Genomic DNA, 114,444 nt, shown 5'->3' with positions numbered 1-114,444 from the left:
CAGCACCCACTCCCCGCGGTCGCCCCATCTCCCTCTGCCCCCCCCCCCCCCCACTTACCCCATGAGCGCAGCCACTCACCACGGTCGCCGTGTTGCGGGCTGCAGAGCCCGGCAGCCAGATGACCGAAGCCAGGCCCTCAGGGGGCTCCACGCACCCCAGGGGGGAGGGTACCGCGACTGTGGCCCAGGAGAGCTCCAGCGCATCGCCCCAACACCCCAGCACCTCTGCCCCACAAAGGGGGCTCTGAAGTACGGGGTCCAGCGCCAAGAGGGCCTCCCAGCTCAGCGGCCAGTGCCTGAAAGACAGACGTCGTCAAGGCAGCCCCAGTGGCCCAGCGGTTTAGCGCCGCCTTCAGCCCAGGGCGTGATCCTGGAGACCCGGGATCCAGTCCCGGGTCGGGCTCCCTGCATGGAGCCTGCTTCTCCCTCTGCCTGTGTCTCTGCCTCTCTCTCTCACTCTCTCTCCCTGTGTTTCTCATGAATAAATAAATAAAATCTTAAAAAAAAAAAAAAGACATCATCAGAGCAATCGTGCACGGGCTGGGCTGGCAGGTCACAGCACCCCCCGCCCCCTGGGTGAGCAGCTCCTCCGTCCAGGCCCACCGTGGAGCTCTCGGACCACGGCTTCCCAGAGGCCTCCGGCACCAACACCTGCCCCACAGGTGCACTGCTCTTCTGCCCTGAAGTGTTCTTTGTGCCGGCTCACCCCTCCCCTCCCCTGGGGGTCCTGGCCTCTTTCTTCGGCCTCACACCTGTGTAATACATAGAACTCGCGTCTCTATTTGCTTTAGCTCTTGCCTTCCCAAATACAAATATTTCTGGAAGGTCTGCTACGGGGATTAGGGTCAACTCAGAGACAAGACATGTAGTTCTCACTCATAAAAGAAGTGTGGTGGGAGGAGGCGGGGAGGTGTCAGGAAAACTCGTGGAGACCACAGAGATGCCAAGGAGTGGGCTTCTGTCTCTGCCACCCTGACTACGTGCCTGCATTCTCCCCGCCACCCCATGGCCCAGGCTGGCTCCTGGAGTGCCACCCATCACGTCCACCCTCCTCGCTAGCAGCAGGAGGAAAAAGAAAGGTAGCCCCATGTTTTAAAGGAAACTTTCTGAAAATCTCAGTTAATGCTTATGTTCCTTTGTCCAAAAGCTGGTGGCATCCCTAAGGTTGACCACAGAGGCCACTGGAGGATGTGGTCACATTTGCAGGGGACTCGCTTGGGCACGCTGCCTTGCCCACGTGATGTGGGGATCTACAAGGGAGCAGGAGACAGAAGCCTCATGTTCACAGGCCTCAGGCGGTGGCCTCCACAAACGCCGAAGAGTCTGAGCCTCTAACGTTCCAAAGCAGACCGTGCAGCGGAGGGCCGTGCCTCGGGTAAGCGGAGGCCGTGGGCACAAAACTGGAAGGTGCCCCAAAACCTCAGCCATCAAGACAGATCAGTTTTGAATGATAGCTTTTTTTAGAAATGAAAATTAATGCAGAAAAATCCACGATGAATGAAATTCTAAGATTTTTAAACACGGGATCGGTACAAGTTAAAAAGTCCTGCCCGCCCAGGGGCCTGGGCCACTCTGTTGGTTCTGCGTCTGGCTCCTGAGTTCAGCTCCAGTCACGGTCTCGGGGTCGTGAGATGGGGCCGCGCTGGGCGTGGGACCTGAGGCTCCCTCGCTCTCCCTTGCCCCCTCCGCCCAACACACACACGCTCTTAAAAAGCCCCGGCAGCCTAGAGATGATCTTTGGGAAAAAAACCTCAGTCCTGCCCGCATGCAGCGCTCTGGCCTACGGGCGCCCCCAGCAAGCCCCGGGCGCTGGGCTTCGGGGCCACGATGCCCGCGTGTTAGTCCAGGCCCGATTCTCTCACCTGTCGTGTGGGCGGAGCTTGGTGGCAGGCCGGGGACACCGGACAGGTCTGGTCCCACCTTTGCCCCATGCTGTGTGTCGTGCGACAAGCCGGGAACCTCTCAGCCTGTTCCGCCTGTTCCTCGTCTGTGGGACGCAGGGCTGTTGGGAGCGACGACGGCGCTCACACCGCCGGGCAGGGCATGCTGCGAGTGTGTGAGCATCAGAGTCCTGCACGGCCCGCTCCTGTCACTGCCTGGTACAGTCGTGGGCTTGTCACGCGGTTCTGGACAATGAGACGTGACGGGGGAGGTCAGCGGCACCCAGGGCTCCTGAAAAGATTCCTTTTATTTTAGAAAGAAACACAGAAGAACCACCACGTGCTCACACACCTTACCCTGGGCTTGGGTGAAACGTGGGTGTGATGGGAGTGGTGGCCGCCACCTTGTACCATGAGGTGTGATCCCGGGTAAGCCCCCCGGGGGGAGCACACCACAGTAGGACTGGGGGTGAACGAGGGGCGGGACGGAGAGCTGCAGGGGCACCCAACACGTGCAAGGCCCACGCAGCACTCTGGCCCCCGGCCCTCCCCCCGGACAACGGGGAGATGACAGAGGGACCTGGAGCTCGGAGCGCTCCTGGCCTACAGCGTCACGGGGCAGATGTGGGAGGATGAGAGGCCCTGCCCCCCGCCCCTCCCTCAGCAGGCGGTGCAGGCTGCGTGCGGTGGAGTCTGACCCCTGCCCCCCCCCGCCCCCCAGGCGGCCCGACCTCCTTGCTGAGTCTTTAATTCAACAGACCGTAAACCTGCGCCCACAAGGACAGTGGCTTTCCGTCTGCCCTCCAGCCAATTCACCCTACTTTTAGAGTGGCTGAAAACCATAATCCTAAATCCCGTTTGGAAAGATCTGGGCAGCTTTTACACGAAAGCACGAAGGACGACAAGGAATGTGACAATGAAGATTTTATTTATACACAGAACCACCTATTTACAGCCCCAGGTCGGGTATGTACACGGCAATACAGGAGGCGTTTGCTTCCACGGCGGGCACTGTATAAATTAAGATCATAAATATGAGGGGTCAGCCCCACCCGAGGGCACAAAACCTTTTCTCCGAGACTCCCCAGGGCCCTCCCGCCCCCCTGCACCGAGGCCGGGGTCCCCGCGGGAGGAGTCGGGGCAGGCAGGGCAGCGGCCCGCGGCAGCCGCAGCGCCAGCCCCACACCGATGCACTTTCATGCGACACCACAGTTACGCCACTCACCTCTAACTTACTAGAATGGGTTTTTACGTAAACAGTGTTGTTTTAATCACTGACAACATACTAATTTTAAACACCATGCTTGTCCCAACCCTCAGCTTTCCTGAGGGGTGGCCCCGCGGCTCCAGCACCAGCCGCTGCCACTGCGCTTGTCCCGAGGACCGAGGACCCGGGACCCCACAGACGTGACCACGCAGACGCGGTTCCAGTACCACGGGCTCGGGTCCCCAGCCTCCTTCGTCAGCCTGTTCTACCTCAAAAGCCAGTGACTTCTGGTGGCCAGACGACCCCTCCGCCTTCCACGTCCCAAACGGCTGACTGCTGGCACCCAACTCGGGGGGGGGGGGGGGGGGGCACGCGCAGCCCCCCAGCCTACCTCGGATGGCGCAGCTGCACACCCTGTGGGGCACGGGTCACTTCGCCCCAAACCCAGTGCTGCCACTCCACCCTGGGACAGGAGCACCCCAAACCGGAGGCTGGGGCCTGGCTGGGCTCGCGGGTGGGCCCACCGTGCACACCAGGAAGGGGGGAGGCACAGGGGCCTGCAGAGCGAGTGGCAGGTGGAGGCTGCAGTGGTGACTGACGGTGCCCTCGGCCCAGCACCCCCACACGGTCGCGGGGGGGGGGGGGGGGGGCACGAGCTACCGGGTAGGGGGTGGTACACTGCAGACACACGCCGTTCCCCCACCCGGGGCCCCAGAGGGCTGTGGACGAGGGCGAGCGTAGCTCGAGACAGAGAGCCGACCGCCCACAGGGTCAGAGAGCGTGGGGACGCGGCGCGGGCCCAGCTCGGGCTCCCCAGCGCCCAGGAAGCGCGCCCTCCAGCCGCGGCTCACGCACACGCGTCTTCTGCCTGCACAGGCAGGAGGCCTGGCAGCTCTGGGGCCGACGCGGCAGGTCCCCGGGCCAGCAGCTCCACAGAGGGTGCCAACTGGGACCAGGGACCAAAGGCAAACGGGGAGGGCATCTGTCGGCCCAAGGTCACAGCCACCCATGCACCTGGCGTCAGGAGGGCAAGTCGGGCCCCTCACGGCGCCGGTGAACATTGGGGGCGGGGGGCAGCAGCGCACCCCTGCCGCTCTCAAGCCAGGACGGGCAGGATCTCTGTGAAAGACTCAGCAGTCAATGGGGTGCAGCGGTGGGCGGCCTCACGGGGCTGCTGCAAAGATCCAGGCCAGCGGCACAGAACTTTCCAGTGCAGGAGGCTGCCTGCCAGCGGGGCCAGCATCTGCACGCCTGGGAGATGCCACATGGTGTAGGGTGACCAGGCTCGCAGGGAACCCCCAGGACAAGCGCGCGGCGCCCAGGAGGTCAGGCCTGGCCTGCGGCGCAGGTCAGCAAGAGCGGAGGTGGTGGTAGTTGCCCCACATGACGCCGGGCTGGACAAGGTGCTGTTTCAAAGGTAGCTATGTTGGTGTGTTCGAGACCCCGGAGCGGTCACAGAACGGGCGTCTGTGAGGCTTCCTGTCTGGAGCAGAGGGAGTAGCACCATGAGAAGGGGCAGGCGCTGCGCCGGGGCAGCATCCCCCCGGCCTCAGTTGCGGGGGGCGCGGAGGACGCAGGCCGACAGGGCCAGGGCTAGGCCTCGGTGGCAGGAGTGCTCCGGCTCAGCTCCTTGATGCCACACAGGATCCTCTTCATGTGGCCCACCTTGGTCACGCCGAGGTCCTGCAACGAGAGGACAGCGTCCTGACACCGGGAAGCAGGCCGGGCCCCCGCGGGCCTTCTACCCGGCGTTCTGAACACAAGGGAGGGGGAAGAGATGAAGACGGTGACACCAGATGGAGACGGCACACGCATGAACAGTGGCGCAGACACCCTACACCTCCCCGTGAGTCACCAAGTCCCCGCCGTCGTGCAGGACAGACACGGCCCACAGGCCCGGCGGCAGGTGGATGCAGTGACTCGAGCAGGCTGCTGGCCAGGACGTCCCCGGGGGCCCCTCAGCCCTCAGGACACCGCGCTGAGCTCCGGGGTCAGGCCGGTCCGAGCAGCCCGCCTGGTGGACCCGCCTCCAGCCCCGCTGTGGGCGCCCCCGCCTCACGCACGCGCTGCACGCACCTCCCTGCGCGCCCCCCACGCTCCGGGCTGCCGGCAGCCTCGACAGCAGGTCTATCGGTGCCAGCTTCCCAGCAGCATTAGTTCAAGCCTCTGTACCACCGGTCGGTAATTCTCATGGTGTTTCAGACATTTTTGCTACTAGACCTGTTATGGTCCCGTGACCAGTGTTCAGAGCTCACTGACGCTCCTGACGGCTGGCAGTTTATAGCCATGAAGCGTTTCTTCATTAGGGAGGCACGGTTTGAGACAGAATGCTGCCGCACACCCAACAGCTGCAGCATAACGTAAGCGTGACCTTGGTGTGCACTGGGAAACCAAACAGCTCGTCTGACCCGCTTCCTCGCAGGGGTCTGGGCCGGACCCGTAGCATCTCCGGGGGGCACCTGGATGGCAGCTCCAAAGGGACTGGGACCCGGGTGCTGGGGCCGCCACCGCACCGAGCTCTTGGGCTGACTGACCAGCAGAGCTGCATCCCCCAACAGGGTTGTTTTTTCTTTTAAGTGGGCTCCACCCCCAATGTGGGGCTTGAACCCACAACCCTGAGACACAGAGTTGCATGTTCTACCCTGAGCCAGCCAGGCGTCCCCTTCAGTAGGATCTTTAATGTTAAAATATTTCACCTGTCCGATCAGGTTAAGAAAAGCAAGGCCACCCCCCTGATGCCCACTTTGGCTTTGTCTGGCTGTGGGGGATGGAGACATCACTGCCGGGGGGCAGGGGCGGCCTCTTGGCCACCGCCGTGCATCGCCCCAAGCCGTGCACGAGAGAGAAGCATGAGGAGAGCCCTGATGCTGGGCCATGGCCAGGTCAGAGGGAAGGGACAGAGGGAGCGCAGGGAAGCCCAGGGCGGGTTCCCAGGAGACGCTATGGAAGTACCTTGAGGTCCCTCCGCTCCAGGTGCAGGAGCTCGGAGCCCCGGATGTCGTGCCGCGTGAAGATGTCCTTATACTCACAGAGACTGAGGTGCTCCAGCCAGGCAGCAACCTCCTCTGTCCCCCAGAGGTGAACTGTCAGAGACGGAAAAGCACGAATGCAGTGAGTGCCCAGAGCCCAGCGCGAGGCAGGTGGCAGCTGGCGCCTGAGACACCCCAGCAGCAATGTCCTAAGACATCCCAGCAGCCAGCACCCAGATGCCCCAGCAGCAGGTACCCCAGACACCCCAGCAGCCAGCACCCACATGCCCCCAACAGCTAGCACCCGAGACAGCCCAGCAGCCAGCACCCGAGACAGCTCAGCATCTGGCTCCTGGGATGCCCAGCTCCCCACATGCCCGCCAGTAGGGACCCCACACAGGCCCCCCGCAGCCACACGGCCGCCCAGCCACAGGCACCGCCCAAGCCACCCAGAAAGCAGCAGGAGAGCCTCCGGCTCCCAAGGGGCGTGAGCTACAGCAGGGGCTGCGGTCTGTTCCTGCCAGGACGGCCCTCAGCGTCCCTGGAGGGACTGGGCAAACACCCATGTGACTGTGTCGCTGAAGCCAGCCTGAAGCCAGCCTGCCGTCCTCTCTAGAGGCTTCGCTTTGCTTCTGGTCCACGGCAGGAAGGGAAACAGGCAGAGATTTCATGGAGTCAGAGCCACCGTCATTAAAAGAAACCCAACTGCTGGACAAACATGCGAAGAAGAAAACTCTAACGGAGCGACCACTACCCCCAAATCCAAACCCGGGGCTGCCTGGCACCTGAGCGCACTGGAGACAGCCATGCTCAGAACCGGCCCTCTGGACAGAGATTTTAAGCCCCGATTTACAGACTCCCCCCAAAAATGTCGAGTGCCATTTTCTATCCAGGTCCTGGCCCACAGGCGCTGGTGGCCTGGGCACCAGCACGGGGCCTGGGTGCAGGAGCCAGCGGCTGGGGACCAGCAGCCCCTCCCAAAAGGCAGGCCCAGGGGGGCCTGCACAAGACTCGAGTGTGAGCTCCGCGTCTCTGAGTGTCCTGTCACCTCTGCTGTCCCCCTCCCACCTCGCACCCCCCATCCAGGGCAGGCAGGCAGTGTGGGGTCAGTCCCCGGAGGCGGCACAGGGAGGGCCCCGGGGTGGGAGCGACAACGAGGGGCAGGAAGCCAAGGAGCAGTTCGGCAGCCACAGAGACACTGCGGCACAGGCCGCGACAGGGCTGGTGGTCGGGGACCACGGGAGAAAGCAGAGACCACGGGGCCCCCGCGGGCGGCGCGGGCAGCCAGAAGGACAGCGGGAGGGCAGGTACCCGGGGCTCCCAGGCTGCTGCGAGCTTCTCTGTTCTTGCTGTTTTTCTCTTTCTTAAACTTGGTCACCAGGCGGAACTTGCCACTGCGGCTGCGTTTTGAAAGCTCCAGCATCACATTCTGTGGGGAAAGCAGAGACAGCGTCAGGCCAGAAGAAGCTGGGTGGGATGGCTGGGGGTGGGGGGCGGGCTGGGGTCCCTGCTTACTCAGTCTGGCACCCCCTGGGGTTCTGTAACACCTTTCACAGGTGGTTTCACAGTGATCACTCAGTGTCTAATTTCACATCCCATTTCCTTCATTTTAGACCCTGTTTCTCATGTGATTAGAAAGCTCCATAAATACCAGTGCATTCTACCAAGATCGTCCAGTGGGTCACAGTCCCGCACAATACACGTGTGCACACGTACTCCCCCTGTATTCACAAACAAGCATAACTTCCGTACTTCCCAGGACTGCCCATCTCGTCTTGCCCCTGAGGGTCAGGACTCTGCCCAGGCCCAGTCTACGACGTCCCCACACTGACCCACACAGACTCGACAGCTTTATGACACTTTCAGACCTGAAAGGGACATGTGGTCCCACTAAAAAAAATGCCACAGGGATTTTCATTAGAATCGCACCAAATCTCAAGTGGGGGAAGAGTACGTGTCCTCACGCTCGGGAACGTGTGTCATGCCTCCAACCCTCCCTGTGCCCGACAGGCCCCCTTGCGGGTTTCCCATCAGAGGCGTCTCAGGCTTCAGGTGAGAGACCTCTCACAATAGGATTTCTAACCGATGGCTGCCGTACTCCGGGAACTTACCTTCACAAATTTCTTATACTTTGCAAAATTACCAACCATCAATTCTAACAGCTGCCGCACGAAGACAGACCACTGGCTCCCAGGTGACGGGCTCTTCCGTGCGGACACTGGCAGGCGCCTGCCTCACTCCTCAGTGCTCCCGCAGGAGGGGCGCCCAGTGACCCGCAGTGACCCACAGCTGCCCTCCTGCATGGCCCAACAGCATCCTATGCCTGACTTTACAGTTTCTTTTATTAAATGCATATGAGAATTACATTTATTTCTAACTTTTAATGTATTTTCATCCGTTCATAAAATGGGATGACCAGCAGAATGAGGCTGATTATCAACATGTGATCTTACTCCATCTCCCCACCTTTTAAATTAAGCAAATTTCAGACATCAAACTACTCCCCGTCCCAAATACTTCAGTATGCAACCCTAAAACAGGAGCACTCTCTTAAAGCACCTAACCACAGCACCATCCTCACACCGTCACAAGTCATCTACATCTAAGAATGCTAAATCTCCCTGGCCGTTCAAAGGCTTATCCTCACAGCTGGTATGTTTGGATCAGGACCCTCACAAGGGCCACAAGGGACATTCAGGAAAACCAGCTGTCTATTATCCGGTAAGACGGTTCACGTTCTGACTCAGACCCACACAGACACGGGGCCAGAGTGGAGCTGCTCACTGGATCCAGACTCACACCTTCAGACATGACGAGGTCACCGGCAGCACCACAGGCTTGCGACTGCCTCCTGATCGGTGAGGCCTGCCGTCCACTTCCTGGGGTCAGGGACTTCTTCCACCACCCACCTACAACCCTCCGGAAGTACAGCGCTCACGGGGGGGGGGGGGGGGGGGGGGGGGGGGGCGCAGGGCACAAAATGGCCTTTCCATCCCTCTGCACTTTCCAGCTGGAAGTCTCTTATAAATAACTACTTTTAATTGATTTAAAGAAACTGTTTTTATGGATCTACTGATAATATGCAATTTTGAGATCAGATGTGCTAGTTAAAAAAAAACTTTCAAAGTTCTGACGATTTGCTTCATGACATGTGAATATGCTCAACACTACTTGAACTGTACACTCAAAAACAATAGATATGGTAAATTCCATGAGTTTCTTATCATGACTTAAAACAGGAACTGAGATAATGTCCATCTTTTCCTAGCTTTGATGCTATTTCTCATATATGGAAATGACATATCCCTTGACATTTTTTATCTTTTCAAGTTGTCCTGTGGCTATTCTTCCTTAAACATCTTCAGACTTCACTCTGTATAAATTTTCTGAAAATTTATCAGTTTCAGCAAGATTTTTAAATTAGCATTTCTTTGAAAATAGTGTAATTGATTTATTCTCTTATCTATTGTTACCTGACCCTTACCACTTCATGTTGTCCAATCTTTCCTTGATTATATGCCACAGAGTGATTTAATTTCTTGTACTTTACAGTTAACTTCTGAACAACATAGAAGTTAGGGATGCCATGAAGTTGAAAATCCATGTGTAACTTCTGACTCCCCAAAGAGCCTTACTGATAACATAAACAGTCACTGCATATTTGATATGTGTATCACATACTGTATTCTTACGGGAAAAAAAAAAAGCTACAGAAAATAAACTGTTAAGAAAATCCTATGAAAAAAATACATTTACAGTACTGGACCATATTTAATGGAAAGAAACCTGCATATAAATGGACTCACAGAGTTCAAACTGTATTGTTCAAGAGTCAGCTGTACTTGCTAAGAACTAACTCGCAGATTTGTCAGCTCTTTTTTTACTTTCAAATAAATAACTGTCCTATGTTTATTCTAGTAGAAATGTGGCACCATCCCCTTCACGCTTCCCTTTGCCCACCCTACATCACCTCCATCTCTCCCCCTGTGTGGGCGAGACTGAGCAGGAGTCCCAGAGGCTGGGAGCGCTGAGCTGTGAGGCAGCCAACAGAAAGGGTGGAGAAGTCAGGAGCCCTGGGGAGCCCAGAAGGTCCCAGGAGCAAGTGTGGTTTTCCTTTCACTCCTGGGATACCTGGGTGCAGTTTCTGGCCTTAGGTTCTCTGGGATGAACACCTACAAAAACACTAGCCCAGTCCCTGCTGGCTCTACCCTCTCTGGCTCCAGAGGGTTTCTGGTTTTGCAACTAACCTGCCACTGACACCACCTGTTATCCTGCACTGTCTCACCAGCCCACAGCTAGGAGCCCTAGAAACCAGGGCCACTATAAACATGGCTTGAAGGATTCCTTAAGTCAGATACCCAGGGGGGACTTGTGCTGATTTGTCTTTGCAGTGGCCATACATTTGGTGATATTTGTTTGAAAATATTTTTTGAAAAAAAAATATATATTTTTTGGCTTAAAGTTTTGGAGCCACAATCCCTGAAACAGGAGCTTTTAGTACTAAGACCTGAAAAGTCCCAAACAAACCAAGTGGTCTGGTCACCCTGCAACCAGGCACCTGCCTGCAAGTCTCCCCGTGCAGCAGCTGCTACACTGGTCATGAACTGAGGAAAACCCTAGCCCTCCGCCCATCCTCAGAGGGAACCTGCATGCAGAAGGAAGCTACCCACCACGGGGAGCGCACGGGAGCACAGCGCCCACAGCTGACAGCTGGTACAACGTCTATTCTGAGTTGGTATCTGAGATTTCCTGTGGCCCAGCACTGCACTGCTCAAACCACCCCTGGAAGGGAACCAACTGTAACAATTCCTCCGTAGTGGACTGATACTTTAATGAAATACAGTAAAATAAATCACTAAAAAAAAAAAAAAAAAAAAAAGAAAGAAAGAAAGAAAGAAACCAAAATGGGACGTATAAAATATAAGCCTCAATTTTTTATTATTTTCAGGAGAAATAATATTTTTCTGTAAGTTGCTTAAAAGTTTCTAAACTCTTCCTCTCAATTTCTATAACAAAGAGTTTTCCCATCAGTAGCACTTATCTAGAATATGATCCAATTTTGAAAATGTCCTGTGGGCAACAGGAAAAAATATATATATTCCCTCTTTACAGAGAATAAAATTATCTCTAGAGAGACATGATATACATATACACATATGCATATATATATATATATATATACACACATATACACACATAATTTTTCAATTTTCTTTTGTCTGTATACCATGATACAGTTTACTTCATTACTCATGGACTGACAGTGATGGTTTCTATCACTTTCTCTCATTTCAAGAAATTTTTGCTTTAAGGATTTTTATCTAAGTTAAAATTAAAACTTGGGGAGTGGTCACTAAATGAATAGACAGTATGTATTTCCAAACTACTAGAAGGGACAAGGAGAGTTGTGTGTGGGAGGAAAGAGAGACTTAACAAATCAAAAAGGAGAAACTAAAACAAAAAAAAAGTGAAATAAATACTAAATACAAAATATGGCAAAATATACAGATAAATAGGTCAGTAATCATAACGAATATAGACTGAACTCTCCAGTTTTCCACAGACTGGATAAAAACTCAATTTGACAATATACTATTTGTAAGACACTCCACATGAAGCTAGAAAGAAAAAGTATGGAAATGAAAATACCAAACAAGAAACTTAAAAAGAATTACTAAGGGTCTTTACGTAATGATTAAAACCTACATGCAGCCAGTAACATAACCTTGAAACACAGAAAGCAAATACAAAACCACAAAGATATACTGAGATATCTACATTCATGGTCAGAGAGTTCAACAGTTAACGGATAGACCAAGAGGACAAAAATAAATTTTATGATCATAGAATTATTATATTTTACCAACATAAAATGATCTTATCATTTACTGAATTTCTATTTTTATGTTAATATTTACTTTAACATTTATGTATTTTCTTAAAATTGTTTTAATCTTTGTCAAAGTTTTAACTAGGAATAGGGAGAGAAAACTGGATTCTTGTGATTGTGTTAAAAAGGAAATCTAACAATATACCAACCATAATAATTTGCTTTTAAGAGGGGAAGCTATATCATTTTCTATTAATTTTACTTGTATGCTGTTAGTTACATCTTTTAAGTCCTTCTTTTTTTGTTTTTATTTAAATTCTAGTTAGTTAACACGTCGTGTAATATTGTTTTCAGAAGTAGAATTTAATGATTCATCACTTACATAGAATACCCAGTACTCATCACAACTAGTGCCCTCCTTAAGAGTCATTACTCATTTAGCTCATCCCCCCAATCTCCCCTCCAGTTCTCTGTAGTTAAGAGTCTTTTTATTTTTTGCTGTGGAAAAACTGATTTGGAGAACATAAATATTTTCAATTCTATTAGAAACCAGCCTTAAGATTTTTTTTTAAGTTTTTAAAGATATTATTAACTCTGCATTTCCCTAAGCATCAAAGTCAAGAACCTTTTTTAAAAGTTTCCACCTTTGGGACGCCTGGGTGGCTCAGCAGTTGAGCATCTGCCTTTGGCCCAGGGCATGACCCTGGAGTTCCGAGATCGAGTCCCACACCGGGCTCCCTGCATGGAACCTGCTTCTCCCTCCGCCTGTATATCTGCCTCCCTCTCTCTTTGTCTCTCATGAATAAATAAATAAAATCTTTAAAAATAAAAATAAAAATAAATAAAATTTTCCACCTTAATATGCCTTCATTCCTCTGTCCATATCTTCTTCCCAGCCTCCCCACCTCACTATTTCACAAGCTTTGATAACTTAATCTGGAAATAAAGAGCTATGTTACTGTTACATCTATTAAGTATTTTATACTTTTAATATAAAAGTATATTATTATTTTAGTTATTATTATTATTATTATTATTATTATTATTATTATTTTAGTAATTATTTTAGTAATTCTCTTTCAAATGAAAACTTTATAGTTAACAAACTAATTTTGATGAGCTTGGCCAGGCCTTTTTAACCAAAATGTCCTCATACTTAAGCTGCTGAGTTTTGTTGTTTCACTGGAAGGCCTTGGAGTCAGTTTTCCATGCAGGGTTTGCATTTGTCAACCAATGCCTGCATACTCAGAGAAGAGTGGGATAGACTGCTGTAGCCTTCCTCTGTTCCCTTACCTTACTGCTGCCACAGCTTCTAACAAACAAAACTGGCAGTAGGAGTGCCAGATGTGTCATGTCTAACAGCTCTTTCTCTTGCAAGACTGCAGTACCCTAACCTAGATGAACTTTTCTCCTGACCCCCTTCTGTTCTATCCCTGAGAAAAAAAACAATCTATAGTTCACCTTTATCAAGACGCTGCCCACAAAACTGACCATCTAAACAGGCATCTCTCCTGGGTTCTTCACCTGCTGCAGGAAGCAACAATACCAGAGTGCAATATGCCCAGCATCCTATCTGTCCCTGCTAGAGGGAGTATGGCAAGCTGAAGACTCTAATACGTGCAAAAGAAAATTGTGAATGAGTGGAATATACCAGCTCTGTCCCTGTCAACAACAAAGAAGCTGCCATTTATCCAACCAATGTGTCTTGACACCAGGAACAAAAGTGTGGCTAGGCTCAGCCTTCCATCAACTTCCTAGCCAGCCCCGCCCATCTGTTTCTGAAGGCAACAAGGGCCCTAGTCATCAAGGACTGTGCTAGATACTAAGTCCCAACTCCTTCCTACCTGCCAGTCTTTTTCCATACCCCTGAGGCATTTTAACAGAGAAGTCTTGAAGAAGCCACCACAGGGGCTGCAAAATGAGACGCCACCTTAACCTCAAAGCCACACAGATCACAGTGATTACAGTACTGAAGGAAGAGGCACTGCATGCAGGGATGCCCAAGCTGAAGCCCTGGGACCCACACACCTCTTCATCACCAGGCTCCATGGGCTGGCACAACCAGGGGGTGTCCGCCAGCTTCCTGAGCTGCTGGTCCATCTCTGTGAGAGCAGCCCCAAGTCGTTCTTTCTGAGGAGGATCCAACTGCTGCTCCAGGCAGGAAGGAAAGAGACACACAGCTGGTTATTAGCAGTGAGGAGTTAGGGACACAGCAAAGCCCCACACAGGCACGCAATCTGTTCCAGGGGAAGCGATCTGTTTTTCAGAGAGTTCTTATAAAAAAATTCCTAAGGATGGGATGCCTGGGTGCCTCAATGGCTGAGTGTCTGCCTTTGGCTCCAGTTGTGATCTCAGGGTCCCAAGATCGAGTCCCACATCAAGCTCCCTGCAGGGAACCTGCTTCTCCCTCTGCCTATGTCTCTGCCTCTTTCTCTGTATCTCTCATGAATAAATAAAATCTTGGAAAAAAAAATTCCTAAGGAAACTATGTCATACAGCACTGGATAAGGAGCCAAAGTCAGAACCTCCCCTTCTGAGCAGGATCAGGTGAGGCAATTAAAACTCTCCTTTCATAAATAATGGAATAAACCAAGCTTGTCTAAAAACTGAATTAGCAGAACTGACATCACACCTATTTCATTTTAACCGGGGACCTCTACATCAGAGAGAGACAGGACCAGTCCACCTGCACCAGAGCGCAGGAAATGCTATGAGGTGGCAAAGGGGCAGCTGTCACATTCAGAAGAGCAGACTATTTTGAAATGAAGAACAGAGGACACGGAAACCTTTTGGAGTGGTTCTCCAGAAGTGTGATCTTCAAGTCACTCCATCTCCTTTATTTCCATGTCATTTTTTAAAATAATAAGGTTGGCCAGGCCATCCCTTGAGTTTTCCCTATTCTAGCTTCAACAATTTGGTGAAACCCCACCTGCATGCTTGCCGAGGGCTGACTCCTCAGCCAGGTTTGCAGGCCTGAGTGAGAAAGGATGACACACTGTGTGTCTGAGCACAAGGCCCACCTGCCTGGTCACAGGCTGATAGCTCCACGCCTGCAGACTTCTAAAGCAGAATCCTGTGTGCGGCAACAAAGGTTCTGTCCTCTTGTTAGGAGTCTAACAAGCCTGAGATGACGTGCTTGAGATGCGGCCAGAGGGTTTGAGAGCCAATCATATGGCCAGATCAGATGACCTCCAAGGCCCCTTCCAGCACGGAGTCTGGAATTCTAAAGTGTGCTGCCCTCTGTACAACAATGGTCACTGCATGCGCACGAGAAGCCAGCCTCTCGTGGCTTCTGGTGGCTTACCAGGGCCATCTTCCCAGCCAGCAGCAGTTCCGTCTCACTGCGCAGAGCTTTGATGTTATTCACCATTTCCAGGACAAAGCTACAGTTCAGCCCCTGAGAGGAACCAGAATGACACCCATGTAAGAAGGCCTAAGGGCTACAGGACTCCAAAGGAGTAAGACCCAAAAAGCACAGGCACCTCTGTAGTTCTGGGCTTGCCGTACACCCGGTCCATGGACTTGGAGCTGGCATTGACGGCGTGGGCAAGTTCCTGCTCCATGTCTTGATGGGACTGAGCTATCTCTCGGATACTAAAAGGAAAGAAACACAGCACTCATCAGACCAGGTGAAGGGGCAGTCTATAAGGTCACCTTGCTTGAACACAGGCCCAGGGTCAGCCCAGAGGGCCAATGCAGACACAGCTTAGCCAATGGCAAACAGACCAGGTCTTAACCAGGAGATGTGACATCAAAATCCAAGTTTTTCCAGCAACTTGACCAAGGAGAAACATGCCCAAAGTAAGACTCGGGCCCTGTACAACAGCAAGCTAACAGGTAGATGGTTTGCAGGCCTGCTGTGTGGAGACAGCTGATCAGTCCTGAAAGGAGACTTTGCCTCCTCACTCTATAAATGAGGATGACAGGACGCTTCTCAATGGGGACGACCCTGGATCAAAAGGCCCAGACGCCAGGACACGGCCCCAGGCAGTAGCCCCTTGCCCAAGGGACCCACATGAATATAGGGCAGTGACGGGGTCAGACACAGCAAGACCACCAGGGACAGAAGGAGCACACAGGTCAGGGAAGCTGCATGGGGACCACTTGTCCTTCCCTGGGGAAAACCAGAAGCTGGGTTTTAAATAAGACAATAGATGGCAAGCCCCGCTCTGTGGGGCCACCAGAGACTTTGAGGGGACGAGAACGAAGACAGAAGGAAGCTCAAAGCCTTTTATACAGCAAGGAACTGAGAAAAAACGTTAAGCAGTGAAGTCATCCAGCCGGGATACGGATTTGGCCGTGGGGGCGGGCGGTGGCAGAAATGGTGCCGGCCACTTGAGACAGAGGACACAGCACAGGACATGCTCTCGGGGGAGTGGACCCCGAAGGATCCATGGAACCAGAAGTGCCCACGAGAATCCTGGGAGAGCTCCCCACCCACAGACCGAGGGTCTGAGGCCTGGGGAAAGGGCAGGAGGAGAGCTGCCCAGGAAGGGCACACACAGCCCAGAACCTACAGGGCTGCGGTGCTTCTGGCGGGGGCAGAGGAGGAGGAAGCCACACAGCAGCACAGAGGCAAAGTCCAGGAGCACCAAACCAGCGTGCAGCCTCAGGGGGTGACTGGGGAGAGGAAATACGGTTGAAAACCAGAACCAGTCAGCAGCTGAAGAGGGTCAGGGGATCTGGCAACTGAGAGGACAAAGGTCACCAGTCTGAATGACCCCTCTGGAGTGAGGCACGACGGCAGCCAGCACCTGGGGCAGGTAGAAGGGACAGTGGCAGAGCAGGACCACCGTCCTGGAAGGTCTTCCCCAGGAGCCACTTCTCAAAGGCAGAGTAAGAGAAGGAAATGCCTTTGGGTCTCAATTGTTTTGTTTTCTTTTAATAACTGTAAGATTTGTTTTTTAGTAACAAACCTGCTCTCTGGGATAAAGTATAAGAGGCAGTAGGTGGACTAGTCTGTGGAATCCAGGATAGGTTTTTAAATCTGTGGGCTGGCTCTGGAAACACCTGTGGATTTTAAGCTTCCATCCGAGCAATCTCCGAAAGCCAATTTGTGGAAATGAACCACAGGTAAGGGCCAGCAGAAACCCCAGCTGGGGGCCCTGGGATGGAGGCAGACTGGCACATAAGACGGGGGAAGAGGAACGCCACGCCTGCCCCCTGCGGCGAGCACGGAGCCCAGAGGCCATCAGGGGCCCAGGAGCTCCAGCAGGGAGGAGGCCAACGGGACAGGGAGGGCGAGGGCCCACCTGTGGATGAGGGCTCCCGCCGCCTGCCCGAACTGGTCCATCTGGGTGGCCTCTTCCTCAGACAGGATCTCCGGGTGCAAAGAGAAAGATGGGGGGCGAGGAAGCTCGCACTTCTGCTTGTCTTCCCAGGACTTCAGGGTGTTCTCAAATGCCTAGGGCACAGGACCGCACTATCACACCGTGCACCGCTCTCTCTCGAGAGGGGCAAGCACATGTCCAACAGCAAACACTGCTGCGACACTAGCTGAACAACAGCCAGAAAGGGAGAGCCAGAATTGTTTCACGCTGAGGAGGGGAAGGGTCCTGGAAATTACACCCCTGTTCACTTAATCTCTGTGTCTAACAAAAGTCAGTTCCTAGAATAAAACACTAGAAACTCCAGGCCTTCTTCGAGGAGGCACACAGGCGTGCCCGCAGCCAAGCCCTGGGACTGGTCTGCTCTCTCCGGGGCCCCACAGGCAGCCTTTCTCACTTACCCTATCTCTGGTGAGTGTCTGCGCCCGGTTCTTGTGGATGATCCGAATGTATCCTGGAGGCTGGATCCAGGCTTCTCCGTCCACCTGCACAGGTACGCCCTCATCCCCCAGGATGGAAATCTTCACCGTGCGACACTGAGCAAACATCACAGCCGTTAGCTGTACACCGCGCAGAACCAAGGAGCCTAGAGGCTGCATCTCAGCACCGTAGGGGCCTTCCTGTCCTACACGCCCCTGCACACAGCAGCTGACGTATGGGGTGACACCACGCCTGCCACCAACCACCACCGCAATCAAGGCATCCCTGTCTGGGCCCAGCTTATGAAAACCAAGGGTGTTCCACCCCTGCCATCCCCAAACCCAGCACTGCATCTGTGACCACAGCGAGGAGACCTCAGGGGTCAGATACAAGCACAGGGCCCTGCACACATGCAAACACCTCCCAGAACAGGGTAAACCCTGTTAACGATGCACTGTTTCTCTTTTCAACAAAAAAATCCTGCTTGAGAGCTAAAGTCATAAAATTCAAACACCCCACCCTATATGGGTGCAGACCGAGGCCAGAAGGACTGGGAAGCGTTTGCCTGGGGTCCCAGTGGGCTAGGTTATCAGCCTCCCTGCTCCTTATGCATAAGAACACTGCCCTCCCCAAGCTGTCACCAGAAATAATAAGTACTAGGGGATCCCCTTCCTGCCTCCCCTCTCCAGCGGGGCTGGAGAGCAGCCAGGTGAGACCACACTTTCTCCATGGCTCACTGCTTGGCCTCCATTCTCAAACTCAGGCTGCTGCTGCTGAAGCTGTTGCCACGGGCCGAGTTCAATAGGGCCTGTCTCATCTCATCCCACCTCGACAAGAGGGGGCAGGGGACAGGTGGCACCCTCAAAGAAAACCAGAGCAGGGAGCTCAGACAGGATTCACGTTGGCCCCAATTGTGAAAGACTGTTAACTGTCAAATACAGTGGGTGAGGAAGGGCTCTGGGCCCGGAGGCAGGGAGGGCCGAAGGCGCTCCTAGAAGATCGCCCATTCTCTTGGGCTCTGTGTAGCAGGAATGCACTGATGGACACTGGTTCTGGGCCAGGCCCTGCCTCTCCAAACATGTATGAGCCAGACTGCCTCCCAGGGTCCTCCCACCTGCAGGACCACAGCCAGTACCTGGGCGATTCGGTGATGCTGCAGCTTAATGACACGAGAGACGGCCATCTGCATACTGCCAAACACAGCAACCACCTCCAGGATCTTATCATCAAACGACGGAGCTGCAAAAGTCTGCAAGGACCAGTGTTAAGAGCTGACCTCTGCTCCCGAACTTCCCTGCACACCCCTCTGTGCTCACTTTCTGGGCTGCTACTCTGCTTAGAGAGAGACAGGGGCACTGCCAGGGGGTGGTGTATCCTAGCTGAGAAGCAGCTGTGGGGTGGATGTGCTACTGAGGGGTTTTCTAGGAGAGGCCCTAACACCAGCTGCCAGGAATCAAATCTCTGAGCTGGACTAGTAGTGTGACCCCAAGCAAGTCACTTAATTTCTCTTGTCCTCGGTCCCCCCACCTGTGGAAGAACACTGGTACGCTCTTATGAGGACTGGGGTAATGTGGGCCTGGTGCTTAGAACGGCTCCCAGAGCCTCTCAAGGGTGTAGTTCATGTGAACTATTTTTGTTGGCTATTATGTATGAAGGAAGCCACACCCCTGGTTAAAGGCAATCAATGCCTCCCACAGTTCTTAGCAGAAACTCCAAACTTCTTCCCCAGATTACACAACTGCACGTGGGCTCTAACTTGTCTGCATCCCACCCACTGCGCACCGTGCAAGAGAACTTTCTCCACACCACATCCTGTCTCACCACTAAGCCTTCTCATACGCTGTTCCAGCAATTCCCTGGAGCAGCCTCTCCAACCTGCACCCTCCCCTCACCTGACCTGCCAACCCCAAGTCTCCCTTCAGGTCTGTGTAGATGTCTCCCCGAGAGGCCTTCCCAGACTGCCCCACATTGGAGTCGGGCCTGGCTTCTACATCTATACCCCTGACCACATCTGTCCTACTCAGCTTCTCTTCTCGTGAGCAGGGGACCCTATCTGTCCTGTTCTCCACTGTACCCCCGACTGCCAGCACAAGGAAGGAGTTCTGTCCACACCTCTGCACCACCAGCAGAGCCCTAAGAGCTAGAATGCTCCACCGGGGCCTGAAGTGGTGGATACCCACACCCAGCTTGGGCCCATGCCACCCAGGACCCCAGTACGTACGTCATCTTCCTTGGTGCCCCCCCAGAAGTTGGTCCCTCCAGCATAGCTGGGAATGTTGAGGACGGCAATTCCCTGGAGACTGGGGAGTGGGATGGGTCGACCATCACACTGAGCAGTGGAAATCCCGGAAAAAGAAAAAGGGAGAGAGAGAGATGCACAGGATGGACCTGGTCCTTCTTCACTAGAAATCCTGCCTCCTGCCCACTCCTGGCCCAGACTGAGGGAGTCTCCACCCGGCCAGGAGAAGGGCTAACAGGAGGGCAGACGGGCCCCTGCCTGCCGCAGTCACAGGAGACCCCCCCCACTCACCTCCAACAGGACCTTCTGCTCCAGGTTCTTGTAGGTTCTGTGTAGCAACTCTTTGGTCCCGAGAACTCCGTACCACATCATGTTCTTGGTCCGACTCCTGTGGGCGGAAAGCAAAGAACACATAGCATCTCAGCTCTGTTTCTACAGAGAACTACAGTCGCTGCTGAGAACTTCAGGAAGGCATCTGATCACACACCGGTCAGATGCAACAAGCACTCCCAGCACCAAGACTTCCCTCGTGACGTGTCTGTGAGCTATGCAGAAAGAAATACATCTGCTGATGGAAAATTCTGCTAAAAAATAACACTCCCCAGAAAGTAATTTCCAGACATTACAGAACCTCACAAAAAAACTGATGATGAGCAGCTCGGGTGGCTCAGCGGTTTAGTGCCGCCTTCGGCCCAGGGCCTGATCCTGGAAACCGGGGAACAAGTCCTGCATCTGGCTCCTTGCATGGAGCCTGCTTCTCCCTCTACCTACGTCTCTACCTCTCTCTCTCTTTGTGTCTCTCATGAATAAATTAAAAAAACAAAAAATAAACGGATGTTTTTTCCAGCTGTAAAATTATGCTTATCACAGAAATTGATAAGTGCAGAAAAGCACAAAGGAATGAATAATCCTCATAATCCCCACATCTGTACGACTGGCAATAAAAAACTTCGCTGTATTCCCTCAACTTTTTCTAGGTATTTGACTTATGGGTACAACAGCCGTCTCCAGTCTCCTGCCTGACTCTGTGCACTTGGCCCTGCAGCCTGTGCCCCGAGGTGGGGCTGACCCCAGCGGGGTACCTCCCCACCATCGCTGCTCAGCCTCACCCCTCTGACTGGACCCAGCCAGTTCCCACTCCTGGGCTCTGTGTATTACATGGCACTGGTCCCTTTGCACAACACCTCTTCTCAAACATTTCCAGTTACTTCTTTAGGAAAGACTCATAGGTGGGGCGCCTGGGTGGCTCAGCAGTTGAGCATCCGCCTCTGGTTCAGGGCGTGATCCCAGGGTCTTGGGATCGAGTCCTGCATCAGACTCCCTGCAGGGAGCCTGTGTCTCTGCCTCCCTCTCTCTCTCTCTCATGAATAAATAAATAAAATATTTAAAAAAAAAAAAAAAAAGGATAGACTCATAGAATTGGAATTCCTCTTAGACCTTTTCAAAGCCCTTAATACAAACCCAGGGAGTGTCCTATCAGGGTCCCACAGCTCTAAGAATGTATTGTCTATTGTCCTCCTCACCTATTTTACTGTTAAATTGTATACATTTTAATTACTTTTTCAGTTATTCTTAAATGATTTGGACTCACCACCACGTGCTATATAACAGAGATGTCCCTGGGGGGCCTCTGAGGCCCCTTCCTCCACTCAAGAGCCCCAGAGCTCAAAGTTTCTTGAATTCTTATACTTGATTTTGTTTTCCCAGAAATTTCCAACCACACAGAACGTGGGTGATCACCAGAGCAGCTCCTCAGGTGTGTGACCCTCTCCCACCCAGCTCCCCCAGTCACCCCTCCAGGTGATAATGGCACCAAGCAAGCAGGGGCACACAGACCAGATGGAACAGCGAGCGAGTCTGCAGGCTCTCCAGCAAGGGGCCCCTCAACTCCTACGTCAATGGCTGTCTCTGTCCACACTCACGCCAGCTTCTCCCTCACTAGTTCTAGAATGTCAAAGCTGAATAGTCTCCTCCTCCAGGAGGGGTGAGGAGGGAGATGCTAACTCCTGCTTCACTTCTCATATTTCCACGGAGACAGAATCTCCACTTCAACCCAGGAGGAAACCTGCCCATTCTTCTCCATCCCCTCCCTAGGCCGGGAGGGGCGAGCAGATGTAATTTAGAGGAAGAAACTGAACGTCTCCAGGGACACCCCTCGGGCCTCTCATGTGGCTTTCTGTGGAGGGCGCCTTCTCCTGGGATTTGTGGGGAGCCAACCAGGCCGCCCAGGGCTGCCTGGTGGTGAGGAACATACAGACCCGCCACCAACGTTGCCAGGGCCTCTCAAGTCTGGCACAGTAACTTCTTAGCACACTGTACGTCGCTGGGCCCTTCACAGCATCACCACGGACTGTTGACTCTCCAGAGACTCGGACGAGGCCCTTCCAACTGACCACAGTCACTCATTTTCTCATGTGGAATTTGAGAGATGGAACCCTCCTCCAGGCTGCCCTCTTAGACTCCAACTTGCTCCCAGCCACATCTTGTAAAAGCACCTTCCTTCCGACAACAAGACATTTGGGCTTTACATATGCCTTCTGCCTTAGCACTGTGTGCCCTTTACCTCGCTGACTCCCGAAGTCCTCGCTTCCCGGAAGAAGAAGCGAGGAGGGTGCAAAGGGCAGGTGTGCACACAGGCCACCACCTACCTGCACTTCTCTGGGTGCTCATCACGCTTGTTGTTGAAGTCCAGGGAGATCTTCGCATCCAGGCCAATGCCAAAATAATTGTTCATGACGCACTTCTCTGTGTAATACTCTCTGCAAAGGGGGAGTCAGTCCAGTGAGAACAATCCTGGCTCATTTAGCAGCCTCTCAACCTCCAAGCATCTCTCACTGAGGGCAAAACTCATGGCTTGTTCTTCGGGAGCATCTTTATTGACACAGAACTCATCCCACCCGACATAACCATTTAAAATGTAGGACTTGGTGATCTTTAACATACTTGGTCACGTAACCGTCGCTACTATCCATTTTAAGACATCTCATCACCCCAAAAGCAAGCCCTTAGCCATCAGTCCCTAAACCCTCAACTCTGGCAACCACGAATCTGCTGTCTCTATGCTGTGCCTATTCTCAAGTTTCATACAAATGGAATCCAGAGTGTGAGCATCATGTTTTTGGGGCTCGTCGGGCTCAGGACCTCATCCCTCCTAATGGCTCCACGGCACTCCGCTGTAGATGTGTGAGCACCAGTACACATGCCGGAGTGAACACGGTTTCCCTCCTCCTGGGCGTGGCCCCAGATCATGCTGGGCCTCATGGACACTGGGTTTTGAGGTACCACCAGACTTTCCCAGAGCGGCTGCACCGTCTCACACTCCCCACCACGCTCTCAGGCAACATGAAACCTGACAATATCTATGGCACATATACTCACACACCTTCAACCATGGGTCTCAGAACGTGCCTCAAACACCCCCAGACCTGATCAAAGTCATCTCCAAATGTGAAAACGTCCATCCCAGCCCCTGCCTTCCCCGTGTCCACCATTGATGAGACTCATTTTACTCCAGCTTCTCAGCCCATCCCCTCCCCTCCGCAATCATCGTGGCTGCAGGGGTCACACTAGGGCTCTGTAGACCCTCCTCTCCCTCCAGGGCAGCTGGTGTAAAGGAGTCCCTGACCCTCTGCCTGGAGAAAGCAGCAAGGAGGGGACATGCCTGGCATTCCTGGTGGCGGCTCCCACGCAAACTGCACAGAGAGTACTGTGTGGGTCAGAACTCTGCCACATTTAGGTTAACAGGCGTTTGAAGCCTGATTTGAGAAGCAATCACCACACGGACATGTTTTTATGACATATCTAATCCAAGTGCCTAAAAGCTTAGTGAGAGCAAAGCTCAAGTCAAAACTGTTTTCTGAGCAGAAGACCACATGCTGACCAGTATTTATAGGTCCTGGGAAAAGTGAAGGATCTGATCCAGAAAAACAGCTTGGGGACAAGGGAAGGAGAATGGAGAGACTGGGCACAGGGACCTGGGAAGTGGGAGGCGGCCAGGCCCCGGAGGTCCCGGCAGCATGACCATGAGTCTGGGGCCCCCCTGGCCATGGCCCTGGCGCGCCACCCTGCATGGACAGAGGACAGCAGCTTGTCTCCCCAGATGAGTCTCACCCCATGTGGACAAGAGGAAAAGACGATGCCTCCGCTGCCAGGTGTGGGACCTCACTGGTCTTAGGTGAAGGGAACAAAAGAAGTATCTAGCTCAGGAGGCCCTATTGGGTGCTGCTCATGGAAGGCTGCAGCCCCTACTGAGGAAAACAGTGTCAGGAGGGTCAGGACCCAAGCCCCAGAAGGGCCAGGGCAGCGGGTGAAAGGCAGGCAGACAGCAGTGTCAGGTCCGGGACAAGGACGCTGACGTGTCTATGCAGGCTAGCATCTGGCAGCAGATGTCTGAACCGAGGCCACTCTGCACACTTCTGGCTCTGCTCTCCAGAACCCCCAGAGTCTGCACAAAGCTGCACATTTCTGTCACTCTCCACCACGCCAGACACACATGGCACACATTCAACCAACTGCCACCAGCCACACTGCCCAGACCTTGCTACCAGCCAGCAGAAGGGAAACCCTAGAAGACCAGGTTTTCAAAATACCATCTGTTTCCACCATGGCCTGAATAAACTCCACTGACAGAGGCCTCGGTGCCTGAGAAACAGGGCAGAGGACATGGCAATGGCCCACAGAGCAGCCTGGGAGCCTTCTTCCCTGCGATCCCAAACCCAAGTATCTCCTAGATTTGGCCCCAGAGCCTAGGCCCCTGCAGGGCCAAAAGGGTAGAGCATGGGAAGAAGGGTGTCAGGACGAGGCACCAACGCAGGGCCAGCCAGGGTCCTGGAGAGTGACAAAGAACAAGGCGGGAGCTTCTGAACCCTCCGAAAACCTCAGATGTTGAAGGATGTTCGGGAGCCACTGACACAAGATGGGGAGCTGGGATGAGCCAGGACAGGCTACTCCCATCACAGAACTTTCCAGCCAGACGCTTAGCTGAGGCACCACAGTTTCTAGGTTTTCCTTCTCAGCTAACAAAGCTGGAGGAGGACCTCCTCGTCAACGGTACATGAACTCCTCTGGCCAATTCCAAACCGGCTTTCTGGGCTCCAACATTCTTTAGCAACCCGTGCACCCGCACCTGCTTTACCCCCATACTCACAGGTTTTCCGGTTCAGAGTTAAAGGGATCCGCGTTAATTAGTAAGCGACTGATGACAGAACCTCCAGGCAAGGAACCAGACATCCCAGCCCGAACATCTGGAAGGAGGGAACAGGGACAGACTGCAGGTCAGGATTCACTGGATTAGGAGACGCTCACGTCTTCTAGGCTGAGGGACACGTACTCTTTGACATGTTACTGTAATTAAACATCTCTCAATAATGTAGAAACAGATCCAAATGTTGACAATTAAGTGTTTCAGGCCAAAGATTACCACCATAAATCCATATTCATGGAGCAAAAACACACACACTGGGTGGGAGAGACCAACACCTAGAAGACGTGTCAAAGAACGGCTTACAAAGTCAGTTCCATCACAGGTAAGAAGCTCCACCTAACGATCCCTTAGTACAAGTCATCTTAGCATTCAGCCGCACGGCTTTGAGAGGCTAAGTTCAGGAGACGTAAATAGGGAACAGCCCAAGTGACCAGAACCCTCAAGGAATCTGCATTATAATTTGAAAATGTCAAGTCCTGAGCACCAGGGCAGAACTGGAGCCCCGCCAGTCCACCCATTCAGGGACATGTGTCTCTGATTAAACAAATACAGCTCATTGGCCTCATTGCCCAAGGGCTTCTGGAACTTTCTATTCAGCTGAGATTCACCTAGAAGTTGCCCAATCACTTATGGGAGCCGATGGTGTGACGTGCACTCTGCCAGGCCCAGGAGGACTCAGGAAGTCACCTGAAGCTGCTTAAGGGGCTCCTACTGGCCATCTCAGTCCCAGTGCTAACCCTTCCTTCTGCAGACACAGAGAACTGTTACTGCCCTCTGGAGGGACGGTTACCTCCACCCCTACCTGGGCAAAATGAAAGCAAACATAGGAAGGTGGACTGGCCCAACTCCGTGGCCATTTGTGCCCTCCTACAATCATGCTAGAAATGACAGGATGACTCAGCTGGCTCCCCACCACAACCTGCCCACCCCTCCCTCCTCACTCAGGATGACTCCTATTCATCCTTCAGGACCCAGCTCAACTATCGCCTCCTCAATGATGCCTTTCTGGGGCCTCTGGCAGCAATCTGGGGGCTGGCTGCCCCTTACAATAAATAAAAGCACTTTTCATGCCATAATATCACTTTGAAACCTAGTCTCTGTTTCCCACAGACCTAAATATAAACTCTTAAAGGACAGGAACTGGGTCTCATTCATTCCCACAGACTCCGTGCCAGGCAAAGCAGGAGGCCCCTGACCTCACTAGCTGGCAGGGTAGCACCCCACCTGCACCGGCCCACAGACACACACGGCCAACCTGTGGGGACACTCACTGGAGAACAGGATCTTGGTGTTCAGGGCTGGCAGGCCATCCCGGTTTCCTGACTGGGAAGGAAGAGAGGCAGAACTGCCCAGTGACAGACTTCCTTTGCTTATCAGCTTCTCACATGGGGATTTGGACACTACAAAAACAGAACAGAAACCCGTAAAACCATCCAAAATAGAACATTCCTGAAGCACTGGGAAAGGTCATTAGAGAAACAACTGCTGCTAAGGGCTGAGGGGAGTAGGGAATGGTCACCAGCCCTGGTCAGGCCCCAGCAGAGGGTACGAGACAAATCAAGAGTCCAGGAGAGAGGAGGTGACCTGGGAAGGGGCCGGAGAGGCAAGTGGGTCTGGACACCCTCTGGAGGCTGGGACAGGGGGGTGGGGCTGACTCCCAGTCACAGTGGGGGCTGTGGGCGCCCGTGGAGGGCAGAGTGGAGCTCAGAACAGTAATGATCATGGAGTAAACACTCAGGCAGACACCTCCCAGCGGGTTGCACAGGCTACGAGGAGGGGGCTACACAGTCAGTCGGAAGGTGGTGCCTCTCCACAGCAACAGCCTGGGCTGGGAGCTGTTCCAAAGGGATAAGGAGCTCCAGCGGACAGCCCGTAGGGCTAGGTGGTACCATAGCCAAAATGCCAGGTAGCCTGGCCTGCAACCACCTGCACAGGAATGCCTGAGCCCTGCTGCGCCTGGCGTGCATCGGCAGGTTCTGGGGAAAGCACACTCTTTCCTATGGGGTCCTGCAGGGACTTTCCCAGACAAGGGAGGTGGTGCACGGAAACAGGCCATGCATTCGTGACTTTTTATACTAAGAAGTCAAAGCAACTATGAGAAGGGAACCTAAACCTTCCTAGGGCCAGCTTTCTGACTATGGCAAACCCCAGAGGCCTGAGCACTGTGATGGGGTCATCAGGACTGGCTGGTACCTTTGCGGAGGCTCCTGCCCTTGGCAACCCCACAGCTCTCAGTGGGACACACTCTGTCATCCGACTTCAGGTCTTTTTTCTCCTCTGACTCAGAGAGACCTAAGGTGAAGCCCTCCTGTTCTTGGGTCTGGGCGTTCTGTTCGTCAACAGCTGTGCAAGGAAAGAACGACTGCAGTTGAGTGCATGGTGGTGAAGTACATGGATGGCACGTGGCCCAGAGCGCCTGCCCAACATAGGCTCCTCTCCCCATCTCCGTGAACTCTGTTTAGACATCCTCTCAGCTGAGGGCTCACAGCCCAAAGTGGCCAGCCCGTCCCCACTGTCCTCTGAGCCGTCCAAGAATGTCGGGCTCCGGGCATCTGCGTGGATGGGCTGGGGAGAAGGAGGAGAGCCAAGCGGCTGGAAGACGTGGAGAAGGGGAGTGGACTAAAGGCACATGGGGCCTCCACCTGACCATCAGCCAGAAGCAGGCCTGGCGCACACACACCAGCGGGGATCACAACCCCTGATTCTCACTGATGGACGAGGAGGCGGGTCTGCTGGGAAGGGTTTGGGGTGAGTGGGAGTGGGATGAAATGGTTTCTGAGAGTCGTGAGAGCACACAGATGGAGGACAACACAGCCCGAGGGAGGCTGGATGCCTGAAGTTCACAGGTCACACTGCATTTGCAGCATTCCCTTCAAAGCTTAGAAATCAAGTCTACAAAAAGGAAGCTACCAGCCAGTGAGTCTTTAATCCTACACAGTCCACCCACCCTCTGCCTGCAGGCTCATCATGGAGAGTTGGCAACCTGGCCCCCAGGCCCGGAACACCCTCCACACCGCAGCAAGGCCCCCCACTGCTCTAACCACCTCCCGCCCAGCCTCCCACCCTTCAACACACAGCAGTGCCCCGTGCCAGCCTCTCTTTCCATCCCACAGCTGATGGCCTCACCCACCACCCCCAGCCAGGCCCACCTCTCATAGGGTCCTCCTCTCAGGGTGTCCTCAGAGCTCCTAGTTCCACCTCCAGAGTGAGGTTCTCTTCAGAACACCCCCAGCCCCCGTGCAGCCCCTGTCCCCTCGGCAAGGTCCCTGCACACCCACCGCTAGCATCTGTTTCTGCCAAGCTGCACCCGAGGCCTGGCAGCTAGACAGGTCAGGCCCCTTGCAGGGAGTGGTCCCCCCAAGCAAGGACCGGTTCACACCCAGCTGGGGTCCCACCCTGCCCTGCCCTCCGCTTTCTGCTCCCTCTAATCCTTCCATCAGACACAAGTGTGGTGAGGAGGGCGGATGTGCCTTGGGGTGTCTGGCTGTGGCCCCAGAGGTGGATTCCTGTTTGTCTGCCACCACGTCTGGGGGGAAAACAGAGTGCCCAGTGCTTGCTGAAGAAAGCTACTTGATCGTTAAGAGACCCGTTACCTTTTTCTGTGTGTTCTATGATCTGACGGATGGCTTTCTTCAGGCTGTTGGCTCTGAGCATGAGCTGTTCCCGGGGACGAAATATCTGCGGCCGGGTGGGGCACGCCGACCCCACGGAGCGCTCCCCTGTGGAGCCGCAGCCGCTGCCCGCCCCGTCTCCATCTTCCGCCTCCTCGGCGATGGTGGGCGGAGGGGTGGGCAGGGAGGACGAGGCCTGGGACTCATCGTCCAGGGTCTTGAGGAGAGAGTCCAGCTTCTCTTTCAGGACAGAGCACTGGTGGAAAACGAAGGGAATGGGGTGGAGTGCTTCTCCGTCCTACACCCTCCCGCCCAGGAGCCCAGGCACGGACCTTCTTGGCCATGACCTCTGACTCCTCCGAGCTCTCGGTGGTCTTCTCATAGGCTTTCCCCACCCGAGCCACGAAGTCCTTCACAGTCTCGCAGAGCACTCTGTGGGAGGAAACACGGAAAGACACTTCCAGAGAAAGTTCTGCCTGGGACCCAGGCACCCTGCGAGGTTGACCCCTGGCTCCTCCAAAGCCACCGGGCACTCACTTGGCCGACGAGATCACCACCGAGTGCTGGTCGGAGGTCAGGATTTTGGAAAGATGGGCTGCGACTGAGTCTTCATAGAAGAGAATTTGTTGCACCTACAGTTATCACGAGACAGGGTGGGGTGACTGAAAGGTCCCAGAGAGCTCCTCACCCACTTCCCCAGCCAGCCGGGGCCTCAGCTCACTTCACGCGCCAACCTGAGATCCGCCAGTGCTGGCTGAAAGGTTTCAAATGCTTCACCAAGCTGTGAACAGACAGGTCTTAACAAAAAAGACCGTGTCGATATGGCGCTACTTCAGTCTCACGGCCCGCCCCTGCATGTGCCAGGAAGTGCAGTCTCTAGTCCTGGCACCTTCTGGCAGCAAGGTCGACAGGCAGGGCTCCTTCACTGAGCTTCCAGTCACAGCAGACCTATTTTTCTTCCTGGTTGAGACAGGGCCCTGGCCCCTCGGCTCCCGGCGTAAACGAGCCCCTCCCCACTCACCTCCACCTGCTGAAATGGGATTACTGTGTGGCCAACACAGGATCCAGGGCCCGCCACCCAGCCAGTAAAGATCTTAGGCTTTGCACTCTGTGTTCTTTCTCTCTCAAAACATGCAAACCTTTGTTTGCTCATAGGCCAGGTCAAGGCCCAGGCAGACTGGAGCTGGGGGTCATCGTTTGCTGACCGCCACCCTAGCCCATTGTCCTGACCCTCCTGACAGGGAGACAGCCCGTAGCAGAGCCCTCTCTCCGCTCAGCCAGCAGCCAGGTCACCAGTGGGCATGAGCACAGCTACGTGCCGGGCACTGCATGAGCAGAGCCAAACCTAGGCCTAGGCCCTGGGGGACCAACAAGTCACAAAAGCAATTGTAAAATGAGAAGAACCAAACATTGGACACTCGACCAGCACAGGCTAAGCACAAGGGTGGCAGGATGGAGGGATTCTAGAGGAGTGGGACGAGAGAGGGAGCCTGGAGGCCACTGGGAACAACAGCAGTAGGGGCAGACCTTGGGAGTGCACAGTGCAAAAACAGGAAGTCGTAGGAGACCATCGTCACAAGGGACTCCAAGTCCTGGGGTCACCCCGGGAAGCCCCCAGAGGACCCCAAGGCCCACGAGATAGTTGGAATTCACTCAGCTCCCACGTGACCCTGGGCTGAGCCTGCACCTCTGCGGGCCCAACCTCAGGCAGGACGTTTAAGGAGCGGCTCATCAGCGAAGGGCTGGGGAGGTGGCGTGAACAATGCTAGGTGCGGGCAACAGCAGATACCTCAGAGCCCTCACTGAAGTCTTCGGTGCCCGTGGAAGAGGAGGCCTGCCGCGGGAGTTTGGTCTCGTAAGCCATGACGCTCCACCTGCACACATAAAGGCAGCCCTCAGCAAGTCCGCCCAGCCCTGGGCAATCTTACAGTCTGACTTCATCCGTAAGCCCTTTATCTCCACTCTGCGTCCCATAACTTGGCTCCTCACTGAGCTGAGAACAAACGTCACAACCAACAAGGCCCTGCAGGCCCCTGAGGGAGGGTAAAAGGGATCCCATGAATGAACACCTGGCTTCTGTGAGCGATGGGTTCCCCTTCTACAGAGTGCCAACACCCCCCAGCCAGCAGCCAGCTCCCCCAGATAGGAGCATTTCACAGGCACCAAAGACAGGCACGGACACCTCCCTTAAAGGGAGAAGACGCGGCAGGGACAGCCAGAGTGCACCCAAAATCACACTGCCAATCACCACTGCAGGATCCTACCCAAGACCATGAAGCACTTGTCAGTGAGACCAATTTCCCACAGGCATGTGGTTAGTGGGATTCCCTACATCTAGCTCAGAACTAAAAGTAGTTCACTCAAAAAGGATGCCAAAGTATTTTTAAACCTATACAGAACAATTACCCAGAACTTAGCTTCTCCTGGGAACAGAGTATGGGGAAATGGGACCGCTCAGCCTTATGACAAGGATGACTCTGCTGGCGGGGGTCCGCCAGGGGCACCCTTCACCCAAGGCCTCGCCGCCACACTTGAACCACTCAAGGGCAGGTTGCTCACCCGTTCTGTTTATTTTTAACTTCTGCAGAATCTGATGAAAAGTTAGAAACTATCAAAAAATATCAAATATCAAAACCTGACCGTGCTCAGGTCCAATATTTTTTTCAACAAACACTAGTTGAATTGACCAAATGAATTAAACTCTCATCCCTCAACACCCCCACAAGGTAGCTGGGATTATTTTTCCCTTCCTGACGAGGAATCTAAGACTCAGTGAGACTGAGGAAAGTGCTCAAGTTCATGCAACTCTCAGTGACAGGGCAGGGATTTACATCTCAGATGCGTCTGACTGTCCTGTGTTTCTTTTTTTTTTTTTTCTGTGTTTCTTATTGAAGCATAATTAATGTCCAGTGTTATATTAGTTTCAGGCGTATGACACAATGATTCAATAATTCTCAGTCAGGTCCAAACTCTACAAACAGCTGCACAGGACTTCTGTCGTCCTGGGAGCCCAGGCGGAGAACACCTGGTCGAGGTGCCCTGCCCTGTGTGGTGCGAGAATGCCCTCCACTCACCGGTCCAGCATCTTGGTGCTGGCTCGTTCCAGCTTTTCTAAGATCTGCGGGAGCTGGGTGTCATCGTCACAGGCTGAGCCCCAGCCTAACACGCGAGCCAGGTCGTTTCCTGTGCCGAGGGGCAGCACTCCCAGCTGGCACTGGCAGGACACAGAGGGAAGACATGACATTAAACACCCTCCCTGTTAACTGTGACAATAGCCAAGTTCAGCAAGAGGTCTCCGCTAAGACAGGGTGACTCTCAGAGTCTAGGCAAAGCCCACCACACAGACGGAGGGTCTTTTAATCCAAGAGAAGATTCCAGAACTATGCCTGTTTCTCGTCTTGACACTTAATCCTCTAGGACCACCCTGATGTAGATTTCCAAAATCTCCTCCCTTCCCATTTTCACTGCTATGGCCACAATCCTGCCCCTTCCTGTGAGTATCTAGGAAGCCCCACCTCTCTGAGTCCCCACCACCTCTCCATCCACTACACCTTATTCACTAATGCCAAGATCATCTTTCAAAAACATCACTAGTGTCATTTCATTCCTGGCTTCTAAGTCCACCAGAAACAGGAGCCAGGACATGCACCTAACCTGAGCATGCCCCAGTGCTTGGCCTATAGCCTTCCACCTGACCCTCCCCAGAGCCACAGTGTGTGCTGCTCAGGCCCGGCCCTCCACCTGGAACTCTCATCAGGCCAGTTCGGGCTCAGGAAGCTCCCCGATGCTGGATGCCGAAGAACTCAGCCTCCAGCGCTGCCATGCAGCGTGTGGAAGCGCTACCAGTCCTCCCCAAGCACAGCACGGCCTGGGACCACCCACCCCAACCACCCTCCCGGGGCCAGCAACTCAGCCAGAAAGCCCCGCCGGCCCAAGGATGAGGATAAGGAAACCCAGCACACCAGTCGGAGAGGACCTGGTGTTGGAGCCTTAAGAAAAGGGGCAGAGAGAGCACTAAAAGCACAACAGTGTTCCAGATGGAGAGGTGACCCACGTGCCAAGTCAGGAGACAGGAAGTCAGAGAAGCAGAGACAAAGGAGGAGCCACACAGGGGACTCTGATAAACTAAGTTTAAGTCTGGACTTTATCCTAAAGTCAACGAGCCACCAGAGAACACTCAGCAGAGTGGGTGAGTGAGCAAAACTGCCCATGGGGAACAGCCCCAGTGAGCAGCCTGGACAGAGTCCCCGGGGCAGCTGAGGTATACTCAGCAGCACACAGGACGTGGCCCAGACACTCTGGGGTGGCAGCTAACTGGAAATGAGGGAGGGCGAGGGAAGGTCCAGAATGATGTCTGGTAGATGATATTTTCAGGCTCCGTGGAAAAAAAACACGGTGGTGGGGCTGAGTGGGGGGCTCAGGGCCAAAAATGCCAAGCTTGAGGCACTATGGACACGTAGACAGACCTGGGGCAGCCAGGAAGAAGAAAAACACAGAGAGAGGGTGAAGGTGGGGTCTCAGGGAAGCCGGGCAAGCAGGGGAGTGATCAGGACCAAGTGTGACGGAGAAGCCAAAGGAGATGAATGCTCGCTGGACTGAGCTGAATGGATGAAAACAAACGACTGGCCTCCCCGCCTTCCTGATTAGTGATGGTGAACTTGTAAATAATCCTGGAAGTCCACAGACTTAAATGAGGGCGCAAGTGTCCTGGCCCACCTCCACCACTAGGGGGCAGAGTGCGCCTGCGCTGAGCAGTGGGCGGGCACAGGCCGGTTCAGACCCGGTTCAGACAGGCGCCTCTCAGCATCATCCCAGAGTCCAGGGCTAAACAGACAAGTCCCCCACCTACCAAGACCACCCACGCTAGCAGCCGGGAGAGAAGGCTAAGTCTCTGAAAAACATGCTCAAAGTCAGGTCAAAGATCTGGCAAATGTGTTGAAAGCAAATGACAAACCTAGAAAAATATGACCGACAGGAGTTGGTCCTAATATATAATAATATCCCTAATGTAACAATGATCCTTAGTATGTCTTAAAAAGGTAAATATTCTAATAGAAAACTAGGCCAAAAACATGGACACCTGATTCACCTAAAAATTCATAGTTAACGGAAATGTTTGACTTGATCAGTATTAAATAAGAATCAAACATACCGTTCTCTACCTAGTTGGGCAAAAGAAAGATGATGAGCAAGAGACAGTGAAGGGGAAGGGTGTCTCTGCAGCCTCAGGAAGGCACACGGGCACAACCCCCCAGGGCAGGGAGGTGAGCCAACCTGTGCTGCACGGCTCCGCCCGGCAGAAAACCAGCACAGAGCTCTCCGTTTACTGACGAGGATCACAAGGCAAAACACAGTAACTGGACAGCCTGGGGAATGTGGGTCTGTGTAAATTAAAACTGCATCATGTCTTATACATATATATATATCTTGACCGGAGGTCTGAAAAATAGTTACGGCAGTGGTTAGCACTGGAGGGTGAGGAACGACGATGGAGCACAGTGGGAAATCAATGAACACTTTTTTGTTTTCCAATCAGGAAAATTTAAGAGAGAGAGAGAGACACGAAGTCCAATGAACCCTGTGACTTGACTTTCAAATCTACGTCTGCCGCCCCACCACCACCACCACCACCACCACCACCAAGCAGGAGGCACCGGCAGCAGGGCCTAGCACTACCCAATAAAAGCTGGGGGGGCACCGTGGGATGGCAGCCCCACCCAACTTGTTCCTGGCCTGGGACCTCCAAGGAGTGGAAGGTTCTTTCATAGCTCCCTTCACTTCTAGCTGAAGTTCTCATTCCTACATCACAGCTCCTGGGCCCCGTGACACCTGCTCTTCCCTCCGAGACTTGAGCCGCACCCAGTTGAGAGGACAGGGAGATCACAGTACCACAGCATCAAGCTCCCCTGCCCGGGCCCCTCCACGTCCACGTACCTGTTTGTGAAGATTGAGGCTGTCGATTTCAGAGAGGACCCAGCCAACACTGCCATCCCCACCACAAACCAGAATCCGGAATGTATCAAACTTCTGGAATAAGCGTAAGCTGCAGAGAAATGAAAATGTCAGAGAAATGAGGTCCATTCTAAAGGCCAAATGATGGCCAGTGAGTCCTGGGCCAAAAAGTCCATCAGCACTCCTCGAGACTGAACTGTGCCCCTGCTGTGAATACGCTTCTGGGAGCAGAGCCCAGGTGTGCTCAGGCCCAGCCTGCAGGGCTGCCCACCCACACCTCTGTGCCCACTGGCCCTCACTCCCATAGCTCAGGAGCCCTAGGCTGTAGGAGTCTCCCTGCGCCCCTCCTTCCCAGGTGTGGGAGCCATCCCGGTCCCCTCAAATCTTATCTCCATTACCTCTCCCTCCTGTGATCCTCTTGATCACCTTGCTACATGAAATGTCCCTTCAGAACACCTTACAGCGTTCTGCTCATCCCTCACTCACCCTCCTGAGAGGCCTTATCCACATTTTGGCTTCAGGGACCACACGGATCCCAGTGACCCTGCATGAGGCCCCCAGGCCTTCCTGAAGGACAACACTTGCACCCATCTACCAGAACGTGTCCCTCCATGTCTCATGGGCACCTCCTCATTCTAAGCTTCCTTCCTTGGAGAATTGCAGCACTATGAACCCAGTTACAGAGCCAGACTTCATCGTCCCCTTGGAGTACAGACCACCACAGCTTCTCTCCTAATCCCTACAAGGGCCTCATGTCTCCTCCGGGACTCCAATTAGTGCCACCAGCACAACCTTCCCAAAAGTTTCGAGTGTCTAGCTTTATTACGTTTTTAAGTACTTCATAACTAGTGCGGAGCCCAACACAGGACTTGAACTCACAACCCTGAAATCAAGACCTTAGCTGAGATCAAGAGTTGGATGCTTAACTGACTGAGCCAACCAGGCACCCTGAGTGTCCAGCTTGAGAAGTTGCCACCTGTCTCCAGGAAAGGTTCAAACCTCTCAGCCAGGAGCTGCCTGCCGGCTGCCCCAGCTCCACGCCCCCCCTCCCCCAGCCACCCCACTGTGTCCTCGCCTCTCTGCAGAGAGCATCCTCTGCCTAGGAGGCTGCTACCCATCTCTCTGCCATTAAAACACTAACTGTTCTCAAATGCTAGCTCAGCAGAGAGACTGAGAGTCTCCCCAGTTTAATCTGTATGCTCCTTCCCCTGGGTTCCTCAAGAACCTGTACATGCCCCGTCCATGTGACAGATCACTCTGCCTTGCGACCTCTATCCGTTCGTGTGCTGCACAATCTGAACACAAGGACCCCGAGCTACCTGGGCTTGCATCTGGCACAGAGTCCCGACCAGAGGAAGTCCGCAGAAAACAAACAGGGATGAGTGACACAGCTTGAAACTCGGGCTATCAGCAGGGCAGAGGTCCTGAAGCAGCAAGGTGGTACCTGACCTTCAGGTGCTAGAGAAATGGCCACGTGTGCTCCGCTGGGAACACTGGTCTCCCTCAGGCCTCCCTTCTCTGGAGAAGACGTGACACATCCAGGCTGGGAATCGGGAAAATGAAGCAGTATCTCCAAGTTCTGTGGTGAACTGCAGGAGGGCAAGGCTGCTGCCCAGAAACGGGAACTTCCTCAACCAACTCCACGGCCCTTCCATGGGGGCTTCCAAAACCAGCCCGTCCCCTGCTGCTAACTCCTCTGGCCGGTGGGGGTCTGTGTGCTCGCCCAGATGGGCACTCGGCTGCTCCCGGGTCATGTAGTGTGGCCAGCCGGTCCCACCCATCCCACGGCACCCACCTGACGACCCTGGTGCCCTACGGGGAAACAGCCCAGACCTGTGTGGGATACAAGGGCCTGTGATGACCCTGCCAGTGGTCCCTTTTTTCTTTTTTCTTTTTTTTTTAATAACTACCTATCAAGCAAACAGCAAATATGCTCCTGGGCACAGACCACCACTTCATTGGTGTCTCCGAAGAAACACAATGAACGCAGCCTCTGAGGACCAGGCCAGCCCCAGCCCGTGACTGTTTTCCAACAGCGCCTTATGCCAGTGGGGAAAAGCGACATGCCAGATAGACGACCCCAGGCACCATTGGGCACGTTCCTCTCCTCCGCGGGGTACCCAGGCTCCTGTTCCAGCAACACCCTGCTCCAAAACAACACACTCCTGGGAGCCTCGGAGGCAAATACACCCCAGAGAACACTGTCTGCAAGCACCTTCCACAACAACCATCCTGGACAATCTCCCTTCCAAGCAAGGCTCCTACCTCAGAGCTCCTACGTTGAATTGGTGCTGCCAAGCAAGGAAGCTAAGAGTTCCTTCAAATGACACAATTTACAGCAGCAAATGTTCTCATGTTCTCCACAAATGACACAATGTACAAAAGTAGAAAGAACACCCATCAGATGTCCAAATTACTCTGCCCCACACACACTGGGCTTCACATATCTGCATGTGTCACCGTACCTGCAAGTACAGAGTGCTCGCAGCGTACCTGTGAGGTAAGAGACCTCTAGTGCCCTCCCAAAATGAAGACTTGCCCTTGCGGCCCCCTTAGTACCACGCACCATTGAAAAAGAGGCTGATCTGTAATCACGGACATAAAAACATGTCTGTGCTGACACAGGCGCAAAGCAGAAGGCACGACAGGAGGTCCCAGTAGGTGACCTGATTTAAACGTGTCTACACAAGTGAAATCCACATTCAAAAGCCAGAAAGACAGGCGAGACTATTCTGCTGTTAAGGGTGGGTGCCTTTGCTAATGGGATCTGGGGAGGGGATGGTTCAACAAAGACTTTCTACCCCCTATTTAGATGTTTCTGTATCTCTGAATCTTTTTGTTCATGAGCATGCATTATCTTCAGACAGCTTTAAAGTTCCAAGAAAGATCTATTTTGCTGGCTTCCTACCCGAGGTGTGGTCCTCCGTTCATGAGGTCAAAGACTTGGGCAGGGTTCAGCAGCTGTTTGAATCTTCTGAGGAACTTCACACCCTGGTTGTCCCCACTTTTGGAATTGACAAAGACCAGCAATGGGCTTGTGCAGGATGGAGGGCACGTGGCCTTCCAGAAGCCTGGACATGAGGGTGGAAAGGGAGAGGGGACAATGAGGAAGCTACGCCAAGAGCCCAGTGCGGGGCTCAACCATAGAAAAAGCAGCTGACCCCTGCAAGAGACCTGTAACTTCCATGCACACACCCAGTCACCAACAAGATCTCGATAAACAGTCTTCTGCATCACCCTTCCCCACGGAGAAGAACGGGAGTCCCATCCAGTTGGACCTTGTGTTTAAGTGACTCGATTTCAGCAAGACCATGCGCCTCGCTGCTGTCCTTCCCTTCTACTCTCAATCTGGAGGAGCTACCTTCTGAGATCCGTGCCCCAGTTTCCCACCTCCTACCGACGCCTGTTAACACACACCGTCGTCTACCATCTGGACAGGTGAGCAGGTTCAGGTAAGCATGCTGCTCCACATCTGCTGCCAGATGAAAGCCAGCAGATGGAGCATGAGAGCACCAGCTCCCGTCCAAGTGTGCCCAATGGCCACAGGACTCCACTTAGCACCCCTGGGCTGTCTCCTCTCCCCAACCACATCCTCAAATCACCAGGGTAACCCCCTCTGGCATGGGGGAGGGGAGGATGCCCGGAGAAGGGAGGCTGAGGAAATGGGTGATCCAGGACAGCGTGAGGCACCCACCGTCAGAATCGATGCTGTTGAGTGCGGTGGGTGGGATGACAGACACCTTGCACAGGCCCAGTGGGCACTTGGTCTGTAAGGACTCCTTACAGGACGTGTGCACCTGGAATATATCACAAGGGGTCACTGGCATCCCCTGGAAGTCTCCCTGGCACTGTGGGAGTGGGCGCTTTGAGGGGGGCTGAGAATGTACTGGGGGCTGCACCCACTCACCATGGCCTTGCACCAGAGGCAGCGCCAGTCCTGCAGACGCAGCACGCTGCCACATGTCTTGTCGCACACTGTGCACTTGGCACTCACAGGCAGGTTTCCCTCCAGCCATTGGTGAGGCATGGCAATCTGCAAACCATAGAAGCCTGTGCACTAGGGACATCCCCAGAGCCCCCCACACAGGTGAAGAAGCCCTCACGCAAAAATGCCCTGGAATGAACCCAACCTAGACTTTCTCCTCAGTACAAGTGGGGGGGAGAGGAGGGGCAGGGTCTGCGGTGCACTGCCTGGCACCCCACTCCTTCTGCCCAGGTGGCACAGCACGACCCACGGGGGCTGGCCAGGCTGAGGTGCAGCGGCCGACACAGAGCTCCAAACACACAGTGGGAGCAAGGCAAACAAAAGCCTAGAGCCAGAGAAGCATGTGCAGGTCAACAGAGGCAGGGGGCCTCTTGCCCCAGTGGGAGCATGAAGTGAAGAGTGTCTAGGCAGGATGGCGGGCAGGCTCCCCCAGTGCATACCCCGTCCTCGTCCTCAATGATGTCCTTCCCGATGGAGGCCAGGGTGGTCCACTTGCAGTTGTTGGTGGCACGCACAGCACACCGTTTGTGTGCCTTAAATTTGCACACTGTGAGAGGACAGACAAGAGACTGTCAAGCCTCGACCTTTTCAAGCCTCGTTCAGGACAATGCTCCCCATGCTTGAGGAGCGGTCCAGCATGACCTGTCCTGCTCTTCTAGGACAGCTGGGAAGGAACATGGAGCACTCCCCATGTTGTCAACTACATAGCTAGGGAACACGCTGTCTGATCACAGTGAGACCAGCATGCGGGATAGCAGGAGTCAGCTTCACGGGCCATACACAGGCCCTGACCCAATTCCTCAGCCCTGCCCAGAGGCATGAGTGCCACCATGGACCATGCTACATGTACGGTCACCAAAATTTAAAGACCACAAGGTTTCTATATCACAAAGTTGTTGTCTTCTTTTTTTCTCCACCACTTTTTTTTAAGACTTTATTTATTTAGGGGCGCCTGGGTAGCTTAGTTGGTTAAGCATCCAACTCTTGATTTCAGCTCAGGTCATGATCTCAGGGAGTCGGGCTCCCTGCTCAGTGAGGGTGTCTGCTTCTCCCTCTCTCTCTGTCTCACCCTCCCCCTGCTTACACTGTCACTCTCTCAAGAAAAAGATTTTCTTTTTTTATTCAAGAAAGAGGGAGAGAGAGAGTGCAAAAGCGGGGCTAGGCTGGGAGGGGTGGCAGCAACTGAGCAGGAGGGAGAGGTTATTAAGCAGACTTGCGCTGAGCGCCAAGCACAACGTGGGGCTCGATCTCCTGACCCTGAAATCATGACCTGAGCTGAAATCAAGAGAAGGATGCTTAACCAACTGAGCCTCCCGGGTGCCCCACACCATTTAAAATGTACAAACCATTCTTAATCTCACAGGCTATACAAAACCAGGCACTAGCCCGGGGTTCACAGCTTGTCCGCCTTTGCTCCCGCCCTCTGTTCTTGAGCAACCACTGTAACCCACTCTCCAGATCTGGGAGGTCATGTTTAATCTGTTTATTCACAGCCCAATTTACCCAGGAGGGTGTAACTACCCGGACTGACAGATTTTTAACCGCTTTCCCTATGTTCTTCACATTTCCTCTTTGTGTCTCCCTATTGCCACTTCCTTTTTTTACGTTGTTCCGTTACTGTACAAAATAATAATTTACCAGACTCCCTGGTAGGTAAAATAAACAAGCACAGAGTCCCAGAAATTCTTTATACTGACTGATTTGTGGTGACCATTCAAGGGTTTCTAAAGCTTTGTCAAGTGAAACCTCAAGCCATGTTTCCCAGCAGAGTAACACGCCATTCGTACCTTCACAGGACAGTCCGTGTGATGTGACCCCGGACAGAGCCTCTCGGCACACGTTGCAATAGGTCGGCCTTGCATGGGAACAGGCGTACCAATTGTGCATCCCTGAGAAATGGTCCATGCTGTACTGAGTAGGCTGGAAGAACAAAAGAAAGATGGCAAAGATAAGGTGTCCCTTTGACATCCCTGAATGTGGTAACTTGAACAAGATTCAAAAAATATCCAGGAGAGGAGAGGAGGAAGGGTCAGCCAAAAGGACGAGCAACGAGCCTTAATTTTATAAAGAACATCCTGAGAAAGTGAGTGCCAAGCTGCTCAGTCCAAATATGATTGATAATCGACAGCAGAGTTTCTACAAGAACAGACATTCCTCTTTCCGGACCTCAAAGTGCTCCCTGTTCTGGACGGTCTTCAGCGCTGCAATCCATTCTTCCATTTCTTTCCTGTTATCAGCACACAAGATGAGTTTCCTACATGGAGTGATGACCTACAAAGAAACAAGAAACACAAGCAATAAAGCAACGAACAAAAAACAAATGCTAACAACTATAAAAACTTTTTCAAAATCTACTTTCACTGTATCTATTTTTTTAATGAAAAGAGACTGATTCATTCAGAATCTCAAATGAACAGGATATGAAAATGCTCATCATGGTCATTAAAAAACAAGAAAAGTCTCAAACCAAAAAAAAAAAAAGGAATTTAGTTTATACATTCACCAAAAATCAACATAGTGGACATTCACCAACCACCTACCACTTAGACATGGTAATGAGCCATAGGAAAATTTTAAAAAGGAAAGAAAACACAGTTGCTATCACACTCCAACGAGTTCACGAATTGAGGTCCAGCATGTGAACAGTTTAGGGAAAGGTGGTCCAAGTTACTCTAAATATAATGTTAGCATTTCAAATGTATCATACATAATGTCCTTGTACAAAAATCTCATACCGTGGGACAAGAGAAAAACCACCAGCTACTACACTCAAGGGCCTGAACAACTTAACTGGAAATGAGGTCAGGAACCTGGTAATAATCAACAAATGAAAATTGTATCTACTACATATAACTAGTTTTTACAAATCAATAGAAAAAAATCTTCCTTACAAAAAAAAAGGCTATGAACTTGCATTTCAGAGAAGAAATACAGAAGGGCTAATAAACAAAAAGATAGTTAACTGCTCTAGTCATCAGGAAACACAAATGAAAACAGCCAACTATTTTCCACCCATCAGACTGGCAAAGTTTTGAAAGATGGTAATCCAGTGTTGGCAGAAGTATGGGAAAAAAGAGTCCTCCTCCAGTGCTGACAAGAGCTAAGTAGGGTATAAACTTTTTAGTGAAAAAATTTGACATTATTTACCAAAATTGCAAAAGTCCTAATATTTTATGTACTTTTGTTTTATAATGATGTAAAATATCTACATGGTTCCAGAATCAAATCTACAAAATAGGTACAGTCAGAAGTCCAGCTTTTATTCATGTCCCCTCTACCCAGCTTCCCTCCTTTCCCCATAGGCAGCTTTAAAAAAAAAAAAAAAGAAGAAGAAGAAGAAGAAGAAGAAGAAAAAAAAATAAGAGTATGGTTTTTAAAAGACAGACACAAACACATACATATATATTCCTATTCTCCCTTTTTAAAACAGTAGTATATCACACATATGTATCTCCACGTTTGCTTTCTCATTTAATTCCCTATTCTGCGTACCTCTCCTTAGCAACACGGAGCATTTCCTTGCTCTTTCTTACAGCTGCAACAGAGCTCCCTGGACAGAAGCACCAAAATCTATTCAACCAGGTCCCTATTAATAGAAATTTACGTTGTTGAACATCCTTTTCTATCTCCAACAGTGCCGCAATGAGCAGCCTTTTCACTGACCTCATATGCTTCCCAGTGTATCTGGGGGAGAAGTTCCTAGAAGCAGAACCACCCTGACAAAGAGTAAGCTCCTGTCATTTTGCTGCCAAACTCCCTCCCCAGGGCTTGTGCATTGCAACCAGCAGTGTCAGGAAAATACCTGCTTCCCAAGGATTCACCTATAAAACATGTTACTTAACTTTTGGATTTCTGCCCATCTTATAGCTTTAATTTAAAATTAGCAACACCCAGTTTAAATTATTAGATGATCATGTTTCTGGTTCAGAAATATTAGAAATGGTGTTTTATAAACTATCTCTAGTGATTTCTATGACCACCTATAAAGCTTAATCACAGAAGGGGATAATTAGAACTGGGTCACAAATGCATAGTTCATTTTTTCATGTCACCAGGATAACCACACATAGGGGCCAGATTGGGGAGGGAGGGGAGCGGGAGGAGGCTGGAGGACAGATGACAGAGGATGGGAGAAGCTCGGTGCCCTCCTGAGGGTGGGGGTACAGGGGGCAGCCACTCTCCTTTATACATGGAGAGTACCAAGAATAGCCCATATCCCAGCATCTGCCCAGCAAGCACATGCTGAGTGTCTGCTCTAGACCTGAGATTCCAAGACTATGACAGGCAAGGTTCCTACTCACATACAACTTACAGTGGGGAGAGACAGAAAAACAAGAAAACAATTTCAGACACTGACAAGGCCCTGAAAACAAAGTGGGCACGTGAATGGGGCTGGTGAGTGCTTTGTACAGTCAGGGAAGCCCATGGGAGAGCTGGCCACTGCCAATGGCCTGGGGTCTGTGCTTTAAGAAATTTTCATCAGCAACTGTCTATAAAATATCAGCAAACATTTCTTTATTATTCATCCTGGGGTGAGTTTTAATATTAAATAAAAATTTTAAAATTCAAATTTTTATCATTGTAATAAATACAGTTCAAGAACTCAGGGTTCCGAGTTAAGAGTTATGCAATATGATAGTTAACAGAAGAGAACAATGACATTTTTTATGTCCATTCTATTTTAGGTCTTGTTTCTGCTGCTCCTGTGACAACAGTTACAAGATGAAGTGCCCACGTTATTCCAGAACTCAGCTATGTTGTCCGAGAAGATGGATCTTTGGGCCCATCATCTTCTACATGCCAAAAGAGAGGGGTTTCATGGAATAGCTTCGTGAGTACTGGGCACCACAGGGCGGCAAGTCATACACAAAACTGTTGTGTTTAAAGGGAGCTAATATGAAACAAATGATAGATGACCTCACTTCCTCAATCTGTGTGATTGTTTACAGGGAGGAAACATGGACAGATAAATGTCCAAAAACCTGATTTAAGTCGTTTTAAAAAAATTCTTACTTGTGTAGCAGGTTTGAAGAAGCCTCAGACAGACTCAGAGCTGAACCCTACCCCACCACCGAGTGGCCAGGATACGTGGGCAGACTGTCCGTGTTTCCATTCTGGAAATCGAGGATGACAGGAGTTCACTACCTGAGTTGTCAGGAGACTGAAAGGGACCAGTGTGCACAGGACTTGCACAGCCAGACACGTGGCTTCTAGGATACTCCTCCAGGTCTGAAGCCCTGACGGGCTGTGTAACTGGGAGCAGCTACATCCCCTCCCTGTGCCTCCACGTGCCCCTCTGAAGGCTGGGGCTGTAACATCGATGCCACACCCCAGCGTCACACTAGCACGGAAGCACGCTCTCACACACAGCAGCCACCCCGACTCTCTGCGCTACTTCAGTCTCTAGCCTGATCTTAGGGCATTATCTCTTTGATAGGGCCATGTGACACCTCCCCACCCCTCCAGACTATCCTAGTACCAACAGTCCATGTCCCAGATCATGAGAATTGTCACAGAAGACTCCCACAGAGGACTCCCACCATGTTCTGTCATCTTTGAGACAGAATCCATATTTCTTAGCAGTCCACAAGACTGGTCATGACTCCCAACTCCTTGAAAGACTCCTCTTCACCCTGGTTTCCCCGGCAAGGTCCTCAATAGCCTCTGGCCCTGAGGAAGCTTCCAAACACCAACCAGCAGTACCTCACACCCCAACAAAGGCTTCTTTGTTTCCTTAACACCAGCCTGGAGCCAATGAGAGACGGATGAGAGACGTGAGGACAAAGGGGCCTCCTCAGAAGAAAAGGAAAACGAGTGGGTGCTAATAAAAGAGCAGTCTTGGATAAGGCTTCTTATTATTCAATTCCTTGATTTTGGAGACAGAGTGGGCAGGACAGGCCCCAGGACAGAAGCAGGTACTGGATGAGACCGCTCTTGGCTGCTCATGCAGCTCACCAGGACAGGAAGAAGGCGCAGGAAGAGATATTCCTAGAAATAATAAAACTGTCCCTCTGGACTACAGCCAAGACCATAACTCTTAGACACCAAGGAATGATGCAAAAAAGGTGAAACTGTTCCCAAAATCCAGCCTTTACACCGGAAAGACTTTAGAGACCAAAATGCTCTGTATTTTTCAAGCAAAGAAATGACTCACATAACTACATCAACGAAATGGTAAATGCAAATTAAAAGTAAGGTCATACATGAATCAGTGACATCACAGAGATTCAGTGGGCCGGGATCCATGACTGGAATAAGCAGACTTGGTACCAAGGGAGACTAATACTACAGAGCAAGATGACAGACCACGACACAGAAACCCACTAACTGGAAAGTGAGAGCACACTACAGACCTTGGAGCCGGCAAGACAAGAGAGACTAAAAGATAAAGGGTATCACAGAGAACATGGCAGAAGCAGTTCTCTCCTAGTCTGCAGAGGCAGGCCACGAAAGCAATAAACAGAGGTGAATCTTCAGACACTTACTGAAATTCTCCTGAGGGTAAGAGAGCTTAAAAACCACCAAGAAAAGGGGTACCTGGGTGGCTCAGTAAGTTACCAAGGGGTGCTTGGTTTTGGCTCAGGTCATGATCTTCAGGGTCATGGGATCAGGCCTTGCATCAGGCTCCCGGCTCAGCATGGAGTTCGCTTGAGATCTGCTTGCTTTCTCTCTCTCTCTCTCTCTCTCTCTCTCTCTTTCTCCTGCCACTACCCCCATGTTCTCTAATAACTAAAATCTTTTTTAAAAACTAATTAAAAAATAAAAACAATCAGTAAGAAAATAGACCAACTAATCAAAAAATGGACAAAAGACTCAAATACCTATTACACAAACGACCAATAAGGCATATGAAAATGGACCCAATCTTGTTAGTGATCTGGCAAGTGGGCATTAAAATCCCAGCATGGGGATCCCTGCCTGGGTGGCTCAGCGGTTAAGCGTCTGCCTGTCGAGTCCTGCGTCGGGCTCCCCGCAGGGAGCCTGCTTCTCCCTCTGCCTGTGTCTCCACCTCTATCTCTGTGTCTCTCATGAATAAATAAATAAAATCTTTAATTAATTAATAATTAATTAATTAATTAATTAATAGAAAATCCCAGCGTGGAGTAGCTTTCATGGTGGCTGAACTGAAAAGGATGGCCAATACCAAGTATCGGTGAGGATGTGGATTGACTAGAATACCCATACAGTGCTGGTAGGAAGATAATTTGGTGCAACTACTTTGGAAAACAGTAAAGTTGGACTCATGTATACCCTATACCTCAGCAATTCCACCCAAACACTTCCCATCAAGACACAGACAAATATTTATGGCATCACTACTGTTAATAGGCATACAGTGAATACAACCCAAACAATCAGCATTGGTAGAGTGGATACATACACTGTAACATATCAGTATAGTGGAAAACCACAGAACAATGAGAACAAACCATCTATTGCTAATAACAATGTATTTTACAATACTGAAATAAAGAAGCCAGACACAAAAGAACATTTATTGTTCATATAATTTTATTGGCATATATAAAGTTAAGATAAACCAAGCAAAGTTAATTGATGGTGCTGGAAGCTAGCTGCTTCCTGTAGTTGTCTTGTAGTTGTTCTTGGGGAACAAGGGTCCACAGGAGAGCTACTAGAGCCTGTTGATGTTCTATTCCTTAATCTGGAACATCTATTAAGCTGTGCACTTGTAGTAAGTGTACTTTTCCGTATATATGCTATATTTGAGTAAAAAGGATACAGAACTTGGAATAAAACCAACCACATAACTGAGTCAAAAGAAAAATGGCATAGCTTCCCAGACTCTTGAACAAAGTCTGGCTAGAAACCCAAATGTACAAGAAATAGGCAAAAGAAGATGGAACTGTGTGAATGAACATGAGAGACTGACAGAGCTATACTAAAATAGTGTTAGAAATGGATCCAAAGGCATCCGACTGGCTCAGCTGGTTAAGGATCCAACTCTTGATTTTGGCTCAGGTCATGATCTTAGGGTCATGAGATCGAGCCTTGCCACTGGCTCCACACTCAGCACTGAATCTGCTTGTCCCTCTCCCCATCACTCTGCCCCGGCCCATACACATGCTCTCTCTCAAATAAATAAATAAATAAATAGGAAGGAAGGAAGGAAGGAAGGAAGGAAGGAAGGAAGGAAGATAGATAGATGGATCCAACACGGGAAAATGTTTAGTCTTACTCGTTAGATAAATGCAAATTAAAATTACGAGAAATACTTAACCTACTGTATTCATAGAGATCAAAAGTTTGATACTATGCCATCAACTCCCATATGTTACAGTATAAATTAGTACAGCTCCTATGGGGAACATTGGTGAAATCTAGCAATTTTTTTTTTAAGATTTATCTATTTATTTGAGAGAAAAGGAACACATGAGCAAGCATGAGTGGGAGGCAGGGGGCAGAGGGAGAGAATCTTCAAGCAGACTCCCAGCTGAGTGCAGAGCTTGACACTGGGCTCTATTCTCCTGACCCATGAGAGCCTGACCTGAGCCAAAACAGTCTGATGTTTAGCCAACTGAGCCACCCAGGCGCCCCAATCTAGCAAACTTTAAAATATACATCTTTTGTCTTAGCAATAGTGCTTCTATAAATTTAACCAACAAATATATCTTCATGAGAACTGCCATTCACAGTATATACAGGGTTATTCAGGGCAGCATTCATTATAAGGACAGTAAGAAAAAAAAAAAGAAAAAGGACAGTAAGAGTGTAAATAATTCAAATACTGATCGAGGTAAGCCTGACAGAGACTAGCTCCATAAATTGTGGTGCATTCACACAAAGGAGTACTACACAGTCATTGAAGAGATTGAAGCTACTTCTTAACGCACTTTCAGGGAACAAGTGCTCAAGTAACAATGTGGGTACAAAAGGAAAAAAGACTAGTGGCCTCTAATAAGGGAACCTCTGAGAACCTGGAAATTTCCTGCATAAACCTTTTTTCCTTTCAATTTCTGTACCATGTACAGGCAGGAATTCTTATTTAAAAATATAATTATTAGGGGATACCTGGGTGGCTTAGCGGTTTAGCGCCTGCCTTTGGCCCAGGGTACGATCCTGGAGTCCCGGGATCGAGTCCCACATCGGGCTCCCTGCATGGAGCCTGCTTCTCCCTCCTCCTGTGTCTCTGCCTTTCTCTCTCTCTGTGTGCGTCTATCATAAATAAATAAATAAATAAATAAATAAATAAATAAATAAATAAATAAACAAACAAACAAATAGATAGATAGATAGATAAAACTTTAGAAATAATAATAATTATTATTATTAAAACAAACAAAGCCTCGTGACTCATCTCTAGTTTCACAGCACTGTGGTCAGAAGAGATGCACAGAATGACTTCAATTTTTTTTTGCATTTGTTGAGATTTGTTTTGTTTTGCCCAGTATCTCATCTATTCTGGACAATGTCCCATGTGCACTTGAAAAAATGTGTATTCTGCTCTTTTAGGATGGAAGGTTATAAATATGTCTATTAAATCCATTGGGTCCAGTGTGGAAATTTGGCAAGACCATAAATACATGGAGGTTAAACAACATGCTACTCAACAATGAATGGGTCAACCAAGAAGTCAAAAATTACACGGAAACAAATGAAAATGAAAACACAATAGTCCAAAATCTTTGGGAGACAGCAAAAGTGGGTTCTAAGAGGGCAGTCTATAGCAATACAAGCCTATCTCAAAAAACAAGAAAAATCTCAAATAAACAACCCAACCTCACACCTAAAGGAGACAGAAAAAGAACAATCAGAACCCAAACCCTGCAAAAGGAAGGAAATCATAAAGATTGGAGCAGAAATAAATGATAAACAAACAAACAAACAAAAAAAAACAGATCAATGAAACCAGGAGATGATTCTTTGAAAAGATCAGCAAAATTGATAAACCTCTCGCCAGATTTATCAAGACAGGGGGCAAAGAGAAGCCTCAAACAAAATCACTAATGAAAGAGGAGAAATAACAGCCAACACCACAGAAATACAAACAATTATAACAGAATATTATGAAAACCTATATGCCAACAAATTTGGACAACTTAGAAGAAAAGCATAAATTCCTAGAAACATAACTACTAAAACTAAAGCAGGAAGAAAAGAAAACTTGAACAGACCAGTTACCAGCAATGAAATTGAATCAGTAATCAAAAAACTCCCAAAAACACAAAAGCCCAGGACCAGAAGGCTTCACAGGCAAATTCTACTAAACATTTAAAGAAGAATTAATACCTATTCTTCTCAAACTATTACAAAAAATAGAAGAGGAAGGGAAGCTTCCAAATTTATTCTATGAGGCCAGTATCAACCCTGATAACCAAAACCAGATAAAAACACAAAAAAAGAGAACTACAGTCCAATCTCTCTCATGAATAAAGATGCAAAAATCCTCAACAAAATACTAGCAAACCTAATCTGAAAGTATGTTTAAAAAAATAAAACAATCAAGTGGGATTTATTCCCAGGATGCAAGGGTAATTAAATATTTGCAAAACAATCAATGTGGTATGTCACATCAATAAGAGGATAAAAACCATATGATCAATTCGACAGAAAAATGCAGAAAAAGCATTTGACAAAGCACAACATCCATTCATGATAAAAACCCTCTGCAAAGTAGGTCTTGAGGGACCTACTCAACATATCTCAACATAATAAAGTCCATATATGAAAAACTCACAGCCAACATCATCCTACCCTCAAAAACACTCAAGAGCTTTCCACCTGGGGTCAGGAAGACGACAAGGATGTCTACCCTTAAGATTTTTATTCAACATAATATTGGAAGTCCTAGCCACAGCAATCAGACAACATAAAGAAATAAAAGGCATCCAAATTGGCAAAGAAAAAGTAAAGCTCTCGGTATTTGCAGATGACATGATACTATATATAGAAAACCCTAAAAGCTCCACCAAAAAACTACAACTGATAAATGAATTCAATAAAGTCTAAGAATACAAAATCAATGTACAGAAAACTGTTGCATTCCTATACACTAAGAATGAAGCAGCAGAAAGTGAAATTAAGAAAACAGTCCCAGGGACACCTGGGTGGCTCAGCAGTTGAGCGACTGCCTTTGGATCAGGGGGTGATCCTGGAGTTTCGGGATCAAGTCCTGCATCGGGCTCTTTACAGGGAGCCTGCTTCTTCCTCTGCCTGTGTCTCTGCCTCTCTCTCTCTCTCTCTGTTTCCCATGAATAAATAAATAAAATCTTAAAAAAAAAAAAGTCCCATTTACAATTACATCAAAAACAATAAAATATCTGGAAATAAGCTTAACCATAGAGGTGAAAGAGCTGTACTCTGAAATCTATAAAACAGTAATGAAAGAAATTTAAGACAATGCAAAGAAATGGAAAGACACTGCATGCTCTCACGTTGGAAGAACAAATATTGCTAAAATGTCTATACTACCCAAAGCAATCTACTGATTGAAAAATCTACTGATTCAAAATCCCAATGGCATTTTTAATAGGACTAGTATAAACCAATGCTAAAATTTGTATGGAACCACAAAATACCTCAAATAGCCAAAGCAATCTTTAGAAACAAAACTGGAGGTATCACAACTCCAGACTTCAATTTATACTACAAAGCCATAGTGATCAAAACAGTATGTACTAGCCTAAAACAGACACAAAGATCAATAAAACAAAATAGAAAACACAGAAATAAACCCACAATTATATAGTCAATTAGTCTTCAACAAAGGAGGCAATATGCAATGGGAAAAAGACAGTCTCTTCAACAAATGATACTGGGAAAACTGGCCAGCTACATGCAAAAGAATGAAACTGGACCACTTCTTTTCACCATATACAAAAATAAAATCAAAATGAATTATATCTAAATGTAAGATCTGAAACCATAAAAATCTTTGAAGAGAGCACAGGTAGTAATTTCCCTTGACTTTGGCTGTGGCAACATTTTTCTAGATTTGTGTCCTGAGGCAAGGGAAATAAAAGCAAAAATAAACTATAAAGACATCAAAATAAAAAGCTCCTGCACAGTAAAGGAAACAATCAACAAAACTAAAGGGCAGCCTACTGAATAGGAGAAGATATTTGCAAATGACATATTTGATAAGGGTTAGTATCCAAAATATACAAGGAACTGATACAATTTATAAAAAAAAAAAAAAACTCCAAATAATCCAATTTTAAAATGGGCAGAAGAATAGACATTTTTCCATTGAAGACCTACAGATGGCTAAGAGACACACGAAAAGATGCTTGACATCACTCATCATCAGGGAAATACATGTTAAAACTACAGTGAGGTATCACCTCACACCTGTCAGAAGAGCTAAAATCAACAACATAAGAAACAACAGGTGTTGGCAAGGATGAGGAGAAAGGGGAACCCTTCCTGCACTGTTGGTGGGAATGCAAACTGGTGCAGCCACTGTGGAAAACAATATGGAGGTTCCTCAAAAAATTAAAAACAGAACTACCCCAAGATCCAGTAATCACACTACTAGGAATTTACCCAAAGAATACAAAAATATTCATTCAGAGGGATCCATGCACCCCTATGTTTACTGCAGTATTATTTACAACAGCCAAACTATAGAAGCAGCCCATGTCCACTGATAGATGAATGAATAAAGAAGATGTAGTGTGTGTGTGTAAAAATACATATATTATAGAGTATTACTCAGCCATAGAAAAGAATGAAATCTTGCCATTTGCAACAACACGGATGGAGCTAGAGTATAATGCTAAGCGAAATAAATCAGAGAAAGACACATACCATTATGATTTCACTCATGTGGAATTTAAGAAAACATGAACAAAGGAAAAAGAGAGAGAGGCAAACTAAGAAACAGGCTCTATAGAGAATCAGAGGGGAGGTGGGTGGGGGAAAGGCAGAAAGAGGTGATGGGGATTAAAGAGTACACTTATCATGATGAAAAATAAAACAAAATAAAACCTTAAGTTTATAATATATGCTAAAGGCTCCAAAAAAGAGCTTTAGAAGTTTTATTTGAAATGAGAACTTTTGCTTCCATCCTTTCATACAAATGATCTTACAGGAGGTATGAGGGAACACCCAGCTCCTCCAAACAAGTCTAAGACACCCCAGCCAGACAAATATCGTCCAGTGTCCTGGGAAGAATTAGCCAAGGAGGTTATTAAAGTACAGGCAATGATCTCTGGGAGACCAAGGGGAACAGGGCGCCAGGCCAGAGACCTGCAGAAGTGGTGTTTAAATAAAGAACATGCACTTGAAGCTCACACACACTAGCTCCTATGACAGGGACAGAAACAGAGTGTCAGACGACAGTGGCAGCACCACAGTCAGGCACGGAGTAGTCTCGGGAAATCTGCTGCGTGTTTACGGATATCTGCACACTACATCTTCTCCACAACCTAATAAAGTAGATGTTGGGAGAGGAAACTGAGGCCCTACATCCCTGGGCTGAGGAAGCAGGGGCCAGAACACCAGGCAGGCTGGCTCCTGACCTCTCCCCAAGAGCGGCATCCCACCTGGATTCCCGGCAAGACCGCACCAGGAATACGTCCAGGCACGGAGGGCCTGAGGTAGGGGAGGAACCAGCACTCGCCAAGAGTCCTCCTGCACTCTCAGACTCGCAGTGTCTGGCACGGAGCATTTCCTTTTTGGCAGGGGCACTGGGCTGGAGCATCGGGGCAAGGACGACAGGGACATCTCACTGAGTCATCTGCCCACTGCCCCGCCCACTCTGACCAGGTTCCCCAGGAGTGTTCAATGAGAACAGAAAGAAAGGAGGTCTGGAGGAGGATGACGAGGGCAGTCCCTGACTCACTAGCCACATCCTGTCCAGCAATTTCTAATCACAGATTTATCTGGATGTGCCTCTCCTTCGTAAATGTGACCTTAAATGACAAAAAGATCAAGATCCCGCAAATTGTCATGCTGGAACCACAGGCCAAACCAAACAAGCTGAACAGCAATAAACATGAGGCTCTGGGCCTGAGATGGGCCCAAAGCCACGATGAGCAGCGGGGACAGACATGCAGCCGGGACGGGACTGAGGGCCACTCACACTCCTCAGATCTGCAGGTCCAGAAAATAGATACAAGTAACAAGCAGACTTCTGCTTCCAGGAAGAAGCTGAGAGGTACTTTTTCCTATTCTTCTGGTTAAGTGCAACTAAAACCCTGGATGTGAGACATTTTTTAAATGTGAGAAGACTGTGAAAGGTGGAGAGAGGAAGGCCCCAACAGACTAGGGGCCCTCGGGGCCTCAGAAGGACTTGCAGCAGAGCTCCCTGGATCTCTGTTGGCCTCATGCATGCAAGAGCGGAGCTGAGGAAGCCAGCAGCCAGAAAGAGTTAAAAAGCCTGCTCTCTAGCCATGGGACCAAGAAAGGAACAGCCTAACAAGACAGAAATCAATAGTAGTGTTGCCAATAACCACTCTACTCCAACCAAACACCACAGAAAACACAGTGGCCCTTACCCCCAACAGCACCAGGCAGAAACGAGGTGCTCCAGCACCCCAAGAAGGCTAAGTAGAAACATCCATCCCTGCAGGCCACACCCTGATGGTGTCAGGGGATGAACGGAGGCAAATAAGCATAACAACAAGTATTCCACCCCATTAGCCAGTAAGGAAATGCTGATTAAAATCACAATGCACTATTACTATACACCTGCTAAATGGCTAAATAAGAAACAGTAACAACACCAAATGCTGGAGAGGATGTGGAGAAACTAGCTCATATTGTTGGTGAGCAAGTAAAATCACACAGCCACTCAGCCAAACAGTTTGGCAATTTCTTAAAGAACCAAACATGCAGTTACCACGTGACCCAGCGATTCTATTCCTGGGAATTTATCCCAAAGAAATGAAGACTTATGTTCACACAAAAACCTGCCCATGAATGTTTATAGCAGCTTTATCTGCAATCACCAAAAACTGGAAACGAGCCAGGTGTCCTTGAGTGGTAAATGATTAAACACACTGTGGCACACCCATTCCATGGAATACTACTCAGTAATAAAAAGCAACAACTATCATAGGACAACAACCCGGGTGGAGCTCCAGGGAGCTATGCTAAGTGAAAAAAGCCCATCCCCAAAGGGTACATACTATATGTTCCCATTTTTGCAGCATTCTTGAGATGACAAAATTACAGAAATGAAGAACAGATTGGTAGTGGCAGAGGTTAAAGGGAGTGGGTGTCTTTCAACCACTTTCAAAGGCAACCCAGAGATCCTGGTAGAGATGGAAACATTCTGGTGCTTGACTGTATCATTGTCAACATCCTGGTTGTGATGTTGTACTACAGTTTCCCAAGACATTACCATTGAGGGAGACTAGAGAGAGAACACAAAGGATCTTTGTATTATTTCAATTCCATGTCAATCTACAAATGATCTCAAAAGGCTTAATTAAAAATAAGTAACCGGGGATCCCTGGGTGGCTCAGCGGTTTAGTGCCTGCCTTTGACCCAGAGCGTGATCCTGGGGTCCGGGGATCGAGTCCTGGGTCGGGCTCCTGGCATGGAGCCTGCTTCTCCCTCTGCCTGTGTCTCTGCCTCTCTCTCTCTCTCTCTCTCTCTCTCTCTCATGAATAAATAAATCTTTTAAAAATAAATAAATAAAAATAAGTAACTGAAATCAACTTTCTAATATCTAATATGTTTAAATTGGGAAAATAGGGAGTAACTCCAGAACAATGCTGTATTTCTTAAGGACAAGGGCATCTATGGTCTCCCTTGGCACAAATTAGAAATGTAATCTTATCTTGTTAAAGTCATTTGTAGGTAGTGCAAACTCATGAAATGTCGGACCCGCCAAGGAAATATGGGGACACACCTTTGGTGCACATTCTCTAAGAAATCCAAATCTGGTCCTCTGCATATGCTGAGTCCAAGTAAGCACACGTGAGGGTCACAGAGCTCTGTTATCCAGCTGTGACATGTGGCTTGGTCCTTGAGGCTGCACAAGAGAGTGCACCGGAAATGGCAGGACTCATTTCTACACACAACAGTGCTTCAAAAGTCAATGAAGCTGTGTCTCGTGTCAGCCTAGAAGGGAGGATGTCAGAACCACAGGTCCTGCCCTCACACGGCACTGCACTTCCTGGATGGGCCAAGCCCAGCAGCCCCACCTCTACTGCAGGTACACTCAGGAGTGACCCAAAACACATGTATGACAAGCTGCCCCCCAGCTCCAGACCCACAGATCCCACTGCCAACCAGGCAGGCCTCTTAGGGTTCCTGCTCCCACATTTAGACATGTCCTTCTGCCAACACTTCCCCCACAGGCCAGCTTCACCACCTCTCCCACACTCAATCCTCATGTTTGGGCTCCAAATTCTTCCTTTCTTCTCAGAAATAAATTCAAGCAGCTTTCACTTGAACAAACAGACAAGACCCCTGCTCCCATGGAGCTTTCATTCAAACATAGACAGGAAATAAATACTAAATACTACCATAAAGTAAACTACATAGTATGGAGAGTATGGTGACAATTCCATAGTATGGAGTGACTGGTGACAAGTCTATGGAAAAAAGAGAGATCAGAGAAAGGTCAGGGTCAACAGAGGTCTCACTGGAAAAGACTGGAAGGACAAGGAATGGGCCACAGCCTGAAGCAGGAGGACCACAGCTGGTGGCAAGAGCCAAGTGAACCAGGGGAGAGGAGCTGGGGATGAACAGGACGCAGAGCATCACACAGGCACTTCTAAGGCCTTTACACCAAGCACTGTGGCACTTTTTGAGCAGAAGGCCAACATTTGACTTAAGTTTAAAAAGCAACATTCTGGTTGCTTTACTAAAAACAGAACATAAGGGGCAGGGCAGAAGTCAGGACCCTTTGGGGAGGGTGCTCAGCAATCCTATTGAGAAAGAAGGGAAGGGGAGCGGCCGTGCCCTCAGGTGTCCTGAAGGTAACAGGGTTTCTAGACAGACCTGATGGGGTATGGAACAAAGAGGAGCCAACAACTACCCCCTTGAACAGCTGGAGATGGAGCTGCCATTCTGAGATGAAGAAGGCTGTGACCAGGCCTTGCAGTTTTAGAGAGCAATGAAACAATATTTCATCACGCTGAAGATGTTCATACCTGACAATTCTACCCTTAGAAACACATTCCAGAGAAACTCATGCCCCTGTGCCCAGGAAGGCGAGTCTAAGAATGGTAATGCTGTTTATAATGGCCAAAGCTGGGAAATCCAAGCCAAGAGTGGGACACTCTGGACACTGGACCACTATGTAAGCCACCAACTAACAACTAAGCTCTGTGATCCTTTGACAAGGGCGGTATTTGTAAAAAGTTCTCAGGCTCGTGGGATGCCTGGGTGGCTCAGTGGTTGAACATCTGTCTTCAGCTCAGGTCGTGATCTCTGGGTCCTGGGATCAAATCCCGCATCAGGCTTCCTCCAGGGAGCCAGCTTCTCCCTCTACCTGTGTCTCTGCCTCTCTCTGGATGTCTCTAATGAATACATAAATAAAAATTTAAAAAAAAAAAAGTTCTGAGGTTCATGCCCCACTTCCCAGAAACCCTGATTTAATTCCAGGAATCAGGAATCCATCATGTTAAACCTTGAATCATTTAACTGAAGGCAGACGTATCCACACAGATCGACCTTGAAAACACAACCCTGGGTGAAAAGAGCAAGTTGTGGGAACTGATAGTATGACACCATTTACTTACAACTGTAAACCTGGCCAAATACTATATGCTACTTATCCCTACATATGGGAGAAGAGAAAGGATTAAAGTGTGTGCGTGCGCGCGCGCGCGCACACACACACACACACACACACACACAAATGATAAATAACAAACTCAGAACTGGGATGACTCTGGGGAGAGGGCAAGAGGGGTAGGTAGGATCCAGAATATAAATGACTTCAAGTATATCCACACTGTTTCGTTCTCAGGCTGGGAAGGATTCATAGTTGTCCATTGTGTTACTTTTTGAATGCCTGAAATATTTAATAATTTTTTAAATGTTAAACATTTTGGCACATAAATATGCTAACATACCCAAGTCAGAGCTTGAGACACACACAGTATGTCCTATATTTATAGTTAATAGTTTACTGTATGTATACAGATGAAAATACACAGTAGGTACAGTTTACAGTACTTATAGTTTATAGTCTAGCCTTAGAGAAGGGAGTGGGTCAGCCCGAAACCATGTCTGCAGATGGATTCTGCTGGTCAAATGGGGGGACCGCCAGGGAGCCTGAACGTGGTGTGGTGTTCACGCATGCGTTCACTCAGCCACAGAATGCCCTCCTCCAGGGGCTCTTGTGGCTGCTGCACGCCCAGCTGCCTCCACAGGCTACTGGGCATTTCAAGGCAGTCACACGCTATTCCTAACTGGCCTCTCCAATTTCTCATCCTGTAGTAGGCTCCTGCTAAAGAACTGGCTGAGTGTGTGAAAATAAGGCTGATGGCTTCTGAAGGGAGGAAGGGCAAGGTACTGGCCGGACTGCTCAAAGGGAAGCTACTAGAGATCAACAAAGAAACCTTTCCAACACACCCCTTTCCGTGAACATTAGGGTGGCAGTCGCCGGAAGCTAATATCAAACCATAGAAACTTCCTTTCTGAGGATTATCAAAGCAGGCAGAGATACACGTCCCACTGCTCAAGAGCAAGCCAGCTCCCTAAGCCTCAGTGAGGGTAAAGGGCATGGCAGAGACAGCACAGCAGTTACGACAGAGAGAGAGAGTCACTGGTGCAAATGACTTGTCTCTAGGCCTCAGCTTCTTAATCTCCAAAATAGGTACCAGCGCCTGTCCCTCGGGGTCATTCTGAAGGTGCACAAGGAAGGCCATTACTGCTGCTGGCGGCAGGAAGGTGCTGGCTGGTCCACAGGACAGCACAGATCAGAGCACACAAGGTGATGCAGGACATGAGAGCCAAGGGTTGGCTCCCCAACTGCTCTTACAGCGAGCTGGCACAGTCACAGCGGACAGCGGGGAGCAGGGGACACCGAGCAGCCCATGTGGGCATCTGGTCAGCAACTGCCTGAAGTACTATCCAACACCACTGGGGGAAAAAAATCACTTGTCTACGACACTTCAAATAAGGAGTGAGACTATTTCCAGGCTTCCACAGTGCCTGTCTTGGGGATGGTGGGCTGAAACTTCTCCTGTGACAAAGTTCAGACAATGAAAATTCATCACAGAGAAGTTTAGCTGACCCGCAGGCTTTCTGTTTGACCAGGTGGGAACCAAAGATGTTTCTAGCATGCGGGTGAAGTCACAACACCAAGTCTGTGGCTTTAAAAATCCCAGCCTGTTGGGACGCCTGAGTGGCTCAGCAGTTGAGTCTCCCTTCAGCTCAGGGCGTCATCCTAGAGTCCCGGGATCAAGTTCCACTTTGGGCTCCCTGCATGGAGCCTGCTTCTCTTTCTACCTGTGTCTCTGCCTCTCATGAATAAATAAAATCTTTAAAAAAAAAAGAAATCCCAGCCTTCCACCTCTAAGAAATACAAGACAAAAATCAACCCTCTGGAGATGCTTACAGTCATCTTCAATTCCTTCCACTCATTTCATTTTAAATCCTTACATTTCCACTGCTTTCCCATACAGCTTCACACAGTTTTACTGCCAATACCTGTAACTCTTACCTGCCGCTCTCCCCGCTTGCAGAACATTTCCCAACTGCTCAAATGGGTCAGTACGGAAGTGGCCCAGCAAAAACAAAAACTGAATTTTAAAATCGACGTACAAGACCCTGTGGCTCACTGAAGGAGACCAGAGACGCTGGAATAATAAATCAGAGCCTCGAAGTTCAGCCACTGACCAAAAGAGGAGCAAAGGGACAGCGTCCGGGCAGGAATGGGAACCTGGAAATACTGTGCTAATTATAGTTCCTCAGCCCGAGGGACTCGGAAAGGTGGCCAAGAATAAGTATCTGGCGCATTTGGTAATTTCTGTCACTTCCTGTTACTCACATCCTGCTGTTCCAATGCTGCCCAAAATGCTGGATTCGCCATACACAAATCCCTACCTTGAAGCCCCCTGAGACCCAGACTATTCAAAACAGCTGGGATGTGCGTAGACAACAGACTTCCTCAAGGAGCGCCATACCAAACACAAAAATAGCACCATGCAAACAAGCACCAGGAGGTCCTTGGGCGAAAGCAGCCCCAGAATGCAGGTTCAGATGCCCCAGGTACCCAACAGCATGGGGCCCGACCTCCAAAGGAGCCTAGGTATGAACTGCTAGCAGAGTACTTGTTCTCTAAAGCTCTGCTCTTGTCTAGTCTCAGGGCAGCTCTGAGGGCAGAAGGGGATCCCCATCACCACAATTCTTACACCTGCCCAAGGGCCCACAGCACACAGTATAAGCACCCTCCGCCACACTCAAGCTTTCAACCCTCCTGAGGACACCAGTCCCCAGGAACACAGGACACTCGGGTAGGAGCAAAGCCAACTGGGCCAGAGGCCAAAATCGCTTTTAATCCATCAGAGAACAGATTTTTTAAAAGAAGAAAAAGCAAGATGAAGCAAAAAGGAAAGATTATACCTAAAACTGAAATGCAACAAAAATATGTTGGGGTTATTGATCAATATAGTATTTCTTTTTTTTTTTTTTAATATTTTATTTATTTATTCATGAGAGACACAGAGAGAAAGAGAGGCAGAGACACAGGCAGAGGGAGAAACAGGCTCCATGCAGCGAGCCTGATGTGGGACTCGATCCCAGCACTCCAGGATCATGCCCTGGGCCGAAGGCAGGCACTTAACCGCTGAGCCACCCCAGGATCCCCAATATAGTATTTCTACAGCTCTTTATTAAGCTTTGAAATGTCGTGCTTATGTGTGGAAAACTTTAGAGACTACAGGTGGCCCTAAGTAGGGTGCTGGAGGCAGACAGCCCCCCCCGCGGGGGGGGGGGGGGGTGTCACAAACAAAGGGAATCCCAGGTGTGGAGGTGGTACCCCACACATCCCCTCCCCCGCCACAGCATGCAGGAAGCAAGAAGCTGATATACAGAAGGCAAAACACAAACCACCCTAGCATGCCTCCAACAACGAAGCACTATGAATATCCTAAATCTCCAAAAACTTATGCTGTGACCACACAGTGGAATACCATACAGCGAAGTTTCACAAGTGCAATGTGAGCATGTATTCATGGACACAGATGTTCATAATATAATGCATTGTTTTGATTTCCCTTTTTTTTTTTTTTAACGTAGGCTTCACGTCCAATGTGGAGCCCAGCGGAGGGTTTGAACTCACAACCCTGAGATTATGACCTGAGCTGAGATCAAGGGTCAGATGCTGGGCAGCCCAGGTGGCTCAGCGGTTTGCGCCGCCTTCAACCCAGGGCGTGATCCTGGAGACCTGGGATTGAGTCCTACATCAGGCTCCCTGCATGGAGCCTGCTTCTCCCTCTGCCTGTGTCTCTGCCTCTCTGTGTCTCTCATGAATAAATAAAATCTTTACCAAAAAAATCAATCAGCCAGATGCTTAACTGGCTGAGTCACTCAGGTGCCCCATAATATAATGTATTTCTTAGTTGTATTTATTTATTCATCAGAAACACAGAGGGAGAGGCAGAGACACAGGGAGAGGGAGAAGCAGGCTCCATGCAGGGAGCCCAACGTGGGACCTCATCCCGGGATCCCAGGACCATGCCCTGGGCCAAAGGCAGGCACCAAACCATTGAGCCACCCAGGGATCCCATATTTTCCACACTTTCTAAAGTAAAACGTGTTTAAAATACATCTATGCCTTTTTCTTTTCTTTTTTTTTTACCAACAAACTCAATATCTGGGACAAAAAAACTATCAACTGCCTACGCAATTAGCTTCGTGCCCTTCTACATTCCAGAATGGCCCTTCTGTTCCTAGTAGCCTCCCGCTCAGCCTGGCTACCAGCACATTTCCCACCTTCCCTGCAGGAACAGCACTGGGGGAGCTCCCAGGAAAGCTCTTTGAAGAGATGAAAAGGTGGGGGCCGCCCCAGTCCTGGCCCAAGCCCCTTCTGCGGCTCCTGCAGCAGGCATCTAGCCACACAAAAGGACCCTCAGAGTGGAAGTTGGGTCTCTGGCGACTATCGGGCTCCACACTGGCCCCAGACTGCTGGCCCCTGGTCTTTTCTAGGGAGAGAAACAAACCTCTACCGTATTTAAACCACTGCTAGCTGTGCTTCCTCTTCAATACCCCCAAACCTAACCTGAGACACCACCCTCATCATCACAGACCAAGGCACAAAAATGGAATCTCCTTTCTCCTCCAGGTTAATAACATGATTTCTCGTTAAGTAAAACTGAAAATTCTCAACTCAAATGGACAGCAACACCAAGGAAGCCTAATTTAACAGAGTCACAGTAAGGCTGAAATAATAACACTGAAAATCAAATCTGAGGACACAAGTCAGGGCCAGGCAAACTACAGCGCACCACCTGTTCTTTTTAAAGAAAGTTTTACGGGAACACAGTCATTCCTGTTTATTTACATATTGTCTCCGACTGCTACATATGGCCAGAGACCCTAAAGCTCACAAAGCCTATAATATCTGGTCTGCTATAGAAGTCTGCTGCTAACCTCAGATATATAAATTGCTCACATGTGTCTCAGGAGGAGCATAAAAAGAATTTGGTGTGGAGGGGTTAAATGCAATTTGTTGCAAAAAAAAAAAAAAAAGATGGAATTTGCACCTTGTCCCTTCTCTCTGCCTCTGGATCCACAAAGGAGGAGTCTCCATCCTGCTCCCTGAGGAACCCCTGAGTACCTGGCAGGTAGTACATGCTCAATAAATACAGAACTGAACACATCCCATCTACATGAAGGTCACTCACTGAGCAATTTAGGCTGAAAACCCTTCTGACTGTGGAACACAGTGATGTATCCTTGAGCTTAACTCCCCTGATGCACCCTATCCCCACCTCACGGAGAACATTTCCAGGTGGTTTACCCTACACACTGAGGAGTCCCATGTTCCCCCACTTTCCTGTGATTCAGTCCGGGAACCTCGCTGTCTGGGAAGAGACCCATGCTGAGGCCACGTGGCAACCTGTGTGAGGACGTGCTCAAATCGGCAAAGCACAAGGCCAGCAGGAGCAGAATCGGAGGTGTGGATCCTGGCCACCCCTTACCCTGTCCCTCACGTCCCTCCCCTCCCGGGCAATCCACACACAAGATGCAAGGGGCAGCCATCTCCTCTTCTCCAGGATGAACTCTGAGGAAAACAGCTTCAGACGTGTCACCAACACCACAAAGTGAAGGTTTCAAATCTGCTGGTCATGATGCAAAACTGGAGAAGAAGGAGACAAAGATGCTGGATGGGAGCCCTTGCTCTTCATGTGGCCCTGTTGAGGTTCAGCCGGAAGCTGAAGTCACAGACTCACGCGCACGCCCATGACTGGATGACCACGCGTCCCAACCCTGTTTCACACGCTAGGAAACAAATACCCAGAGAGCACAGATGACTCCTCAGGGCCACACTGCTTGTAGGAGGCAGAGTGGGGGCCACAAGACAGTTGGCCAATGGTCACATCCAGAGCATGATGTGACCTGTGGAGCTCCCTCCTGGAAGGATGGAGTAGCTGACCCACGTGGTCTGGGGGAGCTGCTGAGTGTCAGCTCCCATGCCCAATCTCTGCAGCTGTTGAAGGTACAAAGAACCAGCCTCTGAGACACAAAGGTGGGAGGGGGCACTAAACCCCTCTAGATGCCAGGGACCTGAACAGAGTCATATTCTCTCAGAGATGCCCGGTCCAAATCACACTGTCCTTTCTAACTCTCCAAGTGACTAATGCACTTGGTCCGCAGCAGTCATGTATAAGTAATCCAGGAAAAGGACATCTCAGACCACATTCCCAGTAAGGCAGGTAAATCACACACAACGTCAATTGCCGTTAGGGATAATCTTGCCCCATGTATAACCCCCTCTTCCTAACTTTAAACAATTTATCCCTCTCCTCTGACCATGCTTCCTGTATTCCTCTGGTATTTCAAGTATATTTCAAAACTGAAAAGAAGTCCGACCACAAGATTTAACATTTTAAAAAACCAAAACAGAAAAAGGTTGAAAATATATTTTTCTCCTTGGCAAGTCCTGATTCAGAGGGTCTGTCTACCAGGGCTGTGGAGGCATCACTGGGTATTTGAAAAGCCACCATGAGACAGCATGGCATGTGGGTTGGCTGAGGCCAGCTGGCCTGACTCAGGACCCATCTCCCTTTGTCATGGCACAGCTCTGACACAGTCCCACGCGGATGGAAAAGACAGGAAAGCGTCCCAGGGATGCCAAGTGACAGAAATACAGCAACAACAAACCAGCTAACCCAACAGATATTTATAGAATGCCTACTTTGTGCCAGGCATGGCTCTGGGGTGCTGGAATAGAGAGTGAGTCAATAAGCCCCAGGACATCCCTTTTCTCTTAAAGTTTACACCTTTCCCTCCAACAGACAAATTAGAGGAGGGAAAGAAAGGGTGCATATAATGTTACTGCTGACACAAGAAACAGAATTATATACATTAAAAACTTTAACTTATGGGAGTGCCTCAGTTGGGCATCCAACTCTTGATCTCAGCTCAGATCTTTTTTTTTTTTTTTTTTCTTTTTTTTCCAGCTCAGATCTTGATCTCAGGGTTGTGAATTCAAGCCCCGCACTGGGTTTTAAGCTGGGTGCGAAGCTTATCTAGAAAAAAAAAATTTTAATCTGTGATAAAAAATGTCAAAAGATACTAACAAAAACCTTCCCCAAAAGAAAACTCCACACCAAGTGTTACTGGGAAATTCTAGCAAGAATTTAAGAAAGAAATAATAAACTTTATCAAAAAAACAGGGGGGGTAACAATGATATCCCCCCCGTCTGTTATGATGCTAGTTTATGTTTTATAAAGCCAGCTTAACCTAAGTATCAAAACCTGACAAAGGTAAAAGAGAAAATTACAAACCAATATTATTCATGGATATAGATGCAAAAATCACTAACAAAATAAGAGCAAGTTGAATTTAACAATAAATAAAAAGGATAATACATCATGAGGATTCAAGGTTTGTCTCAGGAATACAAGGTTGGTTTACCATTCAAAAATCAATTTCATTTGCCCTTTTAAGAAAATTAAGGGGAGGGCAGCCCTGGTGGCTCAGCGGTTTAGTGCCGCCTTCAGCCCGGGGCCTGATCCTGGGGACCCGGGATCGAGTCCCATGTCGGGTTCCCTGCATGGAGCCTACTTCTCCCTCTGCCTGTGTTCTGCCTCTCTCTGTGTGTCTCTCATAAATAAATAAATAAAATATTTTTTAAAAAAAGAAAATTAAGGGGAAAGCAAACATATGATCACTTCAGTAGAAGCAGAAAAACATCTGATAGCATTCAACACTCATTCACAATGAACATTCTCAGCAAATAAGAAAATCCTCAAACTGAAAAAGGGCACCTACAAAAAGCCCACAGCTAACATCATACCCAATAATAAAAAGCTGAATTGTTTCCTAGTAAGATTAGAAGAAATGAAAATACTCCTGCATACACTACTTCTATTCAACATTATACCAGCAGTCCTAACTTTTTCAACAAGGCAAGAAAAAAAAAAAATACAAGGCATCTGGGCAAGATAGAAACACAGTGGTCCCTATTTGTAGATGATACAACTATTGATATAGATATTTCTGAAGAATCTACAAACCAACTACTAGAATTAATAAGTTGTTTTCCAAGGTCACAAAATCCATTATATTCTTATATATCTGCAATAAACTATGAAACATATTTTTAAATTTCATTTAATAGGAACAAAAAAAATACACTACATAGGAATGAATCTAACAAAAGACATTAAAAATATCCACCCTGAAAAAGCACAAAACTGTGCCAAGAGAAATTAAAGACCTAAATAAATACGGAGTTCATGGGAATACCTAAATATATAAATATGTTCATGAGAAAATTCAATGTCATTAAGATACCGATTCTCCCCAAATTGATATAGATTTGATGCAATTTCTTTTTTTAAGATTTATTTATTTATTTATTTATTTATGATAGAGATAGAGAGAGAGAGGCAGAGACACAGGAGGAGGGAGAAATAGGCTCCGTGCCAGGAGCCCGATGTGGAACTCGATCCCGGGACTCCAGGATTGCGCTCTGGGCCAAAGGCAGGCGCTAAACCACTGAGCCACCCAGGGATCTCCTAGATTTGATGCAATTTCAATCAAGAGTCCAGCAGGCTGAAGCACCCTGATCTCAGGGTTGTGAGTTCAAGCCCCACGCTAGGTATAGAGATTACTTAAAAATAAAATCTTAAGAAAAAAAAATTCTAGCAAGCTTATTTTGTAGAAATGGACTATTTTTAAAATTTACACAAAAATGGAAAGGACTTAGAAAGAACCAAAGCAATTTTAAGAACAAAAGTTACAGGACTTGCCCTGTCTGATTTCAACACCTACTGCAAAGTTATAACAATCAAGAAATTGTGGTATTTGGGTAAGGTTAGACATATAGATCAATGGAACAGGACAGGAAGTCTGGAAAAGAGATTCACAAACATATGGTCAATTGATTTACAGCAAAGATGTCAAGGTGATTCAATGAGAAAAGAAACATCTCTTCAACAATGCTACTGAAAAAACTGAGCATCCATAAGGAAAAAATGAGCATCAACTCCTACGTCACATTATGCACAAAATTAACTACACTAGTCACAATCCTAACTTCTAGAAAAAAACCTCTGTGATACGGAGGCAGAAAAAGGTTTCTTGGATTGAAAGACACGCAGCATGAACCATAAAGAAAAAAAACTGATGAATTCAATTTCACCAAAAAGAATGACATTGTCCTTCTAAAGATGTCCACACAAAAAAGGCAAGCCACAGATTGGAAAAAACATTCATAACACATGTCACACAAAGATTTATATCCAAAATATACAAAGAACTCTTACAACTCACTAACAAGACAACCGATTCAACACAAAAATGGACAAATGATTCTACTACACACTTCACAAAGACAGACAAACGGCCAACAGGCACATGAAAAGATGCTGACATTATTTGTCATCAGGAAAATGGAAATTAAGACACAATAAGATACCACTACGCATCTATCAGGAAACATAAAATAAAAGACTGACGACACCACGTGCTGGTGGCTGCCGAACAACTGGACCTCCCTGCACTGCAGGTGGCCACGTAAAATCCCAAGCACCTTGGAAAAGAGTTGAGCAGTTTCTTAAAAAGTTAAGCATGGGGGAAATCCCTGGGTGGCTCAGTGGTTGAGCTCCTGCCTTCAGCCCAGGGCATGATCCTGCAGTCCCGGGATCGAGTCCCACGTCAGGCTCCGGGCATAGGGCCTGCTTCTCCCTCTGCCTGTGTCTCTGCCTCTCTCTGTGTGTCTCCCATGAATAAATAAATAAAATCTTAAAAAAAAAAAAAAAGTTAAACATACACCTAGTGTATGACCCAGCAATTCTACTAGGTATTTACCAAGGGAAACAAAAACATATGTCCACACAAAGACTTGTATACAAATGTTCATGGTAGGGCAGCCCCAGTGGCTCAGCGGTTTAGCGCCGCCTTCAGCCCAGGGTGTGATCCTGGAGACCCAGGATCAAGTCCCACGTCAGGCTCCCTGCATGGGGCCTGCTTCGCCCTCTGCCTGTGTCTCTGCCTCCCCCCCACCTCTGTGTCTCTCACGAATAAATAAAATCTTAAAAAAAAATGTTCATGGTAGCTTTATTTGTAGTAACTCAAAACTGGAAATGGCTCAAATGAACAACAGGTAAATGGATCAGCAAATTGGGGTAAAAGAATAAACTGTCAATATTCCCAAAAAGGGAAAGTTTCAAAATCATTATATTGAGCCAAAGATGCCATAATAAGGGGGATACACTTTCAATTTATATTGAATTATTATTCAATTTACAATGAATTATTCAATTTATACAGAATTCTAAGAAAAGAAAGCAAAATAATCTTAAAGACAGGGAGGGTGCAGAGAAAGGATGGCTCACGAGGAAACTTTCAGGGGATGGAAATGTTTGTCACCCTGTCTGGTGACAGTTTCAGCAGGAGCGGGGGTGAGGGAGTGACAACTCAACAAGCTGTACACTTTATTAAACAGTGCTGTTCATTGTACAGCAATTCTACCTCAAATGAGTTATAAAAATAACATCAACCTATCTCAGTGCACTGGAATATGCTCTAAAGGACAGGGTGAACCTTTCTCTGAATGGCTGGTATGACCATATAGTTTTATCATCCACAGCCAGGAAATTTCTGCAAGTCAAGTGGGTGCTAAAAATGATTAACGGTATTATCTCCTGTACGACAGGGTGTGTGAACTGGCAGTGCCCCGTACAAAGCAGCACTCACAGCTTTGGAAACAACCAATCCCCAACCTATCCCTTGGTGCGATTCGATATTTGCTGCATAAAGCAAACCGAAATGTTCATTCCTCAGAAGACAGCCATCCGGAGCGGGCAGTGCTGGAGGGCCAGCGTGGCCTGGGCCCCTGCCTCCCAGTCATGGAAGCGGTCCTGGTCCTCCGTGTCGGAGGCAGGACAGATGCCAAGGCTCCTGCATCAAGGTCAGCATCCCTCTGGCCCCACCAAGGATGGGGTGGGGACCAACCCCACTGCTCACTATTCTCCAAATGTGCAATTACTCTGACCCACCATCTTTGGACTTTTGCAGCCAGCAAACATGAGGCAGCAGTGAGGAACAGGGCCCCTGAACCGGACCAGCTTTTCCAATGAAGGTCCAGCAGGGGGCGCCCAGCGGGCTCAGTCAGTGCAGCCTGAGACTAGATCTGAGTCGTCAGTTCCAACCCCACTTGGGCCACAGGGCCTACTTTAAGAAGGAAAAAAAAAAAGCCAGCAGGCACGGAGGCCGGTGCTGTGCAGGAGACTTATGTGAGCCTTACGTGAGCACCTCAACACCAGGCTGAGGTCTGGAGGTTTAGTTAAACATCCTGTACAGAACTGGTACAGTAGCTCCTAACGTCCTCCTCCTGACTTAAAGGGGGGGAGGGGCCGGAATCACATGTTTCATTTCTGAGTTTACATTTCAAAGCAGGTGCTTCAGCTGTGGAAGGGGAGAGATTATTGAGTCAATAAACAGCAACCTCCCTGCCACAGAACAGGGAATTATCTTAATTTGATAACAAGTTGTTTCAAGGAAATGAAAAGCTCCTACTCACTCCTCTACCTACTCTGAAATACTAAGTAATTCCGGGACAGGAAAGCGGGGTTTTTTAAACATGATCTCCTAAAGAATGATTATCATTTTCCTAACTTTCAAGGAAAGAAACAAGACAGGACTTGGCTCTATCATATCCCTGGCACAATGACCAAAGAACACTGGGTAAAGGAGGACTAAAGTTAATTTCCTAGACACCCTAAGAAAAAACTCAATAATATCCACATACCTTCTCCACTGTTTCTTTTCCCAAAGAACTCTTTACTTTATAAAAGTTAAGGGATCCCTGGGTGGCGCAGCAGTTTAGCGCCTGCCTTTGGCCCAAGGCGTGATCCTCGAGACCAGGGATCGAATCCCACATCGGGCTCCCGGTGCATGGAGCCTGCTTCTCCCTCTGCCTATGTCTTTGCCTCTCTCTCTCTCTCTCTCTCTCTCTCTCTCTGTGACTATCATAAATAAATAAATAAATAAATAAATAAATAAATAAATAAATAAATAAAAGTTATACTATAGTCTTTAAACTGTCCATTTTGGTTTTTGTTTCTTCTATCATTTGTAAATAAAAACAATTAGAAGTATTAACATTTCACACACACGTACTGTAAAAACGGCTTAGATTTCACAAGCAACCTCTACTCGATAACACGCACAGCCCAGACAAGCGAGAGTCCTTCCCCACCCTGAATCCTAAATACATGTAACAGACACCCACCACTGGCCCCAGCACTCACCAGAAGGCTGCCAGAAGACAGTGCCTCCTCCCTCCGCCTGCTTGGAACAACTGAAAGAACAGAATCCTAAGGAATCCTAAGCCCTCGTGTGGAGTACCTGGCTCTCAGGACCCAGAGGCAGGTGCTGCCTTCAGCAAAACCCCACACTTAGCAAACACACACTACCAATTTGGCTCAACGCCTGCTTCTTCCTATTTCTTGAAACTGAGAACACAGAGTGGATTATGAAGCAGAGAATTCACTGGATTCACTTCCTCCTGCAGCTGCTCTCCTAGTCCTGCTCGCCCTGTCCAAAGGGTGTTTTAACGATCACAGCCTTTAATCAACTAAGCACCTACTATGTGCTGAGCGCTTGCCCACACCACCGTGAGTGAGGTAGTGGTGCCCCTATTCTGCCAATGGGAGGATGAAGCCACAGGTGTTAAGATGTGGAGATCCCCAGCTGACAGCTGGCACAGCCAGGACGTGAGGTCAGTTCTCCTGGAGCCCTGCGTTTCAACAGGAACCACGGTGGGCTTGCTCATGGCAGTGAGCCCAGGCAGCAGGAGCTGCTATCCTAAATATGTAGGGCTTCCCGTCTGGCAGGTCTTCTAGCTTCAGAGGACTCATGGGACACCCTCTGCCCATGAGGACAACTTTCCCCACCCCAGCTCCAGGCCTGCAGTCACAGAAACTGGGAAGAGTTTCCATGAAGGAAATCTGCCAATTATATATATAGCTTTTCCTTTCTCTAAGCCAAAGTGACCGGCACAGGGGTTTTGCCCAGGAAATATCTGAGTTCCAAACAAGCTGAGAAGGAAAACTGATGTTGAAATCTGGATAAAGGTCATGGTTCCTCACCAAAGGAGCAGCACTGACCACCCCACAGGCTGACGTCTGCTGGAAACAGCTGAGAAAGACAGGTCCAGGGCTCCACCCTATGCAGTTCCACTAAAGAGTTCATTCATTCAACAAGCGTGAATGACAGAGGAGATTTAAAACAACTAAAAATATTACTTAAATCCATTACATAGCTTCCTTTTTATTTAGCGTTATTGGGCAATAATTACTAAAAACAGGAAAAGTAAAAGGTTAAGGAAAACCAAAGTTTTTCTCCTGTTTTTAGTAGTTTTGGCCGCTAGCTCTAAGGAAAGTAACTCTCCCGATATCTACTCTTCATTTTTTTTTTAACATTTTTATTTATTTATGATAGTCACAGAGAGAGAGAGAGGCAGAGACACAGGCAGAGGGAGAAGCAGGCTCCATGCACCGAGAGCCCGACGTGGGATTCGATCCCGGGTCTCCAGGATCGCGCCCTGGGCCAAAGGCAGGTGCCAAACCGCTGCGCCACCCAGGGATCCCCCGATATCTACTCTTCAGCTCCAGATGCTATCTTTCTACACTCTCTGGACCTCATCTGAAATCCTCTGAAACTCCTGTACCTCGGAATAACTGCTAAGTGTGGCAAGTTGAACTTCTACCCTCACTGATGAGTCGTGGTGCAGGTAAAAACCAGGAAACCTTCAGGGGGCACTTTTCTGCCAACCCAGTGACCTATTTCACAGATGAAAAAAGAGAGTCATGACAGCTAACAAAGCCACCTTTATAATAGACCTCGTAAAACCTCTGGATACCATTAAATACTTCAACAGTATTCTTTGGGGAAAAGGAAGTTATAAATACAGACACAACAAATCACTCCTTGTTTTGTATGGGATGGCTATTCTGACACGATCACTTCAGGGCAATCATTAGGATGATGCTACGAGGAAAAAGCCAACTACATCAATCCCTACCCCAGTAAGCTACATGGTATGGACACACAACTAAGCAGAGGTGCCACATCCTACTTTGGGACAGTTGTGTGAGACTTCAATATGGCATTCTGCAGAAGCAGCCCCCTAAACACGTATATGAGTGAGGAAATACAGATTAAGTGATCAACTATGCCACATCTACAAAATATCCCACCGATAAAGGTGATCAGTTAGAGACTCATGCTGTGCAAGTGTTTACGATGAAAATATAAAATTACACACATATTGCTGTGTGAAAAATGTGTGAAATGTAACATACGCCTCTGACATGTGATTGAAGGGGACCCAAAGAAAGCAGCTGCTGAGCTGCTGTGACCTTTCCGCCCCGACCTGAAATCTCCTCCAAAATCATTATTACCATGTACACACTCTACAAAATAAATGGATAAGCTGCCCTGCACACGGTTCCAATCCTGGGACCCTCCTGGACCCCACTCCAGAGCCCATGCACACGCCCCTTCTCCGTGGCCACGTCCAGACCCCAGGCACACACAGACGCTTCTGTCCCCGAGCACGCACTGTGTTCTGCACCCTCCTCTGCAATACTTGTCACCCGGCACTATATTCTCTTCTTCTCATGTCTAACAGGCTCTGAGAAGTCCCTGAATGCAGGCAGCATGGTTGTCCACCTCCGTCTGCCCTCAGGCACCCAGTGGAGACTGTGCCACCACACTGAGTGGTTGAAAGAAGGAAAAATGAGTCTTTCCAAAACATGCATCTTTTCCAACTGGTTTCTATTTGATTTCAGAAATCAGACTGCCAAGGTAAGACGGTGCTGTTGCCAAATTATTCCTGTATTCCCCAGAGGTAAACAAGAAGTTTTCAAACTGTCAAACTTGCTGGAAACACACACACACACACCACAGAGACACACAGGGATGACACACACACCCGGACACACTTACACATGGACACACACACAAACAGAAAGAAGCCAGCCCAACCCAAAGCTGCTCACCCGAATCCAGAGACACAGCTTCTGGGAAGCTCCTCGGCCCAGCACTCAGAGCATTTGTATGAGGGTAAGGGCAAGAGGAAGGGGCCTGGCCCACAGAATTGTCTACAATGACGAATGTTTGTTCTGTAGGACTTCAAAAATATCCTCTCTGAACAGAAAGGAGCAATGAAACCTACTTCCTGGCTCATGGTCGCTGGCACAGCCAGGTGTGTATCCTGCACTGAGGACAGCAAGCCTCAAAGAGAACCCCTGGCCTCAAGTCAAGACCCAAGAAGGTGTGACCAAGAGTGCAGATTACCAAGGAGCCTGTGCTCATCTGGCATCACAAGTGTGGGTCCCAAATGAGGCTGCACCTCAAAATCAGGGAAAGCTCTAAAACCTCACCCAATTTTCAAATCAGAATCTCAGGGGATGGTGCCAGAAACTTTTTTTTGTTTCCCCCAAAGTGTCCTCAGGCACAGCCAAGTTTGGGAGCCACCACCCTGAAGGAGATGTCAGCGTGTTCCCTCTGACCACAGAAAGACCCTATAGAAGAGAGAGTTCTCACCCTACCTGAGGAACGGACAGGGGCTACAGAGCGAGCTTGGGGAGACGGCCTTCAGACTGAGGCGCCCCACCAAGACCAGGGTGACCTGGACACTGGGCATTTGGTCCCTATAAAGAGCAGGTTGGCAGGAGCAGGTCTGTGGTGAGGCAAGAGGCTGGGACAGCTGGGGAGCGCCAGGTCCCCTGGACCGTAAGAGCTAAGAACAGAGGTGGCACTCAGTGATTTATACCACATTTAGAAATGGGCAGAATGTGACTCTTTTTTAATGGTTTTATATTTCAGGTATATTCCAGTCAAACTTGTCTTTCCTCTTCAAGGTCCAGCTCAAAAGCAGTTGCTGCCAGGACCCCAGGGATAAGGGTAAAACATCAGACTGCTTTAGGTCCAATAAAGTCTAGAATAATCCACAGTAATTTTAATTAGAAGTTACTATTCAGCAAACACAGAAGGTATGAAACATTTCACTTAAGAAAGTAAGTAAGCAAGGGTGGCTCAGCAGTTGAGCATCTGCCTTCAGCTCAAGGTGTAATCCCAGAGTTCCAGGATCAAGTCCCACATCGGGCTCCCTGCATAGAGCCTGCTTCTGTCTCTGCCTGTGTCTCTGCCTCTCTCTGTGTGTCCCTCATGGATAAATAAATAAAATCTTAAAAAAAAAAAAAAAAAAAAAGTAAGCCAAACTAAAAGAGAAATGTCTAATTAAGTATCAAATGACATCATAAATTCATTTGTTTCATTTTCAATTCACCCATTGAATAGATAGGCACTGAGTGCCTACAACCATACTATTAATAGCAGCAAACACTTACATCATGCCTACATTGTATTAACTCATTTAATCCTCACAGCAACCCAACAGTAGGTAATGTTACTATTCCCCACTTCTCAGATGAGGAAACTAAGGCTCTGAGTGGTTTAGTGACTTGATCAGGGCCACTCAGCTAGTGAGAAGCCAAGCTGGGATTTGTGGCCAGGCCTCCCAGTCCTTGTCCCGGACCCCTGGCACAGAACAAGGACCCATGGTGGGTACGATCAACAATAAAGAAAGGAATATAACCTAGTCCTAGTCTAGGCCCTAACACTTGAGGAAACATAAATCCTGGCTATTCAAAGACATAGTCCCTTGCTTCCTCTGGGAAAACTAAAACATGGAGATACCACTAAATTTTCCCCATAAATGAAGTAAAAAAGTAACTGAAAATGTTACAGCATGAGTCCCTAACACACAAGCAGCGTAACTCATAAAGCACGATCCTTCCCTCGGGCTCCTGTTCCCCCACAGTATGGGCTTTCTGGATCCCTGCTGAGAACTGCCCTAATCCCTGCCCTCCGGGTGCTCAGGGGAGACCCAGAGCCCCAGTGAGGGAGGGTGTTGTGAGCACCCACCCACCTGCCCGGGGAACTGGATGTGTGCCTCGACAAAATCAGAGCCAGCTGCTGCTCCCAGGGCCAAGGTACCACCCAGCGCCAGCACAACCCGAGGAGTTGGAGGAAGAGGGCTCAGGCAAAAGCCCGAGGGCCATGAGCACAGGACACTGTGATAGGAGGTGACGTACCTGACAGGGGTGAAGGGCTCCAGGCAGTGAAACTTCCAGAGAGGCACCGTCCTCTCCCAGGCAACATAGGCACAAATGCCTCGCAATCCCCCATGCTCCGGGCTCTTTGCCATCCGAGGCCCCGGGCCAGTACTCACCCCACACCCTGCCTGCAGGTGGCCCTCGTCCTGCTTCCCGCTATCCAGCAGTAGCACCTGTGTCCACCTGCCATGAGTCCCTTTGTCCTACATATTTTAGAAAATTTTCACTAAATTCAATTCAGCTGATTCTGCTTCCCTCAAAAGGGACAGTGCCTCTGACATTAGCAACCATGAAGTCAATCTCTCAGGTGAAATTTCTAGAACTGGAGGGGCCAGTAATGTGCCCTGGTAAGGGGAGGGTGTCCAGAGCCACTTGAGTTTGGCCCTCCACATGTGAGGTGACTGTGGGGCCTTGTGCAGAGCGGCTTTCTGGGAAGCAGTGATTACCGACTGCTCAAAACCCCATTTTTGCTTACCACCCTACTGAATTCCCAAGTCATGTAAAACAAGGGATGGCACTGGTAAAGAGCAGTGAGTGTTTAACCAAAGCGCCTGCAGCTCTGCTCCCCATTTAGCCCTTTCTCTCCACTGTGGCTCCATACCTCCCACCAGATCACAGCAAAGGCCACCCCACCCGCCTGACCTCCTCACATCCATTCTGGCCACCTCCTCCTGGAAGATCTAGTCTTTGGCAGCAGCCAGATCTGTAACAAAAACTGTTATCACCTCTCAGCTTTCAAAATCTTTTTTTTTTTTAAAGATTTTATTTATTTTATTCATAGAGACACAGAAAGAGAGAAGGAGAGAGAGAGACAGGCAGAGGGAGAAGCAGGCTCCACGCAGGGAGCCCGACATGGGACTGGATCCCGGGTCTCCAGGATCACACCCCTGGCTGCAGGCGGCGCCAAACCACTGCACCACTGGGGCTGCCCAGCTTTCAAAATCTTAATGGCTTCCCAGTACCCAATGGCAAAAAAGTTGAAACTCCGCACAGCCTGAAAAGCATTTTACCTCTGACCTCTGCCCATGTCACCACCCTCACACACTCTGCCCCATTGGGCAGAAACCACTCCTACCCTCGGACACTCACACTTGTTGGCCACGGTTCCCTCTCGGCCTCAGGCCTCCAAGCCTCTCATCCCTGACACCTGCCTCCCACTGCAGCCCTGAGCCAGTTCCTCCCTGGCCTGCTGTTTCTGTGAATGCCAGCCCCACTGCACCCAAGGGGCTGCACACTGCATGAGGGAGGACCTGCATGGCTCCCCAGATTGCAGCCCACTGGAAGCACTCTACTGAGTGAGATCAGTGAGGGGAACAGGACCCAAGTCATCCTGGAATTAGCGGCAATCAAGTCACTTCTCAACAAATGCTCTGTGCTCTTGGGTAAAGCAGTGAACAGAACAAACAAAAAACCTTGCTCTCATGCAGCATACACTACAGCACTGGAACAAATAAAACCGAATGGACTTAAAGGAGGGACTGTAAGGCACGGATTGGGTGGAAGCATGAGAACAGAGGTGTGCTGTGCCCCACTGCTTCAACTTGTTTTTGCTGCATTATGACACTAAAGGAGGTGATGAAATTTCATCACATCTTTATTAAAATAGGACAAAAACTGAAGATGATGAAAACAATGACTTCAGAAATAAATCAGTAAAAGCACTAAACTCTGATGGCCCTGTGGGGCCTGGCACACTCTATAGTTCCAAGTTGCTACAGGAAGCTCATGGAAGAAGCCAGCACAGAACTGGAAGACAACTAAAATCATTACAGAACTCAAAGATGAGTATCTCAGGCAGGGGGGAATATCCAAGTTAACTAAAACATTTGGAAACCCAAAAGAATATGGAAAATCTTTCCCTGAAGCAGAAAATGACCATATTAAACAAAGTATTTTTAAAATACCACTCTATCAAACAAGAAATAGCCAGGATAAAAACAAACTAAAAAGAACATGAAAGAGGGCAGCTCTGGTGGCCCAGCGTTTTAGTGCCGCCTTTGGCCCAGGGTGTGATCCTGGAGTTCCAGGATCGAGTCCCACGTCGGGCTCCCTGCATGGAGCCTGCTTCTCCCTCTGCCTGTGTCTCTGCCTCTATCTCTCATGAACAAATAAATAAAATCAAGAAAAAAAAAAAAAAGAAGAAGAAAGAAAGAAAGCACAACATGGTCAGCCACTAAATGCGGTAGTCCGATGTACAAAAATCCTGACAAGCAGAAAATGTCTCAAGTTCACTGTTACAAAGAGTTTCAGGGTGAGGTTAAAAAAACTTCTAACAATATATTGCTTATAAGAATGAAATCTAAAAGAGCTATAAAAAAACTGAAGATAAAAGTGAGGGTGGAAGACAGAAGTATGCATTATCAACAAATTCTGAACAAGGAAACATAGCAATATTAGTATCAGAGTACAGTTAGGGGTAAAGTCTGTTCAGCTAAAAAAGATGTAACCTTGTTGACAAATAATTACTCCGTAACGAGGATACTAACATTTATGTGTTTAAAAGAGCTTCAAAAATGGTGGTGAAAAGTGTTGCAAATATAGGAATAAAATGACTAATATAATTGTCCTGAAACACAGTAATTCCTCATCAGTCTCTGGAAGATTAAGTAAATTTAAAAAAGGATCATAAGATCTAAACAACAAATTTCATAAATTGTGACACAGACCAAACTTTATTCCCTTTAGTAAGTAGATTATCCTTCAAGTAAATGGTAAATGGTATCTAACATTTCTCACATTTTATAAAAAGTGATCTTAATGTCCGATATCATTGAGTGACAAGATACAGAAAAAATTAAACTAGCAACAATTGCCAATTCATCCATTAAGTGGAAGAGGCTGAGAGGCTCTGGCAGTACCACAGGACTGGTGGGGAAAAACAAATTCAGAGCCCAACAGAGAATGAATACCTCAATTTACAGCTGAGAGTCTTAAAGGAGTAGCCATGAAAGCAGGACAGCAATCAAAAGGAATGAAATCTTGCATGGAACTAGAGTGTATTACACTAAGACAAATACCATATGATTTCACTCATATGCAGAATTTAAGAAACAAAACAGATAAACAGAGGAAGGGAAGGAAAAATAAAGTAAGATAAAAATAGAGGGAGAGGCAAACCATAAGAGACTCTTAACTATAGGAAACAAACTAAGGGTTGGGGGGGCAAGGGGAGAAGCTTGGAAGGCACTTGAGGTTATAAGCACTGGGTGTTATATGCAACTGATGAATCCACTAAACTCTACCCTGAACCTAAAGACACACTATATGTTAACTAACTTGACTTTAAAAGGGGGGGAGGGGCAGAGAGAATAAAAAGAGACCAGCCAATGGAAAAAGTAAAGCCTATATTCAAATTAGCTCTATCACAAACTGGATTTAAGACAATCTGCTAAAAAAAATAAAAATAAAAATAAAAATAAAAAATAAAAAAGAAAGACAATCTGCTGCTACTCTGCCTACCTACCAGAAGCAAAAGTAAATGCCAGCAGAAGACATCATCATCTCAGCATAAAATTATCTTGACAATTTTTCCAACAATGCCTGTCGACCAAAATTAACAGACATACCAGGAAAAAAGACTAAAGGAACAAAAGCCAAGAGAAAAACTAGACAATAGAAAAAGACCCATAAAAGAACCAGATATTTGAGTTTTCAAAGACTTTAAAATAAATATGCTTAATATAGGGACTTTGGCAGGTAACTAGAAACCTTTTTTAAAAAATCAAATGAAAATTCTCAAGCTGAAAGAATAAAGTAACTGAAAGTGAAAACTCAATAGATTTAATAACAGACAAACCTGAAGAACATCAGAAGATAATAATGATAATAAAGCATCCAGAGTGAAAAGAATAGAAAATATTTTTTTAACGAATGTAAGAAACAGGGCAGCCTGGTGGCTCAGCGGTTTGGCGCTGCCTTCGGCCCAGGGTGTGATCCTGGAGACCCCAGATCAAATCCTACATTAGGCTCCATGCATGGAGCCTGCCTCTCCTGCGTGTCCCACTTCTCCCTTTGCCTGTGTCTCTGCCTCTCTCTCTCTCTCTCTCATGAATAAATAAAATCTTAAAAAAAAAAAAAAGAATATAAGAAACATATGGAAGACAGTGAAAAGACCTAACATACAAGCCCCAGAATAAAGGGGAAAAAATTGGATAGAAGCAATACTTTAATAAATAATAACCAAGCGTTTGCCCAAACTGACAAGAGAAGGAATGTAAATCCACAGATTTCAGAAGTGCTAGGAATGCTAAGAAAGATAAATACAAAGAAACATGCCTGGAAAAATCATAATAAAACATAACAAAAATCTTAAAAGTAGTAGACAATAGGAAGAAAGGTATATTACCCTCCAAAGAGCAACAGTAAGACTGATATATTACTTCTAACAGAAGTAATGGAAGCTAAAATACAATGACTTTTTTTTTAAATGTAAGCCCTCTATCCAATGTGGGGCTTGAACTTACAACCCCAAGATCAAGAGTCACATGCTGCCCTGACTGAGCCAGCCAGGTGTCCCTACAAGAACATTTTTAGATTGCTGAAGAAAATCCCTGCCAAGCTGGAATTGTAGAACAAGCAAAACTATCCTTCAAAAAAGTGAAATAGGGCAGCCCCAGTGGCTCAGCGGTTTGGCACCACCTTCAGCCCAGGGCGTGATCCTGGAGACCCAGGATCGAGTCCCACATCAGGCTCCCTGCATGGAGCCTGCTTCTCCCTCTGCCTGTGTCTCTGCCTCTCTATGTGTGTGTGTCTCTCATGAATAAATAAATAAAAATCTTTAAAAAAAAAAAAAGTGAAAAAAAAAAAAGTGAAATAAAATATTTTCAAGCAAAAATAGGAACCCCTACAAAAGAAATACTGAAGGGAGTTTTCCCAGACAGAAGGAATATTACCCTAAATGGATGAGAGAAATACAAAAAGAAATGAAGAGCAACAGAAAGGGCAAATAACCATTATAAATCTAAATGACCACAGACTATATAATAATGACCTATGAGTTTTCAAATATTTATTAAGATTAAATAAACAATAAACAGAAAGGCAAGAAGAGAGCATAGAGGTTTGTTGTTTTTTTAACTACCACAAATTAACTGTAATTTCAATTATAATTTCAGTAGCAATGAAGAGTATAGAGAGTACAAACACTCTGAGATCCCTGCATTATCAGGGAAGCTCTAAAAAAAGTACTAACCATATTACAATTTAATAAATCAAGGATATATTTTATAATCTGTAGAATATCCACTAAAATAATGTATATGAAACAAGCTACTAGAAAAGGGAAACTGAAATAAGTAATCCATTTAAGAAAGGAAGAAATGTGTGAAAAAAATATAAAAAGACAAAGAGAAAACAAGTAACATTTTAGATTTATACCCAAGTACAAGAGTATCTAAAGTATAGATTAAACATAATCCAATCCCATCAAAAACACTGGTCCATTTCAAAATTAAATAATACAATGGTCAATCTTAAAAACCACACAACCATGTGCTGCTGATAAAAGATACACCTTAAATATAAACAAAAAGGCTGCAAGCAAAAGAAAATTATATATAATTACTTACAAAACAATTACCAACCAAAATAAAGCTACTGCAGCTATAGTAACTCAAACTTTAAGGCAAAAAAAAATATAAAGAGAACAGAGAGTTATTTCATAAAAGATTCAATCTAGTAAGAATATAAAATAACCTTAAATCTATATGCACTTAAATATAACCCTCTAAATACATAAATCAAAACTAACAGAATGAAAACAAACAAACAACAACAAAAAAAAAAAAAAACAGGGAAGTCCACAATCACAGTAGGAGATTTTAATAAGTCTTACTCAATAACTAATAAGACAAGCAGAAAAAACAAATCAGTAGGTTATAAAGTATTTGAGAAAAATAACTAATCCTTTGTCCTAATCAAATGCATACAGGAACTACTGAATCCAATGTTATGTTCAAATGCACATGGAACTTTTATGAAAACTGGTGGGTCATAAAAAGTCTCAACAAGGGATGCCTAGGTGGCTCAGGGGTTGAGCATCTGCCTTCAGCTCAGGGCGTGATCCATGGTCTGGGGATCAAGTCCCATGTCAGGTCCCCGTGGGGAGCCTGCTTCTCCCTCTGCCTGTCTTTGCCTCTCTGTGTTTCTCATAAGTAAGTAAAATAAAATCTTAAAAAAAAAATCTCAACAATTCTGAAGAATTAAAATCAAAACGTTTATTTTCTGATCATAGTAGAATGAAGCTAGAAATCAATAACAATACAAATAGAAAAATCCCCCAAGTGCCATATTAGGAACTGCACAGATCACAAATAGACACAAAATAGGGCAGCCCCGGTGGCTCAGCGGTTTAGCGCCGCCTTCAGTCCAGGACATGATCCTGGAGACCCGGGATCGAGTCCCACGTCGAGCTCCTTACATGGAGCCTGCTTCTCCCTCTGCCTGTGTCTCTGCCTCTCTCTCTCTATGTGTGTCTCTCATGAATAAATAAATAAAATCTTAAAAAAAAAATAGACACAAAATAATATACATTATGGGTCCATTTATATCAAATAACTAAAAGTCAAAACTAATAATCTAATAATGTTGAAGGTCAGGATAGTGGTGAAAAAAATATAAAAAGACAAAGAAAAAACAAGTAATATGTTAGAAAAAAACATATTTGTTGAGGAGGGCAACAGATCATGAGGGGAGACTTTCTGGACCTGGAGATGTTCTATCACTCGATCTGAGTGGTCATTACACATCAAGCTTGTACTTATATTTGTGTATTTTTTGGTATGTAAATCGTTTTTCAATCTAAAAACTTATTTAAAATATGTAAGTTCCAGTAAAACAGAAATTCTGCTTTGACAAACTCCTTTGGAAAGTTACAGTAGTAAAAATATACCTTCAGTACAAATATGTAATTTTGTGATCATAAAGCTGAAAATAATCTTAAAACATGTTAGAAAATGGAAAGAAGCATAAAGGAAAAATGAACAGCATTTTTACCAGTAACCTCAGCCCCCACTACTAGTGTATGAAATATATTTAAAAAAAAAAAAAGATAAAGCACTAAAACTATCACAACCAATGAAGGCAGATTTAGAAAGAGAGTGAGGTAATTTTGAGCTCTAAAGCCACAATCTATCTGAAAGCATATGAAGAAATCAATTCACAAAGTGAGAAATTCAATGGTCAATGCTCAACCTCACTTTGATAGTCAAAGAAACAAATCAAAACAAATTACCATTTTTAAACTATCCAAGTGGCAAAGATATTCTAAAATGTTAACTCATGTTGTTTGTAAAAGGATAGAGCAAAAGAACTTGCATGAAGTCCTGTTGACATAAGTTCTAAGGGCAAGGGGCAATGAGATAGCAGAATCGTTAAGTTTTCACTGATTAGTATTAACATGTTCAATCATCAAAAACATACAATTTGGGACGCCTGGGTGGCTCAGTGGCTGAGGCACTGCCTTCAGCTCAGGGTGTGATTCCTGGGGTCCTGGGATGGAGTCCCACGTCGGGCTCCCTGCATGGAGCCTGCTTCTCCCTCTGCCTATGTCTCTGCCTCTCTCTGGGTGTCTCGCATGAATAAATAAAAGCGTTTTTAAAAAAATACAATTTCATGTTATTACAGAGGCTGGAATCTAAAGCTGGAAAATCCCTTTTCTCTTCATGTCGCTCTGTTCTTTGGCCTTGTGAGGGGTGGCCACTCAAAGGTGAGAAGGCAGGAACACTGTCAGCTCTCCTACCCATCTTCTGAAAGCTCCCACCGCCGCCACACCACCTATGAGGACTCTAAAGGCAATCTGTCTTTAGCTTCACCCCAGCTTCACTTTGTTCTTAAAGAAGAGAAGACAAGCAGACTCCTCTCTAGCATAAGTCTCCTTTGCTCCACCTCTTCCATCCACCCTGTCTAAAAATCTCTCCTCTCCCAAATATCTCCACCCATCTCCCTTGAAATCTCTTGTCCAACAGGTCCCCATCTCTTTACAGTACAGTTCTCTGGCCATTTGGAGGAGGAATAAAAATGGGAGACTTTTGTACCGTGCAATAAATGTATTCCTACTTTTCCAGCTACGAAAGGTCCACAACCATTAGTTGATTCACAATAATAGCAGCTTTCGCTGATTGGTTGTTTGTATCAGGCATGCAATTTTAGTAGAAATTGTGAAACTGGAAAATTACTACCAGAATAGCTGGATAACCAAAGATGTCCCAGGAAATGTAGAAGCTTCTGGGCAAATACATTTGTTCATTCTGCACTTGCTCCTTGAGCACATGTGCCAGTCACTGGCAAAGTCCATGAGGGAGACACGCACAGAGACTCCAGCAGTTCACTGTATGGTACACAACCAGTTCAGGGTCCAGACAGTAAATACCACAGGGGTTAGTGAAATGGACAATCATTAAGTGTGAATTTTAAGCAAAGAAAATATTTCTATCACCTGCAGCCCTAGAACTGACGGAGTCTCTACAGAAACATGACTGGGAGGAACTGGACCACAAGCTCTCCCCAGTTATCTCCATATTCCATATGCCATCAAGAATCACTCAGGGGATGAGCTTCCTTATCTTGGAATGTTTCTGCGGAACCTCAGTATTAATCTTTCTCTGGTTCTTTCAGCACATTCTCAGATGAAAAGGCAGTTTTTAAAGCACCAAAGAAATGGAAAATAAATGTGAAAGAATCAGTGCCTCTGCCCTGAAGGCTGGGAATCATCCACAACTACCTGACAGAGATGGAGTTCCAGAGGTCTCTCCAACACAAAAAGTCTCTACATCTGGAAGTCAAGTGTTTGGCACTCTGAACACATTTTCTCATAGAGACAATGTATGAATCAGGGTTCATTCTCAGATTGGGCTGACAAAGCTCCATACTAAGTCACATAGTACCTAAAGCCATAATACCATCCTATTTCTTCCACAACATTTTTACTGAGATACAATGTCCACAATTCACCCTTTTAGAATATACAAATCAGTGGTTTTTAGCATATCATAAAGTTGTGCAACCATCACCTGTATCTAATTTTAGAACATTTGTCACCGACTCAGAAAATCCTGGACCTCAGGGCAGTCATTCCTCTCTCCTCCACAGCCCCTCCCAGCCACTCATCCACTTTCTGTCTTGATAGATTTGCCTATTGTGGCTTTCATATCAATGGAATCATACAATATGTGGCCTTTTGTGTCTGGCTTCTCTCAGTCAGCATCATGTGTTCAAGGCTCATAAGTTGTAACATGTATTCAGTACCTCATTTATTTTTCAAAAGCCTTTTAAAAGTTCATACTTTGGGGATCCCTGGGGGGCTCAGCAGTTTAGCGCCTGCCTTCGGCCCAGGGTGTGATTCTGGAGACCCAGGATCGAGTCCCACGTCGGGCTCCCTGCATGGAGCCTGCTTCTCCCTCTGCCTATGTCTCTGCCTCTCTCTCTCTGTCTCTCATGAATAAATGAATAAAAATCTTAAAAAAAATAAATAAATAAAAATAAAAGTTTATACTTTGTACCTCAAATGGAATTCCATTTCTAAGAATTTATAGAAATAATTAGAAATGCACCAAAGAATCTGTGTGCAAGTATATATTACAATATTATTTATGATGGGGAAAAATGTAACATTCACTATAGGGATTGGTTAAATAAACTTACACATTTATATGACAGAATACAATGCAACATTAGTAGTATATTATAGTACAATGCAACAAGATTTTTTTTTTAAGATTTTATTTACTGGGAAGACTGGATGGCTCATCCTCATCGGTTGACTGCCTGCCTTTGGCCCAGGGCATGATCCTGGAGTACCAGGATCGAGTCCCGCGTCGGGCTCCCTGCATGGAGCCTGCTTCTCCTTCTGCCTATGTCTCTGCTGTGCTCTCTCCCTATTTCTCATGAATAAATAAATAAATCTTTTTTAAAAAAAATATTTTATTTACTTATTCATGAGAGACACAGAGAGAGGCAGAGAGAGAGGCATTGACAGGAGAAGCAGGCTCCATGCAAGGAGCCCAAAATGGGACTGGATCCCAGGACTCTGGGATCACTCCCTGAGCCGAAGGCAGACGCTCAACCGCTGAGCCACCCAGGCATCCCAGTAAACAAGATTTTAAAGGATATTATGAGAGGAAAAGCTCATTGTTAACTAAAGAAAGAAGGTTAAAAACCGTATTTTATAAAATGTATTTGTGGGATGACATCAACCAAAATATATTATGAGGTATCTTTGAGTAATAGCAATATGGATGGTTCTAAATTTCCTATTTACATACTTCAAAATTTTCTTCAACAACTTGAATGATCAGTAAAGTAATTTGTCTTTAATAACACTTTTCTAGGGGATCCCTGGGTGGCGCAGCGGTTTGGTGCCTGCCTTTGGCCCAAGGCGCGATCCTGGAGACCCGGGATCGAGTCCCGCGTCGGGCTCCCGGTGCATGGAGCCTGCTTCTCCCTCTGCCTATGTCTCTGCCTCTCTCTCTCTCTCTCTCTCTCTCTCTCTCTGTGTATGACTATCATAAATAAATTTTAAAAATTTAAAAAAAAAATAACACTTTTCTACTGGGAGAACAAAAAACAACTTTTGGAATGTGAACAGAATTGAACTCAGAGTTCAATTCAGAGTCCCTCATGTTTTCATTATAGAGAAAATTTTATTGCCTATGTAATTATATACACACACATACACACAACGGAAATAAGTATAAGCTAATCAGTCCATTTTTAAAAGTTGTGAAAAGCAGAAAAGAGACAATAAATATAAATGCAGAAATTGAATTAGGTACCAGAAAAATGGAACTGATCAATAATCCAAGAACTGGTTCCTTTACAAAAACAACAAAAGGGATGGAGTTTAAGAAATCAGACAAGAAAAACAAAAGCTAAACAAATAAAATTAGAAATGCAAAATGATGATACAACCAGAGACACTGAAGTTTAAAAGTGCAAATAATATATGCTATTAAATTTGAAGGTGGGGTTAAGTGGGAGGTAAATTACAAAAATGGAGTCAAGAAGTCAAAATGCAGGGGTGCCTGGATGGCTCAGACAGTTAGGCAGCTGATTTCAGCCCAGGTCATGACCCCAGTCAGGGTCCTGGGGTCAAGCAGGGCATTCACTCAGCAGGGAGTCTGTTTCTCCCTCTCTCTCCCTCTGCACCGGCCCCACTCATGCTCTCTCTCTCTCTCAAAAAAATAAATAAATGATCTTTAAAACAAACAAACAAACAAACAAAAAGGGTAAAAAAGCTCAACTGATCAGAAAGCAAAAATAAACCTCTTCACAGCTTTACCTCCCTTTCTCATACTTTCAAGAAACCATCAGTTCTAAAGCCATGTAAAGTGTTCTAGAACACATAAGGTTATGGAAAATTACTAAATGAGTTTTATGGGGCTAGTTTAACTCTGAGATAAAAACACAACAAAAGTTACCTCCTACCCCAAAGGAAATATCCATCCATACACATTAGATAGGAACATTCTAAACCCAAAATTAGGTTGCAAAATTTAACATTACTAAGAACAATTTATTATTAGGAAATGTACAAATATGTAAAACCAATGCAATCAACTAAATTAAAGCTCAAAAACACCCCAATAAAATACCTATTCCTATTAAAAACTTTAAAAGCATGGAATCCCTGGGTGGCTCAGCGGTGTAGTGCCTGCCTTTGGCCCAGGGCGAGATCCTGGAGTCCCAGGATCAAGTCCCGCATCAGGCTCCCTTCATGGAGCCTGTTTCTCCCTCTGCCTGTGTCTCTGCCTCTCTCCCTCTCTGTGTCTTTCATGAATAAATGAATAAAATCTTTAAAAAAAAAAAAACTCTAAAGCCACAAATCACAAAATAATCCACTTAGTTTTAGAAGTTTCTCCTCAGCCAGTAAGTAAACAGTAAAACTAACAGAGTAAAAATAAAAATATTCCAAGTAAAATGAAGGAAAAAATAAGAGAGACCACCAAGAAAGCCTGACTAATTCGATATGCCACAAACCAAAACCAAAAGCAGTTAGTTTTATCAAAACAAAATAAGTTTAAATGGAGGAAAGAAAAATCCCATTTGCATCAGCCACATCACTAATCAGCCCATAAATAAGATAAAACAAAACCTGAAAGTATCTGAAACTAACACTAACCCAAAATGTCAGAACTTAAATGTAAAGAAAGCTATCCCCATTGACCATGTTGCATTATAAAAGAATTGAGGGGAAAAAAAAAATCAGGGAGCACACTTTACTTCTAGATTATCTAGCTTAATAATACAGAGAAACATACTTTTAAATATTCCATTCCTGCCATTAGAGTCATACTCTATACAGATAGATTTTAAAGTCAGCCCCTGAAACCAAAATTGTAGTCATACCAGAAATGCTATCTATATAGCCATTAAAACATATGAGGAACATTTTGATCAATCGACATGGAAAAATGTCCAGCATAATTTGTCAAGAGGAAATAAAAAGGATAAAATAAAAGGATCATAATAATGTCATGGGGTATGTGGGGGAAGGCACAGGTATTTAGAAATAAAGATGAACACTCTCGAGTGTGCACTTTAGCTACCTCTGAGTGGTGAGGTGGCATGATTTTAGGCACTGGGAACTTTTGCAAAGAGTACAATGTAACTTCTGTAAATTTGGAGGTAGGGAGGGGAACAGTTTAAAAGTAAAGAAAAAAAGAAATACACCAAAACATAAACAGCATATGTTTTCAGGTCACTGTATTATGGTTGTTTAGTTGCTTCAACATATTTTCCTGTGTTTTCCAAATTTTCTATAATAATCATAAAAAACAAACCTCTGTGCAAAACTGTTAGAGAAATGTAAACAACATGTTCAAAAAACTCACTTGGAAAAAAAAAAAAAACTCACTTGAACCCACTCTTGTTCTTTTGAGCTTACATGGGCCAAATTCTCATTTTTTTCTCCAACCACTCTATTATTTTCAACATTAAATTCAAAATTTGCCAGGAAGCATTCCAATCAGAAAAAAAGAATAAGAAGTCTGAACTGCTCATACACACTTGTCCAAATTAAAAAGGAAAGCAAAGTGTGGTGAGGGATCAAGGTGTGGTCCAGTCTTACCGTGAAACTGTTGTTGACGTTCTTGGTGCTGGATTCAGCCACGCTGGCATCTGTCAGGTCCACCTCATCAAATATGATCGACTGGAGAGAAACACAGGCGCTGTAGTCAGTGTGGGGCCAAGACACCCCGGCCGAGCAGTGCCCCCCACTCTCCCTCAACCCCAGCCAAGTGCCCACAAACACCCCAGTGCCTTGAACCTTGAACACTTGGTAACTACACGAATACTGACTGCGTCCACCCCACCTGCGCCTAACGAAGAGCACAGAGCTCAGAGGTAGAGCTCCAGGTGTTTTTTAAGCCAGGCATTCATTAGCGATTGCATTCATGGAGAACAACAAAACAAAACATCCCTGGGATTTCTGTATTTATTTCTTGTAATCAGCATTTCACTTTTACATGTGATATATGCCCTCACACAGAGTCCACCTCAGGGAGCAGGGCTCCAAATTATGGATCTTCTGTCCTTCCAGCTAGCACACTTAAAGGGAAAGATCCTGGCTAAAATAAATGATCCTAGGAAGAGAGACCAACCCAAATAGAAGGGATCTGGCCATGGGAAAAAAAAAAAAAAAGAGGGAACAGAGCAGAAGGAATCTAGACCTGAAGAGACAGACAGCCAAGCTCCAGAAGGAGGACTGGGAATTACACCTGGGACTTTCCTCCCAACCTATTTTCCTCTCCACTCTCCCCCAAATCCCCTCGGCACAGTCCGCATCTCCTGTTTACCTTACTGTGCCCTCTAAGAAGACTCCGTTGGGAATCCCTGGAGGAAATACTAATGACTTAGAAAAGAGACTCAGCCTTTTAAGTAATGAACCTCCTACCCCGTGCCCCCCCCCCCACACACACACACAGAACTAAAATAACTTATAAGCAGTCTGTTGCCTTTTTTTTTTTTTTAAATGAGGGATGTGGTCAGAACCCTCTCTAAACAAGTCGCTCTGTTCAATTTCAAAGTTTAATGCACTCTCTAGGGATACATCTCAAAAAAATCTGGAATCTGAATCACTGACATTTTAACACCAAAATATCAGTATTGACAACAGTGGTATTCAAAATACCAAAAGCTAGCTTTGCCAACACACCACATTCATTTAAACACAACGGTAACTGAGTGGCTTTCGCTGGCTCCCTGTCTTCCACTAGAGCTGCCCGGTGACTCGCTGCAAAGCTTACACACAGGCCAGCATAGAGGAAGGAGGAGCTCGGCTAGGGGCCTCGAGACAGAATGTCACAGTCCTGTTCACACACCAACAAGCCCAATAAGCTCCAAAAACAGCTTCGATTAGTTTCTCAGCTATGTACTACTTATCTCCAAACTCATTAAGTTGTACACACTAAATATTTATAGCTTTTTGCTTGCCAATTATAACTCAATAAAGTGCTTTTAAAGAAAAAAAAATCTATTTTAGCCCATAATAAGATTTATAAGCCTGCGACACTCTCCCACCCCCCCCACCGCAGAGAAAGATCTCTAACCGTAATTTGGTTATTTCTGTGAGACTTCCCCCCTTTCCCACTGGTGACATAGGACACTAAAGAAAAAGAAAGTGAGTCGAAGTCAACATTTATGAGAAACCAAAGTGCTCTAAGACAAATTAAAGCTAACACTCCAGAGCATTAGCAAGCCCACTGGAAAGAACAGATCCTAGCGGTAGAAGTCTGTCCCAGGATGTGGACTAGGCATAGAACCTGTCCCGTCGTCCCCTCACCCCACAGCTCCTCCTGAGTCTGTTCTCAGGTGGTCTCCACTGCACCTCACCTTTGCGGTTTTTGCATAGTACAGCGTTCGCCCCCGCAGCTTAAAGTATCTCCTTTTTGATCGCTGGAATGAATTGTTCTGTTTGGTCAGCATCCCCTCTTTGATGACAGTCTGAAAGCACAGAAACGATTCATGAGCAAGCGCCTGCACGATGCCCTCGAACCTGTCCCGCGGAACTGCACACCAACGGGCCGGGAACCTAACTGAAGTACTTCTTGCATTCTCCCTAGACCCTGGCCTATGGACAGGCCGAGCGCACTGCCTGCGAGGGCTACACAATTCTCCAAGGGCCGATGGCATGCCTGAGGGCTGAGGGTACCCTGGGCCCAAGGTGTGCTGGGCCATGCCCAGGGGATCAGCAGGAGGGAACATGAAAACTCGCAGGGCCACAGTAAGCAGCAAGGGGCCAGAGCATTCTCCAACTTCAGCATTTGGTATTCTTCAGCTATTCTTGGCCTTGTCTCCGTGTTCTCTGGCCTCCTGCCATTTCTCAGGATCCTGTTGCCAAAATTGTCGACGTAGGTTGCTGTGGGGTTCAGCACAGATCAAGGCCTGCGCCCCACTCAACCCTCACCCCAATTCACAAGCTAGGCATGTGCCTCTGCCCACACCGTCAAGGGAAGTGCCACAACCAAAGTCACTAAAACTCCTCTCATCCTGTAAACCTCATCAGTCCACCATGAAACTGGAGTTCCCTTAAGAAACAAGGTGGACAGCAGGCCACTTACCTTGGCTCAATTAAAGCCAAGAATAGGGCACGGCTTTTTCTGGAGCTGATTCCCCTCTTGTGCTGTCCCCGGGGGCTGGTCTAATAGGACAAGGGAGGCCACTTAGAAGTTATATGCTCAAAGAACTACTTGATCATTAGAGGTCTGAACCACTGGGAGCCACTAACGGGCAAAATGAATAAACAACGTGCGTGGCTCTCCACATGGGCATACCTGGTTTTCCCCAGCTAACAGAAACGGCCGTTCTACATGGAGTCTCACCATGGAATCCAGCAGAATGCACAAAAACTCTGCTCAAGTACACAAATACTGGCTCAGACAAGTTTTGGATGAATTACCTAATCCTGTATAACTTTGCACTTTAACCTTTTAAAGAAAGTATCTATCCGAAGCACTTGAGTACCTGTGGCCACTCAGCACAACAGAATATGAAACCAAGACACCCCATGTAACCTAAACACGTCAGAAGACAAGAGCAGAACACCAGCGCGGTCTGGTCCCTCCATCGGCCAACTCCAAACAGAGGGAGGGCACTCGGGATGCTGTTAACCCCCCCTGCCCCCGAGAAGAACACCAAAGCAAGCCCCCCCGGTCCCGTACGCACCACCAACACGGGGCCACGCACCAGGACCCCCGCCCGAGCAGCACAGTACCCAGGGGTCCTGGGAAGGCACACGGCTGCTCTCCGCCTTATCACCGCCACAGGACATCCTCTCTGTGAGCTCCCTGGGCAGGGGGAGCCACACGTGCCAGCCCGTGACCAGGCGCCAGGTCAGGCCGGCCTCGCAGAGAGCAACGTGCTCCAACTCCCAGAGGCAAACTCCTGAGGGATCTCCCTCCTCATTCTGTGGCACATGCCTTGGCCTTTCCTTCTGAGGACATCACCGCCGGCTCTCCCAGGTAATTAAAGAGTACCAAGCAGGAGAGACAAGAATACAACGTCACCCAAAGAACAACGGAACAGACATGCCAACCACCGTCCCAGAATCTGAAACTGCCATCGTTAACTAAACGAAGGTGCTGGCTCTTCTGAGGAGCGGGAACGTGCTGAACCAGGGGCCGATCCAAGGTGAGAGCAAGGCCCACCTCTGATGGCAGCAGCTGCAGGGAGAAACCATCCCCAATACAGGACTACCAGGCTGCTTCCTAACATTCTTTTCAGAGCCCAGTACACACGGACACTTGTGTCAACGTGCTCCTCAGAGACCCAGAGCACGCCCGTGTGCGCACAGCGATGGGACCACGGGCGCCAGGGCTGTGCTCCAGGACAGCCTCCTCCTTGACCTCACAGGACTTGCTCACAGATGAAGGCACCTCTCCTCGCCCCCACGCGTCTTCCTTACCTCTGCAGGGGAAGTCACCACTTCCATCTCTTTCCTAAATGCAAATTTAAAAACAAAACAAACCAAAAAAAGACGACGACAAAACCAACAAGCCCAGACCCAGAAAAGTTAAAATAAGTATCTTTAAAGGATAAACGCTAGAGTATTTTTTCTTGCATCTCCCGCCACACATCTCACACATAAAAGAAAAGCAAAATTAAGACATAATCCACTCCACCACACACACACAAATCTTTCAGAAAGCGGATGAGAGCTGCGATCTTGGGCTACCCAAGGAGGGCCGCTGTTCTATTTATAGAACAAGAGCACTCAGAAAAAGACTCTGGTGGGTTTCAGCGGAAAAGGCTGGGGGAAAGATAAAGACCAGCATTTCTTTGAAGCTTTCTCAGAAACTGCGTTTCTTCTCCTGATTCGCTGCTCAAGAATACTATAGATATGCTGCAGAATATTTTTAAACACTCAGTCAAAAGCAATGAACTAAAAGTGGTCAAGAAAATAACACCCCTGAATAATCTGCTGTGTTTTGCATTTGGCAGCTTGTAAATGGCACCCACAGGAAACACTGCTCAGCTGGCAGGGCTCCTCCTCATGCCCAATGGAGCAGAGAACCAGAAGTCAAAAACCCAGACTCAAGCACAGCTCGATCAGGACAGGCTGGACAGCCAGGCTCTTAGAACCATTTTGTCAAGTTCTCTGCACAAACCAAAGGGCCCACCCACTCTGTCCTTCAAGCAATCCAGGGCACCTTCATTACCATGGGGAACAAGAAAGAAGAGACTGGAAACCCATGCAGGCACCGAGAATCAGAGCGGCAAAAGTGAGCCCCACGGCCACCTCCAGAGAGGAAGTAAATCCCCAACCTGGACTCCAGGGACAAAACCGGCAGGCAGTCTTCAGCCTGAGCCTAAGCGTGGCTCTGGGTGCCACAGCCACCCACGGTGAGCACAGAGAGCACCTGGCCCACGGGGGCGAGACTGGGCACCTGTTGTGGGGGAAACTCAAGTCTCTAAGTCATCCTGCTCAGAAACAAAGGACTGAGGAAGGTAGCTCTGGAAATGCCCTTAAAAAGGCTTCAAACGAGGGGCGCCTGGGTGACGCAGTCGGTCAAGTACCCGACTCTTGGTTTCGTCTCCGGTCGTGATCTCAGTGATGTGGGATCGAGCCCTGCATACAGGCTCTGTGCTCAGCGCAGAATGTGCTTAAGATTCTCTCTCCCTGCCCTTCCAGCTTGTGTGTGCGCACGCTCGCTCTCTCTCAAATGAAAAAATAAAATCTTTGGCGGAGGAGAGAAAGGCTTCAAACCAGTGGGCAGGAAAAGGAAAGAGCAGGCCCCTCGAGCCTTGGTCAAACCCGCCCAGATCATTGACAGCCAGGCCTATGGGTCTCAGGCCCTCATGTACACTTTGGAAAGATGGTTTTGGCCACAGTCTGGACGAAAGGGAGAGGGAAACCCGGAGGCACAAAGAACACTTCAGAAACTCTTGTGAGAGGGCGGCCAGGAACACTGAGCCTCTGGGAGAGAGGGGCACAGACATGAGCGTGCTCAGGAAGACCATCACCACAGATGGAGGCGAGGAGGACTCTGGTTTCACGGGGGAGGCTGGGGGCTTCATTTGGGACATGCCCGTGAGGTCCTCAAGGGTGCCGGGGGAGCTGAGCAGAGAGACAGCAGCAGACAGGAGGTCAGGCTGTGAGAGGAGGTTTAACAGGGGAGACACCTTGGTACGGTCTCTATGGAAAAGGAGCGAAGGAGAGAGGCACAGGGAACCAGGAACCCCGGGACACCAAGCTCGGGTACAGAGAGGCGGGAACCCAAAGGAGGACAGGAGAAAGTGGGCACAAGGCCAGGGGTGAGGAGAAAGCACCCAGGCGGCCACACTGATGATGCCAACTGGGAGGAATCCGAAGAGGACATGCCAGGGTGAAGCCAGAGCACAGAGCACCAAATGTGACCGGAATGGAAGGAAGCAAAGATGGGAGGTGGGTTTTTTTAACCTGCATGTTTCTTAACTTTCTATAAACATAGAATCATAGTGCACGTACCATCCCTTAAGTTCCTATTTTTTCTGTCATGATACATGTCAACACCCTTCCCTATTAGTGAATATATCTTTGTCGGCCACAGAGTTTTTCCGTGTACCGAGGTGCCTGTGTCACTCAACTCACTCGCGCAGCTGGAACATATGGGATGCTTCTCGCTCAATACTATCAACAGCGCTTCAAAGAATATCCTACAACAAAGCATCTGTACCTGTCCTGGACCATTGCTTAAAGAAAATGACAAGAAGCAGCATTTGGGGCTCAGTACAGCCCAGAAATAGCTGCTTGCAGATGTGAAAGCATGACGTGTGACAGCAGCAGCTTCTCCAGCTGGGGACGAGGAGGGACCAGTCAGTGGCCGGGCCTAACACAACAGGTTATCTGAGGGCAAAGATGCCCTTAAGGCCCCCCACCTCACACACCACAGACACAAGCCAGCTCCAAGTGCGCTACTGACGCAATGCAAAAGGCAGAATTTTAAAAGGTTCATCAGACAATATAGGAAAATTGCCTTATAACCTTGGAACTGGCGGGCACGGGTCTTAAATAGGATTGAAAAAATACTAAACACAATCTATAAAACTGCTAAAGCCTACTATATTCCAACTGAGAACTGTTGATCAAAGATACCTTACAAAGAAAGGGAAAAGGGAAGCCACAGTCTGGGAGATGATACACACAATACTGCCAACGGCCAGAGCCAGCATCCAGAGCATTCTAAGAAGGCCTACAGAACAGTAACAGGAAATAGAAACTACTAAATGGAAAACTGGAAGAAGGCATGAACCAGAGTAAGTCCAATGGTGACTAGGAGATGCTGAAGGGCAGTGGGCTGGACAGGACGGCTCCCTGGAGGCGACATCCTGATGCTCTGCTGGATTCACACACGCAGTTTATTATGCACGTTTCTGTTGCATTGGCATTTATGTGTGTGTTATGCAGTATGTGAAAAGAAAGGGGAAAACAAAGCTAGTCAATAAAGGAATAGAAGTAAAATCTCAGAGCTCTGCTGGTGCCAGGAGTGTCTGGTGTGTGTAAGTGTGAGGATTTGCACGTGTTCCTGACGGTCAGCCTGCCTACCCCAGCAGACAGGGCTAGGGGCTGCACACAGGCCAGGAAATAACGGGGCGGGAGGAAGATACAGGAGAAGACAGAAGTGAAAACCTAGCCCAGTGTTCACATCAGCGATCTGCTTGTCCTTCAACAAAAACCTGCATAAGCCTGATTACGTTAGTCCACATCATCCAAACTCACCAAGTTCCAAAAACGTGGGGATATTAGCATAAAAGTTAATGCACAAAAGAATTATTAAAATGTTTCTGAGGAAAAAAAAAATGCTGGTAAAACTTATGACCTTAAATTTGCATATAACTTGAAATTTTCATGAGCATTTTTACATCTGCTTGCCTTAATAGGACAAATACGTGCTAATATTCCAACTGACAAATAAGAAAACCCAGCACTGAGAGACTGAGAAACCTGCCCACGGTTAAACAGCTAATAAAAGACCACAAAGACATATTAGGCCCCCTTCACTCTTATCTTGAACCTTCTACGGTTTATAGTACATGAATACCATAAACAGTATGGTTTGCTCACAGAAGGCAGGCATGTAGGACATAGCCAAAGACCCAGAGGTTACTGTATTTTTTTTCAAAGATTTTATTTATTTATTCATAGACACAGAGAGAGAGAGAGGCAGAGACACAGACAGAGGGAGAAGCAGGCTCCATGCAGGGAGCCCGATGCAGGACTCCATCCCGGGTCTCCAGGATCACACCCCAGGCTGCAGGCGGCGCCAAACCACTGCACCACCGGGGCTGCCCGAGGTTACTGTAAATGCTTACTGAGTACCCATCACATCTACTAGATACATATGAGGCATTTTTATCTTTTAACCTTCCATCAACTTCGGAGTTATGAAGTAATACTCCCATTTTACAGATTAGGGAACTGAGGATCCGAAGAATTAAGTTAAGTCACTCAAGGCCACACAACTAGTAAAAAGACCCAGAATTCAAACCTAGGGTCTAGACAGCAGGCCAAAAATATCTGTTGGCAAAATGAATCATAAAAATCTACTGATAACTGATTTAAATAAATTAAGCGAGGGTAGCTTCTTCCATCAGTTCAAAACATCACCCACAAATTCCTCCCAATTCATCCTGATTCAGAACTACCTGCAGCTTACCTACAACTCCCCTACCTATCACCACCTGGTCTTACCCCATCCTATGAGAATCTGAGAAGTCCGCACACCTCAGGCCACAACCGAACATCACACACATTAGTGTCTCCACAGCACCAGCAACCAGCAGGAGCAAGAGACCAGGGACACACGTGGGTTACTGCTATGCTGGAGGATTCCTCTCAACTCTGAAGAGCCAGATACTGTATCTGGTGCCACCAATCCAACACAGAGGTGCCCCACATGAATTTTTTTCCCTTAAAGACCCCCAAAAATGCTAACTCACGAATAAAGGACAGCCATTCTTTTCTTACCAATCAAGAGAACCCAACTTCCCCTTTGTCACTAGCCTGCAAGACTGAAAGCAGCCATGTCCCAAAGCCCCTATGTCACAAGAGGTTCTGCTGTTAGGGAGATGTCCCATTCCTGTTCCACTAATATGAGGCAGGACCAAAGCAGAAAAGCCAAAAAATGTCCCCAAAGTGTAATGCCCAAATTCCCCCAAAAGAGCTGCTCCTTGACCTGCCCTTCATTTGGAGTTCACACCCACTTTCCCTAAAACTGAGGGCCCTCCTATGACCATGTATGATCCGACTGACTCCCCCACCTCTTTGCTAAGGCACTCTCAATTCTGAGTGGGCTGGTTGTACCACGTGTAGCCAACATCACAACACTGATCACACTTTCCCAACCCTAGCCACATGGTTCAGACTTGGTCACAGAAACCTACATGAATGTCCTGCCAGGACCAGGGAAGCAAGGGAGTTGCTTTACTAATGTGTGAGAACACATGTGGCTTCAACTCCCGCCACACATTCCACCTTCAGTCCCCCATTCCTAACCGGTCGTTACCAGGGTGGACTTCACTTTAAAGTCACTCAAGATTCTGCTCCATCTTCAGGCCCTCTGCCATCAGCTTAGTTCAGATCCCTACCTTGGGCTTAAATTATTCTGTCTCCCGCCTCAGTGTCTCCCAAGGGTGACCCAGGCCACCACCACCAGAACCCCTGGAACACTTACAACAGTAATCCACTACTCCCTAATCCTGAGAATGTGAATTTCTGACCAGAGCCCCACACTGAAGTCAGGGAACCTGGGTCCTTTATTCTCCACTATGCTCCCTCCAACCTGCAGCCAGTACTCCGCTGGCACTCAACTCGCACTGCCAGGAGCATCACCTAGCACGTTCTGAAACTGCCAGCTGCTCCCCAACAGGTGCCCAGGGAGCCACAGAGTTTAAAAGTTCCCCTGAGGAGCTGAATAGGCACCCTGCCCTAAGCAAAGTGCTGGGGCCCACTCACAAACATCCCCTTGCTTTCCTGCATCTTGGAAGGAAGCCAACTGTGGCCTTCAGGGTTCCTTCCAACCCGGACAGGCCCCTCTCACATGCATTCCAGGGTCTACTACCTCAGCTCCAGAACCATCTGACCCAAACACACTGACTTCTTTCTAGCCTCTGCTTTTGGAGAGATCTTTCCTCTACCTGGAATCTTATTATGGACAGAAAACTCCTATGCCTGAGACCCAACTCAAATGCCACCACCTCCAGGAGCCTTTCCAACTCCCCAGGCAGACCAGCTGTCAATGCTTTACAAATCTATGACCCTCTATCATGTGGCTGACTCCCTGGCCAGATCAAGGGATCCTAAGGGCTGAGGCTGTATTAGTGATCTCAATCACCCCAGCACCCTAGCACAGCGCATTCTGAGGAAACTTTCTGCAAAATATCATAAAAGGCTAATCTCCCTATCTGTAAGAGCTTCTAAAATTTGAGAACAAACTAATATCTGGTAGGAAAATGAGCAAAAAATAAAAGAATCCATTCACAAAAAAAATAAATAAAAATGGTCCTTAAAAACACTCAAGCTACCTCATTTAAAAAAAAATACTGGGATCCCTGGGTGGCGCAGCGGTTTAGCGCCTGCCTTTGGCCCAGGGCGCGATCCTGGAGACCCGGGAACGAATCCCACGTCGGGCTTCCAGTGCATGGAGCCTGCTTCTCCCTCTGCCTATGTCTCTGCCTCTCTCTCTCTCTCTGTGACTATCATAAATAAATAAAAAAATAAAAAATAAAAAAATAAAAAATAAATAAAAATAAATAAAAAAAAATACTAAACTAAAATATATTATCATCATTAGATTGACAGAAAAAAACAAACAGGCACTGTGGTCGAGGCCCTGAGGAACTTTTCAGCACCACTAATACAATGGGACATGAGGTGAGCCCTGAGGACGGGGACCTGCCAAAACCTAGCAAACCCATGCATCTACCCTTTTACCCTGCACATCTACTCCAAGAAGCCCACCCATAGATACTCTGGCGAGGAGCATAAAATCAAGTCTGTACAAGGCTATCTGCTGCAAAATATTACAGCAAAAGACTGAAAATGATGCAAGCAGTTGAATAAGCTATGGTATGTTTAAAAAAAAAAAACAGACTACTTATGATTGTGAAAGAATGAGGAAGATCTTTATACAGCTATGGAATGATCCCTGGACTCTATTAAGTGAAAAAAAGAAAGGTGCAGAACATGTATGGAGCATGCTACCTCTCGTGTAAAGAGGGTATTTGTGTGTGTGTGTGTGTGTGTGTGCAGAGATAAAACTCAAAAGCAACTATGTGCATTTATTATTTTTAAATTTTCAAACAGGAACAATGGAAGAATTAACCAAATAAAGTAATAAAAATGGCTGAATGGTTCCCTCTGGGCGGGGGAGGGACACAGCAGACGAGACAGGGAAGGAAATCAGCCCCCTGGAAGGTACAAAACTGTAAAAGGACTCCCACGGAAGGGAGGTCACAGCCGGGCGCAGCACACAGGACAGCCCCCAGCTAAGGGCTCCCACAGATGATCCCACTTCATCTACACAACAAGCCGCCTCAGAGAGACACTGCATATTCTCATTCCTCACACACACAGGCAGGGAGAAGACAAGAGTCCGTGTTTGCACAGGGCCCACTCTGCAGCAGAAAAGGATAGTGTTAGGATCTCATATAATCTTCACCACTGTAATGAATTCCTATCCCATTTCCTTTATGAAGAAACTGAGATCCAGAGAGGACCTATGTCCACAGAGAAGGGACAGACGTGGGGTTCAAACCCAAGTCTGACATCAACTTTTTCCACATTTCGACATCAAGTGGAAACATGAAGTATGCGTGATGATAGGTTTTCTTTGTTTGTTCTTACAAGTGAGACTAAAGCCACAGTCAAAACTACTCCCCCACTTCTCTGGGGTGAACACAGGGACAGATGTGCACTGCCCACCACGTGGGCGAACCCAACAGCGGGCAGCAGGAGTGACTTCCAAGTACATGCACGCTGTGGTGCAGTCAAGGCACCAGAGCCTCACCCGGCTGCTGGGAGCCTACAGAGCGTGATCCATCTCCCCACGGACCTGCAGAGTGAAACGCACTCTGGGTTTCAACAAATATTTATCGAACACTTAAGTGCAAGTGTGGCTGGGAATATGATGATGAAAGAGACAGGACCCTTGACCCTTAAGGAAATTGTGCAGTGATAGAGGGATACTTTAACAAAGTAAAAGGTATCATAGGAATTCGCTTTGAATACTAAGAAGAAAGTGAGACTTGGGGCTGGGGATAGAGGAAACAAGAAAGACACAATGTTGATGACTGTTTAGACTGGGTGACTGATGAAAACTCCTCTGCCTATTTTTGTGTACATTTGGAAATTTCCATCAGAGGTACAGGCAGGGTGCCCTGGAAACTCAAAAGTGAATGAAACACACCAGAGGCCTCAATGCAAGGCCCAGAGCTGCTACCACTGTGGCTAAAGGCAGCTTACTGCCCTACACCCCAGTTCCTGACCTGGCAATCCCACCCCAGGGGGGGCTGCCCAGAGCAGGAAATGCCCAGGGAAAGCAGCTCACATGCACTGCAAAGCAGTGTCATAACCCCCGGTACTCAAATGCCTCCTCCCTGGGTTCTACTGCCCCCTTGCCCGTTTTCAGACAGAAGGCAGAAATAAAGTCCTGTATTAAGCAGCAGCCTCTGGGCTGCCGTGCTTACGGGAAGTGCTTTTTCTTCACTTGAGAACACTCAGTCCAGCCACTGCTAGCACCTGCCACTGACATCCTGCGATAACATCCTTCCAGTGTGTTCTCAGTGCGTAAATAAAACAGAAAAGTGGGGTTATGTAATATACAAATTATTTAATAACCTGCTACTCTAAATTTATTGTGACCAGATCTGGTTTTGGGGGTTTTGTTTCTCTATAGCCTATTTCCGGTTCATCTTTTCAAATGCTTAAGGACACTGAAATTATTATGAGCAAATCTAAGAAACTGACAGCATTTCATGTATGCAATAGTTTCAGCGTCAGGCTAAAATATATCTTTCCAAAAAAAGTGTATCTTATTTATATCAAGACTTTGAACTCTGCTTAGATAAATTTAGCATTATTTTCAACACAGGAGTTAAACATTTAAACAAGGGGAACATAACTAAGATACTGCATATAATGTATTCATTTATTAGGATACTATGAAGTTTAAATCCTATGTTTTTACTAGTGATGCCCTTTTGTATATCTGGCTCCTTAAACTTCCTCTGTTTTGATCTGACAGTTGGAACTGTTTCAGAACATTCCAGAGAACAGACTAAGGGCAGACTTCTGCATCTTCTACTACCAGAGCACTGCATCCTATACTATCCATATCAGGAATCCTCAAGTGAAGGATAGCATGTTAAGCTTTTGTTTTTGTTTTCTTTAGCATACAATAATGCTTATTTTAGAAAATTCAGAAAAGTAGGGCAGCCCAGGTGGCTCAGCAGTTGAGTGCCACCTTCAGCCCAGGGCCTGATCCTGGAGACTCGGGAATTGAGTCCCCACGTCAGGGTCCCTGCATAGAGCCTGCTTCTCCCTCTGCCTGTGTCTCTGCCTTTCTCTCACTTTCGCTCTCTGTGTGTCTCTCATGAATAAATAAATAAAATCTTCAAAAAAAAAAATTTCATAAAAGTAGAAATAAGAATAATCCAAATTGTACCACCCCTGGTATCAGGGCACAATCCCTGACATCAGTTTGAAAACTTTCCCCGTCTTACTTCCTATGCACGGTGTTTTGCACACAGCTGAATGGCATTCTGTACACACTGCCTCTCTGTTTCCCCAACATCAAAAAGTACCGTCCTCATTACTGCCTTCCTCAGTCACCGAAATGGCTGCAGCAGGCACAAGAGAGCAGTAACTCCCTCTGCCACCTCCCAGTTCTGTGGCCTGGGCACTCAGCCACCTCATGGCAACATCCGCGCACTCGTGAAAGTGAATTAAGACCACCCGTGCATGGTGCCTGATGCCAGCATGAAAGAGCTATGTCAGCTCTGGTCATTAATCCACTGAGTTGTTCCACTGGAGTGTCTTAGAGTTTGCATTTTTATATTTAATGCTGCAATGAACATAATGTCATCGTATTTTTTCATATTTAAGATTATTTCCTCAGCATATGATCCCACCAGTGGAATTACTGAGTCAAGAGTATGGACTTTTGGGATGCCTGGGTGGCTCAGCGGTTGAGTGTCTGCCTTTGGCTCAGGGCGTGATCCCAGAGTGCCAGGATCAAGTCCCACATCAGGCTCCCTGCGTGGAGCCTGCTTCTCCCTCTACCTGTGTCTCTGCCTCTCTCTCTCCATGTCTCTCATGAATGAATGAATGAATGGAGTGGAATAAATAAATAAATAAATCTTTAAAAAAGAAAAAAAAGAGTATGGGCTTTCCTGTTTTTCAAACATGCCATCAAATCATTTCCCCAAATGGTTGTACCCATATGTGCTGATGGAGACTGAAGAAGCTACAGGGTTTCTATAAACAGCAAAATCCAGCTCATGCACAATACTGGCTAGATATAAAAATACGCTTAGACAATTATGACTAGTACACAGTAAAAATACACTTGGACAATCAGACTCCTAACTCAGTATTGGGTTTTACAAAACTGGGTTTTACTTGCCCTCTTAAAGTACCTGAAAACATAGAGAAAAGAGATAAAGAACAATTTCTTAGACTTTCTTTTTGCTCAGTTTCTGAGTATCAATCCATCTTTACCAAAGAGTTCAAATACAAAGACCACCAAGTGGGATTAGATGTACAAGAGGAATAATTTATTTCAAATTTTCCCAAACTATGAAAAGAAGTAAACCAAGTCCACACCCCCCAACTTGAAATATAGGAGAGTTCTAGGATGACAGAAAGTCAGAAATACAGGGATCCCTGGGTGGCACAGCAGTTTGGCGCCTGCCTTTGGCCCAGGGCGCGATCCTGGAGACCCAGGATCGAGTCCCAGGTCGGGCTCCCGGTGCATGGAGCCTGCTTCTCCTTCTGCCTGTGTCTCTGCCTCTCTCTTTCTCTCTCTCTGTGACTATCATAAATAAAAAAAAATTAAAAAAATAAAAGTCAGAAATACAATTGTTTCTGTTCAAACCCTTCAAATGTGTAACTGTCTCACAACCATCCACAGGAATGATGAATGAATGAATGAATGAATCCCTCTGTGAACTCCACTGAGGCCACTCCAAAATGGTCAAGATTACCAACCAATTCTGAGAAACTCATAGCTGATTTTAAGTATCACAGGATATGTAGCTTGAGAGGCTGAATCCCACTGGAAAAAAAGGTAGCTTTCTTCAACAGTGCTGGGACATCCAAATGCAAAAGACTGAAAACTGGACCATTACCTCACACCATCTACAAAAATTAACAGAAAAAGAGCTAAAACCATAAAACTCCTAGAAGAAAACATTAAAGTACATCTTCATGACCTTGGATTCAGTAATGGCTTTTCAAATAGGACACCAAAAGCATAAGTAAGAAAAACATAGATAAAACTGGACTTCGTCAAAATTTAAAACTTTTGTGCATCAAAAAACACTATCAAGACAGTGAAAAGAGGGGCGCTTGGGGAGCTCAGTCAGTTAAGTGTCCTATTCTTGGTTTCTGCTCAGGTCATGATCTCAGCGTCATGAGATCAATGGCTCCATACAGAGTATGCCTGGGATTCTTTCCCTCTCCCTCTTGCTCTTTCTGCCCCTCCCCCCATTGGCATGCATTCTCTCTCCCTAAAATAAATAAAGTCTTTTTTTTAAAAAAGACAGTGAAAAGAGAACCCACAGAATGGGAGAAAATTTGTTGATCTGATAAGGGTCAGAATACCCAGATAAGGGTATTCAGGATATATAAAGAACCCCTCAACTCAAGAACAAAAAGATAACCCAACTTAAAAATGGGTAAAGGATTGAAATAGACACTTCTCCAAAGAGACACAAGTGGCCAAAAAGCACAGGAAAAAATGTTTAAAATTATTAGTTACCAGAGAAATGCAAATCAATACCAGGAGATACCGCTTCACACCCACCAGGATGGACATAACATATTAAAAAAAGAAAAAAACAACCAAACGTTGGCAAGTGTGTTGAAACTGGAACCTCCTACATCGCTGTCGTGCTGTTGGAAATATAAGAGTGCATGGCCATTGTGACAAACAATTTAGAGGGTCCTCAATAATGTAAACACAGAACTACCCCACAATTCCACTCCTTGGGTAAATACCCAAAAGAATTGGAAACAGGCTTTCAAATAATAACTTGTTCACAGCAGCTCTATTCAAAACAGCCAAATAATAGGAGCAATTCGAACATATATTAGATGAAGGGATAAACAAAATGTGGTATATCCATACAATGGCATACTATTCAGCCATAAAAAGGAACAAAGTGCTGACACACGCACAACATGGATGAACCCTGAAAACATGATGCTAAGGGAAAGATGCCAGACACAAAAGGCCACATGCCGTGTGATTCCGATATGAAATGTCCAGAAGAGGCAAACCCACAGAGACAGCACATGAGTGGCTTGGGGGGTAGGGAACAAGGAGTGACTACTTAACGGGGAAGAGGTTTCTCTGCAGGGGATAAAAAAGTTCTGCAACTAAATACTGGTGACAGTTGCACCACCGTGGTAATGTACCTAACAGCACTGAACTGTATACATTTAAAATGGTTATGGGGATCCCTGGGTGGCTCAGCGGTTTGGCACCTGCCTTCGGCCCAGGGTGTGATCCTGAGGTCCCGGGATCAAGTCTCGCACCAGGCTCTGTGCATGGAGCCTGCTTCTCCCTCTGCCTGTGTCTCTGCCTCTCTCTGTGTCTCTCATGAATAAATAATACTTTTTAAAAAAATAAATAAAACAAAATAGTTAAAATGAGGGGGCACCTGGCTGGCTCAGCAGTAAAATGTGTGACACTTGATCTGAGGATCATGAGTTCAAGCCCCACGTTGGGCGTGGAACCTACTTGAAAATAAGTAAAAATTTTTTAAAAATAAAATTGGTTAAGGGACACCTGGGTGGTTCAGTGGTTGAGCATCTGTCTTCAGTTCAGGGCGTGATCCCAGGGTCCTGGGATCAAGTCCCATATCGGGCTCCTTGTATGGAGCCTGCTTCCCCTGTCTCTGCCTCTCTCTCTGTGTGTCTCTCATGAATAAATAAATAAAATCTTTTAAAAATAAATAAATAAAATGGTTACAATGGTAAATAAAGAAAAAGAACAAGTGTGCCCCTCTTCCATTTTGCTACAATGGACAAGGCACCACTCTACCTGGATCCTGGGGTGTACTTCACCATCGTAGGGCCAGAGGAGCCAGGCTCAGGAGAACCACCACAACCCAGGTACCGTGACATTCAGATGCAGAAGAGCAAAGCCAGCCAGAAGCAGGTGGCAGGGCACCCAAAGCACCACACTACTCAGACTACTCAGAGGTGGTGGGAAGAGCCGGCCCAGAGCAGCACAAGCTCAGCACTGGATGTGGGGCCAATCTCAGGCGGGACTCACACTCCCTGTTTGAACAGCAATTCAAACCAACAGACCAACAAACATTCCAGGACTGATAAATCAAAACAAGAAAGTTAGAGGTAGGAGGGTAAAGATACACCATAAAACACAGGCATAAATCTGAATTAATATATTACAGAAACCAGAAAACCATCTTAGCAAATACGTGTTTCTTGTTGTAGGATTACAGGAAGACACTGACTCTACTGAAAAATTAAAGTTTTTTCAAGGACAAGGAGCACCAAAATGAGAACAGGATGAAATTAAAGTACAACAAGCTGCGATACAGGCCATGATTAGAAAAGGAAGCAAAAACAATCACGCCCCAGCAGAATTAAAATCCACATGTAAGGGGCTAGAGGGAAAAATGTACACTGCAGAAAATGTCATAGATCGTGTACAAGACAAAACCAAGACCAAACTGAGAGCTACAGGATATAGTGGAGAGAACACAAGACTGGAAAGAGCTCACATACAGAGGGGTGAAGAGACAGATACATCTACGAATATTAAGAACCACAGAAAAGGAACACAAAATAAATGGAGATGCAAAAGTCAGAGATACAACCCCCAAAAAAGAAAGCAAAGACCTGCCAGGTGGATGTGCTGAAATCACTGGGCGCTGCATGTCCCGGGCAGCACGGAGAGGAGGGCAGCACGGCTCATGGGCCTGGGCCAGCAGCCTCAGCCCCAGGACACCGTGCCCCACATCCCCACCACGGGGTTCCATCCCGAAAGTTAAACAACAGATGGCGATCCAGCAAGCAAATGCTCCAAGGCCAAAGAGCCAGCTTGTAGGGGCTCTCCTGGGAAAAAGTGAACAATGTGGGCATCAAAAGGAATGACTGTGACCGACTGTAAAACACTGGATAAAAATAGTGAACCTCTGGTGACAGAAAGGGAGAGAAGAAGGGGAACATTTGCCTCTGCCGGGGATGACTTTCCTACCAAATCTTGACTTTGAAAATTGGTAATTAAACAGAAAGAATCCAGCAATTACCCTGCCCTTTTTTTTTTTTTTTAAAGATAAATTGTAGTCCTTCCCCAGTGGAAGTGGGGAAAATTTACAGAAGAATACCAACAGATAAACATGGATGAAGTGAGTGACGGGCGGGGGGGGGGGGGGGGGGGGGGGGATATCTCCATTTTGCAAACTTGTTAATTGATTTGGGCAAGTCTTAGGAAGGAATGCTGAAAACCGCTGAAGAGAAGGATATTTGCATAGTGCCCAGGAAGCACCTCACAGGTTACCTCCTGACTGCAAAGAGGGAAATGTACATTTCTGATGGAAAGATCTAGCATCTCCGCATAAAACAAATGATGACACAGCAGAGGGAACAGGCTGAAGGACACTGAGCATCCAGATGGAGGAGATCTGCCCAAAACATCAACCTGAATGTAATTGACTCTTCAAACCACTCATTTCCAGTTTACAGCCCATAAAAGGATCAAAGAAACCACAAGGAAACAATCAGACAAATCCAGACACAGATTTTACAAGACCACTGCCCCTGTCTCTTCAAAAAGTCAATGTCATAGTGGGGAGGGGAGGGAGAAGGTGCCCATAGGGAGCTGTTCTAAGCTGAGAGACTCCTGAAAAGGTACAACAAAATATAATGCATGAATTTTGATTGGTATATGGTCCCCCGAGGGAGGCTATAAAAGACATTTTTGGTTCAACTGGAGGAATTTAAAAATGATGTGCTTATTAGATATTAGAAAATTACAATTAATTTTTAGGTGTAGGGACGCCTGGGTGGCTCAGTCAGTTAAGTGTCCGCCTTTGACTCAGGTCATGATCTCAGAGTCCCAGAGTCTGCTTCTCCTTCTGCTCCTCACCTTGCTTGTGCTCGCATGCTCTCTCAAATAAATAAAAATATTTAATAAATAAATAAAACTTTTAGGTGTAATAATGGTACACAGGAAAATATCCTTATTTTTAGGAGCTTAGATAGAATAATGGTATTTTTAAAATGTCATTTTTAGGAGGTGCATGCTGAGCTATTTAGGGTTAAAGTGTTGTGATGTCTACAAACTACTTTCAATGGTTTATCAGATGATTTATATTCAATACATATAGATAAGGCATTCTTGGCAATATGTAAACAATTACTGATTCTTGGTAGTAAGTTATTAGGCACACACTGTACTATTATTTTTAAATTTTTCATAATTAAACATTGAAAAAGAGCTTTCCTTGCAAAGATATTCTTCACAGAATATATGGTACAATGCCCATAAAATTCAAGTGAAAACTTACATATACTTTCATTCCAACTCAGTTATACATACCCAGAAAAATGGTCTAGAAAGAAATATAAAAGTAACAGTAATGATAGTGCAGGTGGGCCTCCAGGTGCTGAAATCAGGAACTTACCTTCTTCCCTTTCTTTCCCTCCCTCCCCTCCTCTCCCCCCACCTCCCCAGCTTCACCCACTTCCTTCTCTGACTGGTCCCCTGCTCTGCCCACATCCTAAAGCCAGTGGCTGAGTTCCCACATTCAGACAATCTCTAAATGGGAGAGAGCGGGCCTCTCTCCCACGGTGCTGCTGTTCCCTCTCTGGCTCCAGGAACCACTCCCACTGTTGCCACAGGACCATCAAGGGGCTGGGAAGGATCCAGTAGGAAGAGGTGCAATCTGGAATCTATGAGGCTTGGGTGGCTTCATGGCATGCTGGCAAGCTACCTAACTGCTCTGAGTCTGTACCCCTCCTCTGTGAAGTTGGGATAGTTGAGAATATGAGGATCCAGGGTACCACTGCAGCAAAATCCCAGAGCTGGTCCTCACGTAGAACTCCAGAGAAGTGCTCCAGTATCCAGTCAAGGGAACCACAAGCCACCTCTTCCCAATCCCCACAACAAACCATCACTAAGTTCTCACAATGTCAAATCCAACTAACTCTTATCACCACCACCCCAACACTGGCCTAGGCTACCTGCACCCACTCAGGTGGCCACAACAGAGCCGGAGCAATCCTTTCAACATAGATCAGATTATGTCTCACTCCTTCCTAAAAGCAGGGACAGTTGGCTAGCTCAGTTGGTAGAGCATGTGACTCTTAGTCTGGGTGGTGAGTTTAAGACCCATGTTGGATATAGAGATTGCTAAAAAAAATAAAATAAAATCTTAAAGCAACAGCACCCCACTCCTACAGAGCCCCCTAACACAGCCCCCTACCCAGCCCCCCCAGCCTCATGTCCCTGTCAAGGACACCTTAAGTCTTGCCAACTCTATCCACACCAGCTTTCTTTCAGGCCCTTGACTTTCCCAAGCATCCTCTCTGGCCACAGAGCCTTTGCACACCTCTTTGACCAACTACATCTTCCTCATTCTTTTATTAATCCTTTAAAAAATGTTTTTCATTATAAAATAGCACACATAAATATAAGCCCACAGAACAAAAGTGCATATAATTACCACAAATTGAGAACCCACTATCTAGGTCAAGAAACAGAACACTCTGGAAGCTTCCTCTCTCATGGAGCACCCAAACCTACCCAGATTTTTCCATCACCCAGACATCTCTGATAATCATTTCTTTGCATGCAAGCTTAAAGACACAAGCCGGCAAGACTAAACACCTAAGTGCCCTATCTATTCTGTACACAACTTTCTTTCATGTCTGGCTTTTTTGGCCAGACTACATCAATGCTGTGATTAATCCTTAAATCAGCAGGTAGCAGCAGTTCGTTTTCACTGATGCAGAATATTCTCTTGAAAGAACATACCATAAGTTATTTATCCATTCTACTGCTGACTAATGTTTGGGTTCCCTCCACTTTTGAGCTATTACAAAAAATACACTAGTAATACTCTTGTACATGCCTCTTGGAGTACGGTAGCTTAGCCATTAGATACACACACCTAGAAGTAGAACTGCCGAAACATAGGATATACATTTCTTTAACTTTAATAGACACTAGCGAAATGTCTTCTAATGTGGTGTCGCCGACATAATATTCCCACTAACTGTGGTGAGCTTTCCCTTGCTCCACCTCCTTCCTAGCACCCAGAAAGAGACACCAAATGAAGAGAGATGCACAGGGCAATGTATAGGAGTGGTAAGGAGCAGAGAATGTCCATGCCCTCTCTGGGCATGCCAACACACACACACACACACACACACACACACACACGTGTTTGCCAACCCAGAAACTCCTTGAATCTCCTTGTTAAAAGAGTTTTTATAACTCAATCTCCAAGCCCCCTCCACTCCTACGAAGTTGGGGGTAAATGCTGAAAGTTTACACTTCTAATCACTTGTTTGGTCTTTCTGGTAACCACCTCCCATCATGAGTCACCCCGTTAGCATAAATTCAGATGTAGCCAAAAGGAGTTCGTTATGAATAAAAGAAGACAATCTTATCACTCACGTTCCAAGTGAACATGAATTTTAGGGGAACACTATTCCAACTATTACTGACTCCAAGGTAAAAAGCAGTCAGCCCTAGATGCCAGCTCACTTCCACAGACCTTCGTCATCCTGTTTCTAGCCCTGTAATTCTGCAGTATCTTATCAACTGCCTCCTATTAGGTGACGGTGCTTAGCAGAATGGCTGGTCAGTTACTCAGCCCACCACTAATAGAAGCAGAAGTCACTTTCCCCTACTCACCTCCCCCTACCACCCCCCCCTCCCAGTATCAGGTCAAAATCACTGATTACATCCTCCCAAAGCACTCTGGCTGTCACCTGCTTAACGCTCATCCCCAATCACAGTGCCACGCTAACTGTGTGATCACCTTACTAATGTCTGTCTTCTCTTCAGACTATTAGCTCCAGGGGTGTTTATGGTTGTCGTTCAGTAAGGTACACCAAGAGCCTAGTACACTTAACAATATTTGCTGAGTTAAAATGAATCTGTGAAACAAGAAAAATAATGACCAGTCCATGGTATTCCCACTCATATTCAATAAATTAACATTTTAAAAAGATTTTCATTGCTAATTATCTGCCAGATTCATTTTTATTTGCTCTTCTGGCTGCTAGAGATGAAGAATCAGCCAGCCCAAGCTAGGGAAGGAGAGGTTCAGAGAGAATGACTAAAAAGACAGAAGTAGGGCAGCCTGGGTGGTTCAGCGGTTTAGCGCCACCTTCGGCCCAGGATGTGATCCTGGGGACCCGGGATCGAGTCCCACATCAGGCTCCCTGCGTGGAGCCTGCTTCTCCCTCTGCCTGTGTCTCTGCCTCTCTCTCTGTCTCTCAGGAATAAATAAATAAAACCTTAAAAAAAAAAAAAAAAAAGACAGAGGTAATCATAAAAGAAACCATTTACTAAAGGCTGATAATATGCCAGGCCCTATGCTAAATGTACGTAGATTGTTCCATTAACTTCTATGACTTAACATCATTTCTATTTTAAGGATCTGACAACTAGTATTATCCTTCCTATTTTGCAGATGTAGTACTCGCTTCAGCAGCACATATACTATTTTGCAGATGTGGAAATTGAGGCTCAAGAATACATTTACTGTCATTACTGACAACCCAGGAACTGGTATTTTCCCTGTTTCAGATCAGGAAACCAAGTCTTAAGTGGGAGTAGAATGTGAATCAATTTGTTTAACAACAAAGTTTAGACTCTTAAATATGCACATGAGCTTTAAAAACCGTTCATACCACTACACACCTGCTAGGATGGCTATAATTGAAAGACGTAATAACTGAAAACATGGAGAAACTAGAACCCTCACACAGTGCTGGAGAAAATAAATGTAAAATGGTACAGCCACTCTGGAAAACAGTCCAGCAGTTTCTCAAAGGTCAAGCACAGAGTTGCCATGTGACCCAGCAAACCTACTGCTAAGCAGACACTCATGAGAAATGACACACCACATATGTCCACACAGAAACAGGTACGTGAATGTTCACAGCGGCCTCATCCAGAATGGCCAAAAAGTGGGATTAACCCAAATGTGCAGGTGCCAACATGGGTAACCTCTGAATGCTAATGCTAAGTGAAAGAAGCCAAACACAAAAGGCAGACATACTGCATGATTCTATGTATGTGAAATGTCCAGAATCGGCAAATCCTCAAGACAGAAAGTAGATCAGCAGTTGTTGAGGCTGGGAGAGTTAGAAGGAATGAGGAACGGATGCTAACGGTTATGGGGTTTCTCTTGGGGGTGATGAAAACATTCTAAAATTGACTGTGGTGATGGTTGCACAACTGTGCATACATAAAAACCACTGAACTACATACTTTAAAGGAGTTAACTGTACGGTATGTGAATTATATCTTTATAAAGCTATTTTTTCAGTATTTTACAACTTAAACATTTTGCCTAATTTCTACTAGCCTTCATTTCACAATGAGAAAAATGCTTTGTTTAAATTTGAAATCAGGAATATGAACATTTTTCTGCACAAAGCCAAAAATGTTGGCTTTTTAAAAACTTTGAAATAGATTAAACTCTATCTTAACTGAGATGCTTTACAGAATCACACTGCTCTTTATTCAAATTTTAAAATGCCTTATAATGTGCTAGTGAATTAATTTACCAGTGTATTAGCCTATCTTCCCTTTTCACACTAACTATGAGGTCCTATAGAGTCAGTATTGTGTGCCATGGTTAGGAAATACAAATGAAGTAATGGGCTTCCCAGGGGCAGCTGGAATTTGGGAGAATATCAGACATGCATGACATGCTAAACTTCTAAATGACCATCTCAAATCTCCACTCATCAAGTTTTCAGTAACGCTAAAGGCTTGGGGAAAAATTTTAAAAGAACCTCTTAAACTACAGATTTCTTTGGAGTTTGGGAAAGCTTCTCTCGACACATATGTCATAAGGACTTGTTTCTCAAAGTCTGGTCCATGGACCAACAGCAGCATCTCCTGAGAGCTGATTAAAATGTAGACTCTCAGACCTACACTCCGGACCTACTCAACCAGAATCTGCTGTTAAACAAGATCCCCAGGGGATGTGCCTGCACAATAAAATCTAAGAAGCACTGTCATAAGATACTTCCCTTCCTTTTTCCATTAAGACAGCTCTTACCTCGCACTGGACTGGTATTTCAAAAACTTGACATGCACACACCTCTAGTACCTGGGCCAGCGTGTCCTCAGTTCCATTCCTTGATCTTCTGCTCTATTCCAAATTGCAGAGGGGCTGATCCCTAACAGGCTGGGTTTCCCAAGCAAGAAGGGGATGGGGTTAAGACTCCAGCAGCAGCTGTGCCCCCTGAAAGGCACCAGGGCCCCCCAGACAACCGACAACCCCAGGCAGTTCAGCCTCTTGGCAGGTGGAAGCTGCTCCTGGGGTCTAAAACGCCACCTCCTCCCTGTCCTCCAGCTCAGGGGTGACAGTGGTTTCCTATCTGTTGCCTCATCTCAGGGTTGCTTCACTGGCCACTGTTTGCATCCTCAGTTCTTTTATCATCTGTGCAACCACTCCCCTACATTAAATTCCCTCTGTTTTAAATACTTCAAGTGGTTTCAGCTTTCCCATTTAGAATCAGAATGATACTCCTATCATTTCAGAGATTTCTCTTATGCACCACATACACCACAGCAATTTTCTGAATGGCTTATATGCTTTAAAAATGGGGGGGGGGGAGCTACTGCACACAGAAAACCTCACACTTCCCACATTCAGACAATCTCTAACAACACGAAAGAAAAATTAGCCTTAAGCTATCTGTACAGCAGATGTGACTGTATTCAGCAACTCAAGTCCTCAGGGTGTATTTTTAACACTCTACCCATCACTCCTCCTCAACCAGAACAGCTGGTAGGTACAGCAGCTATTGTTTTCTTTGTTTTTTTTTTGTTGTTGTTGTTTGTTTGTTTTTGAGGTGGGGGAAGCCTCCTAAGGAACAGAATTCTGGACAAATACTGGAATCTCTGAGAGATCTAATCTTTTTTTTTTGTTGTTTTAGGTTTTTATTTATTTATTTATTTATTCATGAGAGACAGAGAGAGAGAGAGAGAGAGAGAGAGAGGGAGAGGCAGAGACCTAGGCAGAGGGAGAAGCAGGCTCCATGCAGGGAGCCCGATGTGGGATTTGATCCTGGGACTCCAGAATCACGCCCTGGGCCAATGGCAGGCGCTAAACCGCTGAGCCACCCAGGGATCCCGAGAGATCTAATCTTAATCACACTTGTAAATCACATGATCCACCCCACACTGGGCACATACCATGCTCCAGGACCAAACAACAGGGGGGAGCAACTCTTATCAGTATCCTTTAGGGCTACTTGGAGATCTTCCTAAAAGCACATCTTGACTGGTCACTCCCATGCTCTGAATAACCCTCAGTGGTTCCCTCTCGCCCAAGGCCAAAAACCCAACTCCACAGCTGGCCCTTTAAAATCCAACCCAATCTACCTTTCCAGCCTCTTCCTAATTCTTCTCCACCTGACCCACTCACCTTCTGACCATTCCCAGGGGTGCCTAAACCTTTCGATACGTGTGGATATGCATCAACTATGTGCAAAGCCCGTCCTTCCCCAATTAGCCTGGCAAGCTCTTTCCCTCCAGATTTGTTTTTTATTTATGATAGTCACAGAGAGAGAGAGAGAGAGAGGCAGAGACATAGGCAGAAGGAGAAGCAGGCTCCATGCACCGGGAGCCCGACGTGGGATTCGATCCTGGGTCTCCAGGATCGTGCCCTGGGCCAAAGGCAGGCGCCAAACCGCTGCGCCACCCAGGGATCCCTCCCTCCAGATTTGTTTTAAAGGGGATGTCCCCTCCCTGCCTGCCAGGGTAGCTGGATTCTCTGCCCCCTGAGCTTCCACAGGACTTACTATGTCTTACTGTCCCATGCACAGGCGTCCATCTCCTACAGACTAGGATCCAGACTCCTACTGTCCATCGTGGGATCCTGACCACAGTTCAGATCCAGATCCACCTCTACAACCTGTGACGCCCTGAGCAAGTCACTTAACCTCTCTACCTCGATTTCCAATCCCATGTAGATGGGGGCTGATAGACAACAGCCGACTCAATGGGTTCTCACTAGCACTAAATGAGTTAACCCGTGTAGACTGCTGCACAGTTAACCCAAGAAAAGTGCCTGGCACACTGCCTGGTAAGCAAAGAAGAACTGCTACCATTACAGTTATGACCATACCGCTATGCCTGGAACAAAGGAGGCGTTCGATACCTATCTGCTGAACAACTGGAACGCTTCTCAGTTAAACTTGTTTGTAACACGTTCAGACCAAAGATTAGCCCCAGCACAAGGATCCAAGGCTGACAGAAGGCAGAGCAAGAAATGGCTCCCACAGTGAAAGTACCAGCGGAACCTCACTGGCCCCGGAGGAAAAGCGCAGTGCAGCAGGATGAGCGCCTGTGCCAGCTGGAGCGGCCGGGGCTGCCCACAGACCAGACCCAGCGTGCCCTCAGCCACCTGTGCGGCCACCTGCCTGGGGCAGCCGTGTTCTAACAGAGACGGCTCACCTGTGGCGAAAACCATAAGCAGCCTTCAACGGGAACCGCCATGGGAAAACAAAGGGCTCAACTTTCCTCCCGCAGAAAGGAAATGCGTCTTTCTTGCAGCGAATCTTCTTCAGCCGTCGGGAGTTCTCCGGCCGAACGGCGAGAGTTCGGTGGCCAGCGGGGGCGCGGCCAGGATAAGCCCCCCCGCCCCGACTCCCGGCTTTCCCCAGGGACCGCGCATCCCTGCCTCTCGGGGCACGGAAACGCGCGCGAGTCCGGGAAGAGCCCCCACGCCCGGGGCCAGCTGGGTGTCCCCGGGGACCGCAGGCGGGTCTGCGGAGCACCCCGCGGGCAAGCACCCGGCCAGCCCTCGGCGGCGCGCGGAGCCCGGGGCTCGGGGGCGTCCGTCTGCGGGGCGCAGCCGGCACCCCTGCTCCTGGAGCGCCCGCCCCGCGCCTCTGGGCCTGCGTCCTCCCGGCCCTCGCCGCGCAGCCCCCCCCGCCGCGGGCGCCCCCGGCCCGGCGCCCCGCCCCGCCCGCCCGCCCGGCCCCGCGCGGCGCCCACCTGCGCCCCCTGCGCCCCCCGCCCGGGTCCCGGCCGCCGCCCCGCAGGGAGGGCGCGCTCCCCCGGGGCGCGGGGCGGGGCGGCCGGCCCGTTACCCCGCGGGGCGCGCTCCGCCCGGCCCCCGGCGCCCGCGGGACCCCGGGCCGGGCTGGGCCGGGCCTGGGCGGCTCTCGGGCCGGGCCGCGGGCCTCACGGGGCTCCCGCGGCGTGAGGGGCGCGCGCCCGGGCCGCCGCCGCGGCTCACCTTCTGCCGGATCTGGCCCGACGTGGACACCTTGCGGATGAGCTTCTGCGGGGAGCCGGGCTCCGCCTCGGGCTCGCTGTCGGACGACTCCTCGGGCGGCGGCGGCGGAGGAGGCTGCGGCGGACCCGGCGGAGGGGCGCCCGCCGCCGCCGCCATGCTGCCGGGCCAGCGCGCGCACAGCGGCCGGGGGCGGGGCCGGGGGCGGGGCCCGGAGGGGCGGGGCCTGGAGGGGCGGGGCCGGGGCGGGGCGCCGCGCCCCCTGCCGGCCGCGCGCGCAGCCGCAGACGGAGCCGCGCTCGGGCCCCTCCGCCTCCACCCCCCGGGGTGGAAGCGCGGGGAGGCGGGGAGGCGGGGAGGGGGTGGAAAGGGGGGGGGGTCTTAGCGTCTGTTTATTTTCTTTTTTCTTTCTCTTATTTATTTTTTTGATTTTCTGTCTAGGACACAATTTGTGTGGTTTTTGTTCCATGTTCACTTTTTTTTTTTTTTTTTTTTTTAGTCTTCCAGTTCAAGAATGTTAAGTGATGGGGCAGCCTTCAGCCCAGGGCGTGATCCTGGAGATCCAGGATCGAGTCCCGCGTCGGGCTCCCTGCGTGGAGCCTGCTTCTCCCTCTGCCTGTGTCTCTGCCTCTCTCTCTCTCTGTGTCTCTCATGAATGAATAAATTAAAAATCTTAAAAAAAAAAATGTTAAGTGATCTCCGGGAGGCTTGGGACCGTGTCCCGTCTGGCCCTGCATTGTGTCGCGTCTATAGCAGCGTCTGGTATTTAGTAGTTAGTTGCACCACAAGCAGCTGGGAGTGGATGGCTGCATGCGTGAATGCAAGAAAGAAAGAAGAAAGTACTGGCCTCTGGGGATGCCAGAAGAGGGACAAGTGATTCCATCTGAGAAGGGTTCCTGGAGAAAAGCTCCCTGAGTTAGAAGGAACGG

At 47.6% G+C, this 114,444-nt stretch overlaps 1 protein-coding gene across 5 annotated transcripts; it reads right to left on the bottom strand.

Annotated features, from left to right (window-relative positions):
- Positions 1-2,786: 2,786 nt before the first annotated feature.
- DGKD (diacylglycerol kinase delta) lies at positions 2,787-113,682 on the bottom strand. 5 transcript variants are annotated; one of them, XM_077869285.1, is made up of 30 exons: positions 113,519-113,682; positions 88,181-88,291; positions 86,418-86,498; positions 40,790-40,894; positions 40,411-40,543; positions 39,064-39,170; positions 38,546-38,671; positions 38,333-38,435; positions 37,547-37,709; positions 34,621-34,729; positions 31,761-31,900; positions 30,476-30,560; positions 29,224-29,318; positions 29,019-29,118; positions 28,669-28,942; positions 27,269-27,418; positions 26,347-26,475; positions 25,019-25,115; positions 22,521-22,631; positions 20,164-20,260; positions 19,855-19,962; positions 18,769-18,882; positions 17,615-17,749; positions 17,139-17,290; positions 15,369-15,480; positions 15,191-15,283; positions 13,915-14,034; positions 7,368-7,485; positions 6,040-6,170; positions 2,787-4,770 (listed from the first exon to the last, which is right to left on the bottom strand). In XM_077869285.1, the coding sequence occupies exons 1-30, from the start codon at positions 113,672-113,674 to the stop codon at positions 4,681-4,683; spliced, it is 3,645 nt and encodes a 1,214-aa protein (XP_077725411.1). In that variant the 5' UTR covers positions 113,675-113,682; the 3' UTR covers positions 2,787-4,680. The 5 variants fall into 5 exon arrangements, with proteins under 5 accessions (XP_077725411.1, XP_077725413.1, XP_077725412.1 ...); XM_077869287.1 differs by lacking the exon at positions 113,519-113,682 and adding an exon at positions 112,732-112,851; XM_077869286.1 differs by lacking the exon at positions 6,040-6,170.
- Positions 113,683-114,444: the final 762 nt, after the last annotated feature.

Source organism: Canis aureus, chromosome 24, assembly GCF_053574225.1.
Source record: "Canis aureus isolate CA01 chromosome 24, VMU_Caureus_v.1.0, whole genome shotgun sequence".
NCBI lineage: Eukaryota > Metazoa > Chordata > Mammalia > Carnivora > Canidae > Canis > Canis aureus.
This window is presented reverse-complemented; position numbering and strand designations above follow the sequence as displayed.

Bases quoted from the DNA above. Each gene is read 5' to 3' on its own strand.
- DGKD (XM_077869285.1), bottom strand. From the start codon at position 113,674: ATGGCGGCGGCGGCGGGCGCCCCTCCGCCGGGTCCGCCGCAGCCTCCT. The intron at 27,419-28,668 runs GTAACGGGTCTC...TTCCTTGCACAG, and splicing joins CATAGAACACACAGAAAAAG to CTGTTGACGAACAGAACGCC. The intron at 18,883-19,854 runs GTACGTACTGGG...TGGTCCTTGCAG, and splicing joins GGGGCACCAAGGAAGATGAC to ACTTTTGCAGCTCCGTCGTT.